The sequence below is a fragment of the Chiloscyllium plagiosum genome, unplaced genomic scaffold (genome assembly GCF_037043375.1).
Source record: "Chiloscyllium plagiosum isolate Xiang-an unplaced genomic scaffold, Cpla_swu_hap1 HiC_scaffold_42, whole genome shotgun sequence".
NCBI lineage: Eukaryota > Metazoa > Chordata > Chondrichthyes > Orectolobiformes > Hemiscylliidae > Chiloscyllium > Chiloscyllium plagiosum.
Genome location: NW_028270180.1, coordinates 16605650 through 16749828, shown reverse-complemented (window position 1 = coordinate 16749828; position 144179 = coordinate 16605650). Strand labels below are relative to the sequence as shown.

The 144179-nt window shown below is 44.3% G+C and overlaps 1 protein-coding gene across 1 annotated transcript; it reads left to right on the top strand.

Annotated features, from left to right (window-relative positions):
• The first annotated feature begins 63825 nt into the window (after window positions 1-63825).
• Window positions 63826-122976, top strand: LOC122542635 (uncharacterized). The gene is made up of 24 exons (XM_087982020.1): window positions 63826-63925; window positions 73832-73901; window positions 75491-77442; window positions 79516-83007; window positions 86055-86116; window positions 87414-87568; window positions 89834-89967; window positions 90065-90129; window positions 91626-91771; window positions 95311-95435; window positions 97376-97434; window positions 97660-97805; window positions 100289-102531; window positions 105237-105301; window positions 108192-108346; window positions 110530-110663; window positions 110761-110825; window positions 112491-112636; window positions 113588-113712; window positions 116208-116266; window positions 116959-117098; window positions 118847-118998; window positions 119116-119205; window positions 120329-122976. The coding sequence occupies exons 2-24, from the start codon at window positions 73862-73864 to the stop codon at window positions 120350-120352; spliced, it is 9774 nt and encodes a 3257-aa protein (XP_087838146.1). The 5' UTR covers window positions 63826-63925; window positions 73832-73861; the 3' UTR covers window positions 120353-122976.
• Window positions 122977-144179: the final 21203 nt, after the last annotated feature.

Below are 144179 nucleotides of genomic sequence, written 5' to 3'. Positions count from 1 at the left end.
TCAGGTGGTTGATCAGGTGGTCCACCTGGTGAAGGAGCGTCGCTCCAAAAGCTAGTGCTTCCAAATAAACCTGTTGTACTATATCCCGGTGCTGTGTGATTTTTAACTTTGTACACCCCAGTCCAACACCGGCATCTCCAAATTGTGATATAATATAGACATAAGAATTTAGAGAGTTAAGAGATAGGGCTGGAGAATGGGACTAGTTGGGTAGCTCTTTCAGAGCCTGTAGATATACATGGGGCTGAATGACCTCTTTCTATACTGTAAAGTTCTATAATTCAGTGATCCTATGACCAAATAGATAACTAATAACCGATGCAAAATATATTCCCCATTAACTAATTATCGCAACTGTAAACCCCACACTTCATCTATACATTACAACACACTCTCAAAAGAAATGTGGTCTTGTGTTTAAAGTTCAAAACTGCTTGCTCTTTCCAAAGGATCTTTCCTCCTTGCTCCAAAGATGTACAGGTAGGTGGATTGGCCATGCTAAATTGATCCATTGTGTCCAGGGATATGCATACTAGGTGGGTTAGCCATAGGAAATGCAGGGTTACAGGGGTAAGGGTCTGGGTAGAATGCTCTTTGGAGGTTAGTGTGGACTTATTGGGCCGAATGGCCTGTTTCCACACTGTGTGGATGCTACAAAAAAAGTAAAAATGATTTCACCCACTGCATGGTGAGCATTTGGAAATGAGTACCTGGAAAGGTGCTAGATGCAGAATCCCTCCATGTATTTCCAAGTACTTGGATGTAGACTGAAATGTAAACTACCAAGCAAGAGCTGGAAGGTCGGGTAAACTGCTCAGTTTCCAGCAAGCACAGGCACTATGGGCTGAGTGGCCTGGACTTGTCCCGACCATTTTGTGCAATAGGACTCACACATCGAAACGGAATATGGCGCCCCATCATCAATTAGGGCCACATTGGGAATACTGAGTGCAGTTCAGGGAAAGGATGTGGAGGCTTTGGAGATGGTATGTAAGAGGTTTGCCAGGATATTGCCTGGATTGGAGTGTATTAGCTATAACGAGACGTTGGACGAACTTGGATTAGAGTATCGAAGGCTGACGGGTGACTTGATGGAAGTATATAAAATTATGAGAGAATTGGATATGGTGGAAAGTCAAGAATCTTTTGCCCAGTATATAACTGTCAAATATTAGGGGGAATAGGTTTAAGGTGAGATATACAAAGCATGTTTTCACACAGTGGGTGCTAGGTGCCTGGAACACGCTGCCAGGGGAGATTGTAGAACACAGCACGACAGGCAACATCAGGAGGTGGAGAAGTCAACCTTTTGGATGTAACCCTTCAGGACTAGGGGTTGGATATATGGGGAGCTGCAGATAAATGGGGTGGGGGAACAGGGTGCGGAGGTGGGGACAGGTGCTGACAGGCAGAGGGTATGACCTGATTGGGAGGAGTGAATCCGGTTGGTAGCTGGAAGGAAAGGTTGATGAGAGGAATGGAAGGGAGGGGGAGAGGCTAGGAAGGGGATGGGGAGGGAGGTGATTTGAAATTGGAGAACTCAATGTTGCGTCCTCCGGGCTGTAGGCTGCCCAGATGGAAGATGAGGTGTTGTTTGTCATTCCAGCATCTGCAGTTGTTTTGTGTCTAAGGAGAGGTGGTAGAGGCAGAGATGACAGCAACATATAATGGGAGACCGAGCCCAAAACAGAGGAGATCAAGCTCAGCATGGAGGAGATCAAGCCCAGCATGGAAGAGATCAAGCCGAGCACGGAGGAGACCAAGTTCAGCATGGAGGAGATCAAGTTCAGCAGGCCAGGTAGCATCCAAGGAGCAGGAGAATCGACGTTTCAGGCATAAGACCGTCTTCAGGAATGAGGAGGGTGCGCCAAACAGGCTAAGATAAAAGGTAGGGAGGAGGGACTTGGGGGAGGGGCGTTGGGAATGCGATAGGTGGAAGGAGGTTAAGGTGAGGGTGATAAGCTGGAGAGGGGGTGGGGGCGGAGAGGTCGGGAAGAAGATTGCAGGTCAAGAAGGCGGAAATGAGGAAGCTGGGGAAATCTGCATTCATCCCTTGTGCCTAGGAACCCTCCAACCACAAGGGATGAATGCAGATTTCTCCAGCTTCCTCATTTCCCATTCCCCCACCTTATCTCAGTCCCAACCCTCGGACTCAGCACCGCCTTCTTGACCTGCAATCTTCTTCCCGGTGGTGTTGAAGCCCCCCACCCTCCTTGCCATTCACTTTATCTATCCCCCTCATGATTTCATAACCTCTATGAAGTCACCCCTCAACCTCCTACATGCCAGTAAAAAACTCCCAGCCTATCCTAATATTTCAAAAAACTCCTTATAATGAACCCCCAATCCGGCAGCATCCTGGGAAATCCTTTCTGAACCCTCTCCAATTTAATAATATCCTTCGTATAACAGGGCGACCAGAGCCGGACACAGAGCTCCAGAAGAGGTCTCATCATCAATCTCAATGTGACGTCCCAACTCTTACATTCAAAGGTCTGAGCAATGAAGACAAGTGTGCTAAACACCTTCTTAACCATCCCATCTACATGTGATGCAAACTTCAAAAAATTATGTACTGAACCCCCAGGTCTCTCTATTCTATGACATTACCCAAGACCCTGCTGCATTAATTGTATCAGTCCTGGCCCTGTTTCCTTTTTACTCACTTCCTCTGGAAACCACCCTTATTACCTGTGACGCAAACTTCAAAGAGTTATGTACCTGTATGCCTGGATCTCTCTGTTCTACAGCAGTGTACAAGGCCCTGCCTTTAATTAACTGAGTCAGTGTGAGATTGACCTGGTGCTGTTGGTGTTTAGTCAGTTGATCCCCTCAGCTTTAATAGGAGCATGGAGTACATTCCTGATGAAGGGCTTATGCCCGAAATGTCAATTCTCCTGCTCCTCGGATGCTGCCTGATTGGCTGTGCTTTTCCAGCACCACACTCTCGTACAAGAGTGAAGTATGGGACTGTGCTGAACTTGTATAAAGCACCTGTTTTACCCCAGCTGGACACTTTAGGAAGGATGTTAACATCGGAGAGAACCCGAAAGAGTTTGGTTCCGAGAATGGTTCCGAGGTGATGAATTTCAGTCAGGAGGATAACTCGGAGAAGCTGCAAATGTTTTCCCTGAAGAAATAATGTGGAGGACCCGGTTTTGGACTGGGGTCGACAAAGATAAAACACCAGGTTACAGTCCAACAGGTTCATTTGGAAGCACTCCAACTCTGACAACATCCTTGTCAATCTTTTCTGAACCCTTTCAAGTTTCACAACATCTTTCCGATAGGAAGGAGACCAGAATTGCACGCAAAATTCCAACAGTGGCCTAACCAATGTCCTGTACAGCCGCAACATGACCTCCCAACTCCTGTACTCAATACTCTGACAAATAAAGGAAAGCATACCAAACGCCTTCTTCACTATCATATCTACCTGCGACTCCACTTTCAAGGAGCTATGAACCTGCACTCCAAGGTCTCTTTGTTCAGCAACACTCCCTAGGACCTTACCATTAAGTGTATAAGTCCTGCTAAGATTTGCTTTCCCAAAATGCAGCACCTCGCATTTATTTGAATTAAACTCCATCTGCCACTTCTCAGCCCATTGGCCCATCTGGTCCAGATCCTGTTGTAATTGGAGGTAACCCTCTTCGCTGTCCACTACACCTCCAATTTTGGTGTCATCTGCAAACTTATTAACTGTACCTCTTATGCTCGCATCCAAATCTTTTGTGTAAATGACAAAAAGTAGAGGGCCCAGCACCGATCCTTGTGGCACTCCACTGGTCACAGGCCTCCAGTCTGAAAAACAACCCTCCACCACCACCCTCTGTCTTCTACCTTTGAGTCAGTTCTGTATCCAAATGGCTAGTTCTCCCTGTATTCCATGAGATCTAACCTTGCTAATCAGTCTCCCATGGGGAACCTTGTCGAACGCCTTACTGAAGTCCATATAGATCACATCTACTGCTCTGCCCTCATCAATCTTCTTTGTTACTTCTTCAAAAAACTCAATCAAGTTTATGAGACATGATTTCCCACTCACAAAGCTATGTTTACTATCTCTAATCAGTCCTTGCCTTTCCAAATACATGTACATCCTGTCCCTCAGGATTCCCTCCAACAACTTGCCCACCACTGAGGTCAGGCTCACTGGTCTATAATTCCCTGGCTTGTGTTTACTGCCCTTCTTAAACAGTGGCACCACTTCTTCCCATTTAAAAACTGGAGAAGTTGGGTTGGCAATGGAAGATGGGTAGCGAGTGGGAGTCAGTTGAAAATCAAAATACTAAGGTCGATAGGCTTTTATTAACCCAAAGGGATCTTTTGTTTGTACTTTGAGGTAATTGGATCATCTGGGGTGTTTGCTGGGAATGCTCGTGGTTCTATAAGGGATTGTGAGGCCTAATTTCTTCCAGGGTTCAAAGTGAAGTCTTCATCATGTCCTTGTTTCACATCCTTTGACCGCCATGAGGGAACACCCCAGACTGAAGCTCTATATGGAGGATTTGCTTTGATGAGTGTGTCGGGTACATGGCCAGGCCAACTCAGTTGTGACTGTCTCACTATGGGTGTGGATACATGGCATCCTGGCATACTTGCATTTGTGTGGTGTCTTTTAAGATCTCAAAATATTCCAGAAAGACGTCCAACCAAATAATTACTTTTCAAAACTGAGGTAGATTACCTACAGTATGGAAACAGGCTCTTCGGCCCAACAAGTTCACACTGAGCCTCCAAAGAGTAATCCACCCAGGCCCATTTCCCTATATTTACCCTTGAGTAATGCACCTAACACTATGGACAATTTTGTATGGCCTATCCATCCTAACCTGCACATCTTTTGGACTCTGGAAGGAAACTGGAGCACCCAGAGGAAACCCATGCAGACACAAGGAGAATGTGCAAACTCCACACAGACAGTTGCCCGAGGCAGGAATTGAACCCAGGTCCCTGGCGCTGTGAGGTAGCAGTGCTAACCACTGAGCCACCATGCCGCCCATAGGAATGGCATCCTGGGATAGTGGGAGTGCCATGTGAGGAGAGATTATGAAGAATATTGCCTGTGTTCTCTCGAGTTTGTAGTAATGGATGATGACTTCATTAAAGCAGACAAAACGCTTATAGGATTCGACAGGGTAGATGCAGGAAGCATGCTTTCCCTTGCTGTGGGTGAGGGTGTGTGTGCTGTAGAATTAGGGACAGTCACAGAAGATGTTTCCATTGGAGGAGAGACTAGGACCCGAGGGCACAGCCTTAAAAGGAAGACCTTTTAGAATGGAGAGAAGGAGAAACTTCTTCGGCCAGGGAGTGGTGAATTTATGGAATTCATTGTCACAGAAGGCTGTGGAGGCCTGGTCACTGATTATATGTAAGACTGAGATAGATAGGTTCTTGAGTATCATGGGGATCAAGGGTTATGGGGGGAAAACAGGAGGATGCGGTTAAGAAACTTATCAGTCATGATTGAATGGTGGAGCAGATTCAATGGGCTGAATGGTCTAACTTCTGCTTCTATGTCTTATGGAATAATATAGAGTAGAACATTTAGGACTGAGATAGGGATGTACATCTTCACTCCATGGAGGGTGAATCTTTGGAATTCTTTGGTGCAGAGGCTCCATTCTTGACTATATTCAAATCAGAGGCTGATAGATTTCTACTGTTAGAGATAACAAAGGATAATGGGCTAATTTGAGAAGATGGTGTTGAGATAGAAGATTGAAAGAGCAGGCTCAAGGGGCAGAATGGTGCACACTTGCTCTTATTTCCTACATACCCAGGTAAGGGAATAGGGAAATGGCCCATCCTTAATTGTCCAGAGGGCTGTTAAGAGTCAGCAACATTGTTGTGGGTCTGGAGTCACATGTGTGCCAGACCTGGTGAGGATGGCAGATTTCCTTCCCTGAAGGACTTTAGTGAGACAGATGGGTTTTTTCCAACAATCGATAGTAGTTTCATGGTCACCATTAGACTCTTAGTTCCAGATTCTTTATTGAATTCCAATTCTATCATCTGCCATGGCAGGATCTGAGCTGGGTCCCCAGAGCATTAGCTGAGTTTCTGGATTAATAGTCCAGTGATAATACCACCAGGCCTTCGCCTCCCTAGATGCCTAGATCCCGTGAGTGAATACAAAGACAAAATGCAAATGGGGAATTAAGATGCATGTTATCAATGAACAAATGGAATGATAGAAAAGGAGAAAGTGAGGACAGGCACTAGGAAGATGGTTATTGGGAATCAGTCATCTCAGTTCCAGGACATCTCTGCAAGAGTTCCTCAGGTTCTTTTAAAAATTAACCTATTTTTCCAATCAGCTTGTTCAGAGATATTTTTATGCACATCTGGAGCAGCCAGCACTTGAATTCGGGCCTCTCAGTCCAGAGGTAAGGACACTACCTCTGTGCCAAAAGAGCCCCCAGAGTTCCTCAGGGTGGTGTCCTCAGCTCAATTATCTTCAGCTGCTTCATGAACAACTTTCCCTCCATCATAAGACCGTAAAAGGTATCTTCATTGATGATTACACAGTTTTGAGTGCTGTTTGCAACTGCTCAGTTCCACATGCAGCAGAGTCAAAAACTGCAGCACTGGAAAAGCACAACAGATCAGGCAACACCCAAGGAGCAGGAGAGTTGACGTTTTGGGCATATGCCCTTCATCAGGAATGTGGGAATCAACATTCAGGGTTGGACTGAGAGGTAACATTCATCCTGCAAAAGCTCCAAGCAATGATCATATCCAATAGGACAAAATCCAACCATCTCCCTTTGACATTCAACAACATAGTGTTATGGACCAGACCAGAGTTCCTCAAAATATTTGAAGACCCTAACTTTTTCTTATTTTAAAGAATAGATGTGAAGTGCTAAGTTCCAGGTGTGATGCAACTGGTCAAACAACTTGCCATCAAGTGAAGCGCAATTTATTTAAACACTATAGTTAAAATACAAACAAAAGAAAGAGGAATTTAGAATAACTTAACTATTGGAAAACTTAAACTGAAGAAAGGATACAGTACCCTAACTAATTAACTGTTCCAATATAGTAACAGTCCATAAGCACACCCCTTGGCAAAAAGACGCAGATTCTTACAGGCAATTCTCCAATCCAGGGGGAAACAACATCAAAAGAGATTTCAGAGAAAGTAGCAGTGAGGAATCATTTTACCGAGGCTCCAACTCTTCTGGGACTCAAACAGCTTCTGACTATTACATCTAGAAAAATACTGGAAAGCCTGGTCTGTGAGAAATGGTCACTTCCTTTCCATTGTAACGACCACTTTAAAACAAGCCTAAAGGCTTCCTTTGATCGTTGACCTGGGCTGGCTCCCGTAGCCACTTCAACGCCTCTGCCTTTACAACCCTATTACAAAAAAAAGAACAAAATACCGTATACACTCGAGTAACAGTCAAATTTTTTTTTAATACACTTTAAGGTTAAATTTATGGGTTTGACTATTGCATGGATGCTACTTTTGAGGGCCTGAAATTCATACACGTCAAAATTCATATCGTATCATTAGCAGAAGCCCAACTGATCTCTAAACGAATAAAGGAAAAAAAAACGAATAATAGTAATTCTGAAAACCCAAAGTGGACCACAACAGCCAGCACATTGGAGGACCGGGAGTGAAGTGGAACAACGGGCAGACTGGAAAGCTGGAGCAGGGGCATGAAGGCCGGCACACTGACTCATAGACATCGATCTGTTATCTGTGAAGAACTAGGGTCGACCTTTACATGAGATATATGGAAAATTCCAGGTTATTTGGCCAATGATAGGGGGTTGACGTTAACATGAGATCAACTATTATTTAAGTATATACAGTAGCCTTCTGGAAGTGACAGCATCATCATACATAGCCATCACAGAATCCCAAAGCATTAAACTTCCTGGGGGTCACTGTTGACGAGAAACTTAACTCAACCAGCCAGTGTGGCTACAAGAACAGGTCCAAGCTGTGAGTTCTGCAGCTCCAAACTCAAACCTCCTAGCTACCCAAAACCTATTGACAAAGAGCATCTTTGGAGTTTCAATGGAAAACACAGCCAGATTCCTGAAAATCCCTCCCTATGATTATCCCTGCACCGCGTGTTCAAGCAGGCTACTCACCACTAATTTCTCAAGGGTAATTAGAGATGGGCAATAAATAGTGACTGAGCCAGAGATACTATCAATTATTAATTTAAACTGCAAGATCTGGGGAATTATTTACAGCCACTTAAACAGGAAATAAGGCTTAAAGGGGAATTGGTTTAATATCTAGTGCACAATCCAGCACTTCATTGAATGTTGTATGCCAAAGAACCATAAGAATTTAAGAGGTACTAGAGGAAAAAGATCAAAGCTCATCCAGTTTACCCTCTATCACCTTGCAGCTTCATGATATGGTGAGGGTAGAATTATTAACTAATTATCAGAATTATTTCCTAACAATTGGACCAGATCGAGACAAAAGGCAAATAATGCTCCACTGCAGAAAGCTTTCAAAAGCAGTGGTTCAGAGTCACCTGATCCTCCCTATACTTCTCACATGACATGCCTTCAATTAATCATATACTGATGCATGTTAGAAAGGCCAGAGGGTGAAGGATGGAACAGGAGCCAATCTTTGCACACTTGGTAGGTTTTATATATGGAAACAAACATCACAAGTATGTACTTCTAAACCCAACTATCAATTACAGGCTACTGTCGTCAATAGGGCTTGAATAGAAATAATAAACGTTGACACCAGAATGCAGGAATGAGAGACTGCTTTTTTTGGAGTCTTTTGAGTGATATCTTAAATCAAGACTCCCCCAACTATTTTTGGTGCCTTGAAAGATCTCAGGGCACTTCTATGAGCAGAGAGGTCGCAGACGATCTTGAAGGTGGCACTTGCAGGCCACCATTCACAAAGGTGATCCAAGATCATGAAGCTGATGTCCTCTCAGCCTGAACTGTAAGAGCTTGTCAACCAGCCCTTCTTGTATGCAATACGGTCTCTCCTGGAGATGGGAGGACAAGGTAGCAGCTATCATGCAAGTCGTTGTGAGACTTGACTTATTCTGCAGTCATTGGAATAAGGCTTTTCTGTCTTAGGCCAGGTGAGAGACTGTCCACCATCCTTCCTGTTGAAGTCCATCAAGTCCCATTCTCTGGAGGAGTATCTCATAGAATCCATACAGTGTGGAAGCAGACCACTGAGTCCACACTGACCTTTCTGACAGCACCCCACCCCAAACCCACCCCATAACCCTGCATTTCCCATGGTGAATCCACCTAACCTGCACCTTCCTGGACTCTGGGAGGAAACCCATGCAGACACGGGGAGAATATGCAAACTCCACACAGACAGTCACCCGAGGGTGGAATTGGACCCAGGTCCCTAGTGCTGTGAGGCAGCAGTGCCAACCACTGAGCCACCGTGCCCACCCACCCCTTCCCCCCAGTGGCTGTCCACTTCACTGTTCATGTCAATGAACTGAATACAGATTCTGTTCGGTTTTTCCTTTGTTGATTTTCCTGTTGCTGAAGCAAAATGAACATTTACAACTGTTGAAGACTTTCTAAATATAATGGTCCCAAATTGAACAATGAGAAGATGTTAGACCATAGTGGCCATTACAGAAAGAGTCACCCTCAATTCGATTCATAGAGTTAAACCTTTTTGAAATGGACCCTTCTGTCCAACACATCACTGCTGACCAGATATCCTGAATTAATCTCATTCCATTTGCCAACATTTAGCCCCTATCCCTCTAAATCCTTCCTATTCATATACCCATCCAGATGCCTTTCAAATGTTGTTATTGTACTATCCTCCACCACTTCCTCTGGCAGCTCATTCCATACATGCACCACCCTCTGTGTGAAAAAGTTGCCCCTTAGATCCCTTTAATATCTTTCCAATCTCAGCTTAAACCTATGCCCTCTAGTTTTGGACTCCCCTACATGGGAAAAAGATCTGATTGTTCACCCTATCCATGCCCTTCATGATTTTGTAAACCTCTATAAGGTCACCCCTCAGCCTCTGACGCTCCAGGGAAAATAGCCCCAGCCTATTCAGCCTCGCCCAATAGCTCAAAATCCCACCAAATCCTTGAAACATCCTTGCAAATAATTTCTGCACCTTTTCAAGTCTAAAAACATCCTTCCTGTAGTTCAGAGACCAGAATTGCACACCATGTTCCAAAAGTGGCCTAACCAATGCTCTGTATCTGCAACATGACCTCCCAACTCCTATTCTCAATGCACTGACCAATAATGGCAACTATACCTAAGCAGAAAAAAACACAAAGGAAGTTAGAAATCCGAAATAAAAAACAAACGCAGAGATAGCTGATATTAGGCTGAGAGAGTGAGAAAAACTCTCCTTATCATCCGATCTCGTATTTATCAGACTTTCGGCTTGCCATCAGCAATCTCTTTGTTTGTTTTCTCTTTCTCTCTCTCCATCTCCATGTACTCTGTCCACCATCCCCCACCCCAACATCAGCGTAAATACCACCCTTCACGAAGGGTCAGTGAACGTGAAATGCTGACTTTGTTTTTCTCTCTCTTTTTCCCAGGGTTGAAGATTCAATGACAAGGGGGCACAGGGTTCAAGGTGAGAGGGGGGGAAGTTTAAGGGAAATGTGTGAGAGACGTTTTCACACAGAGAGGGGTAGGGGCCTGGAACGCGCTGCCAGAAAAGGTGGTATAAGTAGGCACTTTGATGACATTAAAGAGGCATCTGGATGGTTCCATGAACAGGGAGGGAGTACAGGGAGACGGACTGAATAACAGCAGAAGGTTTGTTTTCTCATTTAGATTAGATTAGCTACAGAATGGAAACAGGCCCTTTGGCCCAACAAGCCCACACCAATCCTCCATAGAGCAATTCATTCCCCTACCCTATACTTACCCATGACTAATGCATCTGACACTATGGGCAATTTAGCATGGCCAATTCACCCTGACCTGCACATCTTTGGATTGTGGGAGGAAACCCACACAGACACAGGGAGAATGTGCAAACTCCACGCAGACTGTCACCCGAGGCTGGGATTGAACCCAGGTCTCTGGCACTGTGAGGCAGCAGGGCTAACCACTGAGCCACCACGCTGCCCTTAGTTAAGGCATGATGATCGGCACAGGCGTGGAGGGCCAAAGGACCTATTCCTGTGCTGTACTTCTCTTTCCCTCATTTGAAGCAAGAATTTGTTTCAACACATCAACTGAGAAGGGGCACGGCTTGAGGTGTGTGGAGAGGGCTGCCATTCACATGTCCAACTTGAAACTATCTGCATCTTTCAAATAATCTGAAGCTCAACCAAGGTGTGGCAAAAGTACGTCTGGTGCAATGTCATGTTTGGTCGTTTAACAGGTTAGTCCTATTTGACAAGAAATGGTTGAATCAACATCAGTTATGTCTAATGTCCTTTTTTAACCACTGTTCACGTCACTGGCTCTTAAGGAACTAAAATAAATTTGCTGTTCATTAGCTGCAGGCTTGATTGGAAAACCGCTGCATGACTAAGGAGTATCATTCCTTCGCTGCCATAATCTGGGTTTACCTAAATGCCTTTAAGCATGTGGTCCAACAAGAACACTTCTGATGTAAAGCTGTTAGCTGGAAATGACATCTCTGTTTCTCACTCCACACAAATACTGTCAGAGCTGCCGAGTCTAGCTTGTCTCATTCCTGCAGCAACTGTGCCACATCTCCGCTGCATTTTCACCGTCTCCTCTCCGGACTCTGGCAAATCCCTTGTGGAGCTTCAAGCAAGAGAGACATGGACTGCAGCTCGACAGCGAGTAACCAGTCTAAATAACACAGCGACGTTTAATCAACTCCCACACGTTAACCACATCAAACAGGCCCTATTAATATTCTTTGATGTGTTTTTCCTATTTTGGCTTCAAACAGCAAATGCATAGAGAAGAGTGAAAAGAAAAAAAAATGCATTTATATAGCGCCACTCATGAGCTTAGAATTCCACTCCTAATGTGTTTTGCAGCCAAGAAAGTACCTGTTGGACCGGCCACTGTTGTGATATAAAAAATAGGAGGTAGTAAAGACTGCAGATGCTGGGGAGTCAGAGTCGATAAAGGAAAGGCACAACAGGTCAGGCAGCATCTGAGGAGCAGGAGAGTCGATGTTTCAGGAATAGACCTTCATCAGGATATTGAAAGTGCCAACTGGCCCACAGGGATGGGCAATAAATGACAGTGACACCCTCATCCTCTGAATGAATTTTTTTTTAAAAAGAAAGCGATGCATTTTTATAGTGCCTTCCACATCCTCAGGCTGTCCCAATGTGCTTTGCAACCAATGGAGAATTTGTTAAAATGTAGCCACTGTGGAATTGTGGGAAATGCAAGAGCAAGTTTTCACACAACAATGGCAACACTTCAAAAGTATTACTTTCACTGTAAAGTATTAAGATTAGAAAAGTAGCATAGAAATCTGAATCTTGCTTAGTTTTCCTGTGTTTCAGAGGAAAATAATACTTGTTTGTAAGAGACAAATATAGGGAGAACTCAAGCAATTAGCTACATAGTATCATGGGATTTGTACCTGATAGGATAATGGGAGCTTGGTTTAATATTTCATTCTAAAGATGGCAACGCAAACGTATTGACTTATTTTCTGGATGTTACAAAACAACTCTGAAGAAGATGAGACTTGAACCTAGCCCTCCTAGCCCAGTGTATCTGTCTGCAATCTCCAACTCTTTCCACCTGTCAGTCTTTTACTTAGGAGAACTTGAAACCCAATTCCTTCCTTTTCCAGAAAGACAATCTTGTTCAATTTTGCATAAGTTCTCATTTCAGTCCCTCACTTAGGTCCTTTTCAAATGGGCCAAAGTGGTTTTGATCTTAGGAATTTCGTCACAGTCATAACACAGACGAGTGTTAACTGTAAAAGGGGAGTTGACAGCCTAGCAATAATATCATTGACTGTTAATCCAGAGACCCAGGTAATGTTCTAGAGAAATAAAACCACTGCAGATGCTGTAAATCAGAAATAAAATCAGAAATTGCTGGAAAAGCTCAGTAGGTCTGGCAGCATCCGTGCAGAGAGAAATCAGAGTTAACGTTTTGGGTCTCACTTGACCCGAAACGTGAACCCTGATTTCTCTTCTCAGATACTGCCAGACCTGCTGCAATTTCTGTTGCTAATGTTCTGGGGATCTGAATCCTCTTTATTCACCTGAGGGGGTCTTGCTTTAATACGTTGGTTCCCAAACTGTGGGCCACACAAACCCAGTTGTGGCCATGGTGGGTGGGAGAGTCTCTGGAATAGGGGTCTGAGAAATACCTGGGCATTGCAGTCCTTTCCCGGTTGTCAAATGAAGAAAGTTCCTCAAATATGAACAAATATTTTGCCTTTCATGGTGATGTGATGTTGTTCGGGCAACACAGGAAGTGAAAGTGAGGGCACCTTTTCACATTGAAGCAGACTGTGATGCTACTTTGCTCCAAAGTGATTGCAAAACATGGACCTCGGGGTAGAAGGAGACATTCCATCTCCTCTAAGCCCAACACCAACACCCAGCCCCTGCCCTTGTCCTGTTTGTCTCTTACTCCAGGTTGCAGGCTCCTGCCAGTGGTCACTTCACTGAGTCTGACGCTGATCACAAACCTAGTGGTGATGCCTGTGCTGCTGAACTGCAGTTGGTCTGAGAATGACCCTGGCAATCTGGAATGACCTGGGTTCCAAATTACATTGCTTTGATGTCAGCCATATCCCAGTGCTGAGGAAGGGTTACACCTAAACGTCGACTTCTCCACCTCCTGATGCTGCCTGGCTTGCTGTGTTCTTCCAGCCTCCTGTCTGTCTATATCCCAGTTGATGGTGTGAGTTTTGATCTGTGGCTGTAAGTTTGTAGATTCTCTTCAGACATCTAATGACCACTCTGGGCCAAAATACCAGCAATGTTGAACATTATATATGGAATGTTATTGTACTGCTTTATTGCTTTTGTTGTCATCTGGGGTCATGTTAAAACAGGATCATTTTGGAATATAGTCTGGGAAATGCTGATTTAATGTTTTGTATGAAAAGATAGCACCTCTGACAATGCATCAATATTTCAGCATTGCTGGTGTGTTGGCCCAGAGTGGTGGTTAGAAACCTGGAGAGAGTCCACAAACTAATAACCACAGAGCAACACTCACGCCACCAACTGGGATATGGCTGACATCAAATCAATGTAATTGAAATCCATTTCTCTTCTTTTAAAGTTTTCTTCAACTATTGATCCAATTCCCTCAGCAATGTAAAGGTGGACTCTGTTTTAATATCGTGTGTAATCCCTTCAGGCACACGTAGAGTCATAGAGTCATTCAGCACAGAGACAGATCCTTTGGTCCAACTCATCCACACCGACAAGATATCCTAAATTAATCTAGTCCCATTTGCCAGCATTTAGTCCACATTCCTCTATACCCTTCCTATCCATGTACCTCTCCAGTATTTAAATGTTATAATTGTACCCATCTTGACCACTTCCTCTGGCAGCTCATTCCACACACGCACCACCCTCTGCATGAAAAGGTTGCCCCCTCAGGTCCCTTTTAAATCTTTCTCCTCTCATCTTAAACCTAGTTTTGGACTCCTCTACCCTGGGAAAGAGATCATGGGCTATTCACTGTATCTATGCTCCTCATGATTTTATAAACCACTATGAGGCCACCCCTCAGCCTCTGACGCTCCAGGGATAAAAATCCCAGTCCATCCTTGTATCTCAAACCCTCCAAACCCAGCAAAATCCTTTGTAAAAACTTTTCAGTACCCTTTCTAGTTTCACAATATCCTTCCTGTAGCAGGGCAGCCAAAATTGTACACAGTATTTTGAAAGTGGCCTCACCAAATGTCTTGTACAGCTGTAACATTATGTCCCAAATCCAACACTCAATGCTCTGACCAACTAGCTGCCTCAGATTACTGCCTTTACAGCAAACATGATACTTTCATCAACTCAGAAGGGCACTCTGTCTGCTCTATAAAGGAGTAATGTGGTTTACACAGATGCCAGACTGTGTATCTCAAAGACTAGTAGACTGGATCAAACAACATCCCTCTGATTGTCCACAGTGGGCAGTGTGCCAACAGCTCATGCTTGCAAAACCCAGAACATAGATTCCAGTTTTAGATATCATTCTGCTATTGGACCATATTTGCTAAATAATCCAGATGGTGCTAAGAATTACACTGGAAACCAAGTGAAGGTTATCAGATGGGCTCACAAGCTTAAGTGCTGGGGGCTCCATATGTTCACACACTGGACTGTGTTCTGTGTCGACAAATTTATTTGTTCATACAGGGCAACTTCTTCATTGAGACAGGGTTATGTAAACTACTGTTCCTTGCTGCATTTCCCATGGCAACACATGACTAATCAGATTTTACTCACCAGCTCTGATGTTAGTCAGATTGACAGATAGCAGATCCTGCTGTATCTCCATGGAACCGCAGTCCAGCCAATCAGCACTCTCTTTTAATGCTGCCTAAACTGTGTTCCCTCTCAAAGTTTGGTGTCTTGCCTTGTGTCTTGGTCCTAATGTGTGCAAGGGGTAAATATTCCTTTCAGTGGTGTTTACTGCTCAGCAACTTACACAGATTACATTCATACTTCTTTTGGCATTTTCCCAAATCTGACTGCGAACATGTTTAATGCTGTGTGCAACTGCCTGAAACCAGCTAAAAGAGTAGCATTGTCATCACATTTTTAGTCTCAGGTATTTGCTAACTAGCTTTGTTTTGCTGAACTGAGCATTTCCTGATTGTTTTTCTAACCACGTAATTTGATTCATTCATTATTCTTAACACACGTCAAAGGCATAGGCATTCACCCTCCAGGTAGTTGGAAACAAGTTGTAGGGAGTCATTGGTCCATTACACATCCGGACAGATTTTGTTACCATCTTCAGCCACTTAACCGATGATTACCCATATCATAAATTCTGACTGAAGAATGTTGGTCAGTCACTTGTTCCATTCCAAATGTATTTCCTCAAATAATGAAACAACCCCTTTTAAATTAATCCAGGATTTAGGATTCACTAATGTCTAACAACAAGTTGACATTAAGTATGGCGACCATGAGACCTAATAGGGAATTGTGATGCTTGTTCTTGTCCAGCGTCGACTTATAGAATCACAGTCACTGAGATGCACAGCACAGAAACAGACCCTTCAGTCTTACCCATCTATGCTGACCAGATATTCTAACTTAATCTAGAGCCATTTGTCAGCATTTGGCCCATATCCCTCTCAACCCTTTCTATTCATGAACCCATCCAAATGCCTTTTAACAGTTGTAATTGTATCAGCCTCCACCACTTCCTCAGGCAGTTCTTTCCAAACACACACTACCCTTTGCATGAGTATGTTACCTCTTAGGTCCCTTTTATATTTTTCCTCTTTCACCTTAAACCTATGCCCTCTAGTTTTGAACTCCCCTACCTTGGGGAAAACACCTTGTCTATTCAGAGATGGAAATGTGTTGCTGGAAAAGCGCAGCAGGTCAGGCAACATCTAGGGAACAGGAGAATCGACGTTTCGGGCATTAGCCCTTCTTCAGGAATCTTGTCTATTCACCCAATCCATGCCCCTCATGATTTTATAAATGTCTCTAAAGTCACCCCTCAGCCTCCAATGCTCTTGTGAAAACAGCCTCAGCCTATTCAGCCTTGCTCTATAGCTCAAACCCTCCAACCCTGGCAACATTCTTGTAAATAATTTCTGGATGCTTTCAAGTTTAACAACATCTTTCCTATAGCAGGGAGAATAAAACTGAATTCAGTATTCCAAAAGTGGCCTAACCAACATTCTGCACAGTCACAACATGACCTCCCAACTCCTGTGCTCAATGCTCTGACTAATAAAGGCAAGTGTACCAAATGCCTGCTTCACTACTCTGTCTGCATGTGACTCCACATTCAAAGAACTATAAACCTGCACCCCAAGCTCTCTTTATTTGGCAACACTCCTCAGGACCTTCCCATTAACTCCTGCCCTGATTTGCCTTATCAAAATGTAGAACCTTACATTTATCTAGACTAAACTCCTCGGCCTATTGGTCCATCTGATCAAAGTCCCATTGTACTCAGAGGTAACTTTCTTCGCTGTCCACTACCCCTCCAATTTTGGTGTCATCTGCAAACTTATTAACCATACCTCCTATGTTCACATCCAAATCAATTATATAAATCAATGGATGAAGAGCCCTTTTTTTGTGCCATAGGCCTATATGACTCAATGAGGTGTCTGCAACTTCAGAGTTCTTACTACAATAGTGTAACTTAAGAGTTTATAAGTGTAACATAAATATAAGTGTAACAGTGAACAATGAGAAAAACAAACTCAGGGGTTAGATAACAATGTCAGCTAAGAGCAGAACTTTCCAGCTTTTTAAGTTGACTTTAATTTTGATGAAGGACAATAAATAGCAAGTCTTCTCGTATATGAAGGTTTGATTTATAAGGTGTTCTAGATTTCTTAACCCACTGCAGGAAGTCTTAGTTACGACTGGTGTGCAATATGAAGCTCAGCATGTGTGCTTCATGCGACTACCGTGCATTCTGTCATTAATAGAAGTATTCTTTCAAATGATAAAATTGTCTCAATAAGGGTCCTCTTTGCCATGCCCACTTTTTGAGCTTTGTTAACCAAAGCTCCATTGGTACTACTTTTGCTGCCCTAAAGCAGGAGGTAATAGAGAAGACTTAATCTGCAAACCTGAGCACAGAAATCTAGACACACTGTCGAACAGAAAGCTGAGGCAATCTGACCTGTCGCTCTGACTTCAATGGAAATGAAAGTGGGCGGATGTGTAGCCTATTCATTATCACCTGTTTATCACACGATCAACACAGATTCAAATGACCGAGCATGGATCGAGTGTTCGGGCCTAGCCTGATGCCAAAGTGAAGCCAAGTGAGATTTCCTGGCTCCCTGAGTTAACATAGATTAAAAATAACTGCAAATGCTGGAATTCAAAATAGACAGGCAGGAGGCTGGAAGAACACAGCAAGCCAGGCAGCATCAGGAGGTGGAGAGGTCAACGTTTCAGCTGGTAACCTTTCTTCAGGACTGAAGAAGAGTTACACCCGAAATATCGACTTCTCCACCTCCTGTTGCTGCCTGGCTTGCTGTGTTCTTCCAGCCTCCTGCCTGTCTATCTCTGAGTTGACAGGGTGTTGACAATGCTAACAAGTTGCTTTCGAGTAGACAAAGTGGCTTTGCAGACAACTTGTGAGGTGAAGGAAAAGAGACGATGAAGAGCTCGAAAGCTTGGTCAAAGAAAAGGTTTTTAAGGAGGAACTCAAAGCAGCTAAGAGGTGGATGATCTAGAAAGGGAAACTCCAAAGCCTGGGGCCTGGGTGGCTAGACTATAATATCCATTAGAGACCATTTTCTTTCAGAAGGGAGCAAATAGTGAACACTTGTCATTGGGGAAGGAAGTAGTTAAAAAAAACTTGCAACTCTCCTCACGAAAAGTTTTCATTTAGGAATTCTGTTCCTGAGGACTCATTGTCTATTGATACTTCTCCTGAGCTATTTTGTCTTGGCAATTCTATGAGTCAACAACTTACCTTCCCAATTCTCTTTCCAAATTCCTTGGAATAAGCCATAACATATTTCAAATTTCTGATTTCCAGTCCCATGTGCCATTTAATTTCCACCTGAATTCCTCTCATTACCCATAGTTTACTCATCCACATTTATATGCAAGTGTTGTTGTTTTTCCTTTGACCTTATCCCAAAATAAAACCCTACTGTCTCCATGCGTAGGTTCAGTGTGACGTTAATGCACTATAGATGCTCTTTGGCGTAAGCATGAGGAAGTGAATGGTTGAAATATCAAAATTAATTCCTTGTTTTTAATCTTTGAAGAAACCATTGCTGATTCTTTCTTATGCCCAACACAGATTTGCAGTTATTAAAATCAAATGCGTGTTTCTCATTGACAAATACAGAGAATGCTAGAGAAACTCAGCAGGACTGACAGCATCAATGATGAGAGGAACAGCACTAACATTTTGAGCCTTCTTCGGAACTGACAGTCCCATAGTTGCTGCCAGACCTGTGGAGTTTCTCCAGCAGATTCTGTGTTTATCTACTATTTTCAGCATCTGCAGTATTTTGCTTTCACTTTTCACAACTTTGATGTTGCATGGCCTTTTCAGGGGCAGCAACATTGCTATAGGTCCAGAGTCACATATCATTCACAGGATGTGGGCGTCGCTGGTCAGGCCAGCATTTATTGCCCGGGGGGTGGGCAGGCATTGCTGTGGGTCTGGAGTCACACATAGGCCCAACCAGGTAAGGATGACAGTTTCCCTGTCAAGCTAGCTAAGTGGTACATTTCCTACCATTTACACATGTCCAGTAAGCTCATGTTCACTATTGCCGACAGATGCTTATTGCTTCTGGGTTACACGGTTGCTCAGTGGTTAGCATTGTGGCCTCACAGCGCCAGGTACCTAGGTACAATTCCAGCCTTGGGTAACTCCCTGTGTGGGGTTTGCACATTCTCCCTGTGTCTGTGTGGGTTTCCTCTAAAGATGTATAGGTTAGGTGGATTGGCCATGTTAAATTGCCCATAGTGTCCAGGGATGTGCAGGTTAGGTGGATTGACCATGTTAAATTACCCATCGTGTCCAGGGACATGCAGGTTAGGTGGATTGGCCATATTAAATTACCCACTGTGTTCAGGGATGTGCAGGTTAGGTGGATTGACCATGTTAAATTGCTCATAGTGTCCAGGGATGTGCAGATTAGGTGGATTGGCCATGTTAAATTACCCATCGTGTCCAGGGACATGCAGGTTAGGTGGATTGGCCATGTTAAATTACCCACTGTGTTCAGGGATGTGCAGGTTAGGTGGATTGGCCATGTTAAATTACCCACTGTGTTCAGGGATGTGCAGGTTAGGTGGATTGGCCATGTTAAATTACCCATAGTGTCCAGGGATGTGCAGGTTAGGTGGATTGGTCATGTTAAATAACCCCATAGTATCCAAGGATGTGCAATGTATGTGTATTAGCCATGAGAAACGTAGGGTTGCAGGAATGGGGTAGGAGAGTGGGTCTAGGTGCGAAGCTCTGGAGACGGTCAGTGTAGACTCAATGGGCTAAATGGCCTCTTTCCTCACTGCAGAGAGGCAAATCTTGATTTCATTGAACGAACTGCATTTAAATTCTCCAGGTGACATTTGGATGTAAGTTTCATTATTCTAATCCTCCATTCTACAACATAATCATTAAACTGCCACACTCAAGACATTTCATTGTTTGATAAGACGTTTCACTCTGGTTTGTGCATAGCTGTGCTTGATTAAATAATAGATCCTGGCATCACACCAACCAGTTACTGATTTTACATTACACCCATGAGATAGGTCCCTTATCACATCTAACTTCTTTATGAGAAACTAATTCGCAGTTCATTGTACCTTGACGTCACCTATATCTGGGGCAGAGGGATTCAATAGCACCCATCAGCATGTTCACAGTTATTAATTTTCCTGATGCATTTTACATAAGAAGATAAAGATCAAGAGGGAAGTCAGGAAGGCAATAGTGTACAAATGTATATGTCAATAAGCATTTTGCAACAAAGGGCACATTTTCTTTGATGAAGAGAAAAACCAAAGCTCTGCAAAAACAGGATTCTGGGTAATCCAAGATGGAGGAAGGGAAAAATTTCTGGCTGTAAGAGCTGCTCCTTTGTTTGAGGTATTTTAGGTGTTGGAGAGGATTTCCTCGAATTCCAGGAGCAGCAGTTACTGTTTTATATGCTGTTGCATTGTTTTGGAACTTTGGGAAAAAAAAATCGAAACAACAGCAGTTTAAAAGGGAGAAGAGCAGACAAAGGAAGCACACGGTGAGGACAGTGCAGGAGAGAGAGAGAGAGAGAGAGAGAGAGAGCCAGAGCCAGAGCCAGAGCCAGAGCCAGAGCCAGAGCCAGAGCGAGAGCGAGAGCGAGAGCGAGAGCGAGAGCGAGCGCGAGCCTGCACAGTTACCGCCTTTGCTGTTTGAATTCGTGTGTCGCTGGACATCGGAGTGCATCTGGGAAAATGAACAAACAGTGAAATTCACAACTAATCTTGGAGGAACTGTGGGTGAAGTTCACAGCACAGAATCAGATAAGTTAATTGTTGTTTTAAGTCTGACCAATAGAAAGGCTGCAATAGTGAGTATAGTGGATTCTTTCTTAATTATATGTTTTTGGAGATAAGTCTCTTGATTAAACTTAAAATATAAGCCATAGCTATTAATTTAACCTGGGGCAGTGTTTGTAGAGGAATAAGACGTGTTATTTTCTGGGTCTGTAGATTGTGAAGGAGCAAAAATGGCCTTTGCAGTGATATGTACTTCTTGTCAGACGTGGGAGTTTAAAGAGAGTTTAAGGGTTACTGTGGATTATATCTGCCATAAATGCTGTTGGATGCAAATCTTATCAGACCGAGTGGATCGGTTGGAGAGACAAATAGAAGCGATGAGGAATTTGCAACAGCTACAGTATGTGATGGATGGCAGTTATAGAAAGGGGGCAAGTCTCAGATACAGTCACATAGATGGGTTAACTCCAGGAAGGGTAAGAGAGGTAGGCAGCTAGAGCAGGAGTCTTTTGTAGATATACCCATTTCAAACAGGTATGCTGTTTTGGAAAATGTAGGGGGTGATGGATTCTCAGGGGAACGTAGCACAAACAGCCAAATTTCTGGTATTGAGACTGGCTCTAATGCAACGAGGGGTACGTCGGCTTCCAAGAGATCAATTATGTTAGGGGATTCTGTAGTCCGAGGTACAGACAGATGTTTCTGTGGCCAGCAGAGAAAAAGCAGAATGGTGTGTTGTTTCCCTGGTGCCAGGATCAAGGATGTCTCAGAGAGGGTGCAGAATGTTCTCATGGGGGAGAAGGGCCAGCAGGAGGTCATTGTCCACATTGGAACCAATGACATTGGAAGGGAAAAGGTTGAGACTCTGAAGGGAGATTACAGAGAGTTAGGCAGAAATTTAAAAAGGAGGTCCTCAAGGGTAGTAATATCTGGATTACTCCCAGTGCTACAAGCTAGTGAGGGCAGGAATAGGAGGAGAGAGCAGATGAATGCATGGCTGAGGAGCTGGCGTATGGGAGAAAGATTCACATTTTTGGATCATTGGAATCTCTTTTGGGGTAGAGGTGACCTGTACAAGAAGGACAGATTGCACCTAAATTGGAAGGGGACTAATATACTGGCAGGGAAATTTGCTAGAACTGCTTGGGAGGATATAAACTAGTAAGGTGGGGGGGTGGGACCCAGGGAGATAGTGAGGAAAGAGATCGATCTGAGACGGGTACAGCTGAGAACAGAAGTGAGTCAAACAGTCAGGGCAGGCAGGGACAAGGTAGGACTAATAAATTAAACTGCATTTATTTCAATGCAAGGGGCCTAACAGGAAAGGCAGATTAACTCAGGGCATGGTTAGGAACATGGGACTGGGATATCCCCTAGCAATTACGGAAACATGGCTCAGGGATGGGCAGGACTGGCAGCTTAATGTTCCAGGATACAAATGCTACAGGAAGGATAGAAAGGGAGGCAAAAGAGTGGCATTTTTGATAAGGGATAGCATTACAGCTGTGCTAAGGGAGGATATTCCAGGAAATACATCCAGGGAAGTTATTTGGGTGGAACTGAGAAATAAGAAAGGGATGATCACCTTATTGGGATTGTATTATAGACCCCCTAATTGTCAGAGGGAAATTGAGAAACAAACTTATAAGAAGATCTCCGCTATCTGTAAGAATAATAGAGTAGTTATGGTAGGGGATTTTAACTTTCCAAACATCGACTGGGACTGCCATAGTGTTAAAGGTTTAGATGAAGAGGAATTTCTTAAGTGTGTACAAAACAATTTTCTGATTCAGTATGTGGATGTACCCACGAGAGAAGGTGCAAAACTTGACCTACTCTTGGGAAATAAGGCAGGGCAGGTGACTGAGGTGTCAGTGGGGGAGCACTTTGGGGCCAGCGACCATAATTCTATTCGTTTTAAAATAGTGATGGAAAAGGATAGACCAGATCTAAAAGTTGAAGTTCTAAATTGGAGAAAGGTCAATTTTAACGGTATTAGGCAAGAACTTTCGAAAGCTGATTGGGGGCAGATGTTCGTAGGTAAAGGGACGGCTGGAAAATGGGAAGCCTTCAGGAATGAGATAACAAGAATCCAGAGAAAGTGTATTCCTGTCAGGGTGAAAGGGAAGGCTGGTCGGGATAGGGAATGCTGGATGACTAAAGAAATTGAGTGTTTGGTTAAGAAAAAGAAGGAAGCATATGTCAGGTATAGACAAGATAGATTGAGTGAATCCTTAGAGTATAAAGAATGTAGGAGTACACTTAAGAGGGAAATCAGGAGGGCAAAATGGGGGCATAAGATAGCTTTGGTAAATAGAATTAAGGAGAATCCAAAGGGGTTTTACAAATATATTAAGGGCAAAAGCGTAACTAGGAAGAGAATAGGACCCCTCAAAGATCAGCAAGGCGGCCTTTGTGTGGAGCCACAGAAAATGGGGGAGATATTAAATGAATATTTTGCATCAGTATTTACTGTGGAAAAGGATATGGAAGATATAGACTGTAGGGAAATAGATGGTGAAATCTTGCAAAATGTCCAGATTACAGAGGAGGAAGTGCTGGATGTTTTGAAACGGTTAAAAGTGGATAAGTCCCCAGGACCTGATCAGGTGTACCCAAGAACTCTGTGGGAAGTGAGAGAAGTGATTGCTGGGCCTCTTGCTGAGATATTTGTATCATCGATAGTCACAGGTGAGGTGCCGGAAGAATGGAGGTTGGCAAACATGGTGCCACTGTTTAAGAAGGGTGATAAGGACAAGCCAGGGAACTATAGACTGGTGAGCCTGACATCGGTGGTGGGCAAGTTGTTGGATGGAATCCTGAGGCATAGGATCTACATGTATTTGGCAAGGCAAGGACTGATTAGGGATAGTAAACATGGTTTTGTGCATGGGAAATCATGTCTTACAAACTTGATTGAGTTTTTTGATGATGTAACAAAGAAGATTGATGAGGGCAGAGCAGTAGATGTGATCTATATGGACTTCAGTAAGGCGTTCGACAAGGTTCCCCATGGGAGACTGATTAGCAAGGTTAGATCTCATGGAATACAGGGAGAAGTAGCCATTTGGATACAGAACTGGCTCAAAGGTAGAAGACAGAGGGTGGCGGTGGAGGGTTGTTTTTCAGACTGGAGGCCTGTGACCAGTGGAGTGCCACAAGGATCAGTGCTGGGCCCTCTACTTTTTGTCATTTACATAAATGATTTGGATGCGAGTATAAGAGGTACATAAGTTTGCAGATGACACCAAAATTGGAGGTGTAGTAGACAGCGAAGAGGATTACCTCCAATTACAACAGGATCTGGACCAGATGGGCCAATGGGCTGAGAAGTGGCAGATGGAGTTTAATTCAGATAAATGCGAGGTGCTGCATTTTGGGAAAGCAAATCTTAGCAGGACTTATACACTTAATGGTATTGTCCTAGGGAGTGTTGCTGACAAAGAGACCTTGGAGTGCAGGTTCATAGCTCCTTGAAAGTGGAGTCGCAGGTAGATAGGATAGTGAAGAAGGCGTTTGGTATGCTTTCTTTTACTGGTCAGAGTATTGAGTACAGGAGTTGGGAGGTCATGTTGCGGCTGTACAGGACATTGGTTAGGCCACTGTTGGAATATTGCATGCAATTCTGGTCTCCTTCCTATCGGAAAGATGTTGTGAAACTTGAAAGGGTTCAGAAAAGATTTAGAAGGATGTTGCCAGGGTTGGAGGATCTGAGCTACAGGGAGAGGCTGAACAGGCTAGGGCTGTTTCCCTGGAGCGTCGGAGGCTGAGGGGTGACCTTATAAGAGGTTTACAAAATTATGAGGGGCATGGATAAGATAAATAGGCAAAGTCTTTTCCCTGGGCTCGGGGAGTTCAGAACTAGAGGGCTTAGGTTGAGGGTGAGAGGGGAAAGATATAAAAGAGACCTAAGGGGCAACGTTTTCATGCAGAGGGTGGTACGTGTATGGAATGAGCTGCCAGAGGATGTGGTGGAGGCTGGTACAATTGCAACATTTAAGAGGCATCTGGATGGGTATATGAATAGGAAGGGTTTGGAGGGATATGGGCCGGGTGCTGGCAGGTGGGACTAGATTGGGTTGGGATATCTGGTCGGCATGGACGGGTTGGACCGAAGGGTCTGTTTCCATGCTGTACATCTCTATAACTCAATGACTAAATGCTGGAAATCTGCAACTGAAATAACTCCATGGAGGCTGATATCCTGTCACGAAGTTACCCTTTATTTCCACGTGCACAGTACATGCACTCTGACCAGCCAGCTCATAGCCAGCCCCTAGAGTGAGGAACATCTCTGAGAACCCTGTTTATATCTGACAGTCTGGACTCCCTAATTGGACCAGGTTAGATCACTGAGATCCACCTGGATAGTCTCGTTCCAATCAGTACAACAAAATCAGAAAATGCTGGAAAAACTCAGCCAGTCTGTGGAGAAAGAGAAACAGAGTGAAGAAGGCTCACTGGATCTGAAACATTAAGATTAGATTAGATTAGGTAAGATTCCCTACAGTGTGAAAACAGGCCCTTCACCCCAACCAGTCACACCGACCCTCCGAAGAGTAACCCACCATTTCCCTCTGATTAATACACCTAACATTATGGGCAATTTAGCATGGCTAATTCACCTAACCTGCACATCTTTGGATTGTGGGAGGAAACCGGAGCACCTGGAGGAAACCCACACAGACACGGGGAGACTGTGCAAACTCCACACAGACAGTCACCCAAGGCTGGAATCGAACCCGGGTCCCTGGTGCTGTAAGGCAGCAGTGCTAACCACTGAGCCACCGTGCCACCCCCAACTCTGATTTCTCTCCACAGATGCTGCCAGATCTCCTGAATGTTTCCAGCAATTTCAACAACAAAAGCAAACACAGATTAGAATTAAGATGTGGCGTCCAAAAATAGACACAATTTTTAAAAACGATTCCTGAATCCGTCGCCATGAAGAACAGATGATGGGATGATGTGGCTATTAGGCTGACTTGGATGTTTGTGGGCAAGCTGTTGATTTTGAGATGTTTAGCTTTGCAAGTCAGCTGAAGTTATTTTCTCCTGTTTACTTTCAACTTTGGTTTCACTTGCTTTCTGGTTTTCAGCAAAGACATAGAGAGAGAAAGACAGAGACAGAGACAGACAAGGAGAGAGAGAGACAGAGACAGAGAGAAAAAAACAGAGAAAAGCAGACAGATAGAGAAACAGAGAGAAAGAGAGAAAAACACAGAGAGACAAACAGAGAGAAAGAGAGACAGAGAGAGAGAGAGAAAAACACAGAGAGACAAACAGAGAGAAAGGGAGAGACAGAGACAGGGAGAGAGACAGAGGGATAGAGAGAGAAAGGCTGGAGAGAGACTTCATTTCTTTCTATTGGCATGTATGGAATGAGCTTCCAGAGGAAGTGGTGGAGGCTGGTGCAATTACACCATTTGAAAGGCATCTGGGTGGGTATATGAATAGGAAGGACTTGGAGGGAGATAGGCCAAATGCTGACAAATGGGACTAGATTAGGTTAGGATATCTGCTCGGCATGGAAAGTTGGACGGAAGGGTCTGTTTCCATGCTGTGCCGCTCTATGACTTATGGCTTGATTAGGGATTTTCTCAACTGTACTCCTCATAGGAGAAAGTGAGGACTGCAGATGCTGGAGATCAGAGTCAAGAGTATGATGCTGGAAAAGTGCAGCAGGTCAGGCATCATCCGAGGAGCAGAAAAACCGATGTTTCGGGCAAAAAACCCTTCATCCCGGAAGCCTCGTTCCGGATGAAGAGCTTTTGCCAAAACGTCAATTCTCCTGCTCCTCAGATGCTGTCTGGTCTGCTGTGCTTTTCCAGCACCATACTCTCGACTCTATACTACTCATAGACACATCTCCATCCACTAGCACACACAGACCATGGTTGAAGCTGGTTTTTAACCCTTTTTGTTTCTTCTTCAATGGGAAAACTATACAAGTGCCTCTTGATCTGACTGTTGTCTTTTCCCTCATAATGTTAATAGTCTAAAATAACTCACGGAAATTACAGATCAGATTGCAGATCTTTTTTCTCTGTGACGTCCTTCTCTTTGAAGCTTCCTTGACAACCAACGGGTTTGACATTGCATGATCTCCCTCAAGGCTAAGGAATAACCTACCAGGCCTTCCAGACAGTTACTAAATTGTGTTTTTCAATCATTTATTGGCTGCACATCCTCATTTAAAATAAAACACACACGTGTTTTAATTAAAACTTCAATATGTCTATTGGTGATTTGAGCTCTTCAACTGTAGTCAGGATACAAGCAAGGTCAGCTTTCTTTTCTGGTTTGACGTGAGGAGGCAGTGAACAGTCGATGTTTGTGGGCCATGTTGCTGTTTGAAAGGGATTTTGACACTGTAAAAGTTCTCTCTGACTGCTCTTCCTTTAGAGAGAGACAGATAGATCACTGGTGGTGGTTTAATCTGAAGGTTGCCACACTTCAGTTGAGGGGAGAGCTGGGGAGAGTTCCTCGTACTCACCTCAGCAAGTGCAGGGATTAAACCTCAGCGTGGACATGAACTCCCTGCCTCAGCGTGGACTTGGACTCCCGGCCTCAGCGTGGACATGAATTCCCGGCCTCAGCGTGGACATGAACTCCCGGCCTCAGCGTGGACTTGGACTCCCGGCCTCAGCGTGGACTTGGACTCCCAGCCTCAGCGTGGACTCAAACTCTCGGCCTCAGTGTGGACTTGGACTCCCGGCCTCAGCGTGGACTCAAACTCTCGGCCTCAGTGTGGATTTGAGCACTTAGCCTCAGCGTAGACACGAACTCCCGGCCTCAGCGTAGACTCAAGCTCCCGGCCTCAGTGTGGACCTGGATTCCCAGCGTATTCAACACTTGGGGTCTGTCACAAAGATGTGTTTCTGATTTCCCATATTTCTCATTCCTTCGTCCAAAAGGCGTGTCCTCTGCGAGAGCTTGCTCATGGACTTCTTCATATGGGGCATCGATATGGAAGGTGGGCTCTAGCAGAGTGGGCAGCTCTTTGTGTGGGTGTGATGTAGGGGTGGCATAGTGACAGAGTGGTTAGCACTGCTGCTTCACAGTTCCAGGGACCCAGGTTCGATTCCAGCCTTGGGCGACTGTCTGTGAGGAGTTTGTGCGTTCTCCTCGCGTCTGCGTGGGTTTCCTCCGGGTGCTCTGGTTTCCTCCCGCTATCCAAAGATGTGCAGTTTAGGTGGATTGGCCACGGTAAATTGCCCCATAGTGTCCAGGGTTGGTGGCTTAGCCATGGGAGAGACAGGGATGGGGTGGGTCAGTGTGGTCTCGGTGAGCTGAATGGCCTGCTTCCACATTGCAGGGATTCTGTGTTTGCAAAGATCGGAAGCCAGGAGAGGTGTGTTGAGTTCATGAGCTGCATGACTCCACATTGTTTTGCAAATGTTCCTCTTCCTTTTGTTGTGGGCTGGTGATATTGTGCCAGTGTCACTAGACTAGTTATCAGCAAGGGTGCAGGCGAATACTCTGGAGTTGTAGGTTCACATCCCGCCAGGATACAAGAAAACATTCTAATTCAGACAGTTAGGGATGGGCAAGGAGTGCTGCCCTCTCTAGCAGTGCCCACATCCCATGGGAAAGACACTGAAAGCTAAAGGACACCCTACATCATGGGGAGGCCTGCAAGCCTAACACAGCGATGAGCTGACTCCATCTCAGTGTGTGGCAGGCGAGGAAGATGGGTGACATCAATCTGAACTTTGGCTCAACTGCTTTTAAGTCTAATGAGATAATCTATGGAGAAAGATGTGCAGGTTCGGTGGATTAGCCATGGTAAATGTGGAGTTATGGGGTTGGGGTGGGAGATGGTTCCAAATGGGATGCTTTTTAATGGGCTGAATAGCTTCTTTTTGCACTGTAAGGGTTCTATGATTCTATGAATAAAAAAGGGGTGTTATTTTTGTATTATTATGGGCAAGATTTGATGTTTCATTTATGTGTCTGGAACAAAGCCATTACTTGACATAGACTCGCAGAGTCATACAGCAGGAAAAACAGACCCTTCAGTCCAAATAGTCCATGCTGACTATAATCCCAAACTAAACAACTCCAGCCTGCCTGTGCTTGGCCCATATCCCTCCAAACATTTCGTATTGATGAACTTATTGAAATGTCATTTAAATTGTGTAACTGTGCCTACATCCACCACTTCCTCAAAAAGTTAATTCCACACACGAACCATTCCCCATATAAAAAAGTTGCTCCTTCTTTCTTTTCTAAATCTTTCTCCTCCCTCCTTAAAAATATACCCCTCGTCTTGAAATCTCCTACCTGAGGGAAAATTCATCTACCATTCATTTTATCAATGCCCCTCACAATTTTATAAACCTCTATAAGGTCACCCCTCAACCTTATTCACTCCAGTGAAAACAGTCCCAGCCTATCCAGCCTCTCCTTATAACTCAACCCTCCATTCCTGGCAACACCCTAGTAAATCTCTTCTGAACTTTCTGATTTAATAATATCCTTCCTACAACAGGGAGAACAGAACTGGACACAGTATTCTGGAAGAGGCCTCACCAACATTCTGTACAACCTCAACATCACGCCTCAACTCCGATACTCAAAGGTCTGAGCAATGAAGGCAAGTATGCTAAACGCCTTCTTAACCATCCTATCTGTGTGTGTGATGCAAACGTCAAAGAATTATGTACTGAACCCCTAGGTCTCTCTTATTCTGTAACACTACCCTAGATCCTACCATTAACTGTATCAGTCCTGCCCTGTTTGTTTTATATTCACTGCCTCTGGAATAAAGTTATCCTGCCTTTGTGTTCAGTTTGTGGGAGGCACACAATGGGCAGAAGACAAGACTCCCCTGTTCTGATGTAACTGGACTCATTAGTGTTACCCCACAATTATTGAATAGTTGGATAATGCACAATTGAGGAATTGTTGGAGGACAGAAGGAGGACAGTTAGCCCACCACATCTACAGATGACCAGCTCACTTCATGCTATTTACCTGCCTTCTCCCTGTAATCCAAAATAAAAACAACTTGATACCACTTTCTGGATGTCTCAGTTGAACCTGTGGCTCCCACACACTCAGACAGTGCACTGCAGTCCCTGACCACTCGCTGTGTTGTAGTTGCAGGAGCACAGGTCTAAGTGTGCAATGCTCAGATTACATCTCTTGTCAGTCGGTGCCCCTGTACAAATCAGAATACTTAAACCAGATTTGTTCACGTATTACTGTGAAAGATTAAAATGGAATTTGGTCTGAGCAGCAGAACAGGCTCCAAGGAGTGAACAGTGTCGAGGGTTTGGTGCTGGAAAAGCTCAGCAGGTCAGGAGACTCTCCTCTAGAAGGAGCAGGAGAGTCAACGTTTCAGGCAAAAGCCCTTCATCAGGAATGGGGCCTCGGACGCTGCCTGACCTGTCATGCTTTTCCAGCATCACACTCTCGACTCTGATCGCCAGCATCTGCAGTCCTCACTTTTTCCAAGGAGTGAACAGCTTACTCTTGCTGCTATTATCAAACAAAACAAATAAAAACCTGGAAGTTACTGTGTTATCACTTTTACTATAAATAGCGAGTGAGGCTCAAGGTTGATGGACTCTCCTTAATCTATATCTTTCTATTTTTTTCTTATTCGTAAGCTATTCAAAATGACACCCGATCATGATAACAGTGGGAAAGCTTTTCACTGTTTTTCTCAGTGTAAAATACATGTGACAGTAAAATCATTCATTCAAAATATTTAACCAGATAGCAGGAGCTCTTGTGGTGCAGTGGCAGTGTCCCTGCCTTTCAGCCAGGAGGCCTAAGTTCAAGCCCTACTTGCTCCAGTGATGTACCATAGCACCTATGACCAGGTTGACTTTTCTTTTCCAAGGCAGACACCTTGGATTGTTGAAATGTTAACACGGCTTATCTCACATTATCTGATACAGTTATCACGTAGATAGTGAAGATGATGATAGAGTCATGGAGTCATAGAGATGTACAGCACGGAAACAGACCCTTCGGTCCATGCTGACTAGATATCCCAACCTAATCTAGTCCCACCTGCCAGCGCCTGGCCCATATCCCTCCAAATCCTTCCTATTCATATACCCATCCAGATGCCTTTTAAATATTGCAATTGTACTAGCCTTCAGGAAGTTAAACAAGCTCAAGGTTGTGGACAGAAATCCCAGCCCGCAATCCCCCCACCTTGGCTCCCAACCCAAACACAATGGCCCCAGCCCCATCTCAAGTACTGTACGTGACCTCTTGGGGACTAGGTTATTCGCATTGATAAACCACCGTTGCCCTGGGTTCTGCCCATACTACAGAAAGTCAGGTGCTAATTGAAACTCACAGAATACTGAACGGCCTGGACAGTGTGGATGTTGGGAAGGTGTTTCCATTAGTAGGAGAGACGAGGACCCGAGGGCACAGCCTTAGAGCAAAGGGAAGACCTTTTAGAATGGAGATAGGGAGAAACGTTCTTCAGCCAGAGAGTGGGGAATCTATGGAATTCACTACCACCAAAGGCTGTGGAGGGCAGGTCGTTGAGTATATTAAAAACTGAGATAGATAGGTTCTTGAGTATCAAGGGGATTAAGGGTTACAGCGAGAAAGCAGGAGAGTGTGGTTGAGAAACGTATCAGATATGATTGAATGGTGGAGCAGACTTGATGGGCTGAATGGTCTAATTTCTGCTCCTAGGTCTTATGGTCTTACTTATGGCACAGTGGTAGTGTCCCTACCTCTTAACCAGGGATTCCAGGATCAAGACCCATACACTCCAGAGGTTGTGATAACATCTCTGACCTTCAGAGAGAGAGAGAGAGAGAAAGAGAGAGAGAGGTAGCACGGTGGCTCAATGTTTAGCACTGCTGCCTTATAGCACCAGAGACTCCGGTTCAATTCCACCTTTGGGTGACAATCTGTGTGGAGTTTGCACGTTCTCTGTGTGTCTGTGTGGGTTTCCTCCCACAGTCCAAAGATGTACAGGTTAGCCATGGGAAACGCAGCGTTACAGGGATAGGTTAGGGGGGTGGGTGTGAGTGGGATGCTCTTTGGAGAGTCGATGTGTGGACTCGTTGGGCCAAATGGTTTGCTTCCACACTGTAGGAATTCAGTGATATTGAAGTCCAATATGGACAGTTTGCAAAAGACCAGGTGAAGATTGATGGACAAGAAATTCAGGTTTGTAACATGGAGGTCATTGGAAATAAAGAGGCTGTCTTTGGAACTGCTATAGCATCCTTGGTTGGATGTGGCTCGAGAGATGGAAGATAACTTGTCATAGGTACAAATACTGAGAGCTCACAACAGGAAATGTTAGAGTATATTTAGCTGGCAGTGTAATTGCTAAAAAATGCAATGTATACATCCGTGGGAGGTGAAGAATGGCAAGGTTAACTCCTAACCTTAGTCACCGGGATAAATGTGTGAAAGCTGACGTTTAACAGGCAATCAGGGAGATATATGTAAATGTATGGCCGAACCTAAGACCAGAAGATTTGCCATGTTAGATCGGAAGGCAATGAGAAAGGAATTCCATTCCAAATTGGAGGAAAGAATGTTAATTGGATAGTTTGACCACTTAGCCGGCACAGGCTTGGTGGGCCAAATGGTCTCTTCCTGAGCTACTTTAGAATGATTCTATGATTAGATCAAAACACACATTTAAGATTGATATCCAGAAGTTCTTCATTGCAGATACAGTGATCAAAAACTTGATTGGACATCCAATACATGAGTAGGATTAATTCATCAAAGAACCAATTGCATGTTGCAGCAGGAGCACTTTTTTAATGGATATTCATGGGATGTAGACATTGCTGACAAGGCCAACATTTGGGGAGGGGCTGGTGAGCCACATTGTTGACCTGTTGTGGCCTATCTCATCAAGGTGCTCCGACAGTGCTGTTAATGGGAAAGTACCAGGATGTTAGCTCACGGTCAATGAAGGAACCACAACATATTTCTGGGTTAGGATGGTCATATGGTCATTTGTGGCACAGAAGGAGGCCATTTAGCCCATCAAGTCTATTCTGCCTCCTCGTAGAGCGATCAAGAGGTGTGCGAGTTTGAAGTCTCAAGATGCATTGGAAAGATAGCTTCGAATTTTGAGGAATGTGTTGAGAATTGATTGACAAGAATGACCTAACCATTGGGATAATCATAGAATCCCTATACTGTGGAAACAGGCCCTTCAACCCAACAAGTCCACACCGACTCATTCCCCTGCCCAATTACGCTACATTTACCTCTGGCACATCCCTGAACACTATGGGCAACTTAGCATGGCCAATCCACCCTAACCTGCACATCTTTGGATTGTTTGTAGCAAACTGTCAAGCTTTCAGGACAATACCATACAACCTTGGCACGGTAGACATGACTTAACCAACGTTATCTATCTCATATGCTCCAGGCAGGTTGCCCTGAGGCATGGTACATTGGCGAGACCAAGCAGAGGCTACGGCAATGGATGAATGGGCACCGTACAACAATCAATGGACTGGAATGTTCCCTCCCAGTCAGGGAACACTTCAGCGGTCTGGGGCATTCGACCTCTGACCTTCGGGTGAATGTCCTCCAAGGCAGACTTCAGAACAGGCAACAAAGCAAAGTGGCCGGCCGAACTGAGGCTCTTGTCAAGTTCGGTACCTAAGGGGATGGCCTCAACCGGGACCTTGGGTTCATGTCACACTACAGGTGACCCCATTGCACTATACACACACTCCTTCATACACTCTCTTACAGACACACACACTCATGCAGACCCTCTCTCATACACTCACACATACACTCCCACACACATCATCTCTGACTTATACCTCTTTACACTCACACTCTCACACATACACATAATCCCTCACAGACACTCATAATTCCCCCACCACACACACACACTCTCACACACGTACACATATAAGTTTGTGGGGGTGAATTTGTACTTGCAGAATTACATTTTATTTTGCTCAAATGCTGCATGAATCCATGGAAGATTCTGTAAATCCATTTTTTAGATTAGAATCAGTCTACCATTGTGGCACAGACATCCTCACAGAGAGAAGTTCACACTTTCATTGCATTATCTGGGTCGACATGACACCAATTATTAAAGTTCACTTGAGAATGTAACTTTTAAAAAACGTTTTACAATTTACTTGTGAAAGAACTGAAACCAACATGGTCATTCTAAAAGATGAGAGACTTGACAAACAATCCAGGTCTTTTTCAATATATAATTTCAGTTACATCACACTGTAAGCTTTTGCTATAAATTCTGTGTCTTATGATCTTATACTCCACAACCACCTGATGAAGGAGCAGCGCTCCGAAAGCTAGTGCTTCAAAATAAACCTGTTGGACTATAACCTGGTGTTGTGTGATTTTTAACTTTTCATCTTTGAACTGTTGGAGGAAACTGGAGCACCCGGAGGAAACCCAGGCAGAATGTGCAAACTCCACCCAGACAGTCGCCTAAGGATGGGATCGAACCCAGGTCCCTGGCGCTGTGAGACAGCAGTGCTCGACCTCCCTAGCTGTTTGTTTCTATGAGCATGTAGGGACAATACTAACGATTCTATTGATTTAGTCCTTTTGAACTAATAAATAGGTATGAAGTGAGACGATCAATTATCTTCAGTTGATAAACCACAGTTCAGAAATGACAGTCCAGAGAAAAACTGACCAAAACCTGTGAACTGGCTCAAATGCATTTGAAAGGTGCTCAACAATGAAAACTAGGGCAGATAGCAAGTCCAAAGTTTGAAAGGTTGTTGATGGAGTGTTAATGTAGTTACCTCTCTCTGATGAACCATTAAAAGTGGGTTTGACTGGAATGTATTAAATCAAGACTTATCAAATACATGAATAGGAAAGGTTTGGAGGGACATGGACCAGGAGTAGGCAAACTAGTTTAGTTTGGGATTATGGTTGGCATGAACTGGTTGGACTCAAAATGAAACTCAATCAAGTAAATTATGTTGTGAGTACCCCAAGCAGAAGAGAGAGCGAAAGGGCCATGTTATAAAACTGTACTGACAGTGATGACAGACAGAAAGAAAGGGCACTTATTGACCACAGTAAGGCGTGAGCTAGAAATATCAGATCAAATGGAGAATGAATCAGAAACTGAAAGTTGACCATCCAATAAACGGATTGGAAAACACAGAGGTGCTTAAAAGATTAGATAGCATTACGTTTTACATTGGCTTTAGGTAGACTTACAGAATTATAAATCAGTTTGTGAGGATAGGCTGGAGAAATAGTTTTGACTTTACATGATGGTAATGTGGGGGAGGTAACATCATTAACTATCTCTATCCAATGAGATTCAGCTCACCGTGGATAATGGACAATGACATTATGGAATGGAATCATTCAAACTGGGATTAACCTATTGTAACAGGGCAGAAACCGCATGACTCACCAAGATTTAGTACTGATTATGACAATGCCTACACAGAAACAAAAGTGAACTTCTATTCGATTCGAAGACTGAAGGACGGCATTGATTGAATTGGACATGCATAATTAGTCACAAAAATCAACATGCTAAAAAGATCTGTTGATTGATAGAGATGGAGAAATATTGGTTTTTGTAAGACTGGATGGGCCTTGGCAGTGGAAAGTCATGCTGTTTGGAACGAACAATATCTCAATGATTAACCAAGAAAATCATTGAAGGACTCTGTAACTGTTGCTTAGATTGATGATTTGATTGGTTTTGACGAAACCTGGGAAGAGCATTTACAACATTTGACTCAAATGGCTGCTAAAAGTCAACTTGGTTATAAATCTGGCCAAGAGTGAATTAGTCAATACAAAGATGATTTATTTGGACCACACTGTGGAACATGGACCTGGAGAAGTACAAATACTAGCTACACTGGATCTTCCATGCTTATGGTGAAACATGAAATACCGTATTATGTCACGATGACTGGATCCTATTGCAAGTTTATTCTGAACTATAGCACTGTTGCTGTTGCACCTTCAATTAATTTGTTGAATACAGGCAGAAAATTGAGAATGGGCAAAAGAATGTAAAAGTGCCTTTCAAAATGTGAAACTTGTGCTGATAACATAGTCTTGCGTGTTATGTGAGGCCATTCCATCTGCCTCTTGATGCCAGTGACTTTGCCGTGGTGCTGCTTCACTGCATGATGATGAGATGGGGGTCAAATGGCCAATCATTTATTTTCAACAAAACACATCAGAAAAATAAATCTAGAGTGGAAAAGCACACAGTGAGCCTTGGGGTGGCTCTACATCATTTTGAGTAAATGTTACCTTTTTTAAATTCATTTACAGGAGGTGGCTATCACTGGCTAGGCCAATACTTATTGCCCATCCCTAATTGCCAAGAGGACAGTTAACATAGTGGGTCTAGAGTCACAGGTAGACCAGAGCATGCAAGGATAGCAGTTTCCTTCCCTAAAGGGCATTGATGAACCAGGTTGGTTTTTCCAACAATCGATTCATGCTCATCGTTAGACTCCTAATTCCAGATATTTCAAGAATTTAGATTCCACCATCTGCCGTGGCAGGATTTGAATCCAGGTCCCCAGACATTACTCGGATCTCTAGATTAACATTGCAGTGATAATACTAGTAGGCCATCACCTCCCTCTTTAATAGTTTTAATCAAGAGCACATTTGAAAGAGACTGGGTGATGTGCAGTTCATGGACCTATGTAAAACTCATAACTCGTGACTCATTTTATGTTTAGGATCAATATATTATTACTGTTCATTTGTCACAGAAGTAATATTAAAATATTTCTGATATGTAATGTAACTGCCTCTTAAAAATAAATCTTCATTCTTCTTTATGGGACAGTGTGATGAAAGCTGTGTGATTTATTTGTATTTGAATATGATTTATTTTACAGCTGGAATTTAGCTAGTGACATGTGGGTTTTTGTCTGTGTGTCTGAAGGGGTTCGATGAATAACTTGTTACGTAGCCATGGTGATTTATTTTAGAAACAGTAAAAGTGAAAGAATTCCTGATGTGTAACGGGATCTTCTTTTCATTGGGAGAGTTTGTCAATGGACAAAGTATACAGTTGTGCATTTGGTTTTCCATTTGGAAGGTAAGAGATTGATTTGTTTCTCTTTTGATTAGAGGAAAGCCTTCACAACTTGGGGAACAAAAAGTCTTTCATTTTCAGTTTGTGAGATTTTGCAAAGGTTGTGGATGAATCTGTATGTGTTAAACAATTGTTCCTGTGAAAGAGAGATCATTTAGAATTGTTAAGAAAGAGGTTATTTCAGTACAAGGAATTTACCTTCATAGTCTCCAAACAGGAGTGTTCAGTTAAAATCCTGAAGGTTTTATAAGAAGCTGTGAAAGTTAACTTCATTGAATGAAGGCTCCAATAAGAAGCCAAGAGATTCTCAAGATGGGGAATTGAAGTTATTGTTAAAGAGGTTTCGAAGCAATTTAGAAATGATCTCTGAGTGTGCAAATAGGTGATGGATACGGTATGAATTTATTTGTAAAAACAGGATGGCAGAGTGTTATTTAAATGGGGATAGATTGAGAATATTGATATACAAAGGTGTCCTTGTGCATAGTTCATTGAAAGCAAGCATACAGGTGCAGCATGTTTTAAAATGGTAAATGGACTGCTGGTCTTCATTGTATGAGGGTTTGAATACAGGAGCAAGGACATTTTATGGGTGTTGCACAGGGCCCTTGGAGGGACCCCAATGAATTGAGTACAGTTTTGGTTTCCTTAAGAAAAGATATACCTGCTACACATGGAGTGCCATGAAGATTCCCAAGACTGATTAGGATGACAAGTTTGCTATACCAGGAGAGATTGGGTTATCTGAGCCTGTATTCACTGAAGTGTGGAAACAACATTCCCTATTGCAAAATTCTCACACTTATTTAGAATTCATGATTTTGGCCCTTGCAATCCATTCTTTCTGTACAGCCCTCTTGCAATTCTGGCCTCTGATGCATCTTCAGTCTTCATCACTCTGCCACTAGTGATCATGTTTCCATCTGTGACACCCTAAGAATTAGAATCCCTACAGTGTCGGAACAGGCCATTTGGCCCAACAAGTCCACACCACCCCGCAGATGTGTAACCCACCCAGACCCATTCCCCTACATTTGCCCTTGACTCATGCACCTAGCCTACACATCCTTGGACACTATGAGCCTATTCACCCTAAACTGCACAACTTCGGATTGTGGGAGGAAACCGGAGCACCCAATGAAATCCACGCAGACACGGGGAGAATGTGCAAACTCCACTCAGCAAGTCGCCTGAGGCTAGAATCGATCCCGGGTCCCTGGTGCTGTGAGGCAGTAGTGCTAACCACTGAGCTACCATGGCGCCTTATGCTATAAGCAGTTTTATTACACCTCTCTGACCCTTCCTTCATGCAAGTCCTTAAAAGCCACCTTTTGGATAAAGCTTTTAACTGTCTAATATCATCTTATGTAGCTACAATCAATATTTAGAGAGTCATAGCATCATTGAGTCATACAGCATGGAAATGAACTTTTCTGTCCAACCAATCCATGACGACCATAATCCCAAACTAAACTAACCCCACCTTGGCCCACATCCCTCCAAGTCTTCCTTATTCATGTACTTAACCAAATGTCTTTTAAATGTTGCATCTGCCACTTCCTGGGAGTTCATTCCCCACTCGTAAAAAAATTGGCCTTCATGTGATTTTTAAATTTTTCTCCTCTCACCTTAAAAATACACCATTTAGTCTTAGAATTCCGCCCCCCCCCCCCCCACCTAGGGAAAAGAGACCTGCCATCCATTTTATCTATACCCCTCGTTATTTTATAAACCTCAACCTCAACCTCCTTCGCTCCTGTGAAAAAAGTCCCAGCCTAATATCCTTCCTGGACAGAACTGGACCCAGTATTCCAGAAGAGGCCTCACTAACCTTTAAAATCTCAACATGACATTCCAACTCAGATACACAAAGGTCTGTGCAATGAAGGCAAGCATACTGTCTTCTTATCGACCCTGTGTTGCAAACTTCAAAGAATTATGTATCTGAACTCTTAGGTCTCGCTGTCCTACAACACTAAAGTTTAACATTACTCCTGTGAAGTACATTATGGTACACTAAAGGTATTAAACAAAGACCAGTTGTTATTGAAGCTAATATTTTAGATTAAGCCTCTCTGTGCCATCTACTATCCATTTCCCTCTATGTGATCAAATGAGTTGTTGCCCAAACCACAAATGTCTCTAATCCTTCCTTATGTTGCATGTATCTGAAACCGATGCTGAGCCACATTTCTACCCTGTCTCCACTGCTTGACCATCTCTCTGCATGTCACAAACCAGAATTAATATAATACTCAAGAGCCTGAATTTTCCCAGTAATCAGCTCAGTGGCAATATTGGAGAGTTTCTTGGAGGGATTCCCTCTGTTATTGTTTTTCTCTCAATGTTACACTGCTCATGATTAGATTAGATTAGATTCCCTACAGTGTGGAAACAGGCCCTTCGGCCCAACCAGTCCACACCAACCCTCCGAACAGTAACCCACCCAGACCCACTTCCCTCTGGCTAATGCACCTAACACTATGGGCAATTTAGCACGGCCAATTCACCTGACCCACACATCTTTGGAGTGTGGGAGGAAACCGGAGCACCCGGAGGAAATCCACGCAGACACGGGGAGAATGTGCAAGTTCCACATAGACAGTCACCCAAGGCTGGAATCGAACCTGGGACCCTGGTGCTGTGAGGCAGCAGTGCTAACCACTGAGCCGACATGAAAGTTTGCAGAGGATATTGACAAGGACATCACTGGGTCATGATGGTTTGAATGATAGGGAGATGCTTACCACCTGGAGGGAGCTCAGTCGCGGAGGCAGCGGAGACAACAGCAGTGGCTGGGGGTCTCAGGGCGGGGACTTTGGCATTCGGCTGCGAGACAGTTGGCGTGCCCAGAGAGAACACTGGCATCGTGGAAGTGGCTGGGTGACGGAGCGGCACCAGAGCTGGACTCTGGCAGCCTGTGACTGGTGAACCTGGGCAGAAGTCAGCATGAGGAGGCAGCAGCAAGGCACGAGGATTGAGAGATCAAACCCAGCGGAGGGAGAGAGATTGAGCCCAGTGCAGGGAGAGAGAGAGAGAGAGATAGGGGCCAGGCCGGGCAGAGAGAAATCGAGCCCAGTGCGGGGTGAGAGAGAGATTGAGCCCATCGTGGGGAGAGAGTGAGAGATTGAACCCAGCACGGGAAGATGGATTGAGCCCAGTGCGAAGAAAGAGAGAGATCGGGCCCAGTGCAGGGAGAGAAAAATCGAACCTAGCATGGGGAAAGAGATTGACCCCAGCGCGGGGAGAGAGAGATCGAGCCCAGTGTGGGGAGACAGAGATAGAGTGCAGTGCAGGAAGAGAGAGAGATTTAGCCCAGTGCAGGGAGAGAGAGAGAGATCAAGCCCAGTGTGGGGAGAGATAGAGATCAGGCCCAGTGCGGAGAGAGAGAGAGAGAGATGAAGCCCACCACGGGGAGAGAGAAAGATTGAACTCAGTGCGGGGAGAGAGAGATCGAGTCAGTGCGGGGAGAGAGAGAGATTGAGCCCAGTGCAGGGAGAGAGAGATCGAGTCAGTGTGGGGAGAGAGAGATCGAGCCCAGTGTGGGGAGAGAGGAATCAAGCCCAGTGTGGGGTGAGAGCGAGAGAGATTGGGCCCAGCGCAGGGAGAGATCGAGCCCAGTGCAGGGAGTGTGAGACAGAGTCAGTGTGGAGAGAGAGAGAGATCGAGCCCAGTGTGAGGAGAGAGAGAGAGATCGAGTCAGTGCAGGGAAAGAGAGAGTTGAGTCAGTGAGGGGAGAGAGATGGAGCCCAGTGCGGGGAAAGAGAGAGATCAAGCCCAGCACAGGGAGAGAGAAAGATCGAGCCCAGTGTGGGGAGAGAGAGATCGAGCCCAGTGTGGGGAGAGAGAGATCGAGCCCAGTGTGGGGAGAGAGAGATCGAGTCAGTGCGGGAAGAGAGAGATCGAGCCCAGTGCGGGAAGAGAGAGATCAAGCCCAGTGCGGGGAGAGAGAGATCAAGCCCAGTGCGGGGAGAGATAGAGATCGAGCCCAATGTGGGGAGAGAGAGATCGAGCCCAGTGCGGGGAGAGAGAGATCAAGCCCAATGCAGGGAGAGATAGAGATCGAGCCCAATGTGGGGAGAGAGAGATCGAGCCCAGTGCGGGGAGAGAGAGATCAAGCCCAGTGCGGGGAGAGAGAGAGAGAGAGAGATAGGGGCCAGGCCGGGCAAAGAGAAATCGAGCCCAGTGCGGGGTGAGAGAGAGATTGAGCCCATCGTGGGGAGAGAGCGAGAGATTGAACCCAGCACGGGAAGATGGATTGAGCCCAGTGCGAAGAAAGAGAGAGATCGGGCCCAGTGCAGGGAGAGAAAAATCGAACCTAGCATGGGGAAAGAGATTGACCCCAGCGCGGGGAGGGAGAGATCGAGCCCAGTGTGGGGAGACAGAGAGATCGAGTCAGTGCAGGGAAAGAGAGAGTTGAGTCAGTGAGGGGAGAGAGAGATGGAGCCCAGTGCGGGGAAAGAGAGAGATCAAGCCCAGCACAGGGAGAGAGAAAGATCGAGCCCAGTGAGGGGAGAGAGAGATGGAGCCCAGTGCTGGGAGAGAGTGATAGAGAGATCGGGTCCAGCGCAGGAACAGAGAGATCGAGCCCAATGTAGGGAGAGTGAGATTGAGCCCAGTGCGGGGAGAGAGAGATCGAGCCCAGTGTGGGGAGAGAGTGATAGAGAGATCGGGCCCAGCGCAGGAACAGAGAGATCGAGCCCAGTGCAGGGAGAGTGAGATAGAGTCAGTGTGTGGAGAGAGAGTGAGAGAGAGAGATTGGGCCCAGCGCAGGGAGAGTGAGATCGAGCCCAGTGCAGGGAGAGAGAGATCAAGCCCAGTGCGGGGAGAGAGAGATCGAGTAAGTGCGGGGAGAGAGAGATCGAGCCCAGTGTGGGGAGAGAGAGATCGAACCCAGTGTGGGGAGAGAGAGAGATCGAGCCCAGTGTGGGGAGAGAGAGATCGAGCCCAGTGCGGGGAGAGAGAGAGATCGAGCCCTGTGCAGGGAGAGAGAGAGATCAAGCCCAATGCAGGGAGAGAGAGATCGAGTCAGTGCGGGGAGAGAGAGATCGAGCCCAGTGCAGGGAGAGAGAGAGATCGAGCCTAGTGTGGGGAGAGAGAGAGAGATCGAGCCTAGTGTGAGGAGAGAGAGAGAGATCGAGTCAGTGCAGGGAAAGAGAGAGATTGAGTCAGTGCGGGGAAAGAGTGAGATCAAGTCCAGCACAGGGAGAGAGAAAGATTGAGCCTAGCGTGGGGAGAGAGAGATCGAGCCCAGCGTGGGGAGAGAGAGATCAAGCCCAATGCAGGGAGAGAGAGATCGGGTCCGTGCGGGGAGAGAGAGATCGAGCCCAGTGCAGTGAGAGAGAGAGATCGAGCCCAGTGGGGGGAGAGAGAGAGATCGAGCCCAGTGTGGGGAGAGTGAGATTGAGCCCAGCGTGGGGAGAGAGAAAGATCGAGTCAGTGCAGGGAAAGAGAGAGATTGAGTCAGTGCGGGGAGAGAGAGATGGAGCCCAGTGCGGGGAAAGAGTGAGATCAAGCCCAGTGTGGGGAGAGAGTGATAGAGAGATCGGGTCCAGCGCAGGAACAGAGAGATCGAGCCCAATGTAGGGAGAGTGAGATTGAGCCCAGTGCGGGGAGAGAGAGATCGAGCCCAGTGTGGGGAGAGAGTGATAGAGAGATCGGGCCCAGCGCAGGAACAGAGAGATCGAGCCCAGTGCAGGGAGAGTGAGATAGAGTCAGTGTGTGGAGAGAGAGTGAGAGAGAGAGATTGGGCCCAGCGCAGGGAGAGTGAGATCGAGCCCAGTGTGGGGAGAATGAGATCGAGCCCAGTGCAGGGAGAGTGAGATCGAGCCCAGTGTGGGGAGAATGAGATTGAGCCCAGTGCAGGGAGAGTGAGATAGAGTCAGTGTGTGGAGAGAGAGATCCAGCCCAACGTGGGGAGAGAGAAAGATTGAGTCAACGCGGGGAGAGTGAGATCAAGCCCAGCACGGGGAGAGAGAAATCGAGCCCATTGTGGGGGTTGGCGGGGTGGGGGGGCAGAGAGATCAAGAGATCAAGCCAGTGCAGGGAGAGAGAGAGAGATCGAGCCCAGTGTGGGGAGAGAGAGAGAGAGATCGTGCCCAGTGCGGGGAGAGAGAGAGATCGAGCCCAGTGCGGGGTGGAGAGAGAGATTGAGTCCTGTGCGGGGAGAGAGAGATCGAGCCAAGTGCAGGGAGAGAGAGAGAGCGAGCCCAGTGTGGGGAAGGAGAGATCAAGCCCATTACGGGGGGGACAGAGAGAGAGAGATTGAGCCCAGTGTGGGGAGAGAGAGAGAGAGAGAGAGATCTAGCCCAATGCAGGAGGAGAGACATCAAGTCCAGTGCAGGGAGAGAGAGAGAGATTGACCCCAATGCAGGGAGAGGGAGATCAAGCCCAGTGTGGGGAGAGAGACATCGAGCCCAGTGTGGGGGTAGAGAGAGATTGAGCCCAGTGCAGGGAGAGAGAGAGATCAAGCCCATTGCGGGGAGAGAGACATTGGGTCCAGTGCGGGGGGGGAGAGGAGAGATCGAGCCGTTATGTGGGAAGCTCAGTGGAGAGCAATTGCAGACCCATGGCTAAAGAAGGACTGTAAATCATAACATTTAATTTATTCCTTATTGACTACTTTACACTGAGCTGTCGTGCTGAAATTTTAACTTATTCCTTTATTTTTCTACATTTACCTAAGATTTTGTACTCCTGTATCACTGTACTTGAGTGCACGTGACAATGAAAACTAATTCTAACCATTCAGAACATTAAGTTAAGGGGTGCTCAGCATTACTCTCATTTCCAATTCTTAAACTTTTGTTTCTTCCCTGGCTCCTCCTTCACTGTTGTATCAGCAAATGATTTTTTTTCTGTGTTGTGTTTATCTCCCGATCTGTGGTTATCTTTTCTCATGGTCTGACTTTTTGATCATTTTTTTGACTTACTGTGGCCCTCCTTCACAAAGTTCTTCCCCAGAAAACCAGAAAATGTAGGATCAGAAGCAGGCCATTCAGCCCATTGAGTCTGTTCTGCCATACGATGGAATCTTGGTGAACCTGATGATCCTCACCTCTACTTTCCTGCCTTTCCCCTTAACAAACCATTCCCTTACTGATCAGAAATCTTCCCATCTCAGCCTTGAAGATACCTAATGAACTGTCGCAGATTCCCTGCCCTCTGGGAAGAGAAATGCCTCCTAATCTCTGACTCTGAGATTATAACCTCTGGTCCTAGACTCTCCCACAACATCTTTCCACGTCTGCTCAGTCTAGTCCTCGAAGAATCTTGTATGTATCTGTTCTCCAGCTAGCAGTTGCAAAGGCTCTTTCATGTTAGATTTAAGCTTTATGGTTTTAAAGTTTCTGCAGTATCCAACAACAACCTGTATTTATGTAGTACAGCCAGCAAAACCTCACAAGGTTTACAAAAACTAAAAGAACTGTGGATTCTATCAATCAGAGAAAAAAATAGAAATTACTGGAAAAGCTCAGCAGGTCTGGCAGCATGTGTGGAGAGAAATCAGAGTTAACATTTTGGATGGCGTGACCCTTTCTCCAGTTCTGAGGAAGGGTCACTTGACCTGAAACGTTAATTCTGATTTCTCTCCACAAATACTGTGGGACCTGCTGAGCTTTTCCAGCAATTTCTATCTTTCTATCATGAGGTTTGTAGTGATTGTAATGAGGTCAGCCAGCTGAACCTCATAGAATATGAGTTCCCTGACTGGGGCTATTAATCTGATCCAGTCAGGGAGCTCTGGCTGACATATAAAAAGTCAAGATTAGAGTGGTGCTGGAAAAGCACAGCAGGTCAGGCAGCATCCGAGGAGCAGGATAATCGACCATTTGGGCAAAAGCCCTTCATCAGGAATGAGGCTGGGAGCCTTAGGGGTGGAGAAATAAATAGTTGTTTATCTCTCTACCCCCGAGGCTCCCTGCCTCATTCCTGATGAAGGGCTTTTACCCAAAACGTCGATTATCCTGCTCCTCGGATGCTGCCTGACCTGCTGGGCTTTTCCAGCACCACTCTAATCTCCAGCATCTGCATTACCTATCTCTAACATATAAAAAGGGTGAGTGTCAGAGATATTGATACTCTGTACCTGACTCTGTATGAGGCAGTATAGTTAAGGACTGTTCATGTGTAAATAAAGGGTGACTTAGTGACTGTAGGCTAGTGGCCTTTGTGGAGTTATTTCAAGGTTCTTCACTGGGGCATTTCAAATACGAATTAACAAAGGCCAGTCTGATGCTAGGTCACACAAGGAGATGTTAGAGCAGAAGTGTGCTCAATAAGGTAGACTCACCGAGCATCCAAAAAGCGACAGAGAGTTAGAGAGGTTTAGGGTTGGACTTTCAGAGCTTAGAGCCCTGATAGCTGAAGGTGTGTCCGCTAAAGATGGAGCGATTAATACCGGGGATGTGCAAAAAGAGGGTCAGCAGACAATGGAGCAATTTGAAAATAGGAATGCAAACTTCAAAACTGAGATGCTGCTGAACTGTGAGCCAATCTAGATCAGCGAGGACAGGAACGGTCAGTCAGTGGAAACAGTGGCGAGTTGGGACATCGGCAGCAGAATTCTAGATGTCCTGAAGGTTCCAAAGGGTGGAATGTGAGAAACTAGTCAGACTCGTTTTAAAGGCTTATCTTCCTCTTCTGAAGACCTGTTGGAGAAATTCTTTAGGACTAGAATTAGGTTTTATTATCATGTGTACTCACCTAAAGGGATACAGGAATACAGTGAAAAGTGTACAGAGTAACCATTCCCAGCACAACCTTTGGCACAAAAGTACTAAAATCTTAGATAGAGAATAGAAAAAAATATAAATTTAGGAGTTCAACATTACACTCCTTATAAAATAGAAAAATAAAGAAATAAAGTTACAAGTTTAACATTACACACCTTAAAAGCTGAGCCATGCTGGCCTCACAGCCCCCACAAGGGCTCAATTACTTTTAGCCATGTCATCATTTGGCAGTTTTATTATATTAAAATATAATAATAATATAATACGATATAATATAATATTAAATCTTGAAGACTCTGACTTCCCAAAATTCTGTCCATTTTTACAATTCTGTGGTCTGTAATCCATAGCGATGTTTTTATTCCCTGTATTTTGTTGAGATCCTTTTTTACGAAACAGCAAATCAAGGTTAACTCTGCTCAGTTTTTTTTCCTCTCTGATGTATTTTTCATAAACTACCTTCGGAACACTTTTAGCAATTCCGTTCTGAGAATGGTTACTCCACTGCAGAAATTCCTGTACTTCTAAACTCCTCACATCTCTCAGGTACATTCTAAAAGCAGATTGCTATGTGTGGGAGCTGCTGTCATAGTCAGGTAGACAGCACAATTATTTTGCATGCTGCAGGATCTTACAAAGAACATTGGAAGGATTTGCTACTACTGGGGTTACTACTGCATTTGATATGAGCTGATTTATTGTTGTCACATGTACCTGGGTGCAGTGAAAAGTTTTGTTTTGCGTGCAGTGCAGGCAGATCTTACCATACAAAGTGCATTAGTGTAATAGAACAGAGCAAGGGACACAATGTTCAGGCTACAGAGAAGGTGCACAGAGAGCAGGATCAACATTGGATTTAAAATTTGAGCGGTCCATTCAGAAATCTAACAACAGCAGGGAAGAAGCTGTTCTTGAATCTATTGGTACATGTGTATTAGGCTTTTGTATCTTCTGTCTGACAGGAGAGTTTGGAAGAGATTATAACTGAGGTGGGAGGAGTCTTTGATCATAGATTCCCTACAGTGTGGAAACAGGCCCTTCGGTCCATTAAGTCCACACCGACCCTCTGAAGAGCAAACCATCCAACCCATTCCCCTATATTTTACCCCTGACTAATGCACCTAACCAACACATCCCTGATTACTGTGGGCAATTTAGCATGGCCAATTCACCTAACCTGCACATCTTTGGATTGTGGGAGGAAACCGGAGCACGCGAAGGAAGCCCATGCAAACTCCACACAGAAAGTCGCCTGAGGCTGGAATCGAACCCAGATCCCAGGCACAGTGAGGCAGAAGCGCTAACCACTGAAGTTGGCTGCCTTTCTGAGGCAGCGAGAAGTGTAGATGGAGTCAATGGGTGGAAGGTTGGTTTGCGTGATGGACTGGGCTATGCTCACAACTCTCTCTAGTTTCTTACAGTCCTGAGCAGAGCCATGGCAAGCCGTGATACATCCGGATAGACTGTTTTCTATGGCGCATCTATAAAAATTGATGAGTCTTAATGGACATACCGAATTTTATTAGCCTCCTTGTTGTGCTCAGAGATACCAACCAATGACATGATATAAAGGTCTCAGAACTGTGGGCTATAATCTCCTTGTTTAATCAAATCTCAAGGACAGGAGATGACCTAGTGGTATTATCCTCAGACTATTAATCCAGAGGCTCAGCTAATGTTCTGGGGACCTGAATTTAATAGAAATCTTGAATTAAGAGTATAATGATGACCATGAATCGATTGTCAGGGAAAAAAAACCCAACTGGTTCACTATTGCTCACACATGTTTCCAGACCCACAGCAAATGTGGTTGACGCTTAATTGCCTCTGGGCAATTGGGAGAGGGCCAGAAAATGCTGGTGCATCCAGCGATGCTTACATGCTATGAATGAATAAATTGGCCGCTATCTTCCGAAAGTATTCTGCACCACACTGTAACCAACTGAGCTTATGGAATCCCTGTTAGCCCAATACTTGGGCGCAAGGGCAAAATGGGGCAAAATTGGATCCATACCCAAGTCTAACTTTCAGGTTGTGTTTGAGGTGGAACCATCAAGCCAGTCTGCTTTTGTTCAGAGATGAGCATTGGCTGAGTCTGGGAGAATTCCTGTTTTTCTTAATGTGCACCATTGCAAGATTTTTTGAAACAGTAAAAGCAGACCTGAGATTGTCCACTATGTGTCATCTATAAGCAAGCACGCCTGGTAATGTAGCAGTATGTAAGGACGGCCTGTGTGTGTGGCTGTCAAAAAGCGTGTGCTTCTGGAACCATAGGCGGCCCCTTATTAAGCTGAAGAAGCTACAGCTTCCACAGGCAAGGGGTGGATTGGACTTCCCAGATTTTAGGAAATATCAATTAAGTTCCCTATTAAGTTATATAGCTGATTGGGTTTTGTCTGATCCACAATCAATCTGGTTGGACATCGAGGCTTCTCAAGTAAAATACCCACTTATTAACCTTTTATTCTCAGACAAGAGGAAAATCATTACAGATCACTGTAAAAACCCTATAATACTAAATACAATCAAGGCTTGGAATATAATGCGGCAAAATGAGGGTAATTCACATAAAACAACCCCCTATGCACCGATAGTGGGAGCATGGGGATTCCAACCGGGGTTAACAGATGCCACTTTTAAACTCTGGAGATCCAGGGGTATCTCATGTCTCGGGGATTTATTTAAGGATGGGGTCCTGATGTCTTTCGGACAGCTGCGTCAGAAATTCGGATTACCCAATGGAGACCTCTTTCGATACTTCCAAATTCGAGATTTTATACAGAAGAAGACTACGTTATTAGATAGTCTTTATAAATCCGATAGAGAATGTAGTGTCCTACGACCAGTGGGGGTATCTTCCGTCAGTAATATTTATCATTTGCTACATGATGAAGTATCGGGAGATATAGATAATCTGCTTAAAACATGGGATCAGGATCTGGGACTAGAAATCTCCACAGAAACGTGGAATGATATCTGGGAAAATGCTAGAAGAATTACTATTTGCAACAGAACCCAGGCTATCCAGCTGAAGATACTTCATAGGGCCCATATAGCACCGGTTCGATTGGCAAAATTTAAGGCAGGAGCATCTCCAATGTGTCCTAAATGCAAAATAGAGGTGGGCACTCTTGTACATTGCTTATGGACCTGTCATAAGATCCGTAGATATTGGACTAAAGTAGCAAGCACCCTGACAGAAATTTTAGGAACGGAAATAAAAGTGGACCCCGTATCTCTCCTCTTGGGCTTTTCGAACTTTCCCTCCCTGGACACGTACGGGAAGAGACTATTTTCTATTCTTTCTTTCTGTGCAAGGAAAAATATTTTGATGAACTGGGTGGCGGAGGGCCCCCCTGGACTTTCAAATTGGCACAGACTAATTATGGAATGTATTCCCCTTGACTTCCTTACAAATATGGTGCACCGAAAGACCGAATTATTTTATAAAATATGGCAGCCCTTTTTGAATTACATAAATACAGATATTTCGGCTATCCTAACAAGGGCTTTTATTTAATTGAGACTACAGACCTGGCTGGTCCGCGGCCCCTCGGGGGAGGAATCCCGCACGAATACGGGTTTATCATATCTGATGTTAACACATCCCGAGCATGTAAGAGACTTAAATATACACCCTGGTTAGTTGTAGGTTAGATTAGTAGATAGTTGAGTTTTGTTTGTTTGTGGGTTTTTTTTTCTTTTTTTTCGTTTTTTTTTGTTTTGTTTTTTTTTCTTTTTTGTCAAATTTTGGTTATTGTATATTTGAGCTAATTGTATATCAATGTTTATATCTGAGAGTTTTGTTTATTTTTGTAAACTTGTAAAAATGTTAAATTTCTAATAAAAATATCTATAAAAAAAAAGCGTGTGCTGGAAAAGCACAGCAGGTCAGGCAGCATCCGGGGAGCAGAAAAGTCGACGTTTAGAGCATAAGCCCTCCCCTCATTCCTGATGAAGGACTTATGCTTGAAACGTCAACTCTCCTGCTCCTTGGCTGCTGCCTGACCTGCTGTGCTTTTCCAGCACTGCACTTTTTGACTCTTATCTCCAGCATCTGCAGTCCTCCTTTTCTTCCTGTGTGTGTGGCTTCAAACCAAAGCTTAAATAAGAATTCCAGAGTCATAATTCATAAATACACAAATCAGAAATTATAAATATAATTCTATTTATATAATTATAAATAACAGAAGCACAAGATTCTCTGCATGTAATTGCAGTGCATTGAGTACAGAAGTTGGGTGGTCATGTTGCAGCTGTGTAGGCCACTATTAGAATAGTGTGCTCAGTTCTGGTCTCCTTCCTATCAGAAGAATGTTGCAAAACCTGAAAGGGTACAGCAAAGATTTTCAAGGATGTTGCCCGGTTTGGAGGGTTTGAGCTATAAGAAGATGCTGAATAGGCTGGGACAGTTTTCCCTGGAGCATCAGAGGCTGAGGAGGTTACCTTATAGAAGTTTATGAAATCATGAGGGGCATAGATTGGGTAAATAGCCAGTGTCCTTTTCCCTTAAACAAAAACAGAGATTGCTGGAAAGGCTCAGCAGGTCTGACAGCATCTGTGGCGAGAATTCAGAGTTAATGTTTCGGGTTGAGTGACCCTTTTCCCTGAGATGGGGATGTCCAAAACCAGAGGGCATAGGTTAAGGGTGAGGGTGGAAAGATTTAAAAGGGACCTAAGGGGCAACCTTTTCATGCAGAGTGGGGTGCGGGTATGGAATGAGCTGCTAGAGGAAGTGATGGAGACTGGTACAATTACAACATTTAAAAGGTATCTGGATGGGTACATGAATAGGCAGGATTTAGAGGGATATGGGCTAAATGCTGGCAAGTAGGACTAGATTATTAATTTTAGATATCTGGTCAGCATGGATGAGTTGGACTGAAGGGTCTATTTCCGTGTTGGACAGCTCTATGATTCTACGAACATAGAACATTACAGCACAGTACAGGCCTTTTGGCTCTCGACGTTGCCCTATGACTCTAGGTACATCCTTCTGAGTACATCAATCTGTATTTCTGTCAGAATCAAAAAGTTTAAAAAATAAAGTACAACGTGACATTGACCAGATGAGCCAAAGGGCTGCAGAGTGGCAAATGGAGTTAAATTTGGATAAATAGGACTCAATTGATTTAGGATATCTGGTTGGACTGAAGAGTCTGTTTCCCTGCTGTACACCTCTAAGACGCCCTAAACAAACCATACAGCTGCAAGGAACGTGGTGCCAGGAATCGATTATCTTACCCAAAATCATTAAAAGGGAAAAGGTATTATTGAAAGAGCTAATGCCTTGAGTCCAGCGACCCTTTTTCAGTTCTGGACTCCAAAACGTTAAGTCTGTTTTATCGACACAGACACTGCCAAACCCGCTGAGTTTCTCCAGCAATTCCTGTTGTAGTTTCAGCATCTACAGTTAATTTGAAGGTAAGCATATCGTCCACTGTCTTTCGAGGTAGCTGGCTGATATTTGCCAGTTTAAGAAATAAAAGAAAGCCTTGCTTTAATATAGCACCTTTGATGACCACCCAACATTTCAAAGTTCATTGCAGTCTGTAAATAACTTTCTGAAGTGTGGGCCCTGCTGCAATGTGGGAAATATAACAGGCGATTAGCACACCATAAACAACAAAAGGAGATATTGATTGTGGTACAAATATTAGACCACATACCCAGGAGAATTCCCATGTTTTTATCTCGGGCCTCTGTCTACCTGTGAAGTGAGACGGTGCCTCTGTTTAGAAACAACAGTGGCTCAATGCTTAGCACAGTGGCTAGTGGGTGGCACGGTGGCTCAGTGGTTAGCACTACTGCCTCACAGCACCAGGGACCCAGGTTTGATTCCAGCCTTGGGCGACTGTCTGTGTGGAGTTTGCACATTCTCCCTGTGTCTACATGGGTTTCGTCCCACAATTCAAAGATGTGCAGGCCAGGTGAATTGGCCGTGCTAAATTGGCTGTAGTGTTAGGTGCATAGTCAGAGGGAAATGGGTCTGGGTGGGTTACTCTTTGATGGTCGGTGTGGACTGGTTGGGCCGAATGGCCTGTTTCCACAGTGTAGGGAAACCAATCTAACCTAGAAAGTAGGTGCAGGAGTAGGCCATCCAGTCCTTCGAGCCTGCACTACCATTCCAAAAGATCATGGCTGATAAAATCTCTCTGCTTAAAGTCTCCATCGTTGGCAAGACAGATATATTTAGCCCCAGAATTTTATGACTCTGTAGATAAGCAAGGGTCGTACGTAGCCAATTCCACTTGCGCATTTTGGACATTCCTCTGTTGTGTTTACATATTGATGGACCTCGAAACTTTTGAAAAATAAAGACGTGTATAGTTGTACTGTTTCCACGCATCCGCGCGTGAATGTAGACATTTGGGAGGGTGGGTAAATGATTGATTATGAGCGAGGACTGAAGTTGGGCAATGTCTTTCTAGTTTGACAGCATACCTCAATGCATATTGTGTCTTTGCGTCGACAACGCCTTGAAATTCGCTACGAGTCGCCAGTGCACGTTCCTTAGAAATGGATACAGCCTTCAAGCCTGCAAGGAAATGAGTTTGTTTCACCTGAGAAAAGAGTTTGAATTTGCTCTATAGGAAATGCATTGATAAATTGAATAAGTGAATGAAATTGCACGACAAGGCATAGATGGAGGGATGAATCAATGTAATGCATTGTAAAAATTCTCAAACACAATTCAAACAAATCATAACCACAAATACGTGAACAAAGAAACGTCACTCGAAATTTGACACTCCTAATGGATAGAGTTCAAATATTGGCGTCAGATCAATTAGCTCAGTCTCGCACACGGGAATAAGGACTGAACATTATTTGGAGAGGTATTGTATTTGATGGATGTAATTGTATTTGCAACATTGATACAGTGAGACACACCGAGCTTTACTTTTATTTTATTTTTAACAACTGAGCTTGTGCCAACGAATTAGTCAGCAAGGCAGTTACATATAGATGTTTTTATTATTTTGGAGCAGGTGGCAGTTGAACTCGGATGTATGTATACACGAGTCAACAGATTTAATTTGCTACAAATGGTATAGATTATTCGTGATGGGGTGTACTCAGAAAGCATTAAGCGATTGAGAGAGCGAGAGAGATTTACTAATAAGATGAAGGGGCCACTTTCAAATTGTGAACACAGTATAACAGTAGACAGGTGCTTTGGAGTTACAGACAAATCAGAAACATTAAGTTGGTTTGGTTTTGGGGCGCATCAATAAAAGGCAGGTAGATGTTTAGAAAATATCTGATTAATTTGTTGTCTGCATTGATACTGAATGAGGGCAGAGATGATATTTCAGAGCATTCACTAACTTGACTGAAGACAATGTAATGGTGAAAATGCATAGTATGAGGGGCTTTTGATGCAGAGACAATGTTCAAGAGTTCAAGTCCTACCCCCCTCCCTCCCCCCCCCAGTCATATATCTGAATGTTAAGGTTTATAAGATGCTAAAGGAGATTGACAAGTCAGATGTAGAAAGATGTGAAGAAATCTAGAACAGTGCTTGCCCTTTTCAGATAAGGGGGTACTGAACTAGTTTTAATGTCACATGCATTCAAATGAGTACAGTGAAAAGTTTATAGAAAATTTCAAACAGGGGAGAAATTACTTCTCTCAAAGGTTGAAGAACCTGAGGAATTCACAACCCCAGAGTGCATTGATGCTGGGACTTTGAGTAAATTTAGGGAGGAGATGGACATATTTTTTAATCAGTAATGGGTTGAAGGGTTATGTTCTTAACAGGTTGATTAAAAATATCTAGAAGATTCACTCTGGACCTCACTGTCGAGTTGTTATTGGGGAAACCATCCTTGTGGAAGGTGCTATGTAAATGCAGGACTTGCTATTGGATCACTTCCTTTGTTTTTTAAACATAAATGGGTTAATGTCCGACTTGCAATACTGAGCAATGATGAGGCAGGGAGACATCTGCTGATAGAAGATAATTAATTTCCAGTCTATTGTCGAGAAATGTGTTATTGCCGTGAAATATTGTTCTCACCTGCTCAGTTTTCCACCCTGCCTCGGCTAATGCTCTGCGCCCTCAGGTTAGGTGGCTCAGTGGTTAGCATTGCTGCCTCACAGCACTAGGGTCCCAGGTTCGAATCCAGCCTTGGGCAACTGTCTGTGTGGAGTTTGTATATTCTCCCACAGTCCAAAGATGTGCAGGTTAAGTGAATTGGCCATGGGAAATTGCCCATAGTGCTAGACGCATTAGTCAGAGGGAAATGGTGGGTTACTCTTTGGAGGGTCAGGTTGGGCTGAAGGACCTGTTTTTGCACTGTAGGGGATCTAATCCAATTACTTTCCCTCAGATCTAACTAGATTTAGCTGCTGTTTAACTTCACTGTGTGTTGTAGTGACCCTCAGGTTAAACTCAGTTGGCTCTCTCTCTCTCTTTAATGAGAGAGCAGCCCTATGGTCCTGTGGGACTAGGGCAGCTTTACCTTTATGTTAGAGACAAAAATATTGCAGATGCTGGAATCCAAATAGACAGGCAGGAGGCTGAAAGAACACAGCTAGCCAGACTCCCTTCCCAGCCCCTCCCCAACCCTCCCACTACTCCCTGCCATCAACTGGATCCATTCTTCCCATTGACCAACCAGGTCGTACCTTCTACCTGTCTTAACCTATCCACACTTCACCACCCTGCCCCCTCGACCTCCTCTATCTGCAGCTTCCCCCACACCCACCCCAGTCCTGAAGAAGGGTTACACCTGAAATGTCAACTTCTTCACCTCTTGATGCTGCCTGGCTTGCTGTGTTCTTCCAGCCTCCTGTTCGTTTATTACCTTTATATTGGACAAGGCAAACAGGGTGTTTCTTTAATCTACAGGCTTGGGAAACGCCATTTAAAAAGTTGAATCCCAAGTGGGGCCAGACGTTGTCTTGCAATGATTAGTAATGGGGAGAGTCTTTTAACATCTCACTGTCATATAAGAAATAAAGTTCTTTTATGCCTGAGTAGACTGGAGTTTGCCTTGTCTCTAGTATTAGCATGTTCCCTCAGCCATCTTTGACAATGTAGCACTGCATAGAATGTTAGTTCTGGGCACAGTAGACCTTTAATAATTATTGTGCAAATTGTATACTTAAGTATTTACACTTGTGCAATTGTCTTGTAATTTATTTTAATTCTCTATAATTGGCTTGAATTATAATTACAATGATTTTATTTTGTTTCAATCATTTCAACTCAGTGTCTGTTGTCATGATGACTTTTCGATAAGCAATCATCTGTCTGTCTTCAAATTTCAGGAGTGGAATTTGTACCCACTTATTCAGAATAACTGAATCATCAACTCCACCCTTTCTCAATGCTCCCTATGCCCTAATTAATCAGGGCCATAAAACTGTAAAATTGTGCCGCCAAAAGGATTTTTAATCAGTAAGGGGAATCAAGGGTTCTTGAGGGAGAATTACGTCAGCCTTGATCTAATTGGATGGTGGAGCAGATTTGATGGGCTGAATGGCCTCCTTCTGCTCCTGTGCCTTATGATCTAATTTCGGATCCTTTCCCTTCACCTCCCAATTCCTCCATGAATGGTCCTCTCCCATTTAAGAACCTTTTCCAGTTCCCTAGTCTAAATAGTATCATTTGCTCCTCATTTTAGCTGTTACATTTTTTCTGCTTACTCTATGCAAATAGAGGGAGTGAATCTTTAAGAGATTAACCCCAGCCACTGAAGTCTGTAGAACAGAGGGAGGTAATACAGTAAGAGCAACACTGAAATATTGAATCCCGTTGTCCTGTTTGTTGCAATTCTATTGCACACAACAGAATTCTCTCCCTCCAACGTTTTCATCTTGTGACCATTCTCTCCGATTGCAAAACTTCATGGAATATTGTCCTTCATTGCTACAGGGATGGAGTTTAAAAACAGGGAAGTGATGCTGCATGTGTATAGGGTGTTGGTGAGGCCACACCTGGAGTACTGCATGCAATTTTGGTCTCCTTACTTGAGAAAGGATGTACTGGCACTGGAGTGCATGCAGAGGAGGTTCACCAGGTTGATTCCAGAATTGAGGGGAGATTGAGTCGACTGGGACTATACTCATTGAAATTTAGAAGAATCTTACAGAACCATATACATTTATGAAGGGAATAGATGAGATAGAATCAGGGAGGTTGTTTCCATTGGCGGGTGAAACTAAAACTAGGGAGCGTGCCTCAAAATAAGAGGGAGCAGATCTAGGACTGAGTTGAGGAGGAACTTCTTCACCCAGAGGTTTGCGAATTCCCTGCCCAGTGAAGCAGTTGAGGCGAGCTCTCTGGATGTTTTTAAGGCAAAAGATAGATTTTGAACAGTAAAGGAATTAAGCGGTATGATGAGCAGGCGCGTAAGTCCAGGGAAAGACCAGCCATGATCTTATTGAATGGTGGATCTGGCTCGATGGGCCAGATGGGATGCTCCTGCTCCTGGTTCTTATGCTCTAACATTCAGACCAGAATCTAACTTTCTTCAGTGCTTCAAGCCATTTTGAACATGACTCCTAATTTCTGCTGTGCTGTCTCTGAGTTAGTTTTCTGTTCATGCAAAAACCAGTTATTGTCATCATTCAGAGTCAAGAATCCCACAAACTCCTTTTGACCTTTACCACATCCAAATAATTGCTAACCAATAGTCTCCTGGTCCATCAATTCTTCATTTTTTATTTAGGTCGTTTTGTGTCTCACCCCCTCCCTATCTCAGTAACCACTCCTATAAACCACTGAGATTTTGGCACTCATTCAAAACTTGCCTCTTGGAATTCCCCAGTTAACTTTCTACCAACATTCCTGACCCTGTGTTTGCTCTAAGCTCTGAAAAATCCTTTGCCAAAATCTCTTGATCTCTCTCTCTCACTCTGTCATCTCGCTCCCTTTCCATTCCTCAGAGCTGACCTTTTCTGAGTGAACCTTTGTCACTCTGTGCTAATATCCACATGGTGTTTCTCAAGATGTTTTGTAATATCGAAGGCACAAGTTCTTTTAAAAATTCATTTTGTGGGATGTGGGTGTTGCTGGCTGGGCCCAGTATTTATTGCCCGTCCCTAGTTGCCCCTTGAGAAGGTGGGGGTGAGCTGCCTTCTTGAACTGCTGCAGTCCACCCTTCCTCAATGCTCCCTATGCCCTAATTAATCAGGGCCATAAAACTGTAAAATTGTGCCGCCAAAAGGATTTTTAATCAGTAAGGAGAATCAAGGGTTCTTGAGGGAGAATTACGTCAGCCTTGATCTAATTGGATGGTGGAGCAGATTTGATGGGCTGAATGACCTCCTTCTGTTCCTGGGTTCACCCACAATGCCCTTAGGGAGGGAATTCCAGGTTACTGTCTGGAAATCCTCTTGTTCAGAAGCTGCTGTACTGAGGTGTCAATTATGTGGAGAGAGTGAGGGCTGCAGATGCTGGTGATCAGTGTTGAAGAGTGGGATGCTGGATGAGCACAGCAGGTCAGGCAGAATCAGAGGAGCAGGACAGTTGAATGTTTCAAGCATAAGTTCTTCATCAGGAATGCCATGCTTGAAACGTCGATTCTCCTGCTCCTCGGATGCTGCCTGACTGGCTGTGCTTTTCCACACCACACTCTTCAACTGTTAACTATGTGGACTTCTCTTAAGAAGGTAACTAATTAAGGAATAGATTTGTAAGATATGAGGCTGACATATCTTAAAACCAGCTTGAAAGTGACTTGTGTAAACTGAACAATTGAGAATATGTAACTAACTGATTAAATGTTAGACATACCTTTGTTGATGGGCACAGCACTTATAATAATAAACAATAGTATCTGAATAAGTGGATTAGCAAACAAGGCATTCAGGTTCGATTTACAATGGAAACTGTAAACTGGCTGAGGTTACCATGAAGGTCCCATCTTCTTGACTCTCACCTGAAATTAAACTCACCATCAGTCTAACGAGAGAGTGGGGCTATAGATTGGAATATAGTTTCGCCTACTAGCATCTCAAACGTTGTTGTAATATTTATGATTATTGCTACTACCCTTTGTTAGCTTTTGACCAGTTCTACCCAGTGCATGAGGAGGTCTTTTCACTCAGCTGATAATGTCTCTGCCTCTGAGTGCGAAGCTCTGGTTTTGAGTCCCACCTCGATGGCTAAGGAAGATGCCGTCATTATGTGGGCAAGCTGTTATGGGTATCAAACAACAGAACGCGCCAATTGCAGGCTGTAAGAATGGGAGTGAGTTATGTGATGGAAAAAGGTGTTGAAGCCTCTACTTCACTATCAATAGATCTAAGCTGCAAAAAGCAGGTAAGAATGGGCACATTGCCACAGAAACTCAGGCCCTCTCAGTGAACCGCAATGCAAATTTGTCTCACAAATCACATTGATGGATATCCTAACATGTAAATCCGGGTGTGAGAGAGCATGGAGACCAGCAGAGAAGGAGTAGATTAAAACAAGGATGCAATAATGTCCTCTATCACTCAGTATATCTTATGAAAGCTTGCTGATCTAATACCCAGATCAACAAAATGTTCAGCATAAGGTAACTACAGATAAGGAAGGTTATTTTTACTTCATCTTTTCCAAAAGTTCCTTGTTTAATTACCAATCATTTTTTGGGTTTTTTCCCTTAGTGTACTTTGCAAGAAAAACAACTTCCTGCTGTCAGTCTAGAATGCATCTTTTATCTGTTTTTACCCACATACTTAGCTTGGTTAGTAATGCAACGCATGTTCAATTCCCGCACTGGCTGAGGTTACCATGAAGGTCCCATCTTCTTGACTCTCACCTGAAATTAAACTCACCATCAGTCTAACGAGAGAGTGGGGCTATAGCAACTTTGCCTTTCCTTACCTTTGTGCCACTCTCCCACTCTTAGAGTTTGATGTAAATTACTGCTTCAGTTACCTTTTTCAAATGGATAGGACTCTGAGGGGGGATGACAGGGTGTTTCCCTCTTGTGGGAGAGTCAGGGACCAGAAGGCATAATCTCAGCATCATGGCTCACCCAGTCAGGAAAGAAATGAGGAGGAATTTCTTAGAGGCAGGTGGAATTCTTTAGAGCAGGGGGTTGTAGACTTGAGGTTGTTATGTACATTTAAGACTGAGATACACATTTGTGAGAAAATCAAGGGTTATAGGGGATAGGCAGGGAAGTGGAGGTGAGGATTGTCAGATCAACTACAATCTCACTGAATGGCTGAGTACTCTTGATGGGCTGAACGGCCATCTTCAGCTCCTATGTCTTACAGTCTTGTGCTCTGGGAGAACAGAGAGCTCCAGCAGATACCTCGTTCCATTTCCCAGAGGCACTACCCGAACAAATAGTTGCAAATTTGTTGAACAGGTGGGCGCATTAACAACCACGACAGTACCAGATACAAGTCAACAACTGAGCGAAATCAGAGATAGAGTTATAGAATCGTAGAGGAGTGCAGCACGGCAACAGACCCTTCAGTCTGTCTTGTCCATGCTGACCGCATATCCTAAATTGATCTAGTCTCACTTGCAAGTGCAGTAGTCCCCCTGTACCAGTGGGGGATATGTTCCAGGATTTACTGCGGAAGCCCAAACCTGTGGATAGGAGCAAACCCATTCATTTCAATAGGAAATGTACCTCCCTGGCAGCATCCTGGTCCCTGGTTCCGGAATGTTCCTTATGTTCCGGCCGCAGTAAACAACAAGTAAGTGAAACACGGAAATCGATTCCGCAGGTACAGGAGTCACCCTGTATTTGGCTCATATCCCCCTTAACCCTTCCTTTTGGATACCCAGCCAGATAACGTTTAAATGTTGTAATTGTACCAGCCTCCACCACTTCCTTGGGCAGCTCATTCCCCACATGCATCATCCTCTGCATGAAAAAGTTGGTCCCTTTTTAATCTTTCCCCTCTCATTTTAAACCTATACCCTCTAGTTGAGAGAGGAAAGATTTAAAAGGGACCTTAGATAAGGGGACCAAGGCTGTTCACGGTCTTCCAAGTGTAGTCCAACTGATGCCTTGTATAATTATAATTTTCATTGCAAGAAATTTTGAGGTCAGAAGTAGGGACATCTTACTGCAGGGCTTTGGTGAGACCACATCTGGAGTGTTGCATGTAGTTTTCCACCAACACAAGATATATTTGCCATAGAGGTTCAAACTTGCTGAACGTTTCAGAGAACATCTCTGGGACACACACTAAACAACCCGACTGCCCTGTGGCTGACCACTTCAACTCCCCCTCCCACACCACCAAGGACATGCAAGTCCTGGGCCTCCTCTACTGCCAATCCTAGCCACCCAGCAGCTGGAGGAAGAACACATCATCTTCCGCCTTGGGACCCTCCAACCATTATGCCATCAACGTCAATTTCACCAGTTTCCTCATCTCCCCTCCCCCCAATCTATCTCAGATCCAACCCTCCAACTGGGCACTAACCTCTTGAACTGACCTACCTGTCCATCTTCCTGCCCACCCATCTGCTGCACCCTCCCCTCGTGGGACTAGATTAGTTTGGAATATCTGGTCGCCATGGACAGGTTGGACCGAAGGGTCTGTTTCCATTCTGTACATCTCTATGACTCTATCACCAGCACCTGCATCTACCTATCACCTTCCAAGCCACCTTCCCCTCAGCCCCAACCCCTCCTATTTATCTCTCAGCCCCCTTTCCCACCCCCACATTCCTAATGAAGGGCTTATGCTTGAAACGTTGACTCTCCTGCTCCTCGGATGCTGCCTGACCTGCTGTGCTTTTCCAGCGCCACACCTTTCGACTCTGATTCACGGGTTGGCAGGATTACCCTGGTTCACTAGAATTTAAAGAAGATCTGATTGAAGCATACAAAATTCGAACAGGCTGAACAAACTGGATGCAGGAAAGATATTTTCTGTGGTTGAACCAGGTAGCTCAGTTTCAGGATACAGGGTAAACCATTTATGACTGAGATATGGAAAGGTTACTTCATTCAAAGGGTAGCAAATCTGTGAATCACACAAAGCTATGGAGGCCAATTCACTGAATCTTTTCAAGCAAGAGTTAATTTTTTGTATAAAAAAAGACTGGATAGGCTGGGATGTCCTTTATAGGAGATTCAGAGGTGACCTTGTGGAGATTTATAAAATCATGAGGGTTATAGATAGATTTAATGGTAGGTATCTTTTCCCTAGGATGGGGGATTTCAAGATTTAGGACTGCATTTTTAAGGTGAGAGGAGAGAGATTTAAAAAAGACATGAGGGACAAATCTTTTACACAAGAGATTGGGTCACATACGGACTGAACTTCCTGAAATAATGATAGATGCAGGCACAGCCACAATGTTTAAAATTTGGATAAGTACATGAATTTAGAGGGATATGGGCCAGGAGCAGGCAGGTGGGACTAGTTTAGTTTGGGATTGTTTTCAGTATAGACCGAAGGGTCTGTTTCTATGCTGTATGACTTTATACTCTATGTGAAGTATCAGGGGATATGGGAAGAGAGCAGGAATATGGCATTAAGGTAGCTGATGATATAGAATTTCAAAGCAGGCTGGAAGGTGAATGATCTATTCTTGTTCCTTAATTCATAAGTTAGCATTATTTATAGAATCCCTACAGTGTGGAAGCAGGCTATTCCGCCCATCGACTCCACACCAACCCTCTGATGAGCATTTCACCTAGACCTACTCCACACCGTAACCTTGCGTTTCCCATGGCTAACCCAACTATCCTGCACATCCCTGGACACAATAGGGCAATTTAGCATGGCCAATCCACCCTAACCTGCACATCTTTACACTGCTGGAGGAACACCCAGAGGAAACCCACCCAGACACAGGGAGAATGTGCAAACTTCACACAGTCGCCCGCGGCTGGATAGTTTTTATATTTTCGCGCTTTGACCCCATTCATATCCTGCCTTTGCATTAAACCTCAGCATCCTCAGTCTGAATTGTGTACTCAGCGAGGCATTTTTGATAACTGCTTAGAATGTGAGAGTGTCTGAATGGATATACTAGTACCTGCTAAATCCAAAGAACTTAAGGTCAAATCTTATTCCAGCAGACTTGAGCCCAGACACCAGGCTGACATTCCAATGCAGTACAGGCTGTAACGTTGTAGATCCGTTCCATGCAATCCTGTGTTATAAGAATATCATGTAATAGTAGCACCATTTCAACCAGTGGGGCCGGAATCACATTATAAACAATGCATGCTTTAAAACCTCGCGCTTTAGAAACAGTGTTCCCAATTCATCAATCGCGTTATTGTGAATTTTTGTTAACAAAACGCGCATTATGCCAGAACGATCTGTACTGTCAGAGACACCTTCTTTCAGATAAAACCAAGGCATTATCAGTTTTGTCAAGTGTAATAAAAGACCTCATGGCACTGTCCAGTACAGGAAGGGAAGATCTCGCTAGTGTCCTCCAATATTTAAACCTGAACCAACATCATTAAAACAGATGAATAGCCGTTGCTAAAGGGTTGATATTAATATGTGGATTATCGCATCTACATTAACATTGGGAATTAATATAAATCACAGCTACTTAGAGATGGTGCTCTCTAGAATCCTTACAAATGTGCAAGCAGACCATTTGGCCCAACAAGTCCACACTGTGACTCAGAGTATCCTGCCCGGACCCATTCCCCTACCCTATTACTCTACATTTCCTCCATCTGATGCACTGAACCTACACATTCTTGAACATTATGGGCAATTATTAGCATGGCCAATTCACCTAACCTGCACCATTTTGGACTGTTGGAGGAAACCGGAGCAGCCAGAGGAAAACCATGCGACCTGTAGTAGATTTGAAGTTGTGAGCTTTGCATAGCTAGTCATTAAAATTCAAGACCATGTTTGTCAATTTGAGAAGGCTCATGCGATCTTTTCCAAGTCCTCTCTCAGAACCCAATCACAGTAGAACAGTCTTTCTTGGAGTCCTTACAGTCCTGAATATTGCTCTTGTCACCTCACTGTCATCGGGAGCTTGTAGTGAGCAAAGTGGCTGCTATTTTCTTTGTTGCATTGAACAAGTCACTTTGTACAAAGGGCAAAATGTTGCGAATCTGAAGTGCTAACAGGAAACAGCATCAAGTAGCCCGTGTGGATACTGGAACTAGTTATCAGGTCATGAGAGCTCTTTGGTCAAAGTAAGTGTTAACTCAACTTTCTCCACAACTCTTGCTTGAATGTTTCTCACACTTGTTGCTTTTAATGGGTGGCAGGTTGGCTCAGTGGTTAGCACTGCTGCCTCACAGCACCAGGGTCCCAGGTTTGATTCCAGCCTCGGGTGACTGTCTGTGTGGAGTTTGCACATTCTCCCCGGGTCTGTGTGGGTTTCCTCCGGGTGCTCCGGTTTCCTCCCACAGTCCAAAGATGTGCAGTTCAGGTGAATTGGCAATTCTAAATTGCCCGTAGTGTTAGTCAGAGGGAAATGGGTCTGGGTGGGTTACTCTTCGGAGGGTCGGTGTGAACAGGTTGTGTCAAAGGGCCTGTTTCCACACTGTAGGGAATCTAATCTAATAATTGTTGGATTAAGCGCATGGTATTCGGAATGATCCAACAAACTAAGCATCAGGGGAAAAAGACAGTATTTCAATTGCCTTCAGTGGAGAGATAAGCCATTGGAAGGTTATTAGCTGATCCAGACATCCTCTAGAGGCTGCGCTAAATGGAACCTGAGAAACCACCTACATTCTGATGGAGACATGAGTGAGGCATCTGGGCAAGTGACTTTTTTAAAGGGATTGAACAGTCCAGAAAAATGCAGTCAGTCCACGTCAAGGAGTGGTGGGACCAGTTTCACAAGCATTCCATCGGTCTTACTTAGCCCTCTGTCTAGAAGATCCAAATGAGAAAGACAAAAGGGACAACGTCATGAAACCTGTAACATGACACCGACAATCCTCATATAAAAGACCTGTTTGTTAGACAGCCCACGGCAAATAATAACCCATCTCTGCAAAGGAACAGGTATCATTTGGAGAGGTAGCTGTGGGGATTCACTCCTAACTTGCATAAGTAGGTTTTCATTAACCTGAATTGGAAGACTGGGAAGGATTAAACCAATTGAGGTAAGAGGCATTTTTGTTTATTTCATCATCATTGATATTTTTAAAGAAAAAGATGTCTTCTGGAAAGATTCTTTGCAATGAAATAAATTCTGGTTCTTTGTCAACTAAATATTGTTTTACTTATCCTCAGGATAAATGGATTGATTATTATAATTTAATTCTGTGTCTTATGTCTGTGTGGACTGCAGTTGATTTGTGATTGTATTCTTGGTGTGGTTATTTAATGGCTTGATTGTGTATTCCCAGCGTAAAGCTTGAATGCAAACCTGGAAGCAGGTGCTAACTGAGGTTAGGTGGGTTGTGCCTTTGTAAAGCTGAAAATGAGTGGATTTGGTGTTGCATTATAGTGTATGCTTGCCACTCTGAGAAAATAATTTGGATTTCTAAAGCAGTAAGCTTTTGAATTTCGTTTACTCTCATAATAACGAATGTGGGCACACCTAGGAGGTGATTTCATTTGATTTGTTATCGTCACATGTGCTGAGATGTATGAAAAGGCTCATTTTGTGTGCTAACCAAAGAATTTGTAAGTACATCAGACTGCAGTAAGTAGCACTGAACTCAAAATAGAGTTACTTAATTAATGAAGACCTAGTCCCCTGAATAGCCTGTTTCCAAAATAATCATAGGATTTCAGCAGACATGAGGAAATTTTGCCATAAGTAAACGTTTAGATTCTCTGTATGAATTTCAGAGAAAAAAAATGCCTCACCTCACTTAATTCTGTTTTCTCAGCTTTACTGAGAGATTAACAGAGCAGTAATGTTCCAATGACCTTGAGGCTAAAAGAGGCCAACTCCCTCTTTATCACTTAGATCCCAGGTCAGATTGCTGTTGTGGGATTGAATTGGTTTTGCCTGCATCAATGAGGAGAGGTAGGACTGCCCGAAACCCTCCGTCTCCTTGTAAATTGTCAATCCATTCATTCTCACGCATTGAATGGGGACTTGGGTGATACTGAAAATAAGCTAAGCATTCAGTTTAAAGGGAGAAAAAACATTGATGTTCCTTTTCGCAGAAAATGGGTTAGGGTTAGTTAGTAAGGTAAAAACAATGACTGCAGATGCTAGAAACCAGATTCTGGATCAGTGGTGCTGGATTTTGCCTGTCCTCGGATTTTGCCTGTCCTCGGATGCTGCCTGAACTGCTGTGCTCTTCCAGCACCACTGATCCAGAAATAGGGTTAGTTAGTGTTAGGTTTAGGGTTATTTTTGCATGCAATTTTGTTGTGGGGAAATGGCAGATAAATGACATTTTGGAGTAAAAATTGCCTGCGCTTTACAAATATAGAGCAACAATAATCCCCATTGTAGATTCCAGCATATGCAGAAATTTGCTCCTATACTGTTAGTACTTGCTTTAATTAAAAAAAAACACTTGCACCCAGTCAGGATTTTAGGAACTATTTCTCTGCAAGTGTGCCTGCTGCGCTATAGAAACTCGGACAGCAATATAATCATGTCCAGGCAATCTGTTTTTAGTTATTGCTTAAGGGATGAATAATGGCCAGCAGTGATGGGTTGGAAGGGTGTGTTTCCATGCTGTGATGCCAGGGAGAACTTGCAGCTGTTGTTCATATAATGCCACTGGATCTTATAGCTGAGAGTGTAGATTATGGGCACCAGCGTCATGTCTTGCATTCTGGTGCACCAGCTCATCTACAAAGTGGCATTCAAATTATGTAGTACGCCACAAACATTGTTGTGGAGTATCAGCCTAGGTTTTGTGCAGGCTTTATTCTTCTGTGGAGCAACTGAGGGCTGCAGATGCTGGAGCTCAGGGTCGAGAGTGTGGCGCTGGAAAAGCACAGCAGCTCAGGCAGCATCCAAGAAGCAGGAGAATCAATGAAGGGCTTATGCCTGAAACATCGATTTTCCTGCTCCTCGGATGCTGCCTGACCTGCTGTGCTTTTCCAGCACCACACTTATTGACTCTGATCTCCAGCATCTGCAGTTCTCTCTTTCTCCTCTCACTGTATCTGACCTTTTATAGAGTCATAGTCATACAGCACGGAATCGGACCCTTGGGTCCGACCAGTTCATACCATCCTATAATCCCAATCTAAATCAGCCCCACCTGCCTGCTCTTGACCCATATCCTTCGAAACCTTTCCTATTCATGTACTAATCTAAGTGTGTTTTAAACATTGTAGCTGTGCCCAATTCCACCACTCCCACAGGAAGTTCATTCCTCACACGAACCACCGTCTGTATAAAAAATTTGGCCCTCATGTCTTTTTAAAATCCATTTCCTCTCACCTTAAAAGTATTCCCGCTAATGTTGAAATCCCCCATCCTAGGGAAAGGTGTTGGTCTCTAGGTAGATTTAATAGAGACATAGAAACAGAGAGAAAAGGAGCAGGAGTAAGCCGTCCAAGCCTGTTCTACCATTCAATACAATCGCAGCTGATCAGTCATTTGTTCCCACTTTCTTCCCATACCCTTTCATCCCTTTAGCTCTGAGCTTGACTCTCAAATGTTAATTCTGATCTGTCTCTCCATACATTCTCTGTGGCTGTAACACTGCACTCTGTTCGGCTATCCTGATGCACTTTGTATGGTACGATCTTCCTGTACAGCACGCAAAACAACGGCTTTTCACTGTATCTCGGTGCATGTGACAACAATCAATCAATGAGGAGAAAGATTCCTGAAGAAGGGCCTGTGCCCGAAACGTCGAATCTCCTGTTCCCTGGATGCTGCCTGACCTGCTGTGCTGTTCCAGCAATAAAGTTTCAACAACAATCAATCAACCAATCAAAAAAAAAATTGCTGGAAATGCTCAGCAGGTCTGGCAGTATCTGTGGAGAGAAATCAGAGTTAACGTTTCGGGTCGAGTGACCATACCGCGAAACTCACTGGATTCGAAATGTTAACTCCGCTTTATCTCCACAGATGCTGCCAGACCTGCGGAGCTTTTCCAACAACTTCCCTTTTTGTCTCTGACTTACAGCACCTGCAGTCTTTTCGGTTTCAATCAAAGCAGTCAATCTCATTTTTTGAAAATTCAAACTGCTTTTGTGGCAGAGAATTCCACAGACTTACCACTCTCTGGCTGGAGAGAATTCGCCTCATTTCAGTCCAAAATGGCGTACCCTTCAATCTGGGCTGCCCAGTCATTGGGAACATTCTTCATGCGTTTACCCCGTCCTGTTAGAATTTTATCGGTTTCTAGAGATCCGCTAATTCTTCTAAGCTCCAATGAATATAGTTCTAACCAGTCCAGTCTCTTTTCATTAATGCTGGGAGATCTGTGCATCAACAGAGAGATGAAACCTTCTGACAACGCAGTATCTTTGCCTTTACTAGTCAACAGCCCCAGGTACTTTGGGTCCCATTGGAGCCAGATAGGAAATCACCTCAAATTCTGGTCACCCTGTCTCAGAATCTCGGAAAGACAAGACCCAGACACAGTCAGTGAAGTGGAGATCGATTCATAAAGTCAACGGCACGGAAAAAGGCCCTTCGGCCCATCTCACCTTTCATTTTAAAGTTCAGTTCAGGCAGCTGCACAAAAAATGCCTCAAAATCCACAAGAAACAAGAAACGGTGGATATTCAGAAAGCCACTATTCTCAGTTCGCTAAACGTGTTACAAGATTAAAAATATTCCTTGCACATTTCTGCAACAGCAACAGATATGGGCACCAGCGCCCCACATTAGCATAAATAAAATGGCTTCCACAAGGTTTACAGATTTGAGTTTCAAACCAGTCTGAAAAACACTGTTGGCATTGCACTGTGGATGTATACCGTGGTAGCACGGTGACTTAGTGGTGCTGCCTCAAAGCCCCAGGGACCCAGGTTTGATTCCAGCCTCGGGCGACTGTCTGTGTGGAGTTTGCACTTCTCCCTGTGTCTGTGTGGGTTTGCTCCGGTTTCCTCCCGCAGTCCAAAGGTGGGCAGTGTAGCTGGATTGGCGATGGGAAATTGCCCCACAGTGTCCAGGGATGTGCAGGCTACGTTGATTAGCCACGGGAAGTGCAGGGATAGGGTGGGTCTGAGTGGGTTGCCCTTCAGAGGGATGGTGTGGACTCAATGGACCGAATGGCCTGCTGTAGGCACTCAAAACTTTTGCAAAACCCTTAAAATCGCTTTTATGTGTCTGTTTGGTCTTTGGAGAAGTGTCCTGCCTTACCAGAAGTTTACCTGCAGTCAGTGGTATGTTGAAGGAAGGTGGACAGTTATCAGTTAACTCCCTGGTCTTAATGTAAACAGATAGGAAGAGACAGTCACAGATAAATAAGGGGAAGTGTCAGTTTGCCGGGACCATTTACTAACATACAGATACACCACATGTGGGCTCAAGCAAATCTCATGCAGGCAGTAAAACTGGTGCAGTGGATCAACTTGTTATTTATATCTATCCCTGTTGAGCCACATCAGGAAATGTGTTCAAAGATGCCAGAGGATGTGGTGGAGGCTGGTACAGTTGCAACATTTAAAAGGCATTTGGATGGGTATATGAATAGGAAGGGTTCGGAGGGATATGGGCCGGGTGCTGCAGGTGGGACTAGATTGGGTTGGGATATCTGGTCGGCATGGACGGGTTGGACTGAAGGGTCTGGATCCATGCTGTACATCTCTATGACTTTATGTAGATTCCAGAAAGTGCTTTACAGAGAACGGCATGTGCTTGATGGAGTTCAGGACGAGGAGGAGATTTCATTAAAGCTTACAGGATACTGAGAGGCCTGGACAGAGTGGACATGAAGATGATGTTTCCACAACTAATAGAGACTAAGTCCCACAGGTACACCCTCAGAGTGAAGGGGACAGTCCTTTAGAACTGAGATGAGGAGGAATTTCTTTAGCCAGAAGGCAGTGAATCTGTGGAACTCAATGCGGCAGAGGGCTGTCGAGGCCAAGTCACTGAGTGCCTTTAAGACAGAAATAGATAGATTCTTGACCAGTAAGGGATCAAGGGTTTTGGAGAGAAGGCAGGAGAATGGGCTTGAGAAATGTAACAGCCATGATCGAATGGCAGAGCAGACTCGATGGGCCTAATGGTCAAATTCCGCGCTTATTACTTATGGTCTAGTGGGGGAAAGAGGTTTGTAGTGAGTGAATTCCAGACTGATTGTCGAGGCAGCCAGTGCACAGTCGTTGAGGTGAAGGACTGTGATGGTTTGGAAACAAGAGGCCAGGATTGAAGTGGTACAGAGACCTCAACACTAGAGGCTGGTGCCATTTACTGGAATGTAGGATTCGTGTAGGTAGATCAGCACAAACTCAGTGGGCTGAAGGATCTCTTATGTGCTGTATGACTCTACGACTCTCTCTCGGATGGCTGTAAGACTGCAGAAATAGTGAGGGGAAGTCCCATGACGCAAGAACGAGAGTTTCATAAAGTTATCAAAACTGGAAAGGGTGCCAAAAAAGATTTGCAAGGATGTTGACGAGACTGGAGGGTTTGAGTTATAAGGAGAGGCTGGATAGTTTGGGACTTTTTTTCCCCTGGAGCGTTGGAGACTGAAGGGTGATTTTAAGGAGGTTTATAAAAAAACATGAGGGGCATAGATAAGGTGAATAACCAAGGTGTTTTCCCCAGGTTAGGGGAGTCCAAAACTAGAGGGCATAAGTTTAAGGTGAGAGGGGAACGAGTCACGAGGGTGATGTATATATGGAATGAGGCTCCACAGGAAGTGGTAGAGGTGGGTACAATTACAGATTGTTCTTCTATAATGCAATGGTTGTGATCTTGTGCAATCCCATGTTACAGAAAATCACGCTTTATAAAATCGCTTAAAGTGTTGGGGATGTAATCACCTTATGGCCAAAACATGTTTCAGAAGTTCCCGCTTTAGAAACAGTGTCCTCAATTCATCAATTGCATTACAACAAATTCGCGTTGACGAAACGTGTGAGGGGCAGAACGACCTGTAAAACATTAAAAAGAAGTTTGGACAGGCACACGGATAGGAAAGGTTTAGAGAGATATGGGCCAAACGCAGGCAAATGGGACTAGTTCAGTTTAGGATACCTGGTCAGCATGGATGAGTTGGGCCGAAGGGTCTGTTTCCATGCTGTGTGACTCTATGACTCTATAGCATTCCTGCATAGGCAGCAAGGGTGTGTCACCAAGCACAGGGGTAATGGGCCAACACCAGCTCAAGTGGAATGCTGTGTACAATCCCCCAAATAGCATTGCATTTCTGCAGGGGTCAGCTACACTCCCATGGGGAAGCAACGACTGAGAGCAAGTGAGGACTGCTAATGCTGGAGAGGCAGAGTCGAAAAGTGTGGCGCTGGAAAAGCACAGCAGGTCAGGCAGCATCCGAGGACCACGAGTGTCAACATTTCTGGCATACGCCTACATTTCAGATGAAGAGCTTATGCCCGAAATATCGACTTTCCTGCTCCTTGGATGCCCTCTGACCTGCTGTGCTTTTCCAGCACCACATGTTTGACTCCCGAAGGGAAGCCTCGAATAGAGGTCAGACTGTTCACTGTAGGAGACTAAGGAACGGGGAAACTGTCACTCATTCCCACAGGGTGTGATCCAAAACAAGGCTAAGAGAAGCCTGTTTACTGACCTATAGAATGCATTTGGCAAAAAGAGGATACAAAAAGAAAAGGAGAGGGAAGAATTCATGTGGGAGCCATTTCTGCTGCAGATACTGGAAACCCAAACTAAAAGCAGAACCAGCATTCTGTTTCTCCCCACAGATTTTGCAATCTCTAGCATTTTCTATTGTTTTTGTAACCATTTTCTGTTTGCCTTGCTCCGATGACGTATATAGACAGTGAAAAACCTGCTCGACAAGCCAGAACAATTAGCACATTGAGATTATGCTCGTTCTGAAATCTAGGGTGTCACTTTTGGGTTATGCTAATGAAATGAACAATTGCCACATGTTTCTCATTCATTGTTTACGCAAAGAAAATGTGTTTTAAAAGAGTTTCCATATTGAAGATTCATCAATTTCTGTGTCATTCTGATTCAGTTAACAACCTCAATTTGCCATTTCCCCACTGTCACTGGGAATGAAGCTCAGTGTGCGCGTTGCAAAGCCACATTTACAAATAAAATATAAGAAGGTGTGGAGTTTGCACGTTCTCCCCGTGTCTGCGTGGGTTTCCTCCGGGTGCTCCGGTTTCCTCCCACATCACAAAGATGTGCAGGGTCAGGTGAATTGGCCATACTAAATTGCCCGTAGTGTTAGGTAAGGGGTAAATGTAGGGGTAAATGTAGGGGTATGGGTGGGTTTCGCTTCGGCGGGTCGGTGTGGACTTGTTGGGCCGAAGGGCCTGTTTCTACACTGTAATCTAATCTAATCTAATCTAAAAAAAAGGTGTTTGATAGGCTTGCCTTTATTATTCAGGCCACTGATTATTGGAGTTGGGAGGTCACGTTGTGGCTGTACAGGACATTGGTTAGGCCACTTTTGGAATACTGCGTTCAATTCTGCTCTCTCTGCTATAAAGATGTGGTGAAACTTGACAGGGTTCAGAAGAGACTGACAAGAACACTGCTAGAGTTAGAGGTTTGAGCTATAGGGAGAGGCTGAATAGGCTGGGGCTGTTTTCCCTGGAACGTCAGAGGCTGAGGGGTGAAATCATGAGGGGCATGGGTAGAGTGAATAGCCAAGGTCTTTTCCCTGGGGTAGGGGAGTTTAGAACTAGAGGGCATAGGTTTAGGGTGAGAGGGGAAAGATTTAAAAGGGACCTAACGGGCAACGTTTTCACACGGAGGGTGGTACGTGTGTGGAATGAGCTTCCAGAGGAAGTGGTGGAGGCTGGTACGATTACAACATTTAAAAGGCATCTGGATGGGTGTACAAATAGGAAGGGTTTGGGGGGGATATGGGCCAAATGCTGGCAAATGGGATCAAATTAGAATATTGGGTCGGCATGGACGAGTTGGACCGAAGGGTCTGTTTCCGTGCTGTACAGCTCTAGGACTCTAATTGGGCAAGTTGGACCTTGTAGAATCTTCTGGGTTGGAGGAGTTGAGCTAGACAATTTTTCTCCCTCCCGTTCAATTTTGTGTTTTGCATAAAGTTGCTAAAACTGAGGCTTAAAACAGACGGGAGACAAATTATACCAGCTGGAATTTGATACTGGCGGTACATGTTGATTTCTGTCTGTGCATCAAAAACCTTTTTATTGGGGAAATTTACAGGAGCCATCCTTCTGCATAGAGTCGATGGAATGCATGACACCTTGCAGGATGAGTGACAGTTTCCCTGTCAGCTTTCCTTAGTTTCCTGCAGTGAACAGTCTGACCTCTAATCGAGGCTTCCCCGTGGGACAATGCCTGACTGCAGGCATGCAATGTTATTCGGGGACTTGTGCTCACAAGCCCACCCCGATAAACTTTGTTTCCAAGTCAAGCAAAGCAAGACCCCTACCATCACCCCTTCTGCAGGGAGGTTAATTGTTTGGTGAAAGCAAATCTGATAAAGGAATCAAATTGTTTGAACTCTGAGGAAGCTTCAGCAAAGGAATCCAGAGTGGACGTATTCTGAAATTTCAATCTGGGAATTCAAGGAGTTCTTAATTTCTTCCATGCCGCAAGGAATGGAAATCCGAAAGGCAGATTCCAAAACATTGTGGATACTGATTGAATTGTAATATTCAGTGGTGAGATGGACAGATTCTTACTTATTAAGAATATCAAGATTTAGATTTTGGCTCATGCACGGTGAGAGGAACAGTAAACTGTAAGACTCCACCACCATCCCTGGGCCATCGGAATCTCAGTCGCTCCAGTCTAAGTGGTCTTCCACTCGTAAGGCGTGGCATGTTGGCTCAGTGGTTAGCACTGCTGCCTCACAGCACCAGGGACCTGGGTTCAATTCCCGCCTCAGGCAACTGTCTGTCTGGAGTTTGCACATTCTCCCCGTGTCTGTGTGGGTTTCCTCCGGGTGCTCCAGTTTTCTCCCACAGTCCAAAAATGTGCAGGTCAGGTGAATTGGCCATGCTAAATTGCCCGTAGTGTTAGGTGAAGGGGTAAATGTAGGGGAATGGGTCTGGGTGGGCTGCTCTTTGGAGGGTCGGTGTGGACTTGTTGGGTCGAAGGGCCTGTTTCCACACTGTAGGGAATCTAATCTAAATGTGCCCCCACCAAGTTTCCCTCTCCTTTCCCCATTCGGTGGTTCCCATTCCATTGCTGCTCGCAGGATCCAGAAAGCAGAGGATCTGTCGGTCTCAGTCATAGCCGCAAGGGCTAGATGTAAGGGCCTCTGACCAGTCTGGTGTGACACTTCTTCATTTAGGGGTGACATGCCTCCCAGTGACATCTAGGGTCTTCTGTTGGCAACGTTGATAGAAGATGCCCAACTTACATGCCGCCTTCAGTTCCATGTCTCACTGGCATCAAGGGCTGTTGAGCGAAGACCAGTTGAGGTGTGGCTACAATTTAACAGAATGGTAGAACAAATTTAGATGCTCTTGCTGTTAACTGCTATGGTTTAGTTCTGGGCTAGCTTTTCCGATTGGTGTATAGTTTTTTAAGGCCAACTTTCAAAGAGCTCCAGGTAAAGCTGGAAGGGGCAAATTTCTCTATTTCTTCTGTGGACCAGTCCTCCAATGCTGGGCACGGGCCTGCGTGGTAACTCGGATAGATAGTGTCAACATCACTCAGCTCGGGTTAATGTTTGCGGGGCCTGGGCTCAAATCCCACCAGAGGTTGGTGGAATTTGAATTCGAGCCAGAAATCGAAAGCTTGCCTTAGTGACAAAACTGTATTTGCCAAAATGTGTCTGCTTCACTGATTTCCCTTTAGGGAAGGGGATCTGCCTTCTATACCTGGTCTGGCTGCCATGTGATTCCCGGCCCACTTAACTCTAAACCAGATGACTCCTTCCCTGTGAATCCTTACTCTGTAACTAACAGTAGGGTGAAATTAATGGATGATACAAGTGTGCAGAAATTAAAATGGTGATGTTTTTGTTCTACTTTAGAATTTCCACGTGTCGCCCAAGGACGCGAAGATGGGTCTGCTGACACCAATCCTCCTGGCACTTGTCACAAGTAAGAAAACTGTTCTGAATTATGTTAAAAATATCACTAATGCAAAACAAGCAGATTCTGTCGTGTGTGATTTCAATGCAAATAAGAGTTGGGACGTCACAGTGTCTCAGGGGTTAGCGCTACCGCTGCCAGCGACCTGGGTTCAATTCCAGCCTCGGGCGACTGTCTGTGAGGGTTTCCTCCGGGTGCCCAGGCTTCCTCCCAGAGTCCAGAGATGGACAGGTTAGGGTGGATTGACCGTGGGAAATGCAGGGACCCCAACGTAAAGGACGGCGAGGCCCAACTTTGAGAATCATTACAGGTGGGTGGAAGAAAGAGGAGGAGGTATATAAGGAAGAGTTGGAGCTTCTCCTCAGGACTGTGGTTTCACAGTGAAACAAAACCAAACTTCTGGCTGTAGGCCTGACTGACAGAACAATGCATGCTCACCTGAGCAGAACCAAAATGTAGGTTTTTGTTCCATTCATTGGCGAGGCCAGCTTTTATTGCCTCATCCCGAATTGTTCAGAGGGCAGTTAAGAGTCAGCCACGTTGCTCGAGTCACATGTAAGCCACATCACCTGCCCTGAAGGACATGAGAGAACCAGGTGGATTTTTGCAACAATTGTTAGTGGTTGCCATGAGTTTCATTTCAGAACTTAATAAAGAGTTCAGGGTTCACCATCTGTCAGGGTGGGAATCAAACCCATATCCCAAAAGCATTGGCCTGGGGATCTGGATTGCTACCTCAGTGACATTCCCACTGCACGCTGCCAACCTAAACTGATTGGAGCCCAAGGTGCAGTCAAGGCCTTAAGCTTTTCAAACACATAGGCTTGGGGCCTGAGCAGACTAGGCCCCAGGCCTGTGTGTTTAAAGAGGCTAAGGCCTGAACCAAAAGGCTTTCAAGCCACGCAACTTGATATCAATCTCGCCAGCAGCATCAGTGGAATTTTGGGCTAGAATATTTTAAAGTCACCTTATGCCTAAGGTAAGATGCTTGAAAATCTCCTTGTACTTGATTTCCATCAAAATATCTGGCCGTGTTTTGGTTGAAATAGACATCCTCCCTATAATGAACAAAGGCTATTTAGCAGTAGCTGCCAATCCCTCAGGATTACCACCACAGGAACAACAACACCAAGATTATGCCTGCCATTGGTACCTGCCCACATTGAATAAACACTTTAAAGTTTGAGGTTCCAAAATCGAAGGTCACATTTTCCTGTTGACACCAACACATACTAAATCCAAAGTCTTTCTCTTCAACAGGACTTGCACAAACCTTCAAGATTATTTCGACACCGACTTCCTTCTCAGGCATATCAAGGGAGTGGGTTGCTAAACTTAGAAATCTGACCTTACTGGCCCACCCAACAGTTCATTCAAAAGGTCAACAAAATACCTGACAACAGACAACTTTGGCTACTGGCCTGGGATGGTGGTGGAGGTGAGGGGGAAGTGTAAGGGGAGAAAGCACAACTGCTTTGGGCCTTTTGTCATCCGGAAGAATAAAAACACGCCCAGATATTGGAAGCATTTGTAGAACAGTAATGATATACTCAGGCACGGCAGAACTAATAAGTGTGTGCAAAACTGTTTTCCCATAGGTGCCATTCTTACAAATGCCACAGAACCAACAACCACCACAGGAACAACAACATCAGAACCAACTACCACCGCAGGAACAACAGCATCTGAACCAAATACCACCGCAGGAACAACAGCATCTGAACCAACTACCACCGCAGGAACAACAGCATCTGAACCAACTACCACCGCAGGAACAACAGCATCAGAACCAACTACCACCGCAGGGACAACAACATTAGAACCAACTACCACCGCAGGAACAACAGCATCTGAACCAACTACCACCGCAGGAACAACAATGTCAGAACCAACTACCACCGCAGGAACAACAACACCAGAACCAACTACCACCGCGGGAACAACAGCATCAGAACCAACTACCACCGCAGGAACAACAATGTCAGAACCAACTACCACCGCGGGAACAACAATGTCAGAACCAACTACCACCGCGGGAACAACAACACCAGAACCAACTACCACTGCAGGAACAACAGCATCAGAACCAACTACCACTGCAGGAACAACAACACCAGAACTAACGACCACCGCAGGAACAACAGCATCTGAACCAACTACCACCGCAGGAACAACAGCATCAGAACCAACTACCACCGCAGGAACAACAACACCAGAATCAACTACCACCGCAGGAACAACAACACCAGAACCAACGACCACCGCAGGAACAACAGCATCAGAACCAACTACCACCGCAGGAACAACAACACCTGAACCAACTACCACTGCAGGAACAACAGCATCAGAACCAACGACCACCGCAGGAACAACAACATCAGAACCAACTACCACCGCAGGAACAACAACATCAGAACCAACTACCACCGCAGGAACAACAGCATCAGAACCAACGACCACCGCAGGAACAACAGCATCAGAACCAACGACCACCGCAGGAACAACAACACCAGAACCAACGACCACCGCAGGAACAACAGCATCAGAACCAACTACCACCGCAGGAACAACAACACCAGAACCGACTACCACTGCAGGAACAACAACACCAGAACCAACGACCACTGCAGGAACAACAGCATCAGAACCAACTACCACCGCAGGGACAACAACATTAGAACCAACTACCACTGCAGGAACAACAACACCAGAAGCAACTACCACCGCAGGAACAACAACACCAGAACCAACTACCACCGCAGGAACAACAGCATCAGAACCAACTACCACTGCAGGAACAACAGCATCAGAACCAACTACCACTGCAGGAACAACAACACCAGAACCAACTACCACCGCAGGAACTACAGCATCAGAACCAACTACCACTGCAGGAACAACAGCATCAGAACCAACTACCACTGCAGGAACAACAACACCAGAACCAACGACCACCGCAGGAACAACAGCATCAGAACCAACTACCACCGCAGGAACAACAACACCAGAACCAACTACCACCGCAGGAACAACAGCATCAGAACCAACTACCACTGCAGGAACAACAACACCAGAACCAACGACCACCGCAGGAACAACAGCATCAGAACCAACTACCACCGCAGGAACAACAACACCAGAACCAACTACCACCGCAGGAACAACAGCATCAGAACCAACTACCACTGCAGGAACAACAACACCAGAACCAACGACCACCGCAGGAACAACAGCATCAGAACCAACTACCACCGCAGGAACAACAACACCAGAACCAACTACCACCGCAGGAACAACAGCATCAGAACCAACTACCACTGCAGGAACAACAGCATCAGAACCAACTACCACTGCAGGAACAACAACACCAGAACCAACTACCACCGCAGGAACTACAGCATCAGAACCAACTACCACTGCAGGAACAACAGCATCAGAACCAACGACCACCGCAGGAACAACAGCATCAGAACCAACTACCACTGCGGGAACAACAACACCAGAAGCAACTACCACCGCAGGAACAACAACACCAGAACCAACTACCACCGCAGGAACAACAACACCAAAACCAACTACCACCGCAGGAACAACAGCATCAGAACCAACTACCACCGCAGGAACAACAGCATCAGAACCAACTACCACCGCAGGGACAACAACACCAGAACCAACTACCACCGCAGGAACAACAACACCAGAAACAACTACCACCGCAGGAACAACAACACCAGAACCAACTACCATCGCAGGAACAACAGCATCAGAACCAACTACCACCGCAGGAACAACAACACCAGAACCAACTACCACCGCAGGAACAACAGCATCAGAACCAACTACCACCGCAGGAACAACAACACCAGAACCAACTACCACCGCAGGAACAACAGCATCAGAACCAACTACCACTGCAGGAACAACAGCATCAGAACCAACTACCACTGCAGGAACAACAACACCAGAACCAACTACCACCGCAGGAACTACAGCATCAGAACCAACTACCACTGCAGGAACAACAGCATCAGAACCAACGACCACCGCAGGAACAACAACACCAGAACCAACGACCACCGCAGGAACAACAGCATCAGAACCAACTACCACCGCAGGAACAACAACACCAGAACCAACTACCACCGCAGGAACAACAACACCAGAAGCAACTACCACCGCAGGAACAACAGCATCAGAACCAACTACCACCGCAGGAACAACAGCATCAGAACCATCTACCACTGCAGGAACAACAACACCAGAACCACCTACCACCGCAGGAACAACAACACCAGAACCAACTACCACCGCAGGAACAACAGCATCAGAACCAACTACCACTGCAGGAACAACAGCATCAGAACCAACTACCACTGCAGGAACAACAACACCAGAACCAACTACCACCGCAGGAACTACAGCATCAGAACCAACTACCACTGCAGGAACAACAGCATCAGAACCAACTACCACTGCAGGAACAACAACACCAGAACCAACTACCACCGCAGGAACAACAACACCAGAACCAACTACCACCGCAGGAACAACAACATCAGAACCAACTACCACCGCAGGAACAACAGCATCAGAACCAACTACCACTGCAGGAACAACAACACCAGAACCAACTACCACCGCAGGAACTACAGCATCAGAACCAACTACCACCACAGGAACAACAGCATCAGAACCAACTACCACTGCAGGAACAACAACACCAGAACCAACTACCACCGCAGGAACAACAACACCAGAAGCAACTACCACCGCAGGAACAACAGCATCAGAACCAACTACCACCGCAGGAACAACAGCATCAGAACCAACTACCACTGCAGGAACAACAACACCAGAACAAACTACCACCGCAGGAACAACAACACCAGAACCAACTACCACTGCAGGAACAACAACACCAGAAGCAACTACCACCGCAGGAACAACAGCATCTGAACCAACTACCACCGCAGGAACAACAGCATCAGAACCAACTATCACCGCAGGAACAACAACACCAGAACCAACTACCACCGCAGGAACAACAGCATCAGAACCAACTACCACCGCAGGAACAACAGCATCAGAACCAACTACCACCGCAGGAACAACAGCATCAGAACCAACTACCACTGCAGGAACAACAGCATCAGAACCAACTACCACCGCAGGAACAACAACATCAGAAACAACTACCACCGCAGGAACAACAACACCAGAAGCAACTACCACCGCAGGAACAACAGCATCAGAACCAACTACCACCGCAGGAACAACAGCATCAGAACCAACTACCACCGCAGGAACAACAGCATCAGAACCAACTACCACCGCAGGAACAACAGCATCAGAACCAACTACCACTGCAGGAACAACAACATCAGAACCAACTACCACCGCAGGAACAACAACACCAGAACCAACTACCACTGCAGGAACAACAGCATCAGAACCAACTACCACTGCAGGAACAACAACACCAGAACCAACTACCACCGCAGGAACAACAACACCAGAACCAACTACCACCGCAGGAACAACAACACCAGAACCAACTACCACCGCAGGAACAACAACACCAGAACCAACTACCACCGCAGGAACAACAACACCAAAACCAACTACCACCGCAGGAACAACAGCATCAGAACCAACTACCACCGCAGGAACAACAGCATCAGAACCAACTACCACCGCAGGGACAACAACACCAGAACCAACTACCACCGCAGGAACAACAATACCAGAACCAACTACCACCGCAGGAACAACAACACCAGAACCAACTACCATCGCAGGAACAACAGCATCAGAACCAACTACCACCGCAGGAACAACAACACCAGAACCAACTACCACCGCAGGAACAACAGCATCAGAACCAACTACCACCGCAGGAACAACAGCATCAGAACCAACTACCACCGCAGGAACAACACCAGAACCAACTACCACCGCAGGAACAACAACACCAGAACCAACTACCACCGCAGGAACTACAGCATCAGAACCAACTACCACCGCAGGAACAACAGCATCAGGACCAACTACCACCGCAGGAACAACAGCATCAGAAACAACTACCACCGCAGGGACAACAGCATCAGAACCAACTACCACCGCAGGAACAACAACATCAGAACCAACGACCACCGCAGGAACAACAACATCAGAAGCAACTACCACAACCACTGGTACAACAACATCAGAACCAACTACCACCGCAGGAACAACAACACCAGAACCAACTACCACCGCAGGAACAACAACATCAGAACCAACTACCACTGCAGGAACAACAACATCAGAACCAACTACCACCGCAGGAACAACAGCATCAGAACCAACTACCACTGCAGGATCAACAACATCAGAACCAACTACCACTGCAGGAACAACACCAGAACCAACGACCACCGCAGGAACAACAACACCAGAACCAACTACCACCGCAGGAACAACAGCATTAGAACCAACTACCACCGCAGGAACAACAGCATCAGAACCAACTACCACTGCAGGAACAACAACATCAGAACCAACTACCACCGCAGGAACAACACCAGAACCAACTACCACCGCAGGAACAACAGCATCAGAAGCAACTACCACCGCAGGGACAACAGCATCAGAACCAACTACCACCGCAGGAACAACAGCATCAGAACCAACTACCACCGCAGGAACAACAACACCAGAACCAACTACCACCGCAGGAACAACACCAGAACCAACTACCACCGCAGGAACAACATCAGAACCAACTACCACCGCAGGAACAACAGCATCAGAACCAACTACCACCGCAGGAACAACAGCATCAGAACCAATTACCACCGCAGGAACAACAGCATCAGAACCAACTACCACCGCAGGAACAACAGCATCAGAACCAACTACCACCGCAGGAACAACAGCATCAGAACTAACTACCACCGCAGGAACAACAGCATCAGAACCGACTACCACCGCAGCAACAACTGCATCAGAACCAACGACCACCGCAGGAACTACAGCATCAGAACCAACTACCACCGCAGGAACAACAGCATCAGAACCAACTACCACCGCAGGAACTACAGCATCAGAACCAACTACCACCGCAGGAACAACAGCATCAGAACCAACTACCACTGCAGGAACAACAGCATCAGAACCAACTACCACCGCAGGAACAACAACATCAGAACCAACTACCACCGCAGGAACAACAGCATCAGAACCAACTACCACCGCAGGAACAACAACACCAGAACCAACTACCACCGCAGGAACAACAACACCAGAACCAACTACCACCGCAGCAACAACAGCATCAGAACCAACGACCACCGCAGGAACAACAGCATCAGAACCAACTACCACCGCAGGAACAACAACACCAGAACTAACGACCACCGCAGGAACAACAACATCAGAACCAACTACCACCGCAGGAACAACAGCATCAGAACCAACTACCACCGCAGGAACAACAACACCAGAACCAACTACCACCGCAGGAACAACACCAGAACCAACGACCACCACAGGAACAACAGCATCAGAACCAACTACCACCACAGGAACAACACCAGAACCAACTACCACCGCAGGAACAACAGCATCAGAACCAACTACCACCGCAGGAACAACAGCCTCAGAACCAACGACCACTGCGGGAACAACAACACCAGAAGCAACTACCACCGCAGGAACAACAGCATCAGAACCAACGACCACCGCAGGAACAACAACACCAGAACCAACTACCACCGCAGGAACAACAACATCAGAACCAACGACCACTGCGGGAACAACAGCATCAGAACCAACTACCACCGCAGGAACAACAGCATCAGAACCAACTACCACTGCAGGAACAACAGCATCAGAACCAACTACCACCGCAGGGACAACAGCATCAGAACCAACTACCACCGCAGGAACAACAGCATCAGAACCAACTACCACCGCCGGAACAACAGCATCAGAACCAACGACCACCACAGGAACAACAACACCAGAATCGACTACCACCACAGGAACAACAACATCAGAACCAACTACCACCGCAGGAACAACAACACCAGAACCAACTACCACCGCAGGAACAACAACATCAGAACCAACTACCACCGCAGGAACAACAGCATCAGAACCAACTACTTCTGCAGGGACAACAGCATCAGAACCAACTACCATCACAGAAACAACAGCATCAGAACCAACTACTTCCGCAGGGACAACAGCATCAGAACCAACTACCACCGCAGGAACAACAACACCAGAACCAACTACCACAACCACTGGTACAACACCAGAACCAACTGCCACATCCACTGGTACAACAACACCAGAACCAACTACCACCGCCAGAACTACAGCATCAGAACCAACTACCATCACAGGAACAACAACACCAGAACCAACTACCACCGCAGGAACAACAACATCAGAACCAACTACCATCACAGAAACAACAGCATCAGAACCAACTACCACCGCCGGAACAACAGCATCAGAACCTACTACCACCGCAGGAACAACAACATCAGAACCAACGACCACTGCAGGAACAACACCATCAGAACCAACTACCATCACAGAAACAACAGCATCAGAACCAACTACCACAACCACTGGTACAACAACACCAGAAGCAACTACCACCGCCGGAACAACAGCATCAGAACCAACTACCATCACAGGAACAACTATACCAGAACCAACTACCACAACCACTGGTACAACACCAGAACCAACTACCACAACCACTGGTACAACAACACCAGAACCAACTACCACTGCCGGAACAACAGCATCAGAACGAACTACCATCACAGGAACAACAACACCAGAACTGACTACCACCACAGGAACAACAACACCAGAACCAACTGCCACAACCACTGGTACAACAACACCAGAACCAACTACCACAACCACTGGTACAACAACTGAAACAACATTCTCAGCAACTACTTCAATCACAACTCCTCCAACCAGTACAGTGGCACCAGTAACCGTTCCTGTGACTCGTTTGGAGTTCCGATTAGATGAAACGTTTACACCAGGTTTAAGCAATCCTAATTCTGATGAGTTCAGGAATCTTGCGGTTGATATAGAAGCTACAGTAAGTCTTGTTCTTTGAAAACCTCTTTTTATGTTGGTTGTTCCAATTATGGTCCCTAACACCTACTCAGTATCATAAAAGTTTTAATATATTGTATCTTACCTTTCTCAAATGGAGATTTTCAGCTTGCAAACCTTTGTAGGTATAGCAAACAAATTTGTTGTATTGCCATGTTTATGCCACTGCCTGTGTCTGCAGAATTTTATCACTCTCCTATGTCCCTGAGTGTGCTGGTTCAATTCAGCTGCAGAGAATTCTGTGTCCCAGCACATTTCATATATCAGACATTAAAGGCAGCCACTCCTGCCAGTCACGATGGGAAGAGGAGCTTTACCCACTTTGTGCGGTGGCTGTTTACATTTCATTCACATACATCATTTTTTGTCTTGATATAGGACAGCCACAGCACTGCCTTTTTAAAAATTATTGCATAAATATACTTTATTCATTAAAAGCTTCAGGTGCATACACAGTTACTGAAGCAGTTCTGTCCAGTCTTTGAACTTGGATAATATTTACGTATATCTGAGAGGGTCGAATAACTGAATGGATCACTATTGTACTTTGGCAAAAAGATCTTAAATGTCGTTTCTTTTCCCTATTCCCCCTTGCCAACAGCTTCCCCAAGGTTCAGTGCATCCCTCAGCACATAGTCTGGAGCTTGCAATGTGCCAGTCTGCAACACTCAGTCGAGGGCAACTTTTACATCTGTTTCATAGCATAATAGAATCCCCACAGTATGGAAACTGGCCCTTCAGCCCAACAAGTCCACACTGACCCTCCGAAGCATAACCCACCCAGACCCATTCCCCTACCCTATACTTACCCCTGACTAGTGCACCTAACCCTCACATCTCTGAACACTATGACCAATTTACCTAACCTGCACATCTTTAGATAGTAGAGGGAACACATGCAGACACAGGGAAAATGTGCAAACTCCACACAGTCACCCGAGGCTGGAATCGAGCCCAAGTCCCTGGCACTGTGAGGCAGCAGTGCTGACCACTGAGCCACCATGCTGCCCCATAACCACTGAGCCACTGTGCTGCCCTATTGTTTCCATTGCTGGATTCCTCCTGGCACACATTGCCAGGCTTAGATTCGATTCTCTACAGTGTGGAAACAGGCCCTTGGGCCCAACAAGTTCACACCGCCCCTCCGAAGAGAAACCCACCCAAGCCCATTCCCTGACCCTATATTTACCCTTGACTAACGCACCTAACACTGTGGACAATTGACCGTGGCCAATCCACCTGACCTGTACATCTTTGGACTGTGGGAGGAAACCGGAGCACCCGGAGGAAACCCATGCAGACACAGGGAGGATGTGCAAACTTCACACAGACAGGCGGGAATCGAGCCCAGGATCCTGGTGCTGTGAGGCTGCAGTGCTAACCACTGAGCCACCGTGCCACCCAGAGCATGCAGCTAGAAATGGTCCCATTCACAGCCAGTGTGCCTGATCAAGAGAATTGTCCACTACCTTTCTTAAACTCTGCCAGAAGTGTGCTGGGGTGATTGTTAGGTTGACCCGCCCTCATATAGATGCTCTTTCTGTAGCCATCAACTCGTGGACTGGGAGACAAAACTGGAGCTTCAGGCTCAGAATCAGGACAGTACACACTGTGCCACATGTGCTCCCTTTGTCTCAATCACGAGGAAGAGAATGATGTGTGTTTCATCTGGTTCAGCCTCAGTTTGAGGGTCCTGTATGCAGCTGAGCACACCACAGCCCTGAATAAGCAAACTCGCAATATGTTAAACAATCCCTTTTGTATAGCTGATGCTTTGTCACTCATTAGCTGAAGTGCTGAGATGATCATAAAACACTAATAGTCGCAGAAGCAGTTCAGGCAGCTTCTAAATAATAGCCTTAATTGGTTTTTCATTTCAACTGGAATTAACAAGTTCATTACCAGAGAGCTGGGGGTCAGGGAAGTGACAGGGGAAAGAACACAGAGGGAAGAATTTCCAAGCTGTACCACCTCAGTTCCCTCCCAGATATCAAGTCCAATGTCCTTAAATTTTCCCAGTGGATGTCCTACCATATCAGTCTCTCTTCCCAAAAATCACCTGGCCTGCTGAGTTTTTCCAGCACTTCTTGTTTCGATTGCCGCTTTTGAGAGGATGTAAAATCCCGAACGAATGCTGCTGTTCTGATGGGGGTGCCTGGGGGTCCTCTGGAGACAGCCTGGCAATGTGTCCCAGGAGGAATCCAGCAATGGAAACAAACATAAGAATTGACCTCAACCGACTGTTGCAGACTGGCACATCCCAAACTCCAGGACTACATGCTGTGGGACTCACTGAAGCCTGGGGGTCAGCTGTTGGCAAGGGGCAGTGGATAAAAAAAAAATCTAAGATCTTTCTGCCAAAATACAATGGTGGTCCATTCAGTTATTAGTTTTTCCTGGTATCTGGAGTCTGTGTTAGGGCCATTGTGTTATTCATGGCAGCATCTCTTCCAGGAATGGTCCCTTTGAAGAAGGTTAGCTCTTCTCTCCTACCAGACTCCGATGAAGGGTTATCGGCTTGAAAGGTTAACTTTACTGCTTTCTTCACAGATGCTGGGTCTTCCCAACACTCTGCTTTTTTTTTAGTTGTGACTTTTTGATTTCATTATCCAGTGTGACATTTCAATGCAATGTTGTGGAAGTGGTGCACTGTCAGAAGCTCTAGCGAGCAAGATGTTAAACTGCATCTGGCCTCCTCATTGACATTAATGGAATGAACCTAAACATTCATTATAGAAAAGGGGAATTCTCCCTGTATTCCCAAACAACTTTTATTGCTCACCTAAGACTTAAAAAGTGTAGATTATCTGATCAGCTGAACAATTCCCTCCAAAGTAAAATACCTCCATCGGCACTGCAACATTCGACATGGGTTTTACACTCACGTTCCCCTGAGTGAAACCGGAGTTTAAAATCTCTGGTTCGCGACTAAAGGTTGAGTGTATTTAAACAGCCATTAAAGCAGTTAATTTTGCTGATTAATTATAAAACAATTCCAACCAGATCCTAATGTATTTCTTTCCTTTGAAGCTCGGGAGAATATACCGAAGAAGGCTGCTTAATTTTATTCGGGCAAGGGTCAACAGTTTCAGGTAGGAAATGGGCTCAATTTAACAACCTTGGTCATGGTTAATTGATGAATAGTTTTCTTGTCGTGCTATGTATGCATATATAGAGTTCAGTGTTAGAGCTTGGAACTAAAGTTATGCATGGTTTAATGGGAGAGCATTGAACAGCAAGATTTGGATAAGCATGTCATGCGGAAAAGGGGCCAGTAGGGACCAGAATGGTGTAACTGGAACTGGGGACTCTTTCAAGCAACCTGCAGAATTAAACAAGATAAAGCTCGAATTTCTTCAGTTTTGAGATGTGATTGACCAGACATCGCAGAACTCATAGCAACAACTCAGTTCATTTACCTACAAACTAATGATGGGATTTTGAGAAATAGAGAGCTCACCTGCAGCCACACGGTTAGAAACAGCTGCTAACAAAAAATTGAGCAGGGAATGTTGGCCTGTGAGAAACTTTGGCCACAAATGAACACAAATTGTGACTGCAGAGACAAAGCTTGTGAATAGAAAGTGTGTTAATGTCCAACGTTGCAACTTGCTCATTTTAAAATGCACCCTCACATGGATTTTTGATTGCCATGACACAGCTCAGATGGACGCCATTTGGTCCATTGAGTCAGCTCCAACTCTCCAAAGTGCAATCCCACCCTGTCCTTGTAAACGCACATTTACTATAGTTAACCCACCTAGCCTGCACACTACAGGGCAACATAGCATGGCCGGTCCACCTAACCTGCATGTCTTTGGAGTATGGAAGGAAACCAGAGCAGATTCAAGGAGAAGATGCAAACATCAGATAGACAGTCACTCATGGCTGGAATTGAACCCGGATAGCGTGTGCTGTGAGGTAGTACTGCCAATGTGCGACCCTGGTGATGTTATACACTTTATTTCTCCTTGAATCTATTAAATAAAGGATTGTCCAGAAACATAATGTTGAAATGGCAAATTCTCAAAATTGGAAGCTGGGAGTACAAGCAGCAGTAACATAACGTGCAGTGCGCATTACCATTGTGATCAAAAACCGATTCTTTAATTGCACAGTTTATTAGCCTATTTTACTAATCAACCTTTCCACTATCCTCATTGAACATGCAGGAGGTAGATCATATTTAATTAGAGATACTGCAGGAGAGGGTTGGTTGAAAGATTGATACAAAACAGATAGGCCATTCAAATTCTGACTTGGCCTTGCCTTTTAACATTCTGCCCTCTCACGCAACAACACAGTCCCTAAAATACACCAAAATGTGAAATCACAGACTGACGTCAATGAATCTATTAACACGGCATGTCTAATTTATTTCTTTTTCAGTCCGGGATCCATTGCTGTAAACAGCAGCTTGTTTTTTGAAGAAAACACTCAGCCACTATCTCCTTCAGAAACAGTCAAAGTGTTGGCAAACGAAGTGAATAATAGCACGAATTTAGGGAACCTTTCAGTCATTCAGGAATCCATCCAGTCTGAAAGTAAGTATTAGATGTTGTGAAAAATGTATGACATTTTATATTGTTGGTCTTGCCTCAACTTGTGAAGCTCAATGCCATCTGCATGATCCTTTCCAAGCTGCACGTATAAGAACTAGGAGTAGGAGTAGGCCATCTGGCCCATCGAGCCTGTTCCGCCATTCAATAAGATCATGGCTGTCTTTCCATAAACACAGCTCCACTGACCCGCCCGCTCATCATAACCCTTAATTTTTTTACTGTTCAAAAATCTGTCTTTGCCTTAAAAAAATTCAATAAGGAAGCCTCAACTGCTTCACTGGGCAGGGAACTCCACAGATTCACAACCCCTTGGGTGAAGAAGTTCCTCCTCAACTCAGTCTGAAATCTGCTCCCCCTTATTTTGAGGCTTGCTCCCTAGTTCTAGTTTCACCCACCATTGGAAACAACTCCTTGATTCTATCTCATCTATTCCCTTCATCATTTTATGGTTTCTACTCATTTGTCTAAATTCCAATGAGTATAGTCCCAGCCTACTCAATCCTTCCTCATAAGCCAAGCTCTCAACTCCAGAATCAATGTAATGAACTTCTTCTACATCCCCTCCAGTGCCAATAGATCCTTTCTCATATCAGGAGACCAAAACTGTACACAGTAGTCCAGGTGTAGCCTCACCAGCACCCTGTACAGCTGCAGCATAACCTCCCTGCTTTTAAACTCCATCCCTCTCGCAAGGAAGCACAATTTGCTGAATTAATTAGCTGCTGTACCTGCGAACCATTTTTTTTGTGATTCATGCACAAGGACACCCAGGTCCCTCTGCACAGCAGCACACTGCAATTGTTCACTGCCGGACTTGGAAGTATATCGCCATTCCTTCAGTGTCACCAGGTCAAAATCATGGCACTCCCTCTCTAACCTTGCTGTGGATGCCTGTACAGCCCACAGACTGCCACAGTTCATGAAGGGGGGGGGGGTCACCTACCATCTTAAAGATGGCTACTTGGGATGGGCAAAGAATACTGATCCCACCAGTGATGCCAACAAGTACAACACAGAATGTGTAGAGCTGCAATTCTGCGACAGGTCAGGCAATAGGGTGGAGTCTTTCCATATGCTGTAATGATTAGATTCCTGGCAGGAGATTTTCCAACATGCCCACCAATGCAATCAATGGCTTTCCCTGGAGTTATAAAGGAGAGTGTGAGGAGGTTCATCTGGCCTGTAAACATTGGCATTTAGTGTATGGTAGAATGGCCAATTCCTGCATTACCAAAGTAGCCTTCCACAATGTTTAGGTAATATATTACAGTGTCTAATATTTATTTTTCAAAATAAATTGCTAATACAGTGTTAAAATCTCTTCTAATTTTATCCCAGCCTGTATTCCAGGAGCGGAGGTTCTATTTGGACAACATTCCATGTATATCAATGCTCTTTCAGTGGTCATCAAAATGGTGGCTTGTAGGGATTTGTAGCTCTTTTGGCATCTAGCTCCTGGCATTCTGCAGGAATGATGGTTTGATAAATCCTAAACCGCAGCATCCTGTAGTTTAAATGGAAAAGAGAGACACTTTGGGCTTTCTACTTCTGTTGTTGTCAAGTTAATGTTTAGTGATCAGTTGTTTAGCGGGAATTGGTTAACTCTGTGAATTAATGCACTCAAATAGAAAAACTATTCGAAGACATGAGGCTCATATTACAGGAAACCCATGGCAGGTTCTTGCAGTTTGCAGACAAAGCAGACTGTCAAGGCAGAGTTGCAACATTGTGTACGCACAGAGCGTGGTGAGCTTACGCATGGTTCACCTCCTTGTTTCACCTTCCCTATCGGGGGTCAGCTGCATCTTATCAAAACCTCATTCTGTATTTTGGGACCAGCTCTGTTGCCTTCTCTCTGCTGCACTGTGTCCTCTGGAGCAGAATTTGCTCCAATCACCCAGTCACCTTATTCACCAGCCTGTGCCAATCCCCTAACCAAATCCCAACCCACTGGCAGCCATGAAGTTGATGGGAGTGGAAGGGTTGAATTAATAAATGCACACAGCAGGGGGGGGGGGGGGTCTCCAAATTGGAGGTTGCATATTGAGAAATCACATGTCACATTGTCTTAGAACCTTCCTGCATTTCAAAATCCGTAGCTGGAAAACTGGAATCTGCAGATTGCTGTCTACAGATTCCCGATCAGAATTCCCAGAGACTCCGCCTGGAACACAGAAACTGTAATGTTTCATGATCTACACTGTCAGCTGACTGTGTTTTCATACTGATTATCTGCTTTTTATTCAGGTATCACTGTGAACAATTTGGAGCCAGTTTCTCTGAATATTTTGTTTGTGATAGAAAACGTGACTTTTACTGATTCACTCACCAGCAATACTTCCAGTGACTTTACAAGTCTGCGAGATGCAGTCGTCTCCTGGGTATGTAGCAACAAATTGTGAATACAATTTGAAAATCTCAAAGAGCCGAGATTAAGCATACAGTCTTTCTCACTGGGTTTCTCTTTCTGTCAAACAGCTCGAAAACGTTCTCAGATCAGGATTTTCCCCAGAGGTGCTGCCTAATTCTCGTGTTGTGTTCAGGTATGTCCACTTTCATCCCGTTTTTATTTCAAGCTTTCGAAGGCTGCCAATGATGTATCTGTCAGTGATTTGTAGCTGTTAGAGGCTAAAGTTGCAGTGAATATTTCTGCTTCAGTATTCAACGCCCATCGGCAACATAGGAGTCTAAATCACTTCGTCAGGCTCAGTACAATCTCCTGAAGGTGTTTGAATAAACAAATTCCAGTCAAAGTTGAACAACTGATCTCAGAACTTCCAAATGAGGAATGGAAATCATTCCAGTTGATTGCAGGGTCATAAGAAGTCATGGTTGGTCTTTCCCTCAGAAGTGTTTCACTCTCCCAGCTTTGTACCCATTGATTCCTCACGGACTATAAGACAGTTTACGCATTCACCTCACCTTCATGCCTCCACACAGAGCGAACGAACCCACTGCTGCACTGTGGCAAACGAATTTGCCTTAAATGTCGCTCCGTATTGAAAGAACGGAAGAGAGGTTCACATTGGATGGAAATTTCCAAAGACCACTAGACGTTAGAATATTGCCCAGTAATGTTTGCCCCTTGAGCTCTCAAGGAGAGACCAGTCTGTGCATTGGTCAGTCGTCTTGGCGTAATTTTCACTCTTGGCCGTAATGATTGTCAGGATAATGGGGAAACACATGAGCAGTACCGCAAACCCAATTTCTCCCATCTTCCAGTGTCACCAGGAGGTTAAAATTTGCCCATCTACATGAAGAAAACATTCCTCATTTCATTAATTTTCTTCACAGTTGCTTGAACTAATTGTCCAGCTCTCATGATTTATTTTTCAGATCAGTAACCATTCCGCTTTAACGTTGAGCTCTCAATTAGTATTTCCTCCCAAATCAGGTCTCAGATGTTAGCTGAAGCCCTTGATTGCCGTCCCTTGGTGTTAGAGACAATCAGAGTGTTAGATAGGGTGGATAGGGAGTGCCTTTTTCCAAGTATGGTGACGGTGAGCACGAGGGGACATAGTTTTAAATTGAGGGGTAATAGACATAGGACAGATGTCAGAGGTAGTTTCTTTACTCAGAGAGTAGTAAGGGTATGGAATGCTTTGCCTGCAACGGTAGTAGATTCGCCAACTTTAAGTACATTTAAGTCATCATTGGACAAGCATATGGACATACATGGAATAGTGTAGGTTAGATGGGCTTCAGATTGGTATGACAGGTCGGTGCAATATCGAGGGTCGAAGGGCCTGTACTGTGCTGTAATGTTCTATGTTCTATATTTTGGCAAGTAAACCTGGACACCAGCCATCTTTCTAATGAATCAGTGGCTACTTTGATAGGACAGGGCTGAGCCGATGTCTGACTGAAGCATTCTGTGCAGTCAATGGCATCCCAGCTTTGAATTAATGTTTTACAGACATCTGAACCAGGCGCTAACTGAATGAAACATTGTGAGTGGGAGAAGGGAGACCAAACGACTTATTGAGCAGGATTCCGCCTAGCAACCAAGCAGCCTATCACGTTTCTGTTCTTTTTCCAGCAATGCTTCCTCAAAGGTAAAGGTGGCTGTACACGTCCAGATCAACACGACCAAACTAGAAGACCGACCATTCCTGCGAGATCTGATCATTAATAATGTTAACAGTTCAGGTTTTGATATCATCAGATCCACTGTTCAAGTAAACGGTGAGTGCCTGTTAGTGTGAATGTGTCTTGTCTTCATGCCTGCAAAGACGATAAACTGGCTTGAAGTCCAGGCATTATTGTTCTGCAGAGTCAAGATTAAAGTGGTGCTGGAAAAACACAGCAGGTAGGCAGCATCCGAGGAGCAGGAAAATTGACATTTCAGGCAAAAGTCCTTCACCAGCCCTGCCGAGTTTTCACTACCCCCCAGACCTCTCCCTCACTGAGGGCGAATGATCAGTCCTCAGCAAAGGCCTTACCTTCATCCCCTACCGTCCACACATCAACAAATTCAATACGCGTTGTGATATCAAACACTTCTTCCGCCGCCTCCAAGCTTACTTTTTTCATCAAGACTCCCACCCACCCTCTGAGGACCCCTTCGCCCACCCCATCCACCTGGATACCCCATGCCGGTCTATTACCCGCCCTTGACCTCTCTGTTTTCAACTGTTTCTTGCTCTTTTGATGTTGCCTGACCTGCTGTGCTTTTCCAGCACCACTCTAATCTAGACTCTGATTCTCTAGCATCTGCCGTCCTCACTTTCTCCTCAGTTTATTTGAAAGTACCTTCAAATAAACCTGTTGGACTATAACCTGGCATTGTTTGATTTTTAACTTCAGCCACCCCAGTCCAGCTCCGGCACCTCCTCATCATGATTGGCATTCACCAGCCATTTAACTCTTCACAGTGTGTACGGTGAACGCCTAATCATCAGTCAGGATGATTTCCATGCACACAAATGCTCTTCCTGTTTGTATTGAACAGTTGAACTTTGCAAATAAAGGTGACTATTTTAATATTTGAGAAAAGTTAAGGACAAGCAGAACTGCCTTGAAGTGTCAATTAATATTTGCATTTCAATATGCCATGGCCTTTTACCGTGGTGGCACGGTGGCACAGTGGTTAGCACTGCTGTCTCATAGCACCAGGGTCTCGGGTTCAATTCCAGCCTCAGGTGAGTGTGTGGAGTTTGCACATTCTCCCCGGTTTCCTCCCACAATCCAAAGATGTGCAGGTTAGGTGGACTGGCCATGCTGAATTGCCCATAGTACTAGGTGCATTAGTCAGAGGGAAGTGGGTCTGGGTGGGTTACTCTTCGGAGGGTCAGTGTGGACTTGTTGGGTCAAGTGGCCTGTTTCCATACTGTCGGGAATCTAATCTAATGCAGGCTGCATTCCACTTGGTGGAACAGTGAATGACGAGTGGCAATGCTGCGACTGGATTGCACTGGAAATGGACGGGAGCAGCCAAAATGTAGCCATTGATTCCTCATGGACTATAAGACACTTTACACATTCACCTCACCTTCATGCCTCCACACAGAGGAAACAAACCCACTGCTGCACTGTGGCAAACGAATTTGCCTTAAATGTCGCCCTGTATTGAAAGAACCGAAGAGAGGTTCACATTGGATGGAAATTTCCAAGACCACTAGACGTTAGAATATTGCCCAGTAATGTTTGCCCCTTGAGCTCTCACCGAGAGACCAGTCTGTGCGCTGGTCAGTCATTTTGGCGTAATTTTCACTCTTGGTTGTAATGTTTGTCAGGATAATGGGGAAACGTATGAGCAGTATGGCAAACCCAATTTCTCCCATCTCCCAATTTTACAAACATCCCAATGGCTGCGCTTAATACATGCGGGAGCAGCAGTGATGGAAGAATTACCTTACTTGTATTCTGAGGAAGCAGAGAAGGATTAAATGTGGGCTTTATTTGATGAACATCCCAAATTGCCAGATCTTCTTTGCATCCCATATTTTAATCAAAGATCTTCCAGTGTAATCACCCTAGTCCCTGAAGAATGTCTGGGCTGATCTCTCATTAGAAAGACAGACAAACAGTAGTGAGTTTAACCAGAGGGTCATCACACCTCAGGCAAAGAGCAAGGTTGAGAAAGGGAGTCCTTCACAATAACCTCAGTCTTTTTTTTTATTTCAAAAATATACTTTATCCATAAAATACTTTAATGGTCTGTACAGTTGGACATGCCATACATATGTAAACATTCCATTTGTTTGCATACCGAAACAGAGTAATCATTCCTATTTACAGGTCGGTACAATTACATTTTTAGCTGAGGGGTCAGCAGGGCCCAAATGACTGCGCGGGCCCCCTGTTCTTCTTTAGGCAGGCAGATGTTACACGGTGGTCTTTCCCCACCGCGCCTTAGCGGCAGCTGCCCCAAGCTTCAGTGCATCCCTCAACACCTTGGAATGTGCCAGTCTGCAACCTCAGTCACTACAGGAATAGAGCCAACGCTGTTGGTCTCACCCTGCATCACAAACCAGTCATGCAGTCAACTGAACTATGCTATCCCTACAGTCCAAGTGCATGCATTACAAACATGAAATGGATGAGTGTACCTGCACAGTTTGAAGCACCTATTTCGCGTGGTGCTGGCCCCCTCGCCTGTGTTGGGAACACAGTTAAATACATAGGTGACAATGTGCTGTCTGAAAAGAAGTTGAGATGTAAATGTAGCTTTGTAAGACTTTAGTTAGGCTACACCCAGAATATTGCTTGCAGTTCTGGTCATCACATTATGTGGAGGCTTTGAGGAGGGTGCAGAAAAGGTTTACCAGGATGCTGCCTGGATTAGAGATTAGATTCCCTACAGTGTGGAAACAGGCCCTTCAGCCCAACAAGTCCACACCAACCCTCCAAAGACCAACCCACCCAGACCCACTTCCCTCTGACTAATGCACCTAACACTATGGGCAATTTCCCATGGCCAATTTACCTGACCTGCACATCTTTGGACTGTGGGAGGAAACCGGAGCACCCGGAGGAAACCCACACAGACACTGGGAGAATGTGCAAACTCCACACAGACAGGTGCCCGAGGCTGGAATCAAACTTGGGACCCTGATACTGTGAGGCAGCAGTGCTAACCACTGAGTCACCATGCCACCCAGAGCATATGAGCTATCAGGAGAGGTTAGAAAAACTCAGGAGGAGAAAGTGACGACTGCAGATGTTGGAGATCAGAGCTGAAAATGTGTTGCTGGAAAAGCGCAGCAGGTCAGGCAGCATCCAAGGAACAGGAGAATCGACGTTTCGGGCATGAGCCTTCTTCAGGAAAACTCAGAAAAACTCAGGTTGCTTTCCTCTGGAGGAGCGGAGGATGAGGGGAGACCTGACAGAAGTCTGTAACATTATGAGATGCATAGATAGGGTTGACGGTCAGAAACATTTTTCCAGACTTGAAATATCTAAACCTAGGGAGCATGCATTTAAGGTGAGAGGGGGCAAGTTCAAAGGAAATGTGAGGGGCAGGTTTTCTGCACAGAGAGTGGTAGGAATCTGGAATATGCTGCCAGGAGTGGTGGATGGAGGTACAATAGGGGCATTTAGATAAGGACAGGAATATGCAAGGAATGGATGGGGACCAAGGGCAGATAGAAGGGACTAGGTTAATTTGGCATCACGTCCAGCACAACAATGTGGACCGAAGGGCCTGTTCCTGTGCTGTCCTGTTCTATTTGCTATGTAAGTGTACATTTAGACGTGATCTATCATGGTCTTTCCTTCCTCAGGTCAGGGTCTTGAATTTGACCGTATTCCAGTGGCACTACGGTTTGAAACTACTACCTTCACAATTGAGCTGAATGATAGATCAACTCCCGAGTTCATTGCACTCAGCTCCAGAGTGACAAATGTGGTAAGTCTTCCACGCAGACTTGGATGATGTGCGAATATAAAAGGAATTTTCTAAAACTGGCAAAAATAATATTCTCAGATTTCCAGCCATGCTTAGCTGCAGTGTTTCATTACCGCAGCTTATAGCCCACACACATTTGCATGGGAGAGAATAGAATGATTGATTTACAGACACAATACTAAAGCTTTCGCCCTCTACCAAGGAGTGCTGATATAGTTAGAAGCTTTAACATGTTAAACTGATCACATACCATTTGCTGTTAGTCCCCATGCATTACCGTTATTGTGGTGGTGATATTCTGTTAGGGGCACTTACCAAGAGCCTTATTCAGTGCAAACATCTTTCTGAGAAAGCTCCAAGCAATTCTTGGTCCATGAAAGTTCTTGGGTAGAAAACAGCTTCACAAGCTAACGAGAGGTGCACTTGGTCTGAATGTGTCATTGCCAAACACAAAGGCTCTGAAACATTCATTTGTACTCTGTAAATACAGGACCACTAGCTTGTCACCACCGCTGAGAGGTAGCTCACCACACTGGGTGTGCTCAGCTTTATGAGTCCTGTTGGTATAAGGCTTGAAGCAGCAGGGACACCCACTAGGAATTCGAGCCTGGGATGATCAAACCTCAGGATTACAACATCCTGGCCACCACCCACCATTCAGTGTTCCTGTCCCTTCATTCATGGATCACGTTGGAATGGATCACAGGAACGGGAGTGTTTAAAATGGCCATTTGGAGACGTTATTGATGTGATTCCGAATACTTCCACTAGAGTTGACACGTTCCGTGGTGAGCCCTGTGTGCATTTTCGATCTGTAACATTCACAAGGGGGGTTGGTGATGATTCACCACGGCAGATTCTCCACCAGCGTTTCTCCACTGGGGTCATTTGACCTCTGGAGAGTATTCGCCACCGTAAACATATATAAATGTACTGATTGTTTTCCCTCCCGCCTGTTCTTTCATACTTCTCATTCCCCTTTATTTATACAACTACATATTGATTTAAAAAAAGAGGTAAAATAAATATCATTTTATTGGTTTATATATAAAAATGAGTTACAAACTTTAACCAGAAAAAAGAAATATATTTTAAAAATCTTTATAATGGCAGTAAAGTCTCACATTAATATTAAACAATGAAATTTTAGTTCATTTGATAGTTATGCGCTATTCCTCTAAGATATTCCAAACAGTCTCTTTCATCGTACAATCTCACCGTATTCAAGAACAATTTTTTTTTGTATTCTATCGTCTGAGTCTCCTATCATTCCTTTATCGTAAAATTATTTTCTTCACGTTGCTTGTCATCGGTAAAGATGCTAGGACTGACTGAGGGACATCAGCTACACAATCGTTAATAAGAACACTATAAGAACACAATACGAATGTTCACATCGCCAAAACTTAATACTTGAATCACTCTTGGACAGTTTATCAAAGACATATATAAAACCATCGTGGTAACACTTCTTATTTTCACGTTTACTAATAATTGCTTTTTCCATTTTGAAGATTTGAGGGTAAATGGAAAAAAAACACAAGCTTAAAAGAAGCTCTCCTGTAACGAAAATAAGTTGTTACTGAAACAACGCAAACACTACCTTAACCAACGTAACGACGATTTTATATAGTTTAGATATGCTTGTTCTCTAACATTTTAAACTTACTTGATGTGGCTAATCATCTTCAGTGGCCAATGGGCGGTGGCTAATCATTGGCGGCGAATCTGCTGTCGTGAATGGTCCCATCCCGCCCAATGGAAGTGTCATGCAACTTGACTCCTATTGCCGGATTGCCCAGATGACACTCCCCTCATACAGAGCTCTCCATCTGGAGCGAGAGATTGTTTTGGGTATGTCGGGAGCGATTCGTGTCCTGAGAACCTGACACTGCATGGCCCCCATTAAACACATTTATTCTTGCCTTCTTGTGCTGTAGATAAACAGTGTCTTTGGAAATGATCCGAACTTCACTGAGGTCGTAATCAATGGATTTAGGTAAGTACCAATCACTTGAAAATAAAGAAAATGCTAAACATATCTCTGTATTATCGGTAAGGGTAAGGTCCCTTTCCCATTATTGGTAGCACCTATGAGTACCAGACCCAGTTCGTCGGTGCATTTAATGGATTTGATGCATCTGTGTTTTCAGGCTACAGTGAGTCCACTGTATTTAACCTTTTCCCAAACTCTTTTTTTTTGTTTCTCTTTACAACAATCTAGGAATGGATCTACTATAGCAGATGTAACAACAGTATTCAGTTTTGGAACAACAAAGCAATCAACTGTTACCCAAACAATCATTGATAACAGTGAAACATTCGTGAAGGCTGATTTCAGCTTGGACATCAACTTCCTTATGGGCACAAGTATGTTATCCATAACCATAACACCTTCTTTTTGTTTGTAGTGTTTAACTGTAAATCTTAATGGTGAATAAGTAAGGAATGACTGCCTCCAAACTGCCACAGACATGCCAAGTTGGTGGGTACAGGTTATAAATCTGTCACCCACGGACCCCCCCCCAGTTGTATCTTGATATGGTAAAGTCCTGGGGAGTGTTGCTGAACAAAGAGAGTGCAACAAAGAGAGTCCTTGAAAGTGGAGGCGAAGGGAGACAGGATAGTGAATAAGGCATTTGGTATGCTTGCCTTTATTGGTCTGAGCATTGACTATAAGAGTTAATATTGTGATATTGCAGCTGTACAGGACATTAGTTAGGCCACTTTTGGAATACTGCATGCAATTCTGATCTCCCTGCTATAGGAATTAATGTTGTGAAACTTGAAAGGGAACAGAAAAGATTTTCAAGCATATTGTCAGGGTTGGAGGATTTGAGCTATAGGGAGAAGCTGAATAGGCTGGGGCTGTTTTCCCTGGACCATTGGGGACTGCGGGGTGACCTTATAGAGGTTTATAAAATCATAGGGTAAATAGACAACGTCTTTTTTCCAGGTTAGGGGAGTCCAGGACTAGAGGGCATAGGTTTAGGGTGAGAGCGGAAAGATATAAAAGGGACCTAAGGGGCAACTTTTTCACACAGAGGGTGAGAAAAATATGTTACGAGCTGTCAGAGGAAGTGGTGGGGGTAGGTACAATAACAATGTTTAAAAGGCATCTGGATGGGCATATGAATAGGAAGAGTTCACAGTTATGGGCCAAATGTTGGTTAATGGGACTAGATTAATTTAGGATATCTGGTCAGCATGGATGAGTTGGACCAAAGGGTCTCTTTCCACGCTGTGCAACTCCAAGACTCTATGAGTCAATGGTACCACTTTGGAATGGTTTGCTTGAACACTGTGAAGGGGTCCTGCATGGAACAAATGGAGACTGTGCCTCCTTCCCTGCCCAATCCCAGTACAGAGGTCAGTTGAGTTATAAATCCAGCCAAACAATCCCTTTGTGGTTTGTACACCAAAAGCATCTATTTATATAGTCCCTTTAAGGTACTAAAAGGAAATAGAAATGAAGATTGTTGAACAATGGTTAACGTTAAATCACAAAAGGCAGATGGCTAAAAAGCTGATCAAAGATCTAGTTTTTAATGGAGAAACCAAATGGAGGGAAGTGGGGCTAAAAAGGCAGTGAGGTTTAGAAATGGAATTCCACAGCGACTGAAGGGAAAGCGGCTAATGATAAAGGGCGGTGCGGAGGCCACAGTTAAATGAGCCCAGGTATGTCAGAGTCTTCTGCAACTGGAAAAGGTTACAGATCTTGGAAGGGGTGAAACCCCGGTCAAAATCAAAAATGAGTACATGAATTCTAAAGCAAAAGCATTGTTTAACTGGAGACCCTTGAGACGAATGAGCCATAACTGTCAACCTGAAGGTCATGTACAGCCTATTTAGGCACATCAAGCTCCCACAATCAAGGAGATAAATAGTTGAATAATTTACTTCAAGTGTTGTTTAAGGGTGGATGTTGGTTAGGACCCATTGAGAACTACCTCAGAGTCCTTCCAAATAATGCTGTGTGATCTTCTATCTGAAGGGATAGATAGGAGTTATGAGCACCTTATCCAAATGGAGTTAATTTTTTTAGACCAAGAGAAGGATCTCCATAAACTAATTCCATCATAATAATATTGAGTACAGTATCTTAGCTGGTGGTGCTAGGCACAGTTAACCATGTGGGTAAAAACAATGACTGCAGATGCTGGAAACCAGATTCTGGATCAATGGTGCTGGAAGAGCACAGCAATTCAGGCAGCATCGAGGAGCTTCAGCAAAATCGACGTTTTGGGCAAAAGCCCTTCATACTCTTCCAGCACCATTGATCCAGACAGTTAACCATGTGACAATCTTGGTTTCTCCTTAGAACCTCAAACTTCTCCACCATTCTGTGACTTTTTTTTAATTCCATAATTCAAATACAAATATTTGAAATCAGATGTTCTCAATAGTTTGGAGCAGGAGGATATTCAGAATATTTGCAACGTTATTAAAATATTGCATGTTATGACTTAGAATATATCTTTTACTGTTCCTGCACAAAGATGTTGCACACTTCAGATGAAGAAAAATTCATGTCCTCTCATGCTCTATTGTTTCTTAGTGAACTTTAATGGCCCAGGGGCATAATTATCTTATTCATTTAATCATATGAGATCAGGTTGAAGGTTTTGCCAGTTATGGTATGCCTGTCAAATGGACAGTGAGCCTCAGACATCATTAAAAGGAGAATGCAACTTATTCTGTAATATCGTAATAGGATATTTTAATTTAATGTTGGGGAAAATGCACTGTTGATCATTTTTTCTTGAGATATCTCATTTCAACTATATTAACCAGAGAGAACGGAATACGTTAAAATTGTTCAGGAACATAAACAGTACTCTTTCCATTCTCAGCGACCACCATCCCAGCAATGACCACCACCAGAACATCAACACCCACAACCAGAAGCACAGTGTCAACTACATCTGAATCTCCAACAACGGCCAATGCAACACAAGCATCAACAACAGCCAATACAACACAAGCATCAACAACAGCCAATACAACACAAACATCAACAACAGCCAATGTAACAGAAGCATCAACAACAACAGCCAATACAACACAAGCATCAACAACAGCCAATACAACACAAACATCGACAACAGCCAATGTAACAGAAGCATCAACAACAACAGCCAATACAACACAAACATCGACAACAGCCAATGTAACACAAGCATCAACAACAGCCAATGTAACAGAAGCATCAACAACAACAGCCAATACAACACAAACATCGACAACAGCCAATGTAACAGAAGCATCAACAACAACAGCCAATACAACACAAGCATCAACAACAACAGCCAATGTAACAGAAGCATCAACAACAGCCAATGTAACACAAGCATCAACAACAACAGCCAATACAACACAAGCACCGACAACAGTCAATGTAACAGAAGCATCAACAGCAGCAGCCAATGTAACACAAGCATCAACAGCAGCAGCCAATGTAACAGAAGCATCAACAACAGCCAATACAACACAAGCATCAACAACAACAGCCAATGTAACACAAGCATCAACAACAGCAGCCAATGTAACAGAAGCATCAACAACAGCAGCCAATGTAACACAAGCATCAACAGCAGCAGCCAATGTAACACAAGCATCAACAGCAGCAGCCAATGTAACAGAAGCATCAACAACAGCCAATACAACACAAGCATCAACAACAGCAGCCAATGTAACAGAAGCATCAACAACAGCCAATACAACACAAGCATCAACAACAACAGCCAATGTAACACAAGCATCAACAACAGCAGTCAATGTAACACAAGCATCAACAACAGCAGCCAATGTAACAGAAGCATCAACAACAGCAGCCAATGTAACACAAGCATCAACAACAGCAGCCAATGTAACACAAGCATCAACAGCAGCAGCCAATGTAACACAAGCATCAACAACAGCAGCCAATGTAACACAAGCATCAACAACAGCAGCCAATGTAACACAAGCATCAACAACAGCAGCCAATGTAACACAAGCATCAACAACAGCAGCCAATGTAACAGAAGCATCAACAACATCAGCCAATGTAACAGAAGCATCAACAACAGCCAATACAACACAAGCACCGACAACAGTCAATGTAACACAAGCATCAACAACATCAGTCAATGTAACAGAAGCATCAACAACAACAGTCAATGTAACACAAGCATCAACAGCAGCAGCCAATGTAACAGAAGCATCAACAACATCAGTCAATGTAACACAAGCATCAACAGCAGCAGCCAATGTAACACAAGCATCAACAGCAGCAGCCAATGTAACACAAGCATCAACAGCAGCAGCCAATGTAACACAAGCATCAACAGCAGCAGTCAATGTAACACAAGCATCAACAGCAGCAGCCAATGTAACACAAGCATCAACAGCAGCAGCCAATGTAACACAAGCATCAACAACAGCAGCCAATGTAACACAAGCATCAACAGCAGCAGCCAATGTAACAGAAGCATCAACAACATCAGTCAATGTAACACAAGCATCAACAGCAGCAGCCAATGTAACACAAGCATCAACAGCAGCAGCCAATGTAACACAAGCATCAACAGCAGCAGCCAATGTAACACAAGCATCAACAGCAGCAGTCAATGTAACACAAGCATCAACAGCAGCAGCCAATGTAACACAAGCATCAACAGCAGCAGCCAATGTAACACAAGCATCAACAACAGCAGCCAATGTAACACAAGCATCAACAGCAGCAGCCAATGTAACACAAGCATCAACAGCAGCAGCCAATGTAACACAAGCATCAACAGCAGCAGTCAATGTAACAGAAGCATCAACAACAACAGCCAATACAACACAAACATCGACAACAGTCAATGTAACAGAAGCATCGACAACAGCCAATACAACACAAGCATCGACAACAGTCAATGTAACAGAAGCATCGACAACAGCCAATACAACACAAGCATCGACAACAGCCAATGTAACACCAGCACCGACAACAACGGCCAATGTTCTTGTGACACCTGTGACCGTGGCTCTCAATGGAACTTTTACACCAGCATTATCTAATAGTAATTCACCTGAGTTTCAGAATCTTAGAGACAGTGTAGAACGTCAAGTAAGTTTGTTTTTTCCTGCTTCTCTACTTGTATATAATATTGAGTGTTTAAAAATGTTTTGTAAAGATCTACAAAGTGTACATCTGCACTGGTGCTGATTTAGCATAGATCCTATCCTTAAATGGAAAATTTCAGCAGTATAATTTTGCGGTTAATGGAACGGAAATTTTTTTCCCTTTATCTTGCCATTTTGATAATACTGAATTTGCTTCTACGTAGATGATTCCTTGATGACTCATTTAATATCAGCAGACTCAAATGATTCAGTGAATCAAAGTCTGAGGGGAATGTGTTTTGCATCTTCAGGATATCTGAAATAAAATCTGAGAATGCTAGAAATACTAGGCAGGGCTACGTCTGTGAAGTGAGAATCAAAGTTAACAGGCAGAATTTTCCATTCTGGTTTGGATACCTGACTTTGACATGAAATGTGAGCCCTAACTCCACAGTGTGTCAGGAACTGTAACCCAACAGCAATTTTTGTTGCACTGCCTAAGCTTGGCTCAAGGGTAAGCAGACAATGGAGGACAAGAGGTGATGGCTAGTCTGTTAATCCAGTGACCCAGGTAATGTTACTTTAACTCCCCCTCCACTCCACCAAGGACATGCAGGTCCTTGGTCTCCTCCATCGCCAGACCATGGCAACACGATGCCTGGAGGAAGAGCACCTCATCTTCCACCTAGGAGCCCTCCAACCACAAGGGATGAATGCAGATTTCTCCAGCTTCCTCATTTCCCCTCCCCCACCTCATCTCAGTCCCAACCCTCGGACTCAGCACCGCCTTCTTGACCTGCAATCTTCTTCCTGATTTCTCCGCCCCCACCCCCTCTCCGGCCTATCACCCTCACCTTAACCTCCTTCCACCTATCGCATTCCCAACACCCCTCCCCCAAGTCCCTCCTCCCTACCTTTTATCTTAGCCTGCTTAGCACACCTTCCTCATTCCTGAAGAAGGGCTTATACCCGAAACGTCGATTCTCCTGCTCCTTGGATGCTGCCTGACCTGCTGTGCTTTTCCAGCAACAAATTTTTCAGCTCTGATCTCCAGCATCTCCAGTCCTCACTTTCTCCTAATATACTGAGGGACTGGGTTCAAATGCCACCATGGGAATTCCATAAAGGTCTGGCATTAAGGGTGTATGATGATTGCAAAATGACTGTTGGGGAAAAACCCATCTGGTTCACTAACGCCTTTTACAGAAGGAAACCATCCTTACCTGATTTGACTCGAGACCCACAGCAATGTGGTTGACTCTCAACTGATCTCTAGGAAATACTAGGAATGGGCAATAAATGCTGGTATGGCCAGTGTAGACAAACTGGAGGCTGGAAGAACAAAGAAATCCAGCAGCATCAGGAGGTGGAAATGTCAATGTTGTGGGTATTAACCCTGCTTCAGGACTCAGTTATACCCATAACCACCTCTTCCTCTGGCATTTCATTCCACACACAAACCAGTCTCGGTGTGAAACATTGCCCTCATGTCTTTTTTAAATCTTTCTCCCCTCATCTTAAAACTGTGCTCCCGGGTTTTGAACTCCCCCCACTCTGGGGAAGTGAGCTTTGTCATTCATCTTTTCTGTGTCCCTTGTGATTTTATAAACCTCAATAAGGTCACCCCTCAACCTCCTTAGGCTACAATGAAAATGTCCCAGCCTTTCCAATCTATTTTTATAACTCAAACCCTCTTTTCATGGCAACATCCTGGTTAATGATTTCAGAACCTTCTCCAGCTTAATAATCTCCTTCCTATAGCAAGGCAACCAGAACTGGACACAGTACTCCACAGGAGACCTCACCAATGTTCTGTACAACCTCAGCATGATATCCCAACTCCTGTACTTGGCACTTTATCTGCTAATGGTTTGTCCTGAGCTGTGTTTTATTTTAGCTTTTGAGTCACTGCCTTCACTCTCAGGGATGGGGGGGAGGAGATTTTCTTCACATTCTACCTCAGCCAATAACGTGGTCACTATTGGTTTGTCTTTTTAACTGAGGTTTTTATTGAATTCCTCAATATTTTAGGGAATTGTGAATTACTGGTCCAATGACATTACCATGTATGCCCAGATCTTCTGGGTTAGTCGGGTGATCCTGGCTTTATTAATCGGGACGTAGAGTACAAAAACCAAGGAAATGATGTTGAACTTATACAGAATAGTTGTTCAACCTCAGCTGGAGTATTGTGTCTAGCTGTAGGTGTCACATTATATAAACCATGTGAGTGCGTCACAGAGAGTGCAGAAGTGAGTTACTAGAAACGTTCCGAGTATGAGAAATGCCAGGCACAAGGATCAATTGAAGAAATTGGAACCATTTCCCTTGGAGGGAAGGTGGCTGAGAATTTGAAGAGAGACTTCAAGCCACAGCATTTCAGTTCAGGAACTCCAAAGATCTCTAGGTTAGATGGATTGGCCATGCTAAATTGCCCATAGTGTTCAGGGAGGTGTAGGTTAGGTGCATTAGTCAGGGGTAAATATAGAATAATAGGGTCGGCGAATGGTTCTGGGTGGATTACTCTTCGGAGGATCGGTGTGGACATGTTGGGCCGAAGGGCCTGTTTCCACACTGTAGGGGTTCTGTGATTCAAATACACTACTTGTTGAACCACAACTGAAGTGATAAATATTCAAGATTCTGTTATCAGTGATTACTTATGAAAATTATTCAGACTGGATCTTAAAATGTTTCTTTCTTTTAAAGCTTACAGCGTTATACCGTGGACGTGCACCTACTGGTTTTCGAGGATACCGTGTCATAAGGTTCAGGTAGGCAGTGGGCTCAGTCTAATCAGGCAGTGGTCGCGGTTTGTTAATGAGCTTGTTAATAGCTTTTGTTTTTAATTTGCAACCCCGATGCAATTTGGAGAAAACTAACCTCTCAGAGTTTGTCCATGACTTTGAAACTGTTGCCAGGACAGTGGATATAGAATCATAGAATCATAGTGTCCACCAACACGGACACAGGCTCTTTGGCACAAACTGGTCATGCCAACCTAAATGTCAATCCGCTCTGACCCCATAACCCTACACTTGGCCCATATCCTTCTAAACCTTTCCTGTCCATGTATTTGTTCAAATGCCTTTTAAATATCGTTTGTGTACCTGCCTCAACCACTTCTGCTGGCAGCTCATTCCATACCACCCTCTGTGTGGAAAAAAATTGCCACTCAGGTTCCCTTTATTCTTTCCCCTCTAACCTTAAACTGATGCCCTCTAGTCCTTGATTCCCCAATCCTGGGGAAAAGACTGAGTGCGTTCACCCAATCTGTGCCTCTCCTGATCTTCTACATCTCTATAAAGTCCCCCCTTAGTCTCCTATGCTCTTAAGAAAAAAGTCCTAGCTTGTCCAACCTCTCCCGATAACTCACTTCCTTGAGTCCTGGCAACATCCTTGTAAATTTCTTCTGCACTCTTAATTTCATTATAATATTATGTTGGGAGATGGTGGTGTAGCAGCGTCTCAGGGTCAGGGAATTATTGTGCCTCAGAAGCAGGCGAGTCAGGCCATCGTGCCTGCACTGACTGCCTTTGGCTGGTGTGGGGTCTCCTTACTTTAGCCCATCTCCCTAACTACCCAAATGCTCCGATGCCTCAATTGACCCTGCCTTTCCCACACCAGACAGTGCACTCCTTACTCTAACACACTCTCACTTTGCTCTTGCTTCAATCACACATCATGTGAAGTCTAGACCCTCTCGTAAAGCTGTGCCTTTTACAAGCGGTAACAGCTTTACCTCTAACTACTCATTCATGGTCTTGGAAAACACAATTAGATCTCCTCTCAGCTATCTTCCCTCCAAGGGAAACGGTTCCACTTTCTTCAATTGATCCTCGTGCCTGGCATTTCTTTTACCCAGAACGTTACTAATAACTCACTTCTGCACTGTCTGCGATGTACTCACATTGTTTACATAGTATGGCACCCACAGCTGAGACACAGTACTCCAGCTGAAGTTGAACAACTATTCTATGCAAGTTCGGCATCACTTCCTTGGTTTTTGTACTCTACGTCCCTTATTAATATGGGCAGGATCAGCTGACTAACCCAGAAGAGCTGGGCAAGCATGATAATGTCATTGGACTAGTAATCCACAATTCCCTAAAATATTGAGTTAAAAAAATCACACAACATCAGATTAAAGTCCAACAGGTTTATTTGAAAGCCAATGCTTCCAAATAAACCTGTTGGACTATGAACTGGTGTTGAGTGATTTTTGACTTTGTCCACCCTAGTACAACACCGGCACCTCCAAGTCTAAAATATTGAGGAATTAATTAAATCAATTAAAACACCAGCCCAGTAGTGACCATGTGGCCACTGCTGAATGTGGTAGATATCCATCTGGTTCACAAATTTTCTTTACGCTGTCCTTACCTGATTAAAACTGAAAAGACTACGGATTCTGTAAATCAGAAACAAAGACAGAAATTGTTGGAGAAGCTCTGCAGGCCTGGAAGCAGCTAAGTATAGAAATGAGAGTTAACGTTTTACGTCGTGACCCTTGCTGAGAACTCAGAACAGTTCCGAGGATAGGTCCCTTGACCCAAAACGATAACTCTCATTTCTGTTCACAGATGCTTTCAGACCTGCAGAGCTTTTCCAGCAATTTCTGTTCTTTTTGCTGTCCTTACCTGGTCTGGCCTACATGTGACTCCAGATCCACAGCGTTGTGGTTGACTCTGAGTAATAAATGCTGGCCTAGCTAGCAGTGCACACAGGGAATAAAACAAAAAATTGAATGGGCCGTAAGCCAAGTCAATGGGCTGAATAGCCTCCGTCTGCATCTTCCGGTCTGTGTTGGCATCACATTCTCCTGTTTTTAAAAGGGAATCAAACAATTTCAGCAGCAGCAATCTGAATGAACATGAGCTGTACCGGTACCAATAAAAAGTTCCCACTCCGTTGAGAGTATAGAGCACTCACTCGTGAATTATCACAAAGGCTGTTGCAAAGATGTTGTACCTCTCCAGCTGGGGGAAGTCACAAAGGGTTATTCAAATGAAAAAGCAACAGTCTAACCTGAATTCTGAAAGTAGAAGGTGGGAGTATAAACAAGAGTTGTGGTGGCGCGGTGGCACAGTGGTTAGCACTGCTGCCTCACAGCGCCAGAGACCTGGGTTCAATTCCCACCTCAGGCGACTGACTGTGTGGAGTTTGCATGTTCTCCCCGTGTCTGCGTGGGTTTCCTCCGGGTGCTCTGGTTTCCTCCCACAGTCCAAAAGATGTGCGGGTCAGGTGAATTGGCCATGCTAAATTGCCCATAGTGTTAGGTTAGGGGTATGGGTGGGTTGCGCTTTAGCGGGTCGGTGTGGACTTGTTGGGCCGAAGGGCCTGTTTCCACACTGTAAGTAATCTAATCTAATATCACTATGATCAACATTTAATCCTCTAATTCATCAATCTGCACACTCAGCCATTTAATCTGAGCAGCACTGAAAGGGGGATCACACCTCAATGCCTTACATTAGGAGTCAGTGGGAATAAAGTGCCAATTTGTTACAAGAAAATATAAATCGAGATTGGTTATTCAGAAGTGCTTGTTGTTTAGAAGCTCTGTATGCGACAATACAAATCAAATAGTGATCTGACATGTGAAATTGAAAAGCTATTTTGCTGAAACTAATAAAAGGATTGATATGATTTATTGCATTTCAGGAGTGGATCCATTGAATCAGTGGGTCAATTGGAATATGACACTAATGCCACACCACTATCAAGTTCAGAAGCAGTGAAAGTATTGGCAAATGCAGCAGAGAACAACCAAACGTTAGGGAACCTTACGATTATTACCACAAGCATCCGCTCTGGCAGTAAGTATTAAATTTCACAAAGTGGGCAGCATGTTGTGAAATATAGGTCTGGTCCCAAATGGTAATTAGGAAGCTTGGCTCAATCGTGGATAGGAACACGAAAATGCCATTCAGCCCCTTGAGTCTGTTCCATCATTCAATGAGATATTGGCTGATCTGTAGCTTAACTCCACACACCTGCCTTTGGCCCTTATCTCTCAACACATTTGCTTAACAATTGTTGATCTCAGATTTAAAATTAACAACTGATCCAGCATTCACTGCCAATTATGGAAGACAATTCTAAACCCCTACCACCCTTTATGTGTAGAAGTGTTTCTTAGCATCTCTCTTGAATGATCTGGTCCTTCCTCTCACACAATGCCCTGAGTTCTGGAATCCCCAATCAGAGGATATAGTTTATCATTATCTACCCTGAGTTTTCCTGTCAATATTTTGAAGGCTTTGATCAGATCACCGCTCAACCTTCCAAAGTCTAAATAAAATTTGTATAATCTCTCCTCATAACTTAACCCATGAAGTCCAAATATCATTCTTGTAAACCTACATTGTTCTCCGTCTAACGCCAATCTATCCTTCCTAAGATGTGATACCAGATCTGCTTACTGTACTCCAAGTGGCTTTTGTATAACTGCAGCATACCTTCTGCATCCTTGTATCCCAGTCCTCCAGATGTAAAGGCTAGTCTTCTAATAATTGATTATTTTCTGCACCTATTCATAACATTTTAAAGATCTATGCACCTGAACCCCTGAGTCCTTTTGGGCATCCATTGTTTTTAACATCAGGCCATCTAGAAAGTACCTTGATCTATCCTGTTTTAGTCCAAAATGGATAACTCATACTTGTTTATATTAAACTGTGTCTGCCACGATTTTGTCCACCACTTAGTCTATTAATATCCCTTCCTAATTTCATGCTATCATCTACACTGTCTGCAATGCTGCCTAACTTTGTGTCATTAGCTACAGTTCTATGACCAGCCAGGTGGCAGGGTAAGGTCGTTCAATGCTCTGTAATTATTGCTGTCCTGAAGGGAGTCTTCTTCCAATTCCAATGCCAGCAATGACTGCCTGTAGTTGTAGAGTGTGAGGAGGTTCATCTAGTGAGTAAATCTTGGCATGTAGTGAATGGCAGAATGACCGGCTCTATAGTGTTACAAAAGCACCTTTCCTGTGTTTTGATCATGTATTAAAGTGTTTAATATTCACTTTTCAAAATGAAATCAATCCTCATTGCTTGAAAAAAAGTGTTAAAATCTTTCCAACAAACTAAACATGTACCAAACTAGGGGGTACAGGTTCAAGGTGCAAGGTATGGGGGAGGTTTAAAAGAGATGTACGAGGCAAATCTTTCACACAAGGGGTGGTGAGTGCCAGAGGAAGTGGTGGAAACAGACACAACAGCAGCACTGAAGAAGAACCTGAATAAATACATGAATAGGAAGGGAATAGAGGGATATGGATGCTGTAAGTGAAAACAGTTTTGGTATGGAAAGGCAAAATATGACAGCGCTGTCTTGGAGGGCCAAATGGCCCTCCTTTGTTCTACTTTTTGTGTTCTCCTTTGGTAGGGATTTGCTATTCTCTGACACTTTTCTCCTAGCTTTCTACAGGGGTTGTTGGATAAATCAATCCCAATTTCAGCATTCCTGCTTTCCATTCTCTAATTTCAAAGGAAAATTATGGCTCCATGAGTTTGGCAGTTTGTAATCATCGTCACCTTTGTTCGCCTTCCCCATTTGGGTTACAACTCTGTTTTATCAGAACCTCATTCTGTATTTTGGGACCAGCTCTGTTGCCTTCTCTCTGCTGCACCGTGTCCTCTGGCACAGAATTTGTTCCAATCACCAGCCTGTGCCAATCCCCTAACCAAATCCCAACCCGCTGGCAGCCATGAAGTTGATGGGAGTGGAAGGGTTGAATTAATAAATGCACACAGCAGAGAGGGGGGGGGGTTTCCAAATTGGAGGTTGCATATTGAGAAATCACATGTCACATTGTCTTAGAACCTTCCTGCATTTCAGAATCTGTAGCTGGAAAACTGGAATCTGCAGATTGCTGTCTACAGATTCCCGATCAGAATTCCCAGAGACTCCGCCTGGAACACAGAAACTGTAATGTTTCATGATCTACACTGTCAGCTGACTGTGTTTTCATACTGATTATCTGCTTTTTATTCAGGTATCACTGTGAACAATTTGGAGCCAGTTTCTCTGAATATTTTGTTTGTGATAGAAAACGTGACTTTTACTGATTCACTCACCAGCAATACTTCCAGTGACTTTACAAGCCTGCGAGATGCAGTCGTCTCCTGGGTATGTAGCAACAAATTGTGAATACAATTTGAAAATCTCAAAGAGCCGAGATTAAGCATACAGTCTTTCTCACTGGGTTTCTCTTTCTGTCAAACAGCTCGAAAACGTTCTCAGATCAGGATTTTCCCCAGAGGTGCTGCCTAATTCTCGTGTTGTGTTCAGGTATGTCCACTTTCATCCCATTTCTTTTTCAAGCTAATGTTGCAGTGAATATTTGTGCTTCAGTATTCAATGCCCATCAGCAACACAGGAGCCTAAATCACATCGTCAGGCTCATTAAAATCGCCTGAAGGTGTTTAAATAAACAAATTCCAGTCAAAGTTGAACAACTAATCTTAGAACTTCCAAATGAGGAATGGAAATCACTCCAATTGATTATAAGGTCATAAGGATGTAAGAAATATCTTGAAGTCGCCCACCCTGATGACATCCCAGTGTTTCAATGGCAAGTTAGGAATTGATTAATTCAGTTAGGATGTAGAGTGCAGGTTTAATTCATTCATGTCACTGGGCAGACCTGGAGTCTTATGTAATCAAAGTGAGGACTACAGACGCTGGAGATCAGAGTTGAGAATGTGGTGCTAGAAAAGCACAGCCAGTCAGGCAGCATCTGAGGAGCAGGAGAATCAACGCTTCAAACATAAACTCTTCATCAGCCAAGCGGCAAATTAGGGGCCAAGCCACAATATGATGATGACTGGACTCTCCTGTGGTTCGGTGGTAATGTCCCTATGACTGGACCTGAAGACCCTGCTCCAGAGGTGTGCAAATAACATCTCTGAGCAGGTTGTTCAGAAAACTAGGTTAAAGAATAAAATCAAAATGCAATGATGGCTGGGCTGCCTTGTGGCACGGTGGTAATTTCCCTAACCTTGGACCCAAAACCTTGGGCTCAAGTCCCACCTACTGTGATGATACCTCTGTGGAGAGTGCGTTGCTGGAAAAGCACAGCAGGTCAGGCACATGAGGTGCAGGAGAATAGATGTTTTGGGCATAAACCCCTCATTGGGAAAGTGATGGTATCTCTGGTCAGGTTGATTGGGAAAGAAAAGATTTAAAACTATGATGATGACTGGCTCATGTATTTGTTGTATATATTGGCGAAAACAATTGGTGAGCACCTCCTTCCATTTCTTAGCAATAATGCCACAGGACGTTTTACTGAAAAAGCACCCATTCAGCCTCACTGTGCCAGGGGCTTATGTTCAATTCCAGCCTTGGGTGACTGCCTGTGTAAGGTTTGCTTGCTATTCCCATTGTCTGTGTGCGTTTCCTGGCACAGTGTAACGTTGTGTGGGTTCGGTGGATTGGCCATGGTAAATTGCTCCACAGTGTCCAGGGATGTGCAGACTAGGTGGATAAGCCATTGGAATAGGGATAGGGTAAGGGTCTGGGTGGGATGCTGTTTGGAGCGGGGGTGCAGAATCAATGGGCCGATTGGCCTCTTTCTGTGCTGTAGGGATTCAATGAATTCCGAGTTTAAACTGCTGCCAAATAAGCCGCAAGTATAAATCCTGCACCAAGATATCAATTTTAGGCAAAGGTGCATATGAGCTACTCATATTGTAAGTCAGGCTACAGAACCAAAAGCATGCTTTACACTAATGGATATGCTATGCAAAAAACAAAGCACTACACTAATTACATGTCACGGAGATAAAAATGCTTCCCTGAGATTTGAAAAAGCATTTCACAGTTGCCAGGGTCCTCAGGATTCCAGTCTTGATGCTGACTGATTTGAAGAGGGTGGACCTCACCAAAATGACTGAGCGAGTGGGAATCCGCCTAGTAACCAAGCAGCCTATCACGTTTCTGCTTTTATTTCAGCAACGCTTCCTCAAAGGTACAGGTGACTGCATTCATCCAGATCAACACGACTAAACTAGAAGACCGACCGTTCCTGCGAGACCTGATCATTAATAATGTTAACACTTCGGGCTTAGATATCATCAGATCCACTGTGCAAGTAAATGGTGAGTGCCTATTTGTGTGAATGTGTTTTGTCTTGATGTCCAGCACATCATCATGTGACTCAGAAACTCCTTAGTCTGCTTCATCTGCAAAAGCAAATGTTTTTAAAGTCGAGAGACTGTTATTACATAAAGAGACCAAAAGACCTGAAAAAAAATTGAATGTTTTCTGGGCTAATGGAATTCCCTCATTTTCTACCTCTCTTTCCTCCCTTGAGATATCCCATAAACCCTATTTCTTGACCTCACCTGCCCTACCATCTATTTTACATGACATGACTGCAAAGCACCTTGGGACATTTTGATCATGGAATGATTAAAAGTAATCTTTTAACACAAAAAAATTGAATCTTTGATTTTAACAAGATCAGTGTGAAGACGTATTAAATCTTGCATGCATTTCCTTTACACACTCCACTTTGTCTTGTCCCAGTCTATGGTTGCATATCTCTATTAATGTCTCTCTCAATGTAAATTGCTATGTCAACAAGCCCTATTCAATCCTCACATGTCAACAGTCACGATGTAGGTGCAGCCTCATGCCTTAAGGTAGTGCCGTGGAGTATGTTTCTGAATATTCTCTTGTGCACCTCTGTCCACCATGTTTCCTAAAAATATGTCACAGGTAATTTAATCATCTGTATAAGCTGAGGTATAATTTAATTTTCTGAACATAGTAGGTTAGTTGTAGGGCTATATTCCACTTTCAGAGTAGCTTAGAACAGGAAATAGGATTTTTGCAATATTGGTATTCACCACTCATTTAACTCGTCATCATACACTGTGAAAGCTAGAGCATTTTGCTTCGGTCACGACTATTTCTACACACCCAAACGCTTTTCCTGTTTGTGTTAACAATTTTGCGAATATTAAAGACCATTTTTGTTCTCTAGGAAGAGGTTGAGCTGGAAGTGTGACCTTCAAACTGATGTGCGGTATTCTTTCTTTCATCAGGTGACATGATTTCCTTTCAATCGTTCTCGCTGGTTCTTCGGTTTACAAATCGAAATTTCGTAGATGCTCTGAACAACAGGTCAAGTGCTGAATTCAAAGAGCTCAGCACCACAGTGACAAACGTGGTAAGTTATCAGTTCAGACCAGGACACTGCGAAGATGAAATGAATTTTCAAACATTGAGTGTTATTTGAACAGTGATAATATTGTCATTTTTCCAGCTGTGTTTTGGTGTAGAGATTAATTATGGCAGTTTATTACAAAGAAACAGAACCAGGTAATGTTAAGGTTGACTGCACCAACAATATTATCGAGTTCTGGTTCGAGTGCCAATCTCTATGTCGATACTGGAGGTCAGAGTCAAAAAGGGCAATGCTGGAAATGCGCAGCATCTGAGGAGCAGGAGAGTCAACGTTTCGAGCATAAGCTGTTCATCAGGTATGCCCAAAACGTCGACTCTCCTGCCCCTTCGGATGCTGCCTGACTGGCTGTGCTTTTCCAGCAACGCATATTTTGACTCTAAAAGATTTGTTGGTTTACAAATGCAATGCTAAAGCGGGTCTACATTTAATCCTCACCCAGGCACAGTGTTGAGATAGTCAGGATTTTAATGTATTACATTGTTCCCATGTAATTTGTTGTTTGCCCACCAGCATTATAATTGCGTCTTGGCCTGTTAAGGGCCAGTTGCTAACTCCCATTGGAGCCACAGTACCACGAGCAACCTTTAACCTTTAAGGCACCTTGCTGTTTTAGACAAGATAGAAAATGGTGGGGGGTCCTACATGACTTCAGTAGAGGGTCATCAGGAGCAACACTGCACTTTCTTATCATTGTTTGTACGTGTGATATTACGAACTTCTGGCACCAACAGAGGGCTGGCTCTCCCCGTTGTGTGAGCTCTGCTTTGCAAGTCCTCTTGGTGTAAGGCTTGAAGCAGCAGGGGCATACACTAAGAATTCAGGCCGGGGATGGTCAAAGCCTAGGATTAGAAAAGCCAGGCCTGGTGCCCTCTGCCAGTGGAATCCCACCATCCACCATTGAAGTGTTCCCTTTTCCTTTATTCAAGGATAATGTTGGAATGAACAAAGAACAAAGAAGATTTCCAGCCCAGGAACAGGCCCTTCGGCCCTCCAAGCCTGAGCCGATCCAAATCCACTGTCCAAACCTGTCACCCAATTCCTAAGCATCTGTATCCCTCTGCTCCCCACCTACTCATGCATCTGTCCAGACGCACCTTAAGTGACTATACCGTGCCTGCCTCTACTACCTCTGCTGGCAACGTGTTCCAGGCACCTACCACCCTCTGTGGCATGTATCCCTCTTAAACTTTTCACCTCTCATCTTGAATGCATGACCTCTCATTATTGAATCCCTCACCTGGGAAAAAGCTTATTTCTACCACCCTGTCTATACCTTTCATGATTTTGTAGACCTCATGAATCGCAGGAGTATTTAAGTGGGCACTTGGGGAGGCCAGACTCTTGATGCGGTTCTGGCCTCCTCCACAAGAATTAGCGTATCGTCGAGGTCTACAGCATAGAAGCAGGCCCTTCGGCCCAACTTGTCCATGACATCCAGTTTTCACAATTAATCTGGTCCTATTTGCCTGCGCTTGGTCTATATCCCTCCGTACCTATCCCATCCATGAACCTGTCCAAATGTTTGCTAAATGGCAAAATTGTACTCACTTCCATCACTATCTCTGGCAGCCTGCTCCAGATACCAACCACTCTGTGTGAAACCGTGGACCCCCCAGACCCTTATGTATTTTTTCCGTCTCCCTTTAAACCTATTCCCTCTAGTTTTAGACTCCCTTACCATAGGGAAAAGCTGTTGGCTATCGACCTTTCATATGCCTCTCATCATTTTATAGACCTCCATAAGATCTCCCCTCAGTGTCCTATGCTCCAGGCTAAAATGTCCCAGCCTATCTAACTTTCTCTTAAAACTCAAACAGCACGGGTGGCACGGTGGCTCAGTGGTTAGCACTGCTGCCTCACAGCACCAGGGTCCTAGGTTCGATTCCCACCTGTCTGTGTAGAGTTTGCACATTCTCCCCGTGTCTGCGTGGGTTTCCTCCTGGTGCTCTGGTTTCCGCTCACAATCCAAAGATGTGCAGGTCAGATGAATTGGCCATGCTAAATTGCATTAGGTGCATTAGTCAGGGGTAAATATAGGGTCGGGGAATGGGTTTCTCTTCAGAGGGGCGGTGTGGACTTGTTAGGCCGAAGGGCCTGTTTCCACACTGTAGAGAATCTAATCTAATCTTTTACTCCAGGTAGCATCCTAGTAAATCTTTTCTGCACTCTTTCTAGTTTAATAATGTTATTTCTTTAGTAGGATATACACTGCACTCAGTACACCAAATGTGGCCTCACCAACATCTTGACATGTTCCATTGTGAGCCCCATGTGTGTTTTCTATCAATGACATTCACATAAATAGTGTCGTGTAAGCTTGACTCCTATTGCCAAATTGTCTAGATGGCGCTCCCCTCATACAGAGCTCTCCATCTGGACCGAAAGATTGTTTTGGATTTGAAGGGAGGGATTCATGTCCTTCAAACCTCTGCGTTGCCCTCTTTAAATACACTCATTCTTGTCTTTTTGTGTTGTAGATGAACAATATCTTTCAAAACAATCCAAACTTCATTGAAGTTATAATCGACGAATTTAGGTAAGGACCAATCTTACTCATCTCTTGAAAAGAAAGAAAATGCTGAATATTTTGGACAAGAGTGAGATCCTTTTCTTGTTATCGGTATTATCTGTGTCTGCCAGAACTAACTACTTGGAGCATTCAATGAATTTGATCCATCTGCATTTTCAGGCTGGAGTAAGACTACGTGTGGCATTACGTTTCTTAGTCGTTGCACAGATGAAAGAAGTTTGCGTGTTTTCACTCTTGATTAAGGGGTGGAATGGTAGCTCAGTGGTTAGCACTGCTACTGTATAGTGCCAGGGATCTGGGTTCAATCCCACCATTGACTGACTGCCTGGAGTTTGCACATTCTCCCCATGACTGCGTGGGTTCTCTCCGGGTGCTCTGGTTTCCTCCCACAGTCCAAAGATGTGCAGATTAGATGGATTGGCAATTGTCCCATACTGTCCAGGAATATGTCAGCCAGTGGCTTAGCTGTAAGGGTGACAAGGATACAGTAGGTGGCGGGTAGGATGCCTATCAGAGGGTTAGTGTGGTCTTGATGGGCCAAATGGCCTGTTTCCACACTGTAAGGAGTCTGTGGGAAAGTCAAGCAAGCAGTTTAAATTGATAAGGGGAGCAAATTGTGTGTTGCATCTAATTATTCTTGTTGCATTCTGTATTTAACTACATTGTTAATAGCTTTCTTTCTCTTTATAACTGTACAGAGATGGATCTGTTATGGCTATTAGTCAAGCAATATTCCTTAATAATACAACTCAGCGGTCTGATGTTATCCAGCAACTTGTCGATAATACTGCCACATTCAGCAGTGCTAATTTAAGCTTGGACACCAACTCCCTTATAGGTAGGTTACATGAAGGTGCCACCTTCTTTTCTTTGTAAATGATATTTAATAGAGTATCTTTATGGTCAGAAAACAAGGATTGACTACCCTCCCTAGTGGGAGAAAGTGGGGACTGCAGATGCTGGAGATCAGAATCGAAATGTGTGGTGCTGGAAAAGCACAGCTGGTCAGGCAGTATCCGAGGAGCAGAAGAGTCGATGTTTCGAGCATAAGCTTTTCATCAGGGATGAGGGGGTGGTGGAAGGGGGCTGAGAGATAAATGGGGTCGGTGGGGCTGGGGGGAGGTAGCTGGGAAGGTGATAAGTCGATGAAGGTGGAAGGTGATGGTGATAGGTCGGACCGGAGAGTGGAGCGGCTAGGTGGAAAGGAAGATGGACAGGGAGGACAGTTCAAGAGGTCGGCGACAGGTTGGAAGGTTGGATGTGGATGAGGTGGGGATAGGGGAGATGAGGAAATCGACATTGATCCTGTGTGGTTGGAGGGTCCTCTCTAGTGCTCTTAAAGGGACAGAAAGACCCGGGATGTGTATGAGTGCTTGACCTGTGGCCCAACCAGTACATACTTGCAGTTCCTTGGTGTGAGGCGTGCCGTCACTGAGTTGAAGGTGTACTCTCATGGCATGGGCAATCATCTGGCAGACTGTGCCACCCGCACTGGCCAAACCGGTACTGGGGCCAGTTTGCTTCATCATGGTCCATGCAACTTTGCACTCATTCTTTTCTCAACTGGGAAAAGCAAACACAGCCTGAGACGTGGATCAGGCCAATGGCCTAGAACATGTTAAGTCTCCTGTGGAATGTGTCAGAAAAAGAATTGTATCTGTATAGCGCTCAGTGGTTAGCACTGCTGCCTCACAGCACCAGGGACCCAGATTCGATTCCAGCCTCATGCTCTGTGTGTCTATGTGGCTTTCCTCCGGGTGCTCCAGTTTCCTTCCACAGTCCAAAGATGTGCAGGTTTCGTTAATTGACCATGTTGAATTGCCCATAGTGTTAGGTGCATTAGTCAGGGGCAAAGGTAGGGTAGGGGAATGGGTCTGGATAGGTTCTCTTCAGAGGGTCGATGTGGAATTGTTGGGCTGAAGGGCCTGTTTACATTCTATAGGGAATCTAATCTAATCAAAAACAAGTGACTGTGTCTCAGAGGAGCTTTATAAAGCAGATACGATACTAAGTCACCTGCAGTGATATGATGAGCAGAAGTTTGGAGATACAGGGGAAATATGACATTGAGCAATTGATCGGTCGTGATATAGATCAATGGGCTGAATGGCCTACTCCTGTTTCTATTTTCCTAAAGGAAGGAAATGAGACAGAGAGATGCTGAAGCTGGAGAGAATTCCAGCATTAGGGAGCAGTGAAGCATTGAAGGGATTTGGAAACAAGGATGAGAAGTCTAAACTCAAGCTATTTGCTTAATTGGGAGCCAATGTAGCTGAGATATTTCCATCTGTGCCTCCCCACTGTTTCCTATCTCTTAGCCAATTATCGGCTGCTATTCAGGCCGAAGACCATGACAGATGCAGTATATCCCTCGAATCGGCAATGAATATACATCAGTTATTGTTTAAAAGGGGAGACATGTTCATTTGGAGGCATCTTGGTGACTTGTTTTAAATAGACTTTTGGCTGGAAATGCAAAGCAGACAATACTACTTGTGATGTTAGAAGCCCACATACATTAATCTGAGAGATTGGAATCTGTTAAATCACTCAGGTGTATTGAACATAACTCTTTTCTGTTCACAGGTGCTACCACCACCACTGCACCCATGACCACCTCTGCCTCAACCACCACAGTAAACCAGCCACCTCCTGACACACCCTTCCCAGGATTTGCTATTGCGATCATTGTGATGTGTCTGTTGGCTATCATTGCAATCCCAATCCTCATTGTTGTGGTAAGTCCATAAAACCATTTGCTTGGGACCTCGATCTCGAGGTACACACAGCTATCTTAGCAGCCCCTGCAATACTGAGCATCGACATTGACCATCTCTTCTCATTGTCTCTTGCAGTTTGTTAAGACTGGATTTTGTTCCAAAGTGGCAAACGCATTCAGACTGGAAGGCCCTGATGATTTGGATATGAAACTTCCAATGTTTGGTGTAAGTGTCAACTCTAGCCCAAACCTTCTGGTTCTCCCTTAGGTCTAGAATGCAAATTTCTCTTTACAGATTTCTACTAGCCATTGTGTAGATGGGAGCCATCTTGGGAGCTGCCTTCTATTGGCTCAGCTTTAAGCATCGACACTTTCCAATACTTATTCATTGAAGTGACTCAATTCCAGTCCAAATTGTCAGGATCATGTAGCAAACTGATTACCCACGCATTTTGGGAATATTTATCAATGAATGAAAGAAAATGCAAACTCACTGTGTGAAAGTCATTTGGGTGGGTAGTGGGAGCAGATTCAATAATATACTTGGAGAGATAAAATTGCAGAACAACAGCGAAAGAGCAGGATTTCACCTTCTAAAAACTAGCATGCATAGGACAGGCTGAACAGCCTCCTGTGTTGAAAGCTTCTAATATACAGGGCATGCTTGTAGGTACTAGTCCCCCACCCTGCTTAAGACCAAATGGGGGCAGCTTAGTAATCTCTCAATCCATCTCCTTACCTTCAGAATGAACTTGGTCTCGCTCAGCTGGCGAGATCGATCCTGCTAACTTTATGTAGAAAAGATTGTCAGCCGATCTGTAGCTTATGGTTTCAACATAGAGTCATACAGTACAGAAGCAGGCCCTTCAGCCCACCATGTGTGTGCTGACCAACAAGCTGCAAATTGCACTCATCCCATTTGCCTGCACTTGGTCCATAGCCTATGATGACCTGGGTTGCGAGAGTACCTGCTTTTACCACCCTCTCAGGCAGTGCCTTCTACGTTTCTGCCACCTTCTGAGTGAAAAAGGAATTTCTTTTAAACCGTTTGCACCTTGCCTTAAACATATGCCCTCTGGTCTTCTCATGTCCGCCATGGGGAAAAGATTCTCACGATCTACTGTGTCTATGCCTCTCTTAGTATACCTCAATCAGATCCACCCTCAGGCTCCTGTGCTCCAGGGAAAATGAACCCAGCCTATCCTGGCATAACTGAGACTTTCCATCCCAGGCTGCATCCTGAGGAATCTCCTCTGCACCTTCTCCAGTTCGATCATATGCTTCAATAGAGTGACCGGAACTGCACACAGATTGAAAGGTGTAACAATGATTCATTTGTCTCACATTAGGGTCGATCGTACAACTTCCAGTGATGATGGGATGTCAAGGCGCGATACAACATGGACTTTGTGTCGAGAGAAGTTAATTGACATGGATTATGAAGAACACATACGAACGCTGTTGATAACAATGATTATCTCACAAAATCAATGCCACACATGAACTGTCAAACACGTGTGCTGTCATGCTGCTCCAGAATTACTCTTAAAATGGCTGCCTTCTCGAAGTGGGTGGTTTCCCTGGCAACCAGTGGACACATTCACCACAGTGGAAAGCGTATGCTTTATGAGGCTGTAAGGGCAGAGTCTGCCTAGTCAATATCCCTTTGTGTTGGTAGTTTAATCTTTAAGTGTTAAATGTGAGTTTAAATGTAAGATTCCCCCCTCCGGCCACCATCCCCGCTCCTCCCTCCTAGCAAATAATGACTTCCTTTGTGTTTCTCTGGCCAAAAGTGGAGTCAGTGCGAACAATGTTTCTGATGGATCCACGAGACTTTGAGAAACCTGGCTTTGTACTGGGAAGCTTTAATTCACCTCAGTTGTTATATTATTAATGTAAGTAAAGGTAACTCGTACTCGGTGAAGTTGTAGTCATATTTAAAAAGAGTTCCTTTTGCTTAGCACTGTAACTGGAGGCCAATGAATAATGTGCTGGGTGGTTCATTGTTGTAGAGTTTAAGATGCTGATGGGACAAATACAGCAGTAGAAGGCTTGTAGCTGCATACGTCAAGCTGAAATGGTGTTCACTAGAGGTGGAATTCTCCCTCACTTGCAGATGATTTCCAAGCTGCAGTCTTTGGGAGTATTAGCAATAAAAAGATCCCTGGGTCTACTGTAAATGAGTGGATCTGTGTCACAGGTAATCGTTGTGTCCTCCAACACAATTTTGATAAAAGGACGGCTGAAATACAAACCAACCCTAATACTCTGAAAATGTATATTTGCACATGACACTGCTGCTATTGTTATCCCAATGTCCCCAGGCATTGCTGTTTTATTTTGCCAGTAGGCGCGCAGAAGAAAGCTAAAGCCCCAGAAATGGCCTCATCAGAGAGGAAGTTGTTTGAACCAAGCTGTTTGTGAAGAAAGTGGATTTAGTGATCGGGGCTACAGCAGTCCCAAACAGCATGCTCATTCCTTCCTGCGCTCTGTTTAGCCACTTGTGAAGATGGCCACGCAATACTCATTTGAATTTTTCAGTGAGCCACAACGATGGGACAGAGAGTCCGTGGAATTATTTACAAAAAGGCTTCTTAGCCTGAGATTTTGCATGAGCCATTTTTTGCAAAGACATCGTGGATTGAGATGCTCAGTGCATCCATCTGGGATTGTCCATTTTGTGCGGGCATCAGTTGGTCAACAATGAAGCTCAGACGATTGTGCCAATTGCTAATGCTCCATTTCAGTTGCCAGGCCCCAGTTTCCTGTATGTGTGAGCCAATGATATGAGGCACACTCAATTTTCAGTGCTGTCAGTTTGTAACAAAAGACATCACAAATTGCATTGTGTTTTATAATGAGTATTTACTTTGTGCATTTGATTGTGCTGATATTTAAGAATTTTTTGTTCATATTGTTATGTATTGTTTTGAGTCACTGTAAAGCTATTAAGACCAGTGGCCATTCAGGGATGAAAATGTTTAATTTTGATGTGGGAAATGGGTGTGTATATGTATATATAATCAATGGAAATATATTTCAGATTAGACAGGGTATGTAATTCCAATTTAATATGTGCCTCTGTATTGATCATGGAAAGAATTCTAGGCTGTCTTCATTTGAAATCACTGAGCTCAGGGTTCGCCTGGACATCTAAGCTTCTTTGGATTTCTGGATAACACTAATTGTTGCTTGTTACGAAATTCACATTAAGCCATCATCTTCTGGTGTACAAGTTGACAAAATTTACGTAGGTTCAGTGACTGAAAGATATTTGACTCCTTAATGATTTCAGTTGCATGAACCCTGCGTTTAACAGAACGACCCCCCCCCCCAGTCAGGCTCCGAATAAAACTGGCCACAACTGTTGGAAACCAGTCTTGAAGTTGAACTGGATGGAGCCAGCTAGAATTAACTTTGCTGGGTGTAGCTCAAGTTTGGTGGGACATCGTGTTTGAAAATTTCCAAACATGCAACCCTTTGTCATACTGTTGTCGGCAAGGCCCACCCTCTGAAAACCTAGCTACTGATTAAACACAATGCTTCCATCAGGGCACAGCCTGCGGTAACTATCTCAATAGTACAAAAAGACCTTTGTGGATGTGTACCACCCTTCGAAGTTTGTGGAAAGTAATGTGATTGGCAATAAAACATGAGAATATTGAAATTGTCACAACATCTGCTGCTTTTTCTACTAATATCCCTGTATTAACATGAATGAAATTATGAAAAAAACAATACAAAAAACAGGTATTACCTAAGGGAGCTGCTCTGAAGGACAATATATATGTGGTGACTTTCACTTATTCATATTGTTTCAAGCACTGCTAAGCATGATGAAAATGTGCCATTTTTAAAATGTAAGAGCTTTAATTCAGAAGATTAATTATAACATGCTTTATTGAAAACAAACGTACAACTAAGGAGAGATATTTTTCTGACATAATGTATTTTTTTGTAAGCGTTACTATTAAATAAATATTTCTTACAATCCAAACTGCTGACGTTTATGGATAATCATTTCACATAGTCATGAGGGAAAGGAATTCCTTCATGATAGAGCCTTTGACCTATTTGTTTACCTGCATCCAACAAGTAAAAGGGACCTAAGGGGCAACTTTTTCACGCAGAGGGTGGTGCGTGTATGGAATGAGCTGCCAGAGGAAGTGCTGGAGGCTGGTACAATTACAGCATCTAAAAGGTATCTGGATGCGTATAGGAATAGGAAGGGATATGGGTCAAGAGTGTGGTGATGGAAAAGCACAGCAGGTCAGGCATCATCCAAAGTGCAGGAGAATTGATGTTTCAGGCAAAAGCCCGTCATCAGGAATTCTGTTCTCCAGCATCTGCAGTCCTCACTTTCTCTGAAAGGAATATGGCCAAGTGCTGGCAAATGGAACTAGATTAGGTTAGGATATCTGGTCGGCACGGTGGCTCAGTGGTTAGCACCGTTGCCCCACAGACCAGGGTTCAATTCCCACTTTGGGTGACTGTGTGGAGTTTTCATATTCTCCCTGTGTCTATGTGGGTTTCCACTTGGTGCTCCAGTTTTCTCCCACAATCCAAAGATGCGTAGTTTAGGTGAATTGGCTGTGCTAAATTGACCATAGTGTTCAGGAATGTGTAGGTTAGGTGTATTAGTCTGGAGGGAATGGGTCTGGGTGGGTTACTCTTCAAAGGGTCAGTGTGGACCTGTTGGTCCTCAGGCCCTGTTTCCACACTGTTGGGATTCTATGGACATGTTGGACCGAAGGGTCCGTTTCTGTGCTGTACATCTTTATGACTGTAAGTGGATAACCCTGACTTTCTTTGTGTGTTTGATGCCACTTTAGGTCTTGGCTAGATGTTGTCTAAGCAAGCTTCACTAATCTCAGCTTGGTTCCTGTATTAAATGTGGACTGTGTTAAATGCCAATGAAAATCACAGTTCCTTCAGCCAATTGAAATGGGTAAATTGCAACTTTTGGCCTTCACTCCAGAGTTCAATGGGTGCAAATGGACTTTTTATTGTCATTACTCCTGGTTCTCCATTCTAAATGTTGTAGTTTCAGTTTGCCACCTGGTCCTAAGCAATGGGAAGGATGATGTGATGGTTTCTACACTGGGCATATATTTCCCACCTTTTAGCAAATTGAAAACTTAGCCCCATTAACTCTGACTGGCAAAGTTGTGAGCTGTTTATGGCAAATGCTGCCAATCCAGCCTTCATTGTGGTTCCCCAGACTGTCCCTACCATTCCTTCTGTTGAGTAGCTTTAACTGCATTGAATACAACAGGGGAAAGGGAGAATTCCTCAAACCAATAATGGATTATGGACTAGGCCAGACCAGTTCATATATTCTTAAGCAGGCAGCCCAGATCATAACTTTGCAATTTGTCTCGGTAAGTGTAACAGTGAAAATTACCCAGAGTAAGTTAGCTCGTTTTAAAACTAGCAGGTTTTAAAACAGACAAAAATGTGTTCACAAAATTACATGATGAAACACAAAGAACAGAATAAAGAACTGTCTATCCAAACTAGACTTAATTATGCTGTTCCGAATGTACACAACAGTCCCAATAAGCAAACCCCTTAAACACAGTAAAAATGAAACAGAGGCTTACAGGTCGAAGTTAGAAGGGCAGAAGGAGAGAGAATTTAGCAGCCTTTCTTCACACAGTCCACTGCTGAACTCTCTAACTAGTTCTGGACTGAACTACTCAGCTAGAGAGTTGACCATGCCCTTGTACAGGTTACTTTTAAAAACATAAAAGCTTTGGCCTAAAGACTCATCTATTTACATATAAACAAAAAGGCCTTTCATCTCTGTACCAAACCCAGCCGTTTCGGAGCCTGGCATGTTTATGATCCCTCTGAGAAAAAACCAAGGACACAGTATCCTTGAGAAAAGGAACAGCTTCTGGAAAAAAAGGGACCAGCTTTGAGACAATAAGGGTAAATCACTTTGAAGAGGTAATGTCTGCCTCAAGGTGGTTGAGAACAAAGTGCCACATGGATCAATTAAATGCAGCAATGAAACCTGCACTCAGATACAGGGATGTTTATTAAAACAGAAATAGTGAGGGTATACATTGCTGGAGCTGTATTGGATCTACCTCATTATGATATAGCTCCTTTTGCCTATGGTCAGCAGTTATTAATAAAGGTACTGTTAACACCTTAATCATTCCCTACAGTGTGGAAACAGGCCCTTCGGCGCAACAGGTCCATACTGGCCCTCAAAAGAGTAACCCACTCAGACCCATGCTCCCTACCCTTTTTTTCCCCTGACTAATGCACCTAACCTACACATCCCTGAACAGTATGGGCAATTTAGCATGGTCAATTCACTCTGACCTGCACATCTTTGGACTGTGGGAGGAAACCGGATCACCTGGAGGAAACCTACATAGACACGGGGAGAATGTGCAAACTCCACACAGACAGTCTCCCGAGGCTGGAATCAAACCCAGGTCCCTGGCGCTGTGAGGCAGCTGTGCTAACCACTGTACCACCATGTTACCCCTTTGTCCACAATGTAAAGGTCTTTAGTATCTTTCTGGATGGACCAAATGGCCTTCCTCATCCATAATCATATGTTTGGACTTTGGAAATCAAGAGCTTTGGGAATAGATTGTAGCGCATAGTTCACTGTTTTTACATTCAGTCTGATTATCAATGGAAAACAGACTGATTGGGTGTAAAATGGACTGCCGATTCATTTTGTTTCATTCAGCCATTAAGGTACAGATCAATCCAGGATTAATTGCAAATTCACAAGTTGCTCTTAAAGCTGCCATAGCAAATTCAACCCAAAGGAGGCCAAGAATTGACTGCCCCAGGCACACAATCTCCTGCAGGTCTGGACTGAAGGGGAGCAATGCTGCCTGGAGGCAAAAGGTATACCATTATGGAGGTGCTCTGAACACAAAGTGCATCCTAGAAAATGTATCAGAAAAGATTGACAAGGGTGGGTCTCTTGTCTCTTGAAGGACCCTGCCTCACTAGTTACCTGATGAAGGAGCAGCGCTCTGAAGCTAGTGCTTCCAAATAAACCTGTTGGACTATAACCTGGTGTTGTGTGATTTTTAACTTTGAAGGAAGAGGGCTGAGGGTTGTTCTAACTGTGGTCTTTATGATTAAATGTCAATGTTCCAAAATTAAAAACCCATAAGAACACGTTTCCTTCATAAATGTGTCTCATATTTTCACGTTTGTTCCATTAATCAGGAAACATACATGACCCATGCATCAAATTATACATTTTGGAATGGACGAGCAAAGCAAGGGAGTACATGACGAGTGGTGGTGCTGAGGATCAGCAGGACCTTGGTGTGTATGTACATTGGTCCTTGAAGGTGTGCATGGTCATCAAAAATGCATGTGGAATACTGGCCTTTACTAACTGAGGCATTGGTAAGGAGATTTGGGAGGTTATAATAGAGTTGTGCAGGACATTGGTTAGGCTAATGCTGGTGTACTGTGTGCAGCTCTGGTCCCCAGTTGATTAGATGGCTGGTTTGCAATGCAGAGTAACACCAGCAACTATTTCTGCACTGGGAAGGACTTCCTGTCTCAACCTCTCACCTCGCCTGAGGCATGATGACCCTCAGGTTAGACCACCACCAGTCATCCATGTCCAATGAAAGAGCTGTCCTATAGTGCAGTGGGACTATGGTGAGCTTTATATCAATACCGAATTGATACATTCAGTTGAATTTCACCTAAGGTTGTTTAAGTGGGGCTGCTTGTCAATTACCATTTTATTTTATTCAAAAGCACAGGAGAAACTTCATTCTCCAAACAGAAACCAATCACTTCCTTGCGATTCCAGGCATTTACACATTTTGCTTAGAATTTTCTCAAAATTAACTTGTTTGATAATTGTTGAAGAAAATCTCGAGAGGCAGACCTTGAGCATTAACCAGTTTATTGTAAGATGCATCATGGGGATATCCTCCATTCTGACAGTGGCTCGGTAGGAGTCTGAAGTACAGCAGAAAGTTACAAGATTATTATATAGAAAGTAAGATATGGGCTGAAGCACAGGCTGACCATTAATTACAAAGTGTCAGGATAGTCCGAGGAGGCACCAAGTCAGGGGTGAGCTCTCAGAGTCAGGCCTAAAAGATGCTACACATTCTACAAGTAAGCAGGATTGAAATTTATCACCTCACATGCTGTTTACAGAGATCTGTGATAAATGCAGGACAGACGCCCTTAATTAGAAGAACAACGCACATTGGCAATATATCATAGAGAGAGAGAGAGAGAGAAGCTAATTGACAAGAGGAGGCGCCTTTGAGCAATGAGGCTACACACACCAGCAATACATCACAGTGAGGGAAGACCTAAGCTATGCATGAGACAGCATCTTACAACCACATGCCGAGTCCTATTCTTCTCTTGGATGAGGGACCCTCCAGCAAAATGGTCCCTTAACCAGGAGGGAAGCTATAGCCCAGAAAATGGCTTCCACAATAATACAAATATCAGCTGTCGCATTTGTCAGTGTTTAATTTATTACACTTCAAAAAGAACTTTATTTTCTATTACAATATCTGCTGAAACCTTCAGGACTATGTGACTTCTTTCTGTTTTTCATAAAGTTTCTTTACACCCAGGTGGTTTTAACTTTGGTTAATCGATTCAGATTGCTTGTAAGTGTTTGTTATATTTTGAAGTTGCAGGGAATCCTGTTATACACCTGAGTGAAATGTGTAAAAAGGTTAGTTCTGCTTCAGGCAGAATGTGCCAATCCAGTGCCAGTGAAATTGTAACCTGTCAGCGGAGTTAGTATTTAGTTGTTTCTCTAAGGGATAGAACAAAACATTCTCCCTTTTGACAACCTTGCATCGCTTGATCACTTTGAAAAGAAGACATTTTCCCAAAAAATGGCAGGCAAGCAATTTTTCCAAATCACCTTTCTATCAACCAGTTGCTTTGCCAATCTGTTTGGGAAGTACACTATAACATTCACAATTTGGAGATGCCGGTGTTGGACTGGGGTGTACAAAGTTAAAAAGCACACGCCACCAGGTTATAGTCCAACAGGTTTAATTCGAAGCACTAGTTGCAACCCCCGATGAAGGAACACCACTCCGAAATCTAGTGCTTCCAATTAAACCTGTTTGACTATAACCTGGCGTTGGGTGATTTTTAACTTTATAATATTCAAGGCTTTTTGAATTCCTCACCAAAAGGTCCATAGTATATGTCTTGAATCACAGGGTGTATCCAAGAGGTTATTTTCAGATTCGGTTAAATATAGTTAAGAGAAGACTCGACAACAGCAACTTGCTTAAATATGGATGTTTATTAAATAATAATAATGAATGATAATGATAATAATGAGTAATAAATGGAAAAGACAGGAGAAAAAGCAACAGGCCTTACTCCTTTCTATCTGTCGGAAAGCCCTCGATCAACTGATGATCTGGGGGTTTAGGTTTGCTCTGGGCACCGTTTGCAATCCTGGTCCAAGGTGAAGTTCTGTCCTCGAAACAAAGCTCTCTCTCTCTCTTATAACGTGTAACAAACAGATACAAAAAGACAATACTGCTGGATGGTACGGATGGTCTACAGAAAAACAAGCTGCAGCTGCTGTCTTCAGCCCGTAAAGAAATGTTATTCAAAGTCATGCAGCTTGTTGAGTATCATTGCAGCCCTTTGCCCATCCTATACAATCTATTGTCCCATGCTGCTGTCGAATGTCATCGCTAACTCTTTGCCCTTCACCCACCCCATACAGTATTTTAAGTTAATGTCAATTCTGATGATTAGCTGTTGGATTCTTCAGTGTGCGTGATTAACTCAGTCAGGTACTGTCTTTAGCTTTTGCTCAGGTGAAGCGTAGCAGAAATGGCTACGAGGCTGGTTAAGAGCTACAATAGAGCATGCTGGGAAGTTCGGTCAAGCTAGTTTAAACTCTGACCTTGGTTAAATCTGTAACCAGGCTGTATTGTGACTTGTCATGTAAACTGTGACCTGCAGTTTCCTGAGTTGATCAAATTAAGGAGGAGTCATGGGGGGGTCTGCTAGACAGCCTGGCACTCCTATTACCTTATATGGAGTAAGGAATGTGGCAGTTTACGGCTTGGTACTAACATCTGAGACCAAGATTAGAGTGGTGCTGGAAAAACACAGCAGGTCAGGCAACATCCGAGGAGCAGGAAACTCGACGTTTCGGGCAAAAGCCCTTCATCAGGAATGAGAAGATGTTTCAGGGTTTTGACTCGATGACAGTGAAGGAATAGCAGCTCAGGGTAATGAAAGGCCAGCTCAGGATAATGAAAGGTAACATGCAGGTTCATGGTTCCTTGAAAATAGTCACAGGTAGATAGGATAGTGAAGAAGGCATTTGGTATGCTTTCCTTTATTGGACAGAGCATTGAGTATAGGAGTTTCGAGGTCATGTTGCGGCTCTTGATTAGGCCAAATTCCTGATGAAGGGCTTTTGCCTGAAACGTGGATTTTCTTGCTCCTTGGATACTGCTGTCTTTTCCAGCACCACTCTAACCTTGACTCTAATCTCCAGCATCTGCAGTACCCACTTCTGCCTACCTGATTAACATCTGGGAGCTGTTTACCGGTAAACCCCTTTGGCCAGGAATGATCATTGTGATCAGGTTTTGGTCAATTTGTTGGTCGAGTGCCAGAGAATGTTCTAGACGAATTATCACGTTTTGTGATAGAAGTTAGCAGAGCAAAGGATTTTCAGGGGTGAGCCTCTGACACACAGTTGAGAAGCAGGTCACCTTCAGAGCAGACAAGGAACCACGAGGCAAGGTCTACACTGAGGGGAAAGTTGGTCACTTCACTCGAATCGGATTCGTATTTGTTTCAAACCAAACTTACAGGGTTAGAGTTAAATGAGAATTAAGTTGAAGTAAGGTAAAGTGAGGTGAAATGACATGAGTTAAAATTAAAATTATATTAGATGAAGTTAGAAGTATATATTGCAACAGATGTATGTTCTAAATTGAGTTTTGGTACTTAAAGAGTTAAATAAAGAAGGATTTATTTAATTAAGATTTTGAGTCAACTCTCTGTCTATTGTCTGTCACACAGGGAAGAACACGTGGGAGAAGGTTAAGTATTCCTTTTGAATAACATGCTACAAGAAGTGGCATTACTGGAGAAACTCTAGCAGGTGTGGCAGCATCTGTGGAGAGAAGACAAGATTAATGTTCTCAGTCCAGTGATCCTTCTTCAAAACTCAGACTGTCTTTAGCCATTCAGTCAACAGAATGCTCTGTATTGGCTACATTGAATCTTTAACAAAGTGATGTCTGGATGGATGAGATCATTCTCATCTCCTTGACGTTAAATATTTCAGGCATTTTCTGTGGGACTCTTATTTAGTTTTGGTCTATGATTCAGTGTTATTGCACAACACAACTGCCTTCTGCATCAAAGTTAACTATTGTTCAAATTGCGGTGCTTTTGTGCAAGAAGAATTTGCAGTTGCTATGTTCACTTTATTTGTTCTTGACGTTTATAGAGTCATAGAGCATGGTTGATATTCACTGGCAATGTCTACTTGCTCTTGAGCTGTTAATGATAGATCCTCCTTGTATAGCTGGCACTTGTTCAATTCAGCAGCTCCTCAGTGCTGCGAGAGAAGTTTCAGGATTTTGACTTAACGGCAGTACTGTATTGGTCAGTTCAGAATAATGAAAGGTAACATGCAGGTTCATGGTTCCTTGAAAATAGTCACAGGTAGATAGGATAGTGAAGAAGGCATTTGGTATGCTTTCTTTTATTGGACAGAGCATTGAGTTTAAGAATTAGGAGATGGAAATGTGTTGCTGGAAAAGCGCAGCAGGTCAGGCAGCATCTAGGGAACAGGAGAATCGACGTTTCGGGCATTAGCCCTTCTTCAGGAATGTTCTCCAGCATCTGCAGACCCTGCGCTTTTCCAGCAACACATTTCCATCTCTGATCTCCAGCATCTGCAGACCCTGCGCTTTTCCAGCAACACATTTCCATCTCTGATCTCCAGCATCTGCAGACCCTCCTGTTCCCTAGATGCTGCCTGACCTGCTGCGCTTTTCCAGCAACACATTTCCATCTCTGATCTCCAGCATCTGCAGACCTCACTTTCTCCTTAAGAATTAGGAGGTCATGTTGCGACTGTACAGAACATTGGTTATGTCAAATTTTTGAATATTGCATGCAATTCTGGTCTCCTTCCTATCTGAAGGATGTTGTGAAACTTGAAAGGATTCAGAAAAGATTTGCAAGGATTTTGCCAGGGTTCGAGGGTTTGAGTTATAAGCAGAGGCTGAATAGGCTGGGGCTGTTTTCTCTGGAGAGTCGGAGGCTGAGGGGTGACCTTATAGAGGTTTATAAAATCATGAGGGGCATGGATAGGATAAATAGACAAAGTCTTTTCCCTGGAGTGGGGGAGTCCAGAGGCATAGGTTTAGGGTGAGAGGGGAAAGATATAAAAGAGACCTAAGGGGTAACCTTTTCATACAGAGGGTGGTACGTGTATGGAATGAGCTGCCAAAAGAAGTGATGGAGCCTAGTACAATTGCAACATTTAAAAGGCATCTGGATGGGTACATGAATAGGAAGGGTTTAGAGGGATATGGGCCGGATGCTGGCAGGTGGGACTAGGTTGTGTTGGGATATCTGGTCGGCATGGACGAGTCGGACAGAAGGGTCTGTTTCCATTCTATACATCTCTATGACTCTATGTTGGGGTGGTCACAGCTCAGAGGGAGGCTATTGGCCCGGTCATGTTGTTGCAGAGAGGGCACAGGTCAGGGAGCACATCGGCCCTGATAGCATGGGCATGGGGTTAATGGGGAGGGGGTTCCGCTGTGCGGAATGGGCTGTGGGGGAAGGGGAGCACAAAAGTGCTCAGGTTAGATGGTAGGGTTGCATGCTGGGGCCGGAGGTGGAGTTACATGCTGGGGTCAGGCATTGGGGTCACATGTTGGGGTCAGGAGTGGAGTAACATGCAGGGGTCAGGGGGTGGGGTTACATGCTGGGTTTAGGGGTTGTGAGTCACATGCTGGGGTTGGGGGTGTGGGTCGCATGCTGGGGTTAGGGCTGGGATCACATGCTGGGGTCAGAGGGTTGGGTCACATGCTGGGGTCAGATGGTGGAGTTACATGCTGGGGTCAGGGGGTGAGGGTCACATGCTAGGTTTGGGGATGGGGTCACATGCTGGGGTCAGGGGTGGTGGTCACATGCTGGGGTTGGGGGTGTGGGTCGCATGCTGGGGTCAGGGGGTGAGGGTCACATGCTGGGTTTAGGGGATGGGGTCACATGCTGGGGTCAGGGGTGGGGGTCACATGCTGGGGTTGGGGTGTGAGTCGCATGCTGGGGTCAGGGGGTGAGGGTCACATGCTGGGTTTAGGGGATGGGATCACATGCTGGGGTCAGGTGGTGGAGCTACATGTTGGCTTTAGGGGATGAGGTCACATGCTGGGATCAGGGGGTTGGGTTACATGCTGGGATTAGGGGTGGGGTCTCAAGCTCGGATTCAAGGCTATGGGTCATATGCTGGGGTTAGGAGATGGAGTTACATGTTGGCGTTAGGAGTGGGGTCACATTCAGATTAGAGGCTGTGGGTCACATGCCAGGGTCATGGGGTGAGGGTCACATGCTGGGTTTAGGGGATGGGGTCACATGCTGGGGTTAGGTGTGGGGTCACATGCTGGGGTCAGGGAAGATGTGAAGCACAGGCCAGGAGTAGCAAGCAGGCCTATAATTTCTGTCCCTGCCCCTGGCTGTGGGTTCTCTGTAAAAACCAATAATCACCTCATTCTTTTTCCCTGCCTTTTCCTCCTTAGACCTTTCCACAAATTCTGTCCAAAAAATGGTTCAGTTCCCTTCTGAAAGCACTGATGAAATTTGCCACAGTAGCTCAGTTGGTTAGACAACTGGTCTGTACCACATTGTTATGCCCCCAAACACACACACTGCCTGCAGTTACCATGAAGGACTCTCCTTTGCAACCTCTCTGCTCCCCTGAGTCCTCAGGTTGCCCCACAGCCATTCATGTGTTCCCTCTCTAAGCCCTCCATGCTCGGATGGGACTTCGCCAACTTTACCTTGCCTTTCAGGCAGGGCATTCCAGATCTAAACCACACTTTATATAAACAAATTCCCTCCAGGCTATCCTGTGGAGGGTTGGCTGCTTTGTCTTAGATGATTGTATTAGTGAAGTCATTGGGGGGGGGGGGCTCCTCAGAGTGGAGGTGCCCTCGCAATCCCTCTTCTAAGGTGACAGTGCAAAAGTCTCTGGGGCTGCTAACCTTCTAATCCCTCTCCCTGGGCTGCTCTGCAGCCTCATTAATCCTTAACTGGACAGTGAGCACAGGACTGTCTCCTATATAGTGGCTCAGGGGTTAACACTGTTGCCTCACAGTGCCAGGGACCCAGGTTTGATTCCAGTCTTGGGCAACTGTCTGAATAGAGTTTGTACATTCTCTCTGTGTCTGCGTTGCTTTCCTACGGGTGCTCCGGTTTCCTCCCACAGTCCAAAGATGCGCAGGTTAGGTAGATCGGCTAGGATAGATTGTCTGTTGTGTCCAAGGATGTCCAGGTTGGGTGGGTTAGCCATGGGAAATGCAGGGATAGGTTGTGGACAGTGGGTCTGAGTGGGATGCTGTTTGGGGAGTTGGTGCAGATGCGATGGGTTGAATGGCCTCTAATCTGCAGTGTAGGGATTCTATGAAATGCGAGGCCTGAGATTTGATGTGGTTTATTTTACAGTGCGAAATACAGTGAAAAGCTTTCATTTATCACCACAATACAATGCTATTTCAATGGTTTTAGAGGAAAAAATGAAAAGATATAGCTTAAAGGATGTCCATCTATGCTCACCACTGCCTTGCTGCTGCCTCCACCACACCCAACTAACGTCAAAGGCCCCAGTCTTCAGGTGCCATCTTTAAGAGGCTCTGAAGAAGAATTACATTGGACTCGAAATTAACGTTAGCTCTGTTTCTCTCTTCACAGAATAGATTAGATCCCCTACAGTGTGGAAACAGGCCTTTCGGCCCAACAAGTCCACACCGACCCTACGAAGGGCAACCCACCCAGACCCATTCCCCTACCCTATATTTACCCCCTGACTAATGCATCCAACATCATGGGCAATTTAGCATGGCCAATTCACCTGACCTGCATATCTTTGGATTGTGGAAGGAAACCAGAGCCCCCAGAGGAAACCCACGCAGACACGGGGAGAATGTGCAAACTCCACACAGACAGTCGTCTGAGGTGGGAATTGAACTCAGGTCCCTGCCACTGTGAGGCAGCAGTGCTAACCACTGAGCCACCGTGCCACCCAACAAACAGATGCCATCCATGCCTGCTAAGTTTCTCCACTTCTTCCCCTTGTTTATTTCTGATTTCCGATTTCATTTGTTTTGGATATAAAGTGGGACCAGTCACTGAGATAGTGAGAATGAGCCAAAGTGTGAGTAATCCGGCAGGAGGAAATAAGACTGGTCATTTCTGTCTGGCAGGTTCTCAATCTCTTCATGCTGTGTATGTGCTTTGCTTGCAGCCTAGACTTCTTTTGAAGGATCCGTAATGACTTAGAATGAAAATTGCCCTTACGCTACTTTGATGATAAGCCACTTGCTGAATCCAAGAGCAAAGACAACAATGGTTGGATCTAAGTCAAGGGCAGAAAATATTAAAGCTTACCTGTTCTTTCAAGATGTGGAGGAGCCGATGTTGGACTGGGGCGGACAAAGTTAAAAATCACCCAACACCAGGTCGTAGAGTTCCATACCCACCTGATGAAGGAGCAGCGCTCGGAAAGCTAGTGCTTCCAAATAAACCTGTTGGACTATAACCTGATGCTGTTTGATTTTAACTCTGTTCTTTCAAGTCTTTGTATTAAATTAAATATCATTTGAAGGGTGTGGTCAGTGTTCAAATTTTGAGACAAATATCACATTAGCACTGATGTGACTTTGTTTCCCTAATTTGTTTCCACAAATGACTGATCTCAAATGTTTGACCTAAGGCTGGCAATTGCATTAACCAGTAGATTCCTTAATGTCGATCGCCTTGGATCTCAACATACGTAACCTACTGAGAAATAATTAGTTTTCCCAAAGTGCACTTGTGAAATTTGAATAAGTGTATTAAAAAATGTCTTCACGGTGCAACTAAATTCAACTTGTCTCCATACAGTATTTTTTTCAACAGAGTTGTGATACTCTTAATATTCACAACAAGGTAAAGTCACTGTAGTCCCACTCTCTCATTGAGAAAGAGGATTGCTGCTGGTTTAACCGGGGGACACCACACCAGTATGGGAATTGAACCTATGCTGTTGATATTACTTTGTATCATAAACCAGCTGTCCAGCCAACTAAGCTAATCAATGTTCTGCATATAATATCCATTCTATATCAAGCATACAATGTGACAGCAAGTTATTTCAAATTGAAAACATAATTCTTGACTCACATACTGATGAAAAATCTGTCTCAGTCTTGATTACATTTATTTTTAACAATTTATTTTATGCTTTCTAATTTTATGATGATGTTATATTTTGGGTAGGATGGTCTTCGGAGGATTGGTGCAGACTTGATGGGCTGAATGGACTCTTTCTACACTGTAGGGATTCTATGGACAGAACTTAATGCAAAATTAACATAACTTCCTTCTATGTGACGCACTTGGAGACCAGTGATTACAATCAAATGGGTAGGTTCCATTAAATATCCCTTCTTTAGCTATGCTTAGGAAGGATTCATTACCATAGCTAGGGAAAGTGGAAAGCAGACTGGGAATGTTTGACCCCATCCTACTGGCACATTAGTACATTGGACCTTTGCCCAGGGAGCTATGGATACAACTTGGCCCTCAATCCTAGGGAATTCTTAGCGAACCTAGAAGCATTGAGGACTAGCAGACCAGAGGACTGGAATAGGACTTTGTTTCTGAATCTATGGATCCAGGAAAGATATTTTTCCAGGTGGCAACATTGATTGCCTGAGATGTCAATTTTTAAAAATTCAATCAAGGGATGTAGTTGTCTCTGGCTAGGCCAACATATATTGTCCATTCCTAATTGCCCAAAGGGCAGTTGAAAGTCAACCACATTGCTGTGGGTCTGGAGTCACATGTAGGCCAGATCATGTAAGGATTCCCTCCCTGAAGGACATTAATGAACCAGATGGATTTTTCCAACAATCAACACCAGTTACATGGTCATCGTCATTAAACTCCAACTTCCACATTAATTGAACTAAGTTTCTCCAGCACATTACCAGGGTCTCTGGATTAATAGTACCGGATGCCATTGTCTCTTGTTTATCTTGCTGGAGTTGAACTAATTTGTGCAATTGATACATTCTTAAGAAGGTCAGCTTTTATCAAATGGTTATGTTTAAAATGTCACCTTTAATTCAAAGTAAAATCAAGTAGCAGCTCCTTCTAAATCTGTCTGGCTTTGACCACTAGGACAGGGGCCCAGCTCAAAACATATTGAAAGTAAAGTGGAGGTTTTCACAGACTAACACAAGGGAGAGGGAAGCTGACCTTGGCTCACATGAACCCACACACTCTCGGAGTCAACCAGACAAAAATATGTGGTGAAGAAGACCCACAACAGATGCTGCTACACCAAGGACACAAAGAAAAAGGGCTATCTTCACATTAACAACCAAGGAGAATGCTATTGAGGTCAGGCCAGCAGTTCATGGGTGTGAAACTTGAGACTAAAAGGACAAGGAATCATCTGAGGGTACCTTGTTCCTGGGAATCCATTCACATATTTTTAGAAGATTGAATAAATGGGCTTTTTCTTAAAGGACACTGGGAGATTTACCTTGGTGAGACAGAGTGTTAATGCTAAATCCAGGAGTGTTTGGAACTTTAATGGGGAATCCCTTTTCTGTTTAGACAATGTGGATTTTAGTTGCAGTCCCACAAGACCTCTACCATCCAATGCCACTTATGGTTTTCTATATACATTAGCTCATATGACATATACCACAGATAGTCAGATTCTGTTGAGTTAGATATCTTGAAGTTTATTTACAATAATAACTAGTTACAAGGCTAAACATCACACTCATTGTCTGGGTCTGTCCTTATCGATGTCATTGTACATTACACCTTGACATATAATCAACTGACTACATTGATGAAGGGATTATGTCAACTCTCCTGCTCCTCGGATGCTGCCTGACCTGCTGTGCTTTTCCAGCACCACATTTTTCAAATCTGATCTCCAGCAGCTGCAGTCCTCACTTTCTCCTGACTACACTGACCCCTTTACACAACATAACATGTATGTCAAATGTCATGTAACTGTCTTAAAAGGTGTAGGTCTGTGAGGCCTGGAATCTGTGCTGTAATATTACACAAGCCTCTACACCTTCTGCTTCAGAATTCATTTTAAAATCTACCCTACTTTGAAAGATTCTCATCTTTTCTAAGATTCCCCTTAAAGCCCAATTCTTAAACATTTTCTATGACTCAATGTCATTTTCTTTCACCTGATTGCATTTCTGTGAGACACTTTTTGAATTTTTATCATTCTAAACACTCCTTGTAAATTGTTCAAGGTACAATATAAACCACCTTCATAAACTGAGAGTGGAACGCATACACAAATGATTATGCTAGCTGAACAATTCTGCTCAGATTTGGGATATCATGTTTTTAGTTTACTAGTACCTTGATGCAATGGCTTAAGATGAAGCTGAGATAATTACGGTAATCTACAAATTTAATTATTATGCGGTGCATCACACCTACATCATTTGAAAATCACATCTATAACTAATCCTATCGTGTAAAGGTTACCAAAGAGATCTGAGTAAGCTGCTTTTACGTCGAAATGTTGGCTAACTTCAGTGAAGGGTGTGAGTGACAGAGGAGTAAGTCAGTCAGATCTGGCAGAACTAGTTCTGAACGCAGACTGATTCACCTCACAGATATGCTTCATTTTCTGACCAACTATCACAAAATGAATTTAGTTTTAATTTTGCTCTTGGGCAATTTGCTACAAATTGATGAACAATTCTGACAAATCCACTTCTGGCAAGTCGCTCCCACCTCACATTCTTCACATTGCATTTTATGGTATCATAGAATTTGCAGTACAGAGGAGGCCATTTGACCCAATTGTGTCTGTACTGTCTCCCGAAAGACCTACCCAGCTAGTCCCATTCTCCAGCGCTCTATCTCTTTCAAATACATATCCAGACCTCTTTTAAAACCTCCCAGGGAATCTATTTGTGTCAATGTTTTGTCCATGTGCTAAATTGACCTGGTCTTCACATTCTGTTCAAAGTAAATCACTTGGGAGAACATTAATTAGACGAATTAATCAGTATTGGACTTTAAGAGTCTTGTTTTCAATCTTTCCACCTCGCACTTCCTGTTATGGAGATCTATCACAGAATCCATGTTAAGGAGGTACGTTCAGTTGCTCAGTCTCAGAGTGTCTGAGCTTGAGAGGCAGCTGAATATACACGTGGCTGAAAGTTTCCTGGATATCAAATCCCAACTAGGTGGTGCTCTGACAGTAACAGGGGGACAGAGGAGGAAGCAAGTGAGAACCCATTATGTAACTTCAAGAGTGACGCACTGACAAATCCATTTTTAGTACATGTTGGCAAACCTAACACCCAAAGGTCTTTTCAGAAGCAAACCTGTAGACATACTTAATCCATGCAATTTGAAAAACAACTTCACTCTTGTGTCCATTTGAGTTAAGCCAAGTTTTTCCCCACTGAGCATGGTTCATATGTGGAATAGAACTGCCAGAGGAAGTGGTAGATGCAGGTACAGTTATAACATATAAAAGACAGGTACATCAATAGGAAAGGTTTAGAGAGGTATGTGCTGAAAGCAGACAAATGGGACTAGTTAAAAATCACACAACATCAGGTTAGAGTCCAACAGGTTTATTTGGAACCACTAGCTTTTGGAGCGCTGCTCCTTCATCAGGTGGTTGTGGAGGGTAAGATCATAAGACACAGAATTTATAGCAAATGATTACAATGTCATGCAACTGAAATGATATATTAAACAAACCTCCACCTAGTTTAGTTTGAGAGATCTGGTCAGCATGGACGGGTTGGAACGAAGGGTCAAGATCAGAGTGGTGCTGGAAAAGCACAGCAGATCAGGCAGCATCCGAGGAGCAGGGAAACCGACATTTTTGGGCAGGAGCCCTTCGTCAGGACCGAAGGGCCTGCTTCCATGCTACATGATGCTATGGCCAGACTCACCGTGTCTAAAGGTCTTTTCAAGCTGAACTAAATTGTTTTCCAAACGGCCCAATGAATTTGGAAGGACTGTAGTGGACCCAAAAGTCCAAAATATCCTTTATCTGAAAACGGGTTGTTCCTGAGGTTTCTCGACAAAGGATTCCTGACCTGCACTGACTACAGCTGAGAGTGACAACGTATCAGAGGACAAGAGTTGCTATCTAAAGCAAATTCATAGCAACACGGGGCAACCAAATTCACAGCAAGAACCGAGAAAAGGCAAGTGGTGACTAGATACTGGATCAACGTGTCTTGTATGCTTGCAAGCAAAGGTCCAATATGATTAGTTTGTTTTTTTCCCCCCAAGTATTGCAGTCTTTTCTTTCAAACAGGGTTTTCCCCTCTGTTGGATTGACAAGTACAAGTTTAGCATGATGTGCTGTTCCCCTGGTTTCAGGGAAAGGACATGGTTGAACAGGTGTAGAACATTCTGCAGCAGAATTGCTGGCCAAAGTTATGTTTGTTTAAATTTCAAGCACGAAAGATAAATTAAAGAGCGGACACTCAGAGGACTGTAAAATCTGTCCATTCCAAAGATGTGCAAGTTGGCCATGCTAAATTACCCCATAGTGTCCGGTGTTGTGTGCATTAGGTGGATTGGCCATGGGAAGTGCAGGGCTATAGGGCTAGGGTAGGGGGTGGGTCTGGGTGGGATGATCCTCGAAGAGTCAGTGCAAACTTGATGGGCTGAATGGCCTGTTTCCACACTGTAGGGATTCTATGATTTTATTCTAGATTCCAAGCTATTCCCCAAAGCTAGTGAGCATGGGTATGATTACATTGGTGTACGCAAGTTTAGGGGAATGGAGACATCAGGGAGGATCCTAGGGCACTGGGAGGAGGCATGGTGCTCAGTGATTAGCACTGATGCCTCACAGCGCCAGGTTCATGGACCCAAGTTCAATGCCAGCCCTGGGTAATTGTCTGTGTGGAGTTTGCACATTCTCCCTGCATCTGCGTGGGTTTCCTCGAACAATCTAAAGAGGTGCAGGTCAGGCGAATTGCCCATGGTGTTAGGTGCATTAGTCAGAGGGTGGGTTACTCTTCAGAGGGTCGATGTGGACATGTTGGGCCAAAGGGCATGTTACCACACTGTAGGGAACTCTAATCTAATCACATCTCATTGCAGCCAGGATCAATGGTCTTTCAGGGAGGTAAGTAGGTTTGAGGGATTAATGTAACTTGGAAAAGGAAATGCACCAGGATGGCACATTTGAGGCAAACATTAAGTTACTAAAATATTAACTTGTGCCAGTGTAGAAAGTGGCCTTTTGGACATATCAGCATGCAAGTGAACACATGGATTTGGATCGGGAGTAGACCATTAACCTCACCCCCCCCCCGTCTTGCTCCTCCACTCAATCAGTGGTGATCTGACTGTAACCGCAAATCCACATTCCCATCTTCTCCCCAATAACTTTTCATCCTAAACAAGAATCTATCCCTCCTTATCATTAAAATATTAAAGGACATCACTTCCACTACCTTCTCAGGAAGAGAATTCCAAAGATCAATGACCTTCTGAGTTCGAGTCATAGAGCTGTACAGAACGGAAACAGACTCTCCGGTCCAACTCGTCCATGCCGACCAAAATTCCTAAACTAATCTAGTCTCATTTGCCAGCATTTGGCCCGTATCCCTCTAAACCCTATCTATTCATATACCCATCCAGATGCTTTTTGAATGCCATAATTGTACCAGCCTCCACCACTTCCTCTGGCAGCTCATTCCACACACGCACCACCCTCTGCGTGAAAAGGTTGCCCCTTAGGTCCCTTTTAAATTGTTCCCCTCTCACCCTAAACCTATGCCTTCTAGTTTGGACTCCCCTTCCCTTGGGGAAAAGAGCTTGACTATTTACCCTATCCATGCCCCTCATGATTTTGTAAACCTCTATAAAGTCACCCCTCAGTCTCCGACACTCCAGGGAAAATAGTCCCAGCCTACTCAGCCTCTCCCTGTAGCTCAAACCCTCTAACCCTGGAAACATCCTTGTAAATCCTTCCTGTTTTAAATGGAGCGCTCTGATTTTTAATTGTCGACTTGCATCGAACAGGAAATGTCCTCTCCATATCCACCCTTGTCAGGATCCTCAGGATCTTATGTTTCAATCAAGTCACCTCTGACACTGCTAAACTCCAGTGCATGTCCAGCCCGTCTTCATAATACAACACCGCGATTCCAGGCATTAGTCTGGTAAACCTACATTCAACTGCCTCCAATCTAGGTACAGTTTTATTTCAATGAGGTGAGTGTAGTGATTGGGACCAAGTTGTCCTTATTAACTACGAGATTCTTGATTGCGGTTATCAACCTGGGCCAGTCAGGAAAGTCTTGGCTGACAATATAACCAGGACATCCCTTTGATGAGAAGGGCACTGCTTGTCACGGCCACTCTGGTGTTTCTTTTCTTCCTGGTGGCGGTGAAATCGAGATAAAGATTCACGTACTTGTTGTGCTCTGGTGTCCTACATCTGCACACACACACGACATGGGTGCTGGGGAAAACATAAGCACTACTGCTGCCAGGCGATAGTTGGTGGGGTGGGGGGAAAGAAGAAGAAAAAAATATAACCAGGAGATTTAGAATATATAAAAATAAAACCAGGACATCACCAACCTGAAGAGACTGGGAGCCCCTGAGAAAGGCAGTGGGGGGTGGAAGTACCTGTTTGGCAGGCTCACCTTGAGCTGAGTGGAGTCATAGAACCATTTTGGTACTGTACACAGCAGAATTGATTTCTGTGGAATGCATTGATGTATGTGGAAATAAAATATTCACTGAAAAAAATATAACCAGGATATCAGAATGTCCTCAGTTGTGGATTGACTCCGAACCGGCTGGCCACAGCCAGAATACTGTGCACTAGTGAATAAAGGGTCTTTGTATCGTTACTTCAGTCACCAATACTGTGCACTCCAAATGTGGTCTCACCAGTGCAGTGTATAACTGAAGTATAATTTCCCTATTTTTGTATTCAAACCCTCTCACTGTAAATCTTAATATTCTAGTAGATTTTCAAATTATTCATTGCACCGCACACACTAAACTTTTGAGATTCATGTACAAGGATATCCAGATTCCTCTGACTCTAGCTCAGAGCGCTGCAATCTCTCACCATTTCGATAACATGCTTTGTTTCCATTCTTCCTGTCAAAGTCAACTACTTCACACTTTCTCACATTGTACTTCATTTGCCACATCTTTGCCCACTCAATCTATCCATATCCAACTATCCGCATCGAAATTTACTTTCCTATCTTTGTGCTACCAGCAAATTGGCAATTGTAGCACATAACCCTTCATGCAAGCCCTTTGTGTAAGTTGTACACAGTTGAGGTCCCAGCACGGATTTCTATGCCACTGCACTGGTAACATAATGCCAACCTTTAAACATCCTTTTGTACCTTCTCTGCTTCATTATCAGACAACCAATCTCCTATGTCACGAGTACATATTTTCCACAATAACGTTTGACGTGACACCTTATCAAATGTTTTCTGAAAAATGTAAGTACGCCAGTTCCCTTTTATCCACAATACCCGTTGCCTCAAAGGTTTTTTTGCCTAGAATCCCTAGGGTGTGGAAAGAGGCCATTCAGTCGGTATCAACACTCCAAAGAACAGACCAGCCAGACCCAGCTCCCCACCCTATCCCCATATTTCCCATCTAACCTAATTTAGATTTCATCTAACCTGCACACTACAGGGTACAAAACGTGGGCTATGGTCCAGCATGTGCCACCAGAATCCGAGGTGGAGTCTGAGGAACCAGACCCAGTGCAAAAAACATTCCAGCAAAGGCTGCAAGATAAAGAGCAAACCTACATTCCCAGACTGTTGGGTTTGTGATGGCAGTGATTGCAAAGAGGTCAGCCAAAATATGAATTCCCTGACTGGGGCTGATAACCTGGTCCAATCAGGGAAGCCCAAGCTGACAGATAGAACCAGAAGGGTTTTCACGGTGTCTCAACTTGCACACACGCACATGGGTGCAAAGCAAAACACAAACAAAGAACAGGAGTGTCAGAGGGTCTGTTCACTGAGAACTGGAATCAGTGTGGAGTGAAGGGAAAATAAAAGAAAAAAACAGAAGTGTTCACTGTTTGTCACTGGCCACTTGGATGTTCCCTTTCTTCCTGGTGGTGGAAATTGAATAAAGATTTGTACACCTTATGTCTCTCACTGTCTCACACCCACGCACACATCATGGGTGCTGGCAAAAATATAAGCACTACAGCTGTTAGGTGGCAGTATGGGGGCAATTAAAAAAAACCCAGAAGTGCTAGAGGTTCTGTTCACTCAGAGCTTGCTCGGAGGAAGCCAACCAGTGTCAAGCACTATACATGTAAATAAAGTGCGATTTGGTGACAGAATACCAGGTTTTGTGGAGTTATTTCATTGTTTTTTTTCCTTCCAGTTCTCCATTATTTCCCTAGTGATGCCCATAATCTCATGAATGAATAAAGTCTCGTGCCCTATTGGGCATGTGTTCACTTTGGTCTCTGTTCCTTTTCATGTAATTACAGAAGCTCTTACTATCCTTTTTAAATATTACTTGGTAGCTTATCAAAGTTGACATTCTCCCTCTATGAGAATTCATTCATTTGTTGATTTTCAATGTTTCCTAATTCTGTTTTACCACATATCTTTGCCACATTATTCATTTTCCTTTCAACTGGACACTAGGGTTGGTTAATCAGTTGGTTTATTCCCTTCCTTAGAGATATTTGCTGTGAACTATGAACTATTTTCTTCAATGTCTGCCACAGTCAATTAACAGAAATGATTAAACTCCACTCCACACTTATCCCAGTGTAACTACCCTTGCTTAAATTTAGCAAAGTTGCTTCTGACCCAATCTCCCTCAAACTGAATGGTAAATTCTACCATATTATGACCACTATTTCCTAGTGTTTTACTTTTAAAGTGAATCTATTTCACAGCA

Bases quoted from the DNA above. Each gene is read 5' to 3' on its own strand.
- LOC122542635 (XM_087982020.1), top strand. From the start codon at position 73,862: ATGGGTCTGCTGACACCAATCCTCCTGGCACTTGTCACAA. The intron at 89,968-90,064 runs GTATGTAGCAAC...TCTGTCAAACAG, and splicing joins GAGATGCAGTCGTCTCCTGG to CTCGAAAACGTTCTCAGATC. The intron at 97,806-100,288 runs GTATGTTATCCA...TTCCATTCTCAG, and splicing joins CAACTTCCTTATGGGCACAA to CGACCACCATCCCAGCAATG.